General features: G+C 34.1%; 10 protein-coding genes and 5 pseudogenes across 11 annotated transcripts; 7 read left to right on the top strand and 8 right to left on the bottom strand.

Annotated features, from left to right (window-relative positions):
• The first annotated feature begins 8630 nt into the window (after positions 1–8630).
• On the top strand, positions 8631–11567 carry LOC120127258 (pectin acetylesterase 6-like). Its single transcript, XM_039145210.1, has 11 exons — positions 8631–8999; positions 9092–9174; positions 9266–9469; positions 9688–9774; positions 9862–9986; positions 10086–10146; positions 10400–10453; positions 10565–10642; positions 10819–10924; positions 11043–11188; positions 11314–11567. Exons 1-11 carry the CDS (start codon positions 8801–8803, stop codon positions 11419–11421), a joined length of 1251 nt encoding a protein of 416 aa, XP_039001141.1. The 5' UTR covers positions 8631–8800; the 3' UTR covers positions 11422–11567.
• Positions 11568–13637: 2070 nt separating this feature from the next.
• On the bottom strand, positions 13638–14871 carry LOC120127267. Its single transcript, XM_039145214.1, has 2 exons — positions 14026–14871; positions 13638–13950 (listed from the first exon to the last, which is right to left on the bottom strand). Exons 1-2 carry the CDS (start codon positions 14780–14782, stop codon positions 13871–13873), a joined length of 837 nt encoding a protein of 278 aa, XP_039001145.1. The 5' UTR covers positions 14783–14871; the 3' UTR covers positions 13638–13870.
• A 15435-nt stretch (positions 14872–30306) lies between these two features.
• On the bottom strand, positions 30307–31904 carry LOC120127236 (transcription factor MYB61-like). Its single transcript, XM_039145190.1, has 3 exons — positions 31548–31904; positions 31349–31478; positions 30307–31261 (listed from the first exon to the last, which is right to left on the bottom strand). Exons 1-3 carry the CDS (start codon positions 31678–31680, stop codon positions 30448–30450), a joined length of 1077 nt encoding a protein of 358 aa, XP_039001121.1. The 5' UTR covers positions 31681–31904; the 3' UTR covers positions 30307–30447.
• A 7136-nt stretch (positions 31905–39040) lies between these two features.
• On the top strand, positions 39041–41855 carry LOC120127288 (annotated as a pseudogene).
• A 4097-nt stretch (positions 41856–45952) lies between these two features.
• Positions 45953–47010, top strand: LOC120127266 (auxin-responsive protein IAA20-like). 2 transcript variants are annotated; one of them, XM_039145212.1, is made up of 4 exons: positions 45953–46382; positions 46460–46641; positions 46722–46824; positions 46929–47010. In XM_039145212.1, the coding sequence occupies exons 1-4, from the start codon at positions 46225–46227 to the stop codon at positions 46972–46974; spliced, it is 489 nt and encodes a 162-aa protein (XP_039001143.1). In that variant the 5' UTR covers positions 45953–46224; the 3' UTR covers positions 46975–47010. The 2 variants fall into 2 exon arrangements, with proteins under 2 accessions (XP_039001143.1, XP_039001144.1); XM_039145213.1 differs by having other exon boundaries at positions 46722–46828; positions 46929–46986.
• Positions 47011–53223: 6213 nt separating this feature from the next.
• On the top strand, positions 53224–56097 carry LOC120127247 (probable WRKY transcription factor 47). The gene is made up of 6 exons (XM_039145200.1): positions 53224–53489; positions 53588–53659; positions 53753–53905; positions 54485–54835; positions 54927–55040; positions 55126–56097. Exons 1-6 carry the CDS (start codon positions 53283–53285, stop codon positions 55657–55659), a joined length of 1431 nt encoding a protein of 476 aa, XP_039001131.1. The 5' UTR covers positions 53224–53282; the 3' UTR covers positions 55660–56097.
• A 2185-nt stretch (positions 56098–58282) lies between these two features.
• On the bottom strand, positions 58283–62538 carry LOC120127387 (proline--tRNA ligase, cytoplasmic). The gene is made up of 13 exons (XM_039145305.1): positions 62448–62538; positions 61822–61863; positions 61629–61714; positions 61439–61531; positions 61211–61327; positions 60913–61100; positions 60730–60796; positions 60188–60310; positions 59907–60059; positions 59385–59669; positions 59059–59277; positions 58742–58835; positions 58283–58507 (listed from the first exon to the last, which is right to left on the bottom strand). The coding sequence occupies exons 2-13, from the start codon at positions 61853–61855 to the stop codon at positions 58443–58445; spliced, it is 1524 nt and encodes a 507-aa protein (XP_039001236.1). The 5' UTR covers positions 61856–61863; positions 62448–62538; the 3' UTR covers positions 58283–58442.
• Positions 62539–63574: 1036 nt separating this feature from the next.
• On the bottom strand, positions 63575–67508 carry LOC120127386 (annotated as a pseudogene).
• A 664-nt stretch (positions 67509–68172) lies between these two features.
• On the top strand, positions 68173–69094 carry LOC120127389 (annotated as a pseudogene).
• A 189-nt stretch (positions 69095–69283) lies between these two features.
• On the bottom strand, positions 69284–71685 carry LOC120127388 (U1 small nuclear ribonucleoprotein A-like). Its single transcript, XM_039145306.1, has 5 exons — positions 71471–71685; positions 71201–71373; positions 70859–70952; positions 70313–70395; positions 69284–69788 (listed from the first exon to the last, which is right to left on the bottom strand). The coding sequence occupies exons 1-5, from the start codon at positions 71559–71561 to the stop codon at positions 69501–69503; spliced, it is 729 nt and encodes a 242-aa protein (XP_039001237.1). The 5' UTR covers positions 71562–71685; the 3' UTR covers positions 69284–69500.
• An 11334-nt stretch (positions 71686–83019) lies between these two features.
• Positions 83020–85799, top strand: LOC120127269 (annotated as a pseudogene).
• A 94-nt stretch (positions 85800–85893) lies between these two features.
• On the bottom strand, positions 85894–91484 carry LOC120127451 (glyoxysomal fatty acid beta-oxidation multifunctional protein MFP-a-like). Its single transcript, XM_039145368.1, has 18 exons — positions 91300–91484; positions 91134–91205; positions 91008–91061; positions 90817–90873; positions 90492–90559; positions 90330–90411; positions 90112–90167; positions 89663–89965; positions 89498–89584; positions 88958–89132; positions 88677–88798; positions 87856–88019; positions 87533–87787; positions 87212–87333; positions 86937–87058; positions 86557–86705; positions 86331–86469; positions 85894–86123 (listed from the first exon to the last, which is right to left on the bottom strand). The coding sequence occupies exons 1-18, from the start codon at positions 91427–91429 to the stop codon at positions 86091–86093; spliced, it is 2190 nt and encodes a 729-aa protein (XP_039001299.1). The 5' UTR covers positions 91430–91484; the 3' UTR covers positions 85894–86090.
• Positions 91485–96047: 4563 nt separating this feature from the next.
• On the bottom strand, positions 96048–97443 carry LOC120127257 (annotated as a pseudogene).
• A 618-nt stretch (positions 97444–98061) lies between these two features.
• LOC120127282 (U1 small nuclear ribonucleoprotein A-like) lies at positions 98062–100489 on the bottom strand. The gene is made up of 5 exons (XM_039145225.1): positions 100328–100489; positions 100057–100229; positions 99715–99808; positions 99165–99247; positions 98062–98639 (listed from the first exon to the last, which is right to left on the bottom strand). The coding sequence occupies exons 1-5, from the start codon at positions 100416–100418 to the stop codon at positions 98118–98120; spliced, it is 963 nt and encodes a 320-aa protein (XP_039001156.1). The 5' UTR covers positions 100419–100489; the 3' UTR covers positions 98062–98117.
• Positions 100490–104869: 4380 nt separating this feature from the next.
• On the top strand, positions 104870–105454 carry LOC120127311 (protein MAINTENANCE OF MERISTEMS-like). The gene has a single exon (XM_039145239.1). The coding sequence runs from the start codon at positions 104870–104872 to the stop codon at positions 105452–105454; it is 585 nt and encodes a 194-aa protein (XP_039001170.1).
• The last annotated feature ends 2141 nt before the right edge of the window (positions 105455–107595 follow it).

Below are 107595 nucleotides of genomic sequence, written 5' to 3'. Positions count from 1 at the left end.
TAATTCTTGAAAAATTAAAAGAATATTTAATCTACTTGATACTCAATAATCTCAAGATTAAAAATTGATTCCTTGCTCATAACCATAAAAGAAACACACATTTACTTATTGCATAAAAGAAACAAAAAACAAGTTCAAACAAGATGCTGAAAATAGAAAGTACTACAGTGGTAGATAACACTTCCACTTGTTTCTGCATCATTACTCCTCTAATGTTGGGTGTGTACTTAGCCCAAGATTTTTATCCTTATTTGCCCCCCATTTATTGATCATTTCTTGTGTCAAGACTCCCTTGTCGACGAGCGTCTCTATTTCCTTTAATAGTGACCAACAATTCCCTGTTGAATGTCCAGATACCCCCAAGTGAAAATTACAGAAGCTATTTTGATCATAGCAATGGGCATAAGGCTTTGGTGACACCTTCACCAATCTTGGTGTAATATATTGACCTTTAACCAAATGAAGGTACATGTCTGAGATAGATTCTTGAAGCACCTTCAGAGTTTTTATCGCTCGCGAGGCTATCACCTTCTTTGATCGTTCTGAACGATTGAATGCTCTCATGTTATCGAGGGGGTTCTGGGTGCTCATTTCAGCTATAATTGGGGTAGTGTTCACCAGACTCCTTAGATTGCCCCTTGGGACCAAATCTTGAATCTGTCTTGAATTACCATGCTCTCTAATAGGTTCTTGATCATCAGACACTATCACATCGAACTCATCATTATCATTCAGAACCTTATTCACAGCCTTCACAGTGAGATCCTTTAAGGGTTTCTCTCCATGGAGTACAATATTTATCAGGTCCATCAGTTTTGTCATTTGCTCTTTTGAATCATTATGGGAATTTTTTACGTGATCAATCATCTCTTGTTGAGTCTTGATAAGTTGCTCTTGTAGTTTCTCAATTCTACCAACCCTTGCTAAAATCTCATTCATGGTTCTTATCCTTGTTTAGGAAGACCAAGTTAGCTCCACTTTGATTTCAGAAATTCTGTCATGGAATCCTCCACGAATTACTCTCATGTTTTCATGTTTAAATGTATGTAAAATAGTTTAAAACCAAATGTAATTATGTAAAAATGAAAATGTAAATACAAACTTAAAAAATGCAAATGTAAATACAAATGTAAATATGTGAATGTAACAATAAAAATGCAAATTGTATAGTACAAAAGCAAATATAAAAGTATAAATGCACAATGCAAAATGCAAATGCATGTATGAAAAGGTATTTACTCAAGAGTGATCATCTTAGAACAGATTTCATTGAACACAAAAGTTTCGGTACATCAAACAAAACTTTACAGATAAGGATATCTTTCACTCCTAACTTCTCCAAAGCCCAGTTAGTTTCCATTCATGCTCAAAAAGTTGAGTCTTCATTCTGCTTCATCTCCTTGTAAAATCAGCTAAATCTATTACTTAAGAACCATATTATTTGTCTGGACTGCAACTTCTTCCATGACATTCTCTTTCATCTTCTGTGTCATTTCTCGGAGTTGCTCATTTTCCCTTGTAAGAGAACCTTTCTTTCCAAGAAGTTCTTGAACAAGATCTTCATATATGTTGCAGTTCTTTTTCAGCTTGGTGACCCCTGTGATCCACTCTTCTGGGGTGTTTCCTATGCCAGCATTTCGAAAGGCTTGATTGATCTTCTGGAAATCTTCATGCATGGCTTCTATTTTTGTGCTCAATTTCTTGTTTTGATCCTTCAAGTCCTTCAAATAACATGCTTGAACTTCATAAAAACATCCACTACTCTGAATGCCTTGACTGATGCTCTTACCATAGACTGCTTTTGGTATCAATCTGGTAGGATCTTGTGTAATACTTTTGGTATTAATATAACTGGTTCTCTGTGTGCATTGCTTGCTTCTATCCTCGAAGTTTCCTCAGGATGTCTTTCCTTGGCCACATCATATTTTGTTTGATCATAAAATTTTTTGTCAATTTACGATTTCTTTCCAATATGATGAACAGTCTTTCCAATAAACACCTTTTGGTTATGTCATGATTATGCAATGCAAACAAAAGAAATCAATATAAACAAGTTTAGAGCAAACAATATGTATGAAAAAAATGAGAAGTGAAAAAATAAATTGGTTAGTACCAATTAATGGAAAGAAAAGTCTATCTATCAAGGTATAAATCTTAATCTCATGCTTTCTAGTTCCATGCTTTGTTTGGAAAAATTAACCTAACTGCATGATTTCTAGTTCACATGCATTTATTCAGAGAGGAAAATAATAAATTAAATAAATTAAAAACTAGAGCTTATTTCTCCTTTGTGTACACCTATGGCCATGGTTTCAGTATTGTCTTAGATTAGGAGAATTTCTAGGGTTTATTATATGCAGGTTTTTAGTTCTAGGAGTAAAGGTACTCGAATTGTCCTTGTTGATGCCCCCTTGGGCTATCAACCCTCAATCTTAGTCCATTACAGACTTAAGTAGATCGAGTTCAATTCGAGGGGACACATTTCTCTATGCCTGACACGGAGAATAAATTCTCACGAAGACATAGAGCATATGAACCCCGAAAGTTACTTGCTAGGTCTGACACAAAGAATAAATTCTCACGAAGACATCGCTTTCACTCCCACTTAAAAGGGACAAGCTTGATTAGAAGGATTATGTTATGGAATGCAAGTGTTGTGTGTGAGGAGAAATGTTCAAACCTCTAACAAATAAATAATAAAATTTAATATTTGAAAATAAAGCATTAATTAAAATAACATATAAATATTATGAAATAATAAGTATATATATAAAAATTTTGAAAAGAAAGAATTAAAAATTAAATATATGAATTTTTTTCCTAATTAATAGAGACAATTTATAATTAATTTCAAAGCATGACCAGTCCCCAGCAGAGTCACCAAGCTGTCGTAACCGGTTTTCGTCTGGGCACGAAATATTTATTTGGCGGGAAAAGTGATGTGAATAAATGGTTTTTAAAATAATTTGGGAGTCGCCATCGACCTTTTGGGTCAGGTAGGTCGAATACCTAAAAATCATCCTTTAAAAGAGTTTTTAAGAAAAAATCGATTAAAAGATAAACTAATCTGCGTTTTAACCAAAAATTCGTTCTTTTTAATAATAAAAAGGGATTCTTGGTCGGTTACGTTTAGGGAAGGGTTAGCACCCCTACAACGCCCAAAATTGGTACTTTTTAATTATAAATTATCTCTATTATTAGAAATTTAAAAATTAAAAATATATTTAATTTATAATCCTATTATTTCAAAATTATAATTATGATTTTAAGTAAATTTATTAATTTATATAAATTTATAAATAAAATATTTATTTATTTAAAAATATCAGAAAATGACTTCTATGTGCCTTAAGACAGCTATTTTCTTCGATATTAAAAAATAAATAATTAATTAAAACAATTAATATATAATTTATAAAATAGGATATTTATTTATTTAAAAATATCAGAAAATGGACATCCAGTTGTTTTAAGACTGCCATTTCTTAATATTGAAAAATAAATAAATATTAAAACAGGATTAAAATAAGTTAAAAGTAATTAATAAGATTTTAATAAATAAAATAAATATTATAAATATATATTTATGGCTAATAATAATAATAATAGTAATATAATTAAAAGTAAACATATAAAATTAACATATAATGAACAAAATTAAAACTATATATTTAAAATAAATAAAACTCGTAAAATAAATAAAAATTAAAATTAGTGACTAAATTATAACCTATAGAATTAATACCTAATTCATAATTAATTTTAAAAATATAGGCTAAACATACTATATTACCTATTTATTAATGTAGTGACTAAAATAAACATATATTGAATTCAAATATTAAATTAAAACAAATTAAAACATGCTATTTGTGATTAAAATAATAATTACTAAACTATAAGGGACTAAATTCAGTATTCATCCTAAATATATAATTATACTGGACATGACTGAAATAAAATAAAATAAACTTCGAAGACTAAATTATAATAGGCAAAAATTACTTTTAGTGACTAAATTGCAAGGTATACAAACTTGGAGCACTGCGGACGGGGTTTACCCTTTATGAAATTACAGAAACACCCTCCCCCAAAACGGCATCGTTTGGGAGAGGGTATTTAAATACCCTAAACGGCTGGCCCTTCGGGCCAACATCCTCATTTCTTCTTTCTCTCGCCTCTCTCTAACTGAGAGAGAATTTTTAACTCTCTCGCCTCTCTCTAAAACTGAGAGAGAGACCACCGGCCGGCAGCCGTGCTCCGGCGTTGACAACCACCGCTGTCGGTGGCCGGAAAATTTCAAAATTCCCAAAATAAAGATCAGAACGTCCTAAAGACGAATTCGATGTCCTTTTTCTCTAAAAAGCCTTGTAGTTACCTAGATCTACAGAAATACTCTCGGTATTTCAATTTCTTTTGCGGCGTATGGAGGTTCTGACGACGGCGTAGCTTTCTCGGTGGTAAGTTTTCTCCCTCTATTCTCTCTTTGCTTTTTGATTTGTTGCTATGGGTTTTGTTTGGCTTGCTGTTGTGGTCTGTTCGGGTTCTTGCTCTCGTTTCTGTTATCTCCGGTTCTTCCTCTCTGTTTTTTTTATTTTGCATGTGTGGTGGCTTTTATAGCCACCACCGAGGCTTTCGTCGGACCGGTCCCTTAGGAAGCTTTCGGTGAGTCACCATAACTATGGTGGTGACTCACCATAGGCAACAACGTGGACGATCAGAGTCGTGGCAGCAGAGCTTCTAGAGGCTTCGGCGGCGAGGTGGCGTGGCACTAGAGTGTCGGCAGCTGGACGTTGGACCACCTGGCAGAGGCGACGCTGGCCTTCTGGAATCTTGAAGGCGGCTAGGGTGCTAGGGTTTAGAAACCCTAGTTGAAACCCCAAATTGGTTTAGGGTTTTAGTTAGGCCATCTGGTTGGGCTTCCAGATTTGTAATTGGGCCCCGATTTTGGCTTGTTTGTAATAATAATTTTAATAATAATAATAATAAATAAAATAATAATAATAATATCAATAATAAAAAAATGGGTAAAAAATTAGTATCTTCACCATCATTTTATATATTAAATATGACATAATTTGAATCATAAACTATAACAAAAAATATATATATATATATATATATATATATATATATATATATTCAATAATAATATACCCATACATTAACAAATAGGGGTTGAAGTCGGTATCTTCCAATCCAAAAGACTAAACTAAGCTCACAAATTAATTCAGCAAAATCAAAACTCAAAGATGCCTTATAAAAGTAAAATTAAAAAGCCAATACTTAAAATATACATTTTTATTAAAATAAATTAAATAGAATATCCCCATAAAAGTCTAATTTGGCTTGGTTCCTATCACCATCGTCCAATAATATGTGTAAGTTAATGGCACTAAACTCCGAACACTCTAAATTATAGATTAAATAATTTAGTTTAATTAATAGATTCAAATATTATTTTAATTAAATCTCTTTATAAACATAATAATCAGATCAGGTTTAAATGTCCATTTTGATATAAAATAATTGAAACTATTTATTGATCCTTCGTGTTAAAAGTGAAATTAAATTAATAATAAAACAGATAGAATGGTGGGATTAAAATAATATTTAAGGTAAAAATTCAATTGAATCTAATTAATGTTTGTGTAAGAATTGTCTAGTTCTTTTTTTTGGGGGGGGGTATGATTCAATAAAATTATGGTATAAAGTTTTATTTTAGCCCACCTTTCATACTTCCATCATAAATCATAATTATATTATGATAATGATTTTAAAAACGATACCAATTGTACGATCACTTCATAAGATTTATCTAACACTTTTTATTAAATAAGCTTTCAATCAATTGCTTAATCAATTGATTTATTACATTCTCTACAAAATAATTAATTTCATTTTACTGATTTTAATCATTATCATCGTTTTTCCTAAAAAAATAATAAAACACACAAATATAATATTTTAATTTATTGATAGATTAATCTACACTAAGTATTTTAGGAATAACTTCTATAATGCATATATATATATTTAATTACCCTTAAAATTCAAGATAAACTCGCGTATTACCAAAAATTGTGTGTCGGTGAAGTATTTTAGAAAAATATATTTTATCATCTATTTATGGTTTGAGTAGTATTACTCGGGTTATACATCAAAACTTAAACCCTTAATATTATTTAAGAGATTAATATCATACCCGGTAGATCAATTAATTATTGATTAATTTAATGATATTATTCGTGGTTAAGTACCTTTCTTAAAAAATAATACTGTAACGTTGAGGTATATTTTTGGCAAGTCTTATGGTGCAAGCTTGACGCAAACAGATAAAAAAAAAATCAAAAGGCTAGGCTTGGGGCCGCCGAGCTGTGCGGCGGATTTTCTGAGATTACACCGGTGAAAACAATGTGTGGATCGAGCGGTGCGTCAATCGCAATGATTATAATATATTTCATAAATTATTTGTAGTATTAACTATAAATCACAAGACACGAGAAATGTGTCGGACTAAAAATATTCACATATGGTCCCAAATGCAAAAAACCAATTTCAAACCCAAAGGTATATGGATGTTAAATATTGACTTAGATCTGATAAAAAGTATATTTAAAAGTGGATTAAATTTCAAATTTATACTCTTATTGTGTGAGTTTTTTTTTCTATTAACATTTTAGATTCGAATCAGAATATTAATAAAATAATTATAGTTTAGATTATATTTATATATTTAAACATACTGAAGTAAAATAGAGTACAAACTATATGGTCTTCATCTTATTCTACTATTTGTTTAATATAATAGAATTTTGAGTATGAATAACAACATTAAGTCATTCTAAATTTTTTAAAATTACATATAAATTTAAATTCACTTTTTATTCATAAATTATAATAATAATTAAAATTACATATAAATTTAAATTCACTCTTTATTCATAAATTATCAAATTATTATGATCTAAATTAAATTTGAAATAAATAGTACTATTGGAAAAATATTTGAATCTGCAAAATATGTACAAAAATCTAAATCGTACACCAAACATTTACTTTTAAAAATTAAATGATCAAGATTCAAATTTCATTAAAATAATCCTTCAAATTTCATTAAAATAATCCTTCAAATATCATTAAAATAATCCTACTATTTAATTTTAATCTAAAATCATTTTAAATATCTTAATTCACAACACGTACATACATAAAAAAAATACATAATCGAAGGATTTGGAATCTGAATCTGAAACCTGTTTGGTTGGCAGGAAATTGAATTGGAATCCAATTACATATTCTGTTTGGTTCGCAGACATGTAAGATGAATTTGATTTCAATAATGTAAGATGACAGAATTACCCTTCTTATTTTTTTGCTTAATTTTAGTTTGTTTTATAAATTACATGTAGCAATATATTATAAAAATTTAAAAAAAATGTTAAATTTTCATTTTATTAATTGATTATTCATTTTAATAAATTATAAAAATCATACTAATAAACATCATAAGTTAAAATCATCCCAATTAGGGATGGTCATGGGTCGGGTTGGGTCGAGTTTTTGGTCCACTCGACCCGACCTGAAAACAAGGGAATCTCCACCCGAGACCCGACCCGACCAAAATAAAGTTTCACCCTACCCGACCCGACCCGAATATATGAATTAGAAACCCGACACGACCCGAAATAATAACAAATTATTTTTATTCAATAAAACAATGACTTAATTGAAAAAAAATATGTATAGAGGTGTATTATTGTAATTATTCTTAAATATATAAGGTAAAATTATATATTTTTTTCGGGTCGGGTCAGGTATTTTTCACCCTAAACCCAATCTCGACCCGAATATCACATTTAAAAAAACTCGACCCTACCTGAACCCTATTTTAAAAAAAACCCCGAACCGATCCCAAATTTTGTTTTAAAAAAAATCCGACCCGAATACTAAAAGATTGATGAGGGTAATATAGTCAAATTTCACATTCTCTCCTCCAAAGGATTTCAATTATATCATGTTATAGATGGAATTTACTTTCCCTCCCTTTATAGAATTGAATTCCAATTTCTCTTTGAAAATTTGAACCAAACATTAAAAAGTGGTGGAATTAGATTCCAATTCACCCTAATTCCAAGGGATTCCAACGAACCAAACGGCACCTTAATGTTAAATTCTCTTATTTAAATACTTGTTTTTGATAAATTTGAGGTACTAGTAAATATTTATCAGTATTTAAATTCGAGATCTCAAGAAATAACAAGAATCTCTTAATCACTAAGGTCGTTTAGTTTATGCTTCTTGCTATTATTTAAACACTTAATCTCATTATTTTGAGATAGATAGGTGCAGTGGGCTGTTGCACATTGGAAGAGTAAATTCTCATCTATCAGAATAAAAAGGCAGAAAACAAGGGGTGACTCAAAGAAAACAGTGGTTGTTGGGGAGGATAATGATAAAGAAAGGCACATTGGGTGAATTGAGTCTGGGCGCTGTTCTATTGCCAAAGAAAGGGATAACGGTGGAAAATCCCAAAACGAAAAGGAAAGTATACAAATGTGCCTGACCAAATAAGCGGTGAATGAGGCTCAACCATAGAAGATCGGATTAGATTTTTGTCATTATTATAATGTTAATACTTTTAACTACTGCTGATCTGTTTCCCGTAATTGCACTCAGGGTATTTTTCAAAGTCGGTACTTGATTAGATATTGTGAAACTCCAGGACTCCTTTATTAGGACTTCTAGCTTTACCAAGAGTAAAGAGGGAGAGAGGCAGAACAGGGGGGGAAAAGGAACAATGAAGTGGTATTTGTTATGGGTTTTGAGTTTATGGTGTGTGTCTTTGATTGGTTTGAGCCGATCTGAATATGGTTTTGAAGAACCGATAGCTGAGGAGAGTTTCCTTTCGTACTTGGATGAAGAAGCAGTGTCCTCTGGAGCCAACTCTCTCATGGTTCCCCTCACTCTCATTCCAGGAGCTGTTTCTAAAGGAGCTGGTAAGTTAAAAAAAGATATATCATATCATTTAATTATTGAATTTCTTTGATTGCAAATGAGGTGTTTGATCTTTTAATATGTTGTGTCACAGTTTGTTTGGATGGGACACCTCCTGGTTATCATATGCATCGCGGGTTCGGATCAGGTGCAAACAACTGGGTTATCCACTTGGAGGTCTGGTTTAAAAAATATTTGATTTTTCATCCTTTTCAGTCTTTCTATTGATTGATTTTTCACTTTTTTGGATTGATGTTTGTGGTTTCAGGGTGGTGGATGGTGTAATAACATTCGGACTTGTGTCTTCCGCAAAACTACTCGACGTGGTTCATCGAAATTTATGGAGAAGCAATTAAATTTCACTGGAATCTTGAGCAATAAACCTGAAGAAAATCCTGGTTTTTACAACTGGAATAGAGTAAGGGTGCGTTACTGTGATGGGGCTTCTTTTGCTGGAGAAGGCTATGATGAGGTTAGTTAGCAAGATTACGATTTACCCTTTGCTGCATTTCCCTGAATACTTTGTCGCCGAAGATTCGAGGCTGGGTCTGATGGATCATAAGCATGGCCTAGTTTGATTTGCCATAGCCATATCCTCCTGTTTTAGAACAGATTGTTTTCTTCTTCTTTAGGACATCTTCAATGGAACACTAGTTAAGTACTCATGGTGCTCGGTGATTTTACTTTCAGGCCAATCAACTTTATTTTAGAGGACAAAGGATCTGGTCAGCTACAATGGAAGAATTAATGTCCAAGGGAATGCGAAATGCTAATCAGGTTTTGCATCTAGCAAGTTACTTTCAAAATTCCAATTTGTTTTTGGACTACTAATATATATTTTTTTCATATTTGCTGTGGTCTCAGGCACTTCTTTCTGGATGTTCAGCTGGGGGTCTAGCTTCCATTTTTCATTGTGATGAATTTAAGGCTTTGTTTCCAGGAACTACCGAAGTGAAATGTCTAAGTGATGCAGGCCTTTTCCTTGATGCGTAATGAACTATCTACATTACCATATTTTTTATTGTAGTAATTTCTCTTTGATTACTAAAATATAGTCTTAGTTAATTTTTTTTTTATTTCTTTCGCAGAACAAATGTGGCTGGTGGCCGTACCTTAAGGGAAATGTATGAAGGTGTGGTTACCTTACAGGTACGCCTTTCGCACCTCTTATAGGTTTCGTCTTGCTCAAAACTTCAATAACTTGAACATAAGCTTCTGTTCTTGTTAGTTCAGTTCTCTTGATTTGAGATTCATTAGACATATATTCATATTACTTGGTCCAAATGTTTTCAAGACCATGAAGAAAGAAAAGCTTGTGCTGTTATGAGTAATCAACCAATATTTTTATCAAGTCTTTAATCTTATATCTGCTCACTAAAATAAAACTTCCATGAAATGATAGGGTGTGCAAAAGAATCTACCGAGTAGTTGTACCAGTCAAAAGGATCCAACTTCGGTAAACATCTCTACTTTCTTCGTTGTCATTCATGTAGTTATTTACGTTTGAGAGAGTAGTTTTTAAGTTGTAACTCGTTAGAATGCCCATAACTCCATATTTCATTTGCAGTGCTTTTTCCCTCATAACTTGGTTTCGAATATCAAAACCCCAATGTTTCTTCTCAATGCAGCCTATGATGCTTGGCAGGTATTCTTCCTATTTGTACTTTGTTAGATTATTTTTCTTGGGTCCTGTTCCACATTTGCTTATCTTTGACTGCAAATTTTTGAACCGGATGCTACTATGTTTATAAACGTTGTCTTGATAGATGACCCCTTGAATGCTGAATAACTTGGCTGAGATATCTGGTTTCTATTTTTCAGGTCGATCAGAGTTTAATTCCATCAATTGCTGATCCCCATGGTTTGTGGCATGACTGCAAAGTAGATCGCCGTCATTGCAACGCATCACAGATCAAGTATTTTCAAGGTAATTTTCTGAGTTTGTGTCTAGTTATTGTTTTGTTTCGATTTTGTAGTGACAAGTTGCTAGTATAATGAATGGCCTTTTACTCCTCTTTTTCTTCCTCACATTGGAATTGGAACAGACTTTAGGAACCAAATGCTTAATGCTGTAGAAGTGTTCTCACAGTCCAATCGAAACGGTTTGTTTATAAATTCTTGTTTCGCTCACTGCCAATCAGAGATGCAGCCTACATGGTATGAGAATGATTCTCCTCGTGTTGGAAACAAGGTACGTCCCATCTATATTCAACTGCTGTTCAATGTGTTAAACAATGTCCATCGTCTGAATCTCATGGGGGAACTAACCCTCATGTAGCACTTTACTACTTGCTTTCGATTATGTTATCCTTGCAGGCAGTTGCAGTGTCGGTTGCAGATTGGTTCTTTGACCGAAAACCCGTGAAAGCTATTGACTGCCCGTATCCCTGCGACAAGACTTGTCATGATCTTGTCCTCAAGTGAGTGACAACTTAATTACTGTAGAGGCCTCTATTGCTTCCATATTTATTCTTTTCCATGATTTCAAATTGGGGAAATTGTAACATTCATAAGTTATTGTTTAATAAAGTGAAGCTTTGGGATTTCCGGTGTCTGCGGATTAATATGATCAGCAATATCTTTTTTTTATATATATAAGCAAAGAACATTTCCATGGACCTTTGCAGCGAAAGGTAAGAGGGGCTAGTGGGGTCATGGCCCCGTCATAAAATATTAAAAGAAATAATATATATATATATATATTAAACTAGGGTAAATTACAAGTTTAATACTTAAATTTTAAGTTTTTCTGTTTTGATACCCCAAACTTTATTTTTTTTAAATCATACCTATCATTTAGTTTAAGATTCAATTTGACATCTCGCCGTTATAAACTTAATAGTGATATAAATGTGTCATCATAAGACAATTATACATCATTTTGTGTGTGTTTTTTAAAAAATGCCACATTAACAATTCTGATAATTTTTTTAACGGTTGGGTACCAAATCAAAACTCAAATTGAACGTTATGTATAATTTTGAAAATAAACAAAATTTTAGTAATAAAATAGAACAAAAGTAATTATTTAGGTACTAAATATGTGGTTTACCCTATTAAATTATTAAGTTTGATCCTAAAAAACGTTTATAATAAATTATTAAATTTGATTGCCAAAAAAATTGTACGTGCTATTTAAAATTTAAAAACCAATTAAATATCATTCATTAAAAATATTTTTTTTAAATCAGTGAAAAATCGTTTTCCTTTATATTTTTTATTTTGAGATATAATTTTTTTATGTTTTTCTCTGTTTGGTAATTCTTCTTCTTTGAGTTGTGCATCTTCTTTGAATTGAGTACTTAAATCAAGTTATTAAGTATTGAATTTTTAATTTTATTTCAGTTGAAGAAAATTTAAAAAAAATATTTTTCTGTTTAATTTATATTTATGATTTTATTTCAAATAAATAGATATTTATTACGTAGATCTTTAAAAGTTTATCTCTAAAAATAAAAATTTAGACACGATTCTTAATAATATTATTATTGATGTATTTTGATTTGTTTTTCTTTTTGATTTTTATGTGAACACATAAATTTTAAGGAAAATTTTATTTTTGTTAATATGATATTTTAATAAATAATTTATATTAGCAAAAGTATTAAAATACTTTAATTAATATATATATATAAAAAAATCCCTCGTGTTCCGCCATTGAACCTTTGTTGTATGCTCACTTGAGTTAGCAAAAACGATGCGTCCTTTGTATTTGGGATACATGTTTCTGTGGTTCCGAATGAACCATTGTGTTTCAGTTTGACCCACGGTGCCCACATCCTGAAGGATATGATGTATCTCTAGCTTAATGACATTTCACATCATTCATGCAAAGCACTTGTTTTTGTAGCCAATTCATTTTTCCAGTATCCTCCTGTTGCCATTGTTGATGCCCTGGATTTTCGTTGCAAGAAAATGAAGGTTGAAAGAGATGTTTCTTGGCGTTGGCCACAACCACCATGGATTTGTCCCCCTGTTTTGTTCGGAACATCAATCTAGTTTAGTTCTACCTTTTTCTTGAGTTCATGACATATTAAGTGTGAAAATTCGTAGCCAGGATGTTTAAACCCTAAATTAGGCAAACTTTTCCACTTGACTTGAGGGTGCTTGAATCCAAATTTTTTAAAAAATAAATAATTTATATTCTATCGAACGATCGAACGGAGGAATTAAATAAATGGGTAATTTTAATAATTTAAGTTTTTATAATTTTTGACATATTCTTGATACATGAGATTATATCATGTGATATTTTTAAATTATTTAAAAATTATTTAAAAAAAAATTATGTGATATGTTTTACTATTTGATTAAAAAACTATTATGTTTAACTGTCAATGTTAATTAAAGAATTACTAGATCAAGTTTTAAACATTTAGATAATAAAAATTAAGAGGTTTAATTGATTTTTTATGTTTAAGACTCTTAATTATTTTGTAGTTGAGTTAAATAAATCGAACCATAACGAAACCTTTAGAATAGTTGGTTAAAATCTATACAAGTTCTCTTGATGCTATCGTTTTATCTGTGAGATTTACAATATAATTTTCTTTCTCAATACCAAATAAAATCATTGAATCTTATATCACTCGATATATATATATATATATTTGGTATTATAAACAATAAAGCAGATCCTACAATCTATCTCCATATTCTACTACGGACTACCCTTTTATTTACAACCCCAAAGACATACACACAAATAATTGAAAAAGGATGATCTAATATTATTCCTAAAAAATATAATTCGGAATTATGCTCTTATGGTACGGCCACCAACAGAGTAGGTCGAATCCTGTGAAATTTTTTTAGGATGCAAAGCGAAGAAGAATACCAAAATAAATGAAATTTGGGAGTAGGCTCCAGTGCTTCAATGCCTGGATGTGGATGCAATTGCCACTGCTTGTGCCCACACTTTGAGCCGAGCCTTAACATCTCTAGGGTCATCACCTACGCAGCCAACAATCCCCCGTCAGATGAACTCAAAAAATGCAAATCAAAACTTAGGCAATATTTTTTACTAACCAGGGCTAGAGATACGCCAGTTAGCAATGGGGGAATTGCCACCACTACTAGTATTATCGAAAGTTGAACCCGACAACGAAATACGACCCGGCATCTCCAACATACGCTCGTGTTCCAGCTCGAACCCCAGATCACGACACGCTTTCACTTCTCCCAAGTCCATACACAACGACCTGTTCCCACCTTTCGGCCGCGTAATCACCATAACACCACCCCCTTCACTTTCCCCACTGAAACTCCCACTGCAATTGCTATACCCCGCCATTATATCCCCCTCTTTCTTCTTGCTCTCGCTTTTAGTCCCACCACTCACCTCCGCCCCTCTTTCCCTTATAACCCTCCTCTTCCTCGAACTCTTGCTCCGCCCTCTCGGCCTCCCGATACTCCCCTTTTGAGGTCCGTGGTCACTGGCGTAATCTTTGACAACCATCAACATCCCGGTCCTGCTCCTCGGACGAGGCGGCGTTGCGGGAAGCGAATTACAGCTAGGTTCTTGGTCGGAATCCGACGATATCTCCAGAAACTTCTTCCCGGAGAACTTTTCGTCCACATCCGCGTCAAAGCTTTCGATAGACAATCTCGACATGGACATAGACATCCCCAAGTGATCATCGTCATCATTACCATCATTAGTGTACATGGAACTAGTACACATAGAAAGCCTGGACAAGTTATGTGGATGAAACCCAACATCAATTTCATCGTACTCATCGTCTTGCATAAAAGAAACAACCGTCATATTTTCATCTGATGCCATTTTCAACGAAAGAGAGTAAACAAGTGTTCTTTTTCTTCTTTTGGTGGCGTTTAGAGTTTTGTTAATCAATTGTTGTTTTTATTTCATGATAAGATACAGAGGTAAAATGAAAGCTCTCTGCTTCACAATTTATTTATACTTGCAAAATCTCGCCATCTTTTCTCATTTACTCACTCCACCGCTTTATTTTTTTTCTTTCGATTTATATTTTGGCAAAAACAATTAATAATTGAAAATGATTATCTCCACGCGGCAACACTTACACAAATAACGTAGAGGATCAGCTGAAGAGGACAGTGTCCCCACACCACTCAGTTTAGAACACGCAGCTTCATACAACTTCCTTGGCTGCTAATTAAACTGTTCGATCCGTTGCCTAGTCACGACTCGCCTGCAACTGGAATCAAACACTTGCCCGTACGATTACCCAAAACCTAGGCCAGCTTCGAAATCAATTTACTGTTTGTTAACCGTGAGCTCACTGATTTTTATTTTTTGGGGTTCCGATCTAGCTCAGTGAGTCGTGTATAAATGAAACAGGTGGAAAGTGGAAACTGTGGGGAAAAGCCTTAAGCATTGCCATCCTGTCCATTAACTGCATGAATGTAATTTGGTGCAGGGTTCCTGTCGCCTAGTCTTATTATTATTTTCAGTCCACATGCATTCCTTAATATAATCAATTATTTCACATTTGCTTCCACACAAGTTGTTCTACAAACAATCAATATCTTTTTTCTCTCTCTCTCTCTCAAATTTCTCTCATAGTTTTCTCTCATTAGTAAATCGCTCATCTTTTTTTTTTTTGTTGATTAACGATGACATCAACTTTAATGTTAGTTGACGACCACTGATATTTCTTATTACCTTTTTATTTTATTTTTTTTATTTTTAATAAATCTACATGTATAACACATTTTCCTTTGCCTGTATGACAAATTTTCTTATATTTTTTTGGCACGTTTTTCGGCCGTTTAGCCGTTGTCTTATTTATATTTTTCTAAGGGTTGACTAGACATCGCCATGTCTGATCAATATGGCGTTTATATGATATATTGTTGATCTTCTCTGCTTTGGACCCTCAGATTGTATTTGCATACTCGTTATGCGTTAGTGGATAGATTTTCACGTCGCTCGAATCTAATTTATAGTTTGTCGGTGGCCTTTCAGTAGTTTGATACCCTTTTGTGGTTCGTTTGCCGATGCGATCATATTTATTTTATCTATCTTTGTTCGAGTTTTATTGGTTATATTTTAATATTTTCTTGTGTGATCCTTATACGATCTTTAAGTTGTTAGTTTTGTTTAAATGATTATAAGAAATTATCCCAGTTACGTGCTTAATTTGCGATTATGATTGTAAATGTTTATTGTAATTGAAGATATTTACTATTTTGAATAAAATCAGTAATTTCTTAAAAAAAAATTGTTGTACAAACAATAAAACACTCCTATAAAAATAACGGAGATGCGGGGATCTAATCCTCTGCCTTACACGAGTAAAGCTACCACTCAGGGATGGAATCAGCATTACATAATGAAAGGGATTAGATTATTTTTTTAAAAATAGTAAATATTATAGTCATTGAATTTTTAAATCGATTTCATTATGGTAGTTGTTAAAAAGAGCTAACGTGGCGCGTTAGGAATCCCAAATTTCTTCCAAATTAGCATTTGCTGTTCTTTCTTTCACTTTAGTTTTCGACATCATTCGAAGAATTATTTGATTGAAAATATCATCAAAATCTTGTTCTTCTTCTCTTTAATTCTCTATGTCTAAACTCGTCTAAAAATATTCCAATCTCCTCAAATCTCAAAAAAAACTAAATTGTTAAAATTTCATGATTCAAAACTATCAACCTGAATTGACTTAAAATGAAACTATATTGATCTTCTGACCAAATAAAGTATTTCCGCTATTGAAATCGACCAGTTATCTCTCTTTTTATCAAAATTTTGTGAAAATGGATATGGATATATATATATATATATATTTACTTCTTTGCTTATATTTTAAGTTATTCATTTTATCTACTGTTATTTTATGATTATGGTTATAAACGGTAATTAGAAGAACGTCAGAAGGTGACAACACAGGTGAATCAAGCGGTGACTACCAATTTGGACATAAGAAGGAAGTTTATGTTTTAATAATATGGTGATTGTAATACAAATTTTAAAAGTTTAGTAATCAAAATGAAAATATCCTAGAAGTTCAATGATAATGCAATTAGCCTTGTTATTCGTATAAATAGTATCAATTCAAAGTCAAAGACCATTACAATAAAATAGTCGACCTGATTAACCGGTTGACCCCATGCTATAAATAAATGATTAACCGGTTAATTTATTGTGTTCGGAAGCATCCGGCCGACGAGGCTGTACCTGTGAAGCTGATGTATGTAACCGCGTTTCAAGAGCCAGCTGTCTCCCTTTTTCATCAAAACGACAAGGACCTTAATGGTGTATTTTCCAAACCAAACCTTAGGGCCCAATTGGGGTCCACCGTGACCTAGGAACATATTTTACCACGTGGTCTCCTCATCAAGCACTCAACACACCATGATTTTTTTTCTTTTAATTTTATTTATGAATAATTACTTAATACATAAATATTAAACATTTTTAATTTTACCACGTGATCACTGACGTGGTCGTGATAATGACTGTGACATACACGTGTTAAATGAGAATAATTATAAAATATATATATTTTTAAAATTCCGCCATTGCTTAAAAATGGCTGACGTGGAAGATCGACGACCAGGTATTGATGGTAGTGGACCCAATTTTGTTGTAATCTGCAGTCTGCTATGAGATTCAACGGATTTTTAGACTGTTTTAATGCAAGTTTTCGTTTTGGTAGGGGTGGGCTGCCAATGAAACCAATTGCTTAGTGTGGTTTGCGATAAGTAATTAAATAAACTAGTAAAGAAAAAAATCAGATTTATAATTAACAAAGTTAATTATTTTATTTTTTATATAATACATAAACTATTTCTATTTTCTAAGCGATATAGTAAATGACATTAAATGTTTGAACTAACTAACAAAATAATACAAATAAAGGATCAAATTGCATGAAAGTAAAAGTTAAATATAATAATTAAATCTCGAATTTGAGCATTATAAAGGGACCAACTGTTATTTGACCAAAATATTTTAGAGGATATGCGTGTGTAGAAGATGCGATTTAACCAAACTGACACGCCTTTAACGAATATTTACCTTTTTAGTACTGTTTAATATATATTTCCCGAAGTGGCACCCTTTCGGCTGAGCTGGCGAAAGGCGCGTCCCCGGGGATGCGCTTTACCCGTGTTTTCGTTGAGTTGGATGCCACGTGTGGAAGGCGCATCCCCGGGGACGCGCCTTTCGCCAGCTCGACTGCCACGTATTTTGTTTAATAATAAATATTTTATTTTTTATTATTATTATAAATTAGTAATATATTATGTAAAGTGTTTCGATTATAATGTAAGAATTATCAAATGTATTTTGTTAATGTATGTTAAAGGTGGAGTGAATTATCTACATTAATATGATAGAACAATATATGAAAACCAGTTTTGACTTTATTGTAGTTATAGGAAAAATGTATGAAATTATAATATTACACATATGGTTATATTATTATTTTTTATTTTGATTATCGATCTATTAATTTTATCAGTTAATTATTTAAATGTTATCAATCTAGTAATCTCTTATAAATATTTAACAAAAATATTGATGCATAAGTTAATAAATTAGTATAATTACATATTTAATCTTCAAGACTTACATATTTTATGAAATTAGTCTTATTGAAAATTTAATTTAATAAATTTAATCCTCCAATCAGAACATGAAATGTGTCATTGTATACATAAATTTTTTAATAACTTTTAATTTGTTTAATTTAATATTTTTCTCTACTTAGAAGGTAGAATTATTATTATATTTTAAAAAAATTTATAACTAATAATATTAATTATTATATTAAATAAATATATTAAAAAAATTATGTATTTAAAAGTAAAAAAAAATATTTAGGTGTACATACATTGACAAATTATATAAATGCAATAACATTAAATTATTAGAAACAAAAACATTCATTTAAATACAATATTAATTACATAGGAGGTAACAGTTATACGATGATAACAGAGCTGAACATTTTTTTCTATTGTGCTCGATGTTTCTACAATGCCCACATCGTTTTTCTTCTGTTGACCTCTCCCGAATATCCATATCACAATGTATTCTAGTAGATTTTGGACGACCTGAGTCCCTCAATAGCAATGGATATGGTACAATTGTAAGCCAAGTTTGAATCTCATTTGGGTCTCTTTCGTTTCCTATGGGCGGAAACTCAAATTCATATACCTTGAATACTTGTGGTGAAAGTTGGTATACATTTTTTGTAGTCCAAATGCGAATATGAGCAAGCTGCAATGAGCTGCAATGAGAGCATGGATATTTGAGTGCTTGAAAGAAACCACAATCACACCACCTCTCTTGCAGATTAACTCTGAAAGAGTTAGCTCCAATCCCTTGCAGCGGACGTGGCATTTCGGTTACACGAAATAATTCACGGGTGCGAGAAAAATTTGTAACTAACATCCCATTTGATGCAGCCACTTTTTTCTGTAAATCAACTACTAGTCTTGGGTGGTAAATATGGTCGTTTTGCATCCAAGTAAGAGCTTGTCCACCGAGCTTTGCAAAGAGTTGACCCAAACGAAAATAAGTCATTTTAACCAACGCCGTGACTGGTAAATGACGCGCCCCCTTTAAGGTTGAATTTATTGCTTTAGCCAAGTTTGTTGTCATATGACCATAGCGATACCCCCCGTCATATGCATTTGTCCACATTTCTTTGCTGATGTCCATAATGTACTCGCACCCCTTCTTATTTTTGCCAAACAGCTCTTGTAGCATCGACTCAAACCTTTGAGGTAAGAGTTTGCAACCTAAGCCATTAGGAATATGTAATAGTTAATATGAAGTATAAATAAGTAATAAGAAATTGATAGAAAAATTAGGAAAAAGTAACATACCCATCCGCACGACTAACTGACGTTCATAGTTCTTTTTGTATTTTCCGTAATAGTTTGCAGCAATATGACGGACACAATAACGATGTTGAACATGTGGAGGTCTATACATTGTACCCAAAGAGTCCATTGATGCTTTTATCCCGGCTCCTCGGTCTGAAATAATGCATACTCGTTCCCTGGTGACAACATGTAAACGTAAATTTTTAAGAAAAAAGCCCAAGACTCAGTGTCTTCTCCTTGAATGAGGGCAAACGCAACAGGAAGAATATTGCGGTTTCCATCTTGGACCATAGCCAATAATAAAACTTGCTTGTATTTCCCATACAAGAAAGTACCATCAATTTGGACAACTGGTTTACAGTACTTGACTGCATTAATACACTGAGGGTAAGTCCAAAAGACACGGTAAAATTGGCAGCGATCGCGAACCATTCGATCATTCACGTAATGATGTTGAGTTTCGAACTCAACAATTGTCCTGGGATTAAGTCTTTGCACAACATGAAACCAACTGGGTAGCTCGTTGTAAGAGGAATCCCATTCGCCATGAAGTTTGCAAATGGCATTCTGTTTTGCCAACCACGCTTTTTTATATGAGACAGTGTACCCATATTGTGACTGTATAGCAGAAATCAACACTACAACAGCTATATGAGAGCTTTGCTTCACAATGGGCATGATTGCTTGGCAAATAATGTTGGAGTCCAAGTTGGGATGATCCTGGTTTATACTTGTTGCACAACATGTATGAGGACCGTTGTATCTGGTTAGTTCCCATACGTTGTTCTTCCTCTTCCTCTTTGATACACGGACTGTCCATTGACATCCGTTGTCACGTTGGACGCAGTAGCAGACATATTTCTCCATGTTAGATCGATCAACTCGGGACTTAACTGAGTTACGAATATTGTAACTCTTTATTGCCATCATTGCTTCCTCCTTCGATGCGAACTTCATTCCAATATGTAAATTACCGTCATTGACTAATGATTGAAGTCCATAGTTGCCAACATCAGGAAGATCTGGAAATTCAGGCTCATACATTGCATCATAATCAGCCTCATACATATGTACAGGAAGTTCGGCTGGTGTTGTATTTATCGGAACGTCATCATCGTCATCATCAGAATGTACGTTAAATTGTGGTGAGTTAGGTTCAACGAATAATCCCGTTTCAGCACCATCTGCACCTGGCTCCCGAAGAGGTTCTTCTGGTGGAGATGAGGGTTCCTCCGATAATCCAATGTTGAGGTCAAATAAGTTCTCGCTTGCGTGTCCTCCCCTTGAACTTGAGGCCATTGTATCATGTGGGATGTGAATAGACTGTCGTCTCGTTGGCATTTCCATATGTAAGTCGAAAACATTGGCAGATGAATGTCTGCCCCTTGAAGTAGAAGAGATGTTGCCATTGGATTATTGGTGAAGCCATGTGGGTTGAGATCATAAGCAGTTGCAGATGAATACATTCCTATTGAACTTGATGGCATGGTATCTGGCGTTGGATCCACCATTAATGATGTGAAATCATTACAGATCAGTTGTGTCAGGCTATCAACTTGATATGCAATGCCAAAGTGAGAGGAATATGAGAGACCACGAGTTGTACGAACCTCAATAAAAGTAGCATACATTTCAATAAGAGTTTGTGAATTCCTCATATGAGCATCAACCATCATAGAAACATCATCATCGTTTGAAAGCTGAAATGATGTATACGTGAGCAGAAAAAGTTCAGTATGAAATCTGTACTGAAGTGAAGATAGTCTTATCTGGCCTGCTACACGAATCTTTAACGGAATTTTTGTGATTAACTCCTCAATTGTGATGTTTCTCTTCAAGGTTAAGGGGATATAATGATCCGACTCAAAAACAACCCCCTCTTCAGCTTCCTTAATTTCTCCATCATACAAAATAACAGCAGAAAGACGACTCATTTTCAGAGAATTTGAGAATTTAGAGTTTGGGAATTTGAGAATTTGAAAGATTGTGAACTGAAGTTTGTTTTGAAAGTTTATAATACGTTACATATAATAGTGTCTATAATCGGAGTACTATTCACATGAAGGCACGTTCCCGGGGGCGCGCATTCCATTATTTTGTCAGAGAATATGTTATCATTGCCCTATTATGCCACTCATGTCCCTCAGGGACACTATTCATATCAGTACCTATTATTTCTCAGGGGACTTGAAGGCGCGTTCCCGGGGATGCGTCTTCCATTATTTTGTCAGAGAATATGTTATCATTGCCCTATTATGTCACTCATGTCCCTCGGGGACACTATTCATATCAGTACCTATTATTTCTCAGGGGACTTGAAGGCGCGTTCCCGGGGGGCGCCTTCTATTATTTTGTCAGAGAATATGTTATCATTGCCCTATTATGTCACTCATGTCTCTCGGGGACACTATTCATATCACTACCTATTATTTTTCAGGGGATTTGAAGGCGCGTTCCCGGGGGCGCGCCTTCCATTATTTTGTCAGAGAATATGTTATCATTGCCCTATTATGTCACTCATGTCCCTCGGGGACACTATTCATATCAGTACCTATTATTTCTCAGTGGACTTGAAGACGCATTCCCGGGGGCGCGCCTTCTATTATTTTGTCAGAGAATATGTTATTATTGCCCTATTATGTCACTCATGTCCCTCGGGGACACTAGATGGATTGTGAAATCAGGTAAATTATAACCAAAATTTAACTTCTTTTGAAAGTTCAGCAAGTTAAGAATAAATTATACATATAGATTAATTTAAGTTCATAACTTAAATTAAAACGTTATGTGAAGTTTGAATAAATTAGATAAAATGTTATGGATAAATTGAATAAATGTGAAGTGATAAGTTGATTGTGACATTGAAATTGTATGGAATGAGCATCGAGATGTTTTTACGAATAAATGTGAAGTGATAAGTTGATTTTAATGTATACGTTTTAATATATATGTTAATGATAAAATCATATGTATGGATAAATTTAATTTCAATTTAAGTATTGTGAACTATAATTGCAATATAACTTTTAATTTCGAATACAATTGGAATATTAAGTTGAAATTTAATGTTAAATTTTGAATACTATAATTTATATTTTAATTTTAAATTTCGAATAATATTATTTTTATTTTTATTTAAAATTTAAATTTTGAATAATATAATTTGTATTTTAAAAACATTTATCAAACATTTAATGTTAAATGTGAATAAAAAATAACATAAAAAATATGTATGAAACAACCATGAAACATTTAAATAGCATAACCAAATTACATAAAATTATGAAATATAACTATTTAAATAACATTAAAATACAGTTGGATCACTGATGTCGTCTTCTCGAATGATTTCCACATGGAGGTGGTTGTCTATTTCGTGGAGGATTTCTTCGTGGAACTTGTTCTTCAGTCTCCTCATCTTCACTATCATTATCATTAGCATTTTCTTCATTTGGTGTAGATGACGCTGAAGGGGCTGAAGGGCCTGTATAAAATAACGACCCTGGAGGAGTGCTAGTAACAATCCCACCGCTCCCCGGGAACTGTGAAAAGTGTGGAAACATTGGCATCGATGTCTGTGATCCAGATGGAGATTGAGGTGTCTGCGGAGAAGCACCACCAACCAAATAAGATGCATATGAACCATATGCTGGATCATTAAACATAGTCGTATATGCACCTCCATATGGTATAAAACCCTGCGGGCTCGGAATGTAACACTGTGGGCTCGGAATGTAACCCTACGGGCTTGGAATGTAACCCTGAGGGCTCGGAATGTAACCCTGCGGAGATGGCATATGAACTGGTGGGCTTTGCATATAAAGTGGAGGGTTGGGCATGTACCCCTACGGCATCGACGGATAAGGATGTTGTGGTGGGACTGATGCAGAACCGGTAACGCCTTCTCTCTGTCCATGTGTCGGGGGACGATGATATTGAGACGGTTGACGTCTTTCTCAACGCTTGGGAATATTAACCCCTAGTGCTTCCGCCGAAAGTAGAAACAGTTTCCCATTTTCATTAAACCAGTCCATATAGTTATCCGTAACCATATGACCAGTTTCAGCGTAATATTGTCGAGGGGCCAACAGTGTATATCGGTTCTCCCAAAGCGCAATCCAATCTATGTGTCTCACCACCCAGTTAACATCTTTCTTTCCTCGTTTATCTATGTTATGCACGTCGTCTAAATTCCTAGGTGCTCCAGGAATATATTGCGTACAACCATACTGACGGAGCAAGCGATCAACTGGATGCCACTCAATAATAACATAACATATAAGAGGTATAACCGATATACATACCTCTAATGACTCACTAAGGTGGGGTGAGATGCAAGCTTTCACTTCATCGCTCGCATAAGGTATCCACTGAAACTGAAATATAAATATACAATTCAAATAAATAAAATATTCTAATTATATCTAGCATTTTAAATTAAAATATTAACAATTAAACAAATTTAAAAACATACCTCAGACCAAGCTTTCGTATCAATAAGTAAACGAATTTCCTCTAACCCAGTTGGTATACTTTTATGGTCCTTTCTTTTCATCGATCACCTATGAAATATAATATAAACTAAATATCACCCTATTTAATTAAAAATATTTAAATCAAAATTTAGTTCGAAAATTACCTCAACAATAAGGGAAATACGTATGGTTCATTCACGATCGGGCATAAGAAAGGCATGCGGAACCACGCCCATGATTGTAGAAGCAGAAGACATCCACCGATAGCAATTTTCTTATAATTCGTCGCCCGACACATTTCTCTAAAGAGAAATGCCAAAACTGCAGCGCCCCAACTATATCTTCCAGCTTCATCAAAATCGATCAGATGCCGCAACCACATACAATACACCTGGTTGCGAGATTTGTCGGGCATCAATATTCCTCCAATTATTCGTAGAATATATGCCCGAGCACATGCCTTTGCTTGATCCTCTGAAGCATTTTCATTTAAAACCTCAAAATTAGCTTTCAACCAAGATAAAGCTATTCTACCTCCATTAAACTCTGGCGGAGCAGCTCCAAGATAATCAATGCACATTGATTGCCAATCACCATCCGCCATACCACACATCATATTTCCGTCGACGGGAAGCCCCAGATGCATAAAGACATCCTCCAATGTAATTGTGGCCTCTCCATATGGAAGGTGAAAAGTGTGTGTCTCGGGCCTCCACCTCTCAATCAGTGCAGAAATTAGGACAGATTCGAGTTTGCAACCGCCAATAATTATTGCAATATACCCGAACCCGGCAGAAGCCAAATATGGCAAAATACGTTCTAGTATCAGTATATATGGATTTTTAATAAAATTCTCTAAAATACGATCAGTATCCTAAATAATATACATTATAAAAATTAAAAATTAATATAAATTCATAATAACTTTAAAATAAAAATAAATTTAAATATTAACATTAATTATAAAAAATATTACCATATCGCTAAAATGTCTGGAGATATTATCAATATCCAATCGCAACAACATTTCGTTTTTCATTATAACTCTAGACAAAACAATATAATTAGCACAAAAAAATTAATAATTCTAAATAAATAATAATTATATAAATATTATTTTAATAAAAAAATAATATTTACATAAATATATTAATATAAAATATAATAACTATTTAAAAAATACTAACATAAAAATAAATTTCTTACCACTAATAACAAATTTAAAACTCAAATAGTTGAAGAATTTGAGTTATATAATCGTTAAATATGTGTCAGTTTGGTCAAATCGCTTATAGAAGAAGGTGAAAAGTCAAGGACAGTGTCAGGTTTTGGAAAAGGAAAATTCAATTGTAATGATGATCGATGATTATAAGGGATGTTTGGATCAAGGATTGTAGGATTCCCATGAGATGAGAATCCCACATTTCTATGGGATGGAATCCCACATTCCCATGTTTGGTTGGTCGGGAATCTCATTCCCGGTAATATTTTATTACCAATAGTAGATTTTTTGGAGTATATTACCGGGAATGTCATTACCTCCCTTCCCTTAGGTATTGCAACATTACAAAATGCCCTTAAATTTTCATTTTTTTTTCAAAAATATACTTCTTCTGTCATTGAATAATAAAAATTCTACGAAGGTTAACTTACAAATTTATCCTTAAATTATTTTAGATTTACAAAAAAAAATCTATAATTAAAATTTTATATGAAGTTCAGGGGTTAAAATTTTTTTTACCCTTTCATTAAACATTTTTTATATTTTTAATTTTGTAAAAAAATTATATAAATATTATGAATTTAATTTTTTAAAGAAAATATATAAATATTTACAATTTGTAATATTATACAAATATATAATAAGGACAATTTGGTCAAATATACATTTCAATAATCTTTTATTACTTTTAACCAAACACGGTAATCTTACATTCCGTGAACCAACCAAACACAAAATACAACATTCTCAATAATCCTATTCTCTGGTAATCTTTTATTTCCACTGGTAATCTTACATTCCGTGAACCAAACGCACCCTAAGGGCATGTTTGGTTCAAGGAATGTGAGATTTTCATGGAAATAAAATTCACATTACCATGTTTGGTTGGTCGGGAATCTCATTCCCGGTAATGTTTTATTACCAATAGTAGATTTTTTTGGGTATATTACCGAGAATGTCATTACCTCCCATTCATTAGGTATTGTTAGATTAACGACGTTTTGGACTAAAATGCCCTTAATTTTTTGTTCAAAAATATATTTCTTCTGTCATTAAATAATAAAAATACTACGAATGTTAAATTACAAATTTATGCTTTAGATTTACAAAAAGTATAATTAAAATTTTATATGAAGTTTAGGGGTTAAAATAAAATTTTACTTTTTTATTAAACCTTTTTATATTTTTAATTTTGTAAAATATATATATATATTTTATGAATTTAATTTTTTTAAAGAAAATATATAAATATTTTTCAACTTGTTAAAAAACAATTATATAATAAGGACAATTTGGTCAAATATACATTCCAATAATCTTTTATTCCTTTAACCAAACACGGTAATCTTACATTTCTACTAAACCAATCAAACACAAAATATAACATTCTCAGCAATCCTATTCTCACTGATAATCTTACATTCTTACTGGTAATCTTACATTCCGTGAACCAAATACATCTTAATGAGCTACACAGGTCACATATCCAAGAAGAATAAATCAGCACATGACAAGCAAAGCCAGGCCGTACTTCCAGGCCCAAAATCATTTCAGTTGGTAGCTAAGATATTTGACTCATTATTAACAAATTCTTAGCTTCAGCCTTCGTCTCAAACCCTTTATGCTAATCTTCCAAAACAAAGAAACAAACTAAACTTCATCATGGAGATGCATAGTGTATTTATTGATTATGAATGATGAGATGTCATGTATCAATAATTATTATATATTTTCATTTATGTCTTTAAAGAGTTTAATAATTATATTCAAATTCGTTTGTCAATAAAAATCATATTAATAATATATATTTTATTAATTTGGATTGATATTTTCTGGAACTCTGGGTCTTGAATCGGAAGTTTCTTGGTTTATAAAGTGTTGCTTAAGATACTGTTGGTGAAGAAAAGGAGGTACAATACAGCACTACTTCTATGGCCCTAATTACATTTTCTGTCACTTTCCCATCCTCCGTGTACGGACCAGAAAGTTCAATTAAATCTCAATTTTATTTCCTTCCTTCTGTATTTTTCTTACCTAAGCATGGAGTGGCATGTAACACCTTGGCTTTTTACCGAAATATTATCTGACAGGTAATAATTACCTTTTAGAAACCATTTCTTCAAATTTATCGATCTAACATTTTTCTGATAAAAATGGGTTTCGTCTGAGTTGATACCAGGTTATGAAAGACATAAATGGTCATCCGCACCTTATCTGAACTGGCCCCATGTAAGGACAGTCATTCGCGCCTTTATGAGGTTTCTAACACGCGCTATAACTCAACCGTTTACACCTCCCACATTAATACCCCACCCGACTAAACCCCTCATTTCTTAATTCAACACACACCAAACACAAACATCCAAACCCTCTCAAACTCAAACCCGCTCGAATTCTCGAAAAGATCAAATTCTATTAAAAATGTAAAATATTTTATTATAATAAATTAATAATTTATTATTTTATTAATTTTTTATTAATTTTTTTATTAATTTTTACCGTTATAAAATGGAAGGCGATTTGCTACGTTTAGATGAACATAATATCTCGAGACATTTTGCTGATACGATAATAATTTTAAATTTTATTTTAATTTTAATTATTGTTAAAAAATATTTATTCAATTTGTTTAGTTTTAGTTTATATTTTAATTTCTATAACATTTATTAAATTAGGATAGAGATCGTATATTAGATGCCTTCATTTGTAATCTTAAGTTAGAGATACCAACCCGTGTATGACTGTATTTAGTCGAGACTAGATTCAGTTACGTAGCAAAATATGAAGGGCACTAAAATCCAACTTTATTTCTGTATTGGTTGAGCGGTGGAGATCAAATACACACACATTCTATCTTCTGTGTGAAGAGTGCACAATTTATGCTGGAGGATGTTTTCATGCATTTGGGGCTTCCGGTAGATAGAGATGTGATTTATGGGGTGGCGCATGGTGACTAGCATTCATTGTGCGAGGAGTATCTTGGAGGTATCCCGCCTAATTTCAATGGTGGTTGAATTCCGTTAAATTGGTAGTATGCAACTTTCCAACATTTAACTGGTGATGCCTCCGAGGAGCAAGTTAAAATGTATACACGGTCTTGCATACTACAACTCATATGAGGGCTTTTGATGCCGAACAAAGCGCGCAACCAAGTTAATTGTATGTGGTTACATCACCTCACCGATTTTCATCATACTGGTACACTGAGTTGGGGCTCCACAATTTTGATATTTCTGTATACGGAAATGTGTCAAGCTACTAACTATAGAAAAAAATCTATTGGCGGATGTCTCCTTCTGCTTAAGTATTAGGTGTGGTATCGCATGCCCTTTTTATGTTCGGTGGTGAAAAACCCGTTAGACTTTCCGCTATTATTAAGGTAACTATAATATTGATTTCGTATATTAATAATTTTATTTAGTACATAATAAAAAATATTTCATTGAATAGGTGGTCAAGTGCAAGAAAATAGGGTTTACCAGATGAATTGAAAGAAATTAGGCTATTAATTGATCACAATGCTGACACAGAGTATGTATTTAAATAATAAAATGTACTTTTAATTATCGTTATATAATTAGATTATTATTTTGATAAGAATAATTTATAGGCAAGGGGAGTGTTTAAAGGCCGAGATTTTTTAAATCAATAATGGAAGGCGCGGATGGTAATTCACGCCTTATGTATACGTGTCAAATGCCCCAGAAAGGCGCGGATCGTCATTACGTGGCACCAGCTCGGATAAGGCGCGGATAACCATCTATGCCTTTCATGGCGTAGTGTCAGCTCGGACAAAACCCCGAAAAGGTGCCGATGACGATCGCGCCTTATCGGAAAAGACGCTAGATAGATAAAATTACGCCAAAGGATGCATGACTGATAATTATTTCATGTCAGAGTAATATTTCAGTAAAATCGCCTGACCCCTTATTCCAACTCTTTAATTATAAAGTAATTATCCGATCAAAATAACAAAATAATGTACTTCAAAATATTAAACTTATTTAAAAAAAAAACCTTTTGGATAACACATACTGTTACCGTGGACAACTCCTGGATCAGGGTGGATTTTTTTGTTGACACAAATTTAATTTTAAGCTTAAAAATACTTTTATTTATTTAAACCGTTTCTAAAAAAACTATTTTGGTCTGATTTAAAATATTTATATTTTTATTAAATAAAAAGTATTAAATAAAATATTAATTTATTCAATCCTAAAACATAAAAATAAAATAAAGTATAACTTTACATCACAAATTTAGTATTTTATACACTATAAATCTAGATTGAAATCTAATTAATAATATATAGATACATAAAATGGTGTTTTTAATAATTATAAAGAATTGAGGTGAGAATTTCATAAAATTGAATACAATTAATTTGATTAAACTTTTAAATAAAATTTAATATGATCTAATCTAATTAGAAACTTAAGTTTTATATGTAAAAATAAAATCATATCGAATGGGATCATGAATCCGTCATGTAGACGTTTTTTTAACGCATCCTAGTGTGTACGTGATGGGGGCAAAGACTAGGGCGAGTGGTGGGGATTGGGGAATAGCGATCGGGTCCAGTAACGCCCTTTTGTGTTAATCAAGCAATTGAAAACATAATTAAAGGTATTAAAGATTGTTTTAATTCTTTGAAATGTGGGTTAAGATAAGATCAACACAATTCAAATTCATTACACTTATTATTTTTTTTCGAAGTTTTCATTTTCTATTAAACAATTTGAGAAGCAAGATGTTAACAAAACAATGCTCGAAAAAAACCCATGGATTCCTAACGAATTCCTTTTCTTTTTTGTTTATCAACAAATAGAATTCCAACATTTCAATGCACAAACATGGTCGCATGCAACAAGGCGAAGTAAAAGACACTAAAACAACAACAAAAGAACAGGCTGAATGATGCAAGAGCTAAACATGTCCAAAAGCAGCAGTCAGTCCCTGGATATCCTTACCAAATATATCGGGATTTTGTAAGGGCTGCTCTTGGTTTTGACTTTGACCCCACACAGTGTTTGATGATGGCGATGAATTCAAGAAATATGGTTCTGATTTTATCTCGATGTTGTATAAAGATTGCGGCGTTTGATTCTGCAAAGCCGCCGCCATTAACAAAGGGTTGTCGAGATATTCACTCCATTTGGTTTCTTCTGCATGGTTTTCCATTAATCCCCAAGAGAAACCGCTGTTATCATAGAAGGAATTGTCGTTGCTTTGTAGCTCGGCGCTGGCGCTTGTGTTGTTGTTGTTAGCTGAGCCTGCCGAGGCACTATCGGCTACCCAATGGCGGGTTGCGTAAGTTGCCGCCATTGAAGGACTGTCGGAGAGGAATGCGCTTGTCAATGGTGGGAGAAGGGTTGACATCATCGAGTTTGAAGAAAACTCGGTGTCGATATCGAAATATTTGCTGGTTTGGGTGAACCAGTGAGTCGGGTTCGAGCTAGACGGTGAAACTTCATAATTCAATTGCTGCATTTGAAAATGACCCACCGAATCAGATGGTTGAGTATTGCTGCCATCAATTATCGTCGAACCAATAAGGTTCTGTTCATCAGATGTCGGTTGAATCTTGTTGCCGTCTTCATCATTTTCAACCTCCGAGAGCGGCTTGTGCGTGACAGGGTCGATACCTCTCTGCTTAAGCTTCTTCTTCAAGCAAGAATTCCATAGATTCTTGATTTCATTGTCGGTTCTCCCAGGCAATTGTGCAGCTATCTGCGACCACCTGAAGAAGATGAAAACAATTCTTACAGAGTTCCGCAATAAAATCATAAAACACACATGAGGAAGAAAACACCAATAATAATTATACCGATTCCCCAGAACTGCATGAAGTTCAATTATGAGATCTTCTTCTTCTTGAGAGAATGTGCCTCTCTTTAAATCAGGCCTCAAGTAATTAATCCACCTTAATCTGCAACTCTTTCCACATCTCTGCAGGCCTGAAAAAGTATTCATATTTTAGCAGCAATTCATCAATACATACATACATACATGCTTAAGAAAATTACCAGATTGTTTAGGGATGGAACTCCAGCAACCATGGCCGTACTTGGTTATATGGGCCAAGAGCTTTTCGTCTTCTTCAGGGGACCAAAGACCTTTTCTTAGCTTCTGCTTGTAACAGCAAGAGTGCCTTCCCATTTCGAGACCGACCAAATTACAATGAACTAAAAGACTTATGACCAGACCCTTTCCTCCCAAAAAACAGCACACACTTCACTGATTCCTAAGTGAAATTTTCAGGAATCAACAATGTCTTAAAAGAAAAAGAAAAAAACAGAGGGTTATAGTACGGTGAGGGTGGAAAACGAAGTGGCAGCTGAGAAAGGGAGTTGAACTACTACATAAGAGGAGGGTTTGAAGAAAGAAAAGTCGCATTCAATAAGTGTTCATAGTTTCTCTCTCTGTCGATTCCTCCTCCCTTCCCCCACCTGTTTATTTATTTCGATTTTATTTTTCATAGCTGAGTTAATAACTCGAGTTGCACGTGTCTCGTCAAAAGTCCTTGAGAAATGATGCTTTTGCAGGAATGGTGGGACATTTTCCTTTTCCTGGTATGTGGGTTTAATATTAAGAAATATATTATAATTAAAATAAGTAAAATTTAATTTGAGTTTTAAAAGATCTTTGTATGTGAATGAAACGAAGGATACTCCTTCATTCTTTTACTCCATGATCTTTTCCGGGTAATTCTTCTAGATACTTTGAAAAGTTTCATCATTGCCCTATAAAAACGATTATGATTTGTTCATGTTTGGAAATTAACAATTTATTTCCTGTTTCTGACGAATTCCACTCATCGGTATAGACTTACCTTGCACCAACACACTTTCCCATTTATGTAAAAATGCTTTCTTCACAGGGCAATGACCAGAATCCAGAAACACAGCAAAATTTGCCATCTTCTTCATATACGTATGTTTATACATACTGCTAAAAGTGACTACGTAGTTTTGTATTTTTTTTATGAAATCAGCCAAATATAATTTTCAGTAGCATAAACTGCAACAGCCTTAGTTTTCTAGTATAATTTCACTAACTTTAGTCACTTTATTTATTTTTTTTGGAAAGGACCAACTTTTTTGGTATTCATTCTTACACAATTTGACCAATTACTTGCATAGCATTTGATCAATGGCGGCAGACGGCAGGGCAAAGCACCACTGTACTTTCTTACTTTTTTTTTTTGTTGTTGAAGGAAATCATTACGAAGTTTAGCCAGATGAAGAGGTTTCCTGGGATTTGGAGTTGGACCCCATTTATTTGGAAGGGTCCCATGCAGGAGATTAAAGATCGGGATCGACGGCTGACATCGACTGATGGACAAGAAAAGGGTATCATCTGGTTGATCGACGGTGAAAACAAGTTGGAGTCAATTCGTGTGCATGGCCCATTATATGCAACATCTGCATCTGCCACAATTGTATTAGATAAGAGATCTGTACGCCATCTTTTATGGGTCCCAAAATGTCGCAAAATCATGCAAGGAAGATGATGATTAAATACCCATTTTCGTCATTTCCCATTTATTATATTATCGATTTTCTTTTTCAAACTTATAAACATAATTATAAACATCTCAATTATAATTATATATGATAAATATTCATTACTAAAATTAATTATAAAACACCATCATATTAATAATTAGAATACATTTAAGCTATAACTATACAAAATAATTAATCCACAAGGGCATCCATTACTTGAATCCAGATCGTAACACAATTAGCAAATTGCTTAATTTTTCAACCTACTTTAATCGGTTTATACAGACAGCTTCCTTGAACAAATGAAAACTGGTCTTTTTGACAGATTTGTAAGCAAAGTAGATAGATTTTTTTTTTCATTTCAGGAAAGTTGAGAAACGTAGAATTTCCACATCTTCCATCCCAAAGGCAATGACCTTTTCCTTTTTCATAAACTTTTTAATATATAGTTTAATATTTCTATATTATAAAAATTTAAATTTAAATTTATTAATATTTTATAAATTATATACCTTCACTATATCAGATATAAAGCGAAAACAGGAGAAGCTCATACATAGTAATAGGCAGTGTGCGGGATCATGGCGGCTGGGTATGCCGATTTAGACTCCTCATAGTCATAAGGACTCCTCCACCGACAGATTTCATTATTATTATATATTATCACCACAGCCTAAATATTCAATCATTTCCTTTTTTTGTTTGTTTCCTTTTGAGATATCCGAATTCAATCTATTATTCCGTAAAAAAATAACAAAACTTAACATTACAGAGCAGGACCAAAGACTATGCTTCAGCAATTCCCTGTTTATGTTAGAACAATATGATGGAAAAGATTCCCTACATCTTATCTCTATTATTATTAATTTCAATAAGTAGGGAGATAACTAGGATTAGGGTTTGCATGAAAAAAATATTTTTTTTAGCAAATTGCATGTACGTCGAGTTTCGTGGAAAAGCAAATTTTCCATTAAAAACTGTTGATGAATCCTACGTATTCAAACCATCATAGTTAGATAGAGGGTTAAAAAATGGACATGTCTTACATAAAATTTACATATATTGCGTAAATACTCATAACTTGAATGAAAATATTTACATATAAAATCATATTTATACAGATATTTGAAACGTTCTTAATTTTATAAATTGATAATGACTTCTAATAAAATACAAAAGATAAAATCTCACCTATAGATAAATTAATTATATGATAAACAATACTTTATATACTTTAATTTTTGAAGGAATAAAAAAATCTTCAAAAACATAATTGACAAATTAGAGAGTAAGAAATATAGGAGATGACCTACAAGGAGTACAACATTGAAGGATGAGATTGAGATCAAAGCAATGGGGCCTTCTTCATTTGGGACCCAATACATGTATACGTGGGTCTATTGGGTCATGATCAAGCCATCCATCATTGGAGACCCCATCTCTTGATCCATCCCCCACATTGATAATCTGATGTATCATGCGTTACTATAAAAATAATGATTGATGGTCAATTATCATGACCATGCAATCCATTTATGTCAAATATTAAAGTCCATAAAAATAAGAATAAATTAAAATTCCCCATGTTTAATCAAATTTCTCTTGGGTATTGCATTTAAAATAAAATTATTAAGTATTTATCTTTTAATTTTAGCTTGTTTATTTATAATGATATTTTTGAAGTATGTTCAGATTTTACAAATTAGTTTCAAATATTTTCATTTTACTCTATGTTTTTTTTAATTTTACAAAATTGAAATTATAAAAGTGAAATTAAACACTCAACTTTCAAAAATCAGTTTTAATTTTGTTTTTTCACTTATAATGACAGTTGAGTAAAATTTACAGGATTTAGAATACATAATGACGGGTAATAAATTTTTAATAAATATAACAAATTAATTTAAAAAAATAAATATTAGCATTTAAAAAAATGCAAACTATATACTTATTTTGTAATAAAACCTTAATATAACATCACGTGAACAGGAACGGTTGACAAATCCCTTTTTCCTCTTTGAATGAGGAATAATTTTCTCTGCCATTATTATTTTAAACAATATTACTAATCGTGATTTTACTTCCAACTTAAAAGGAGACACTTCAATTTCTATAAACTGTACTTTATATTCTTATTGAACTGAATTGAAAATGAAATCATGTGTTGAGAGTCAAATCGAGTAGTTATGTGACTCAATAATAACTCTTAATTTTTGCATTATTGGAAATGATGAGTGTTGTTTGATACAATTTTCCATTTTAATTTTCATATATTTTTTTTCCGGTTTGATACTTAAAATATTATTTTATTACACATTGTTTAATTGACAATGTAAAGAATATATTGACACGTGGCATTTTCAGAATGTGTCAGTTTTATTTTCCTAAATAATATTTAATTTATAAGAATTATAAAATTATAAAAAATATATATTTTTAATATTTATTATTCAATTCAAGAGACGTTCAGATAATCGAACAATTATTATTCCCATCAAAATTTGGCCAGTCAAATATGGATTAAATTGAAGTATTGAAAAGGATAACGATGACTGAGGGGATTCGTCCAATTCTTTTTTATTGATTTAGAGTAAATAAAATATAATATATGTTTAAAAATAATTTTTAACCATTTGATAATGAATGTGCTTACACTCTTAATATTTATGGTATTTAAACTTAGGTTCTCAAAAAATAATAATAAGTTATTTATCATTTAGATCACTTAGTTTGTGCAAATTTATACAATTACAATTAAAAGATGGGCACTCCAAATTTTGGAGGCTTTCGAAGAGCTTTGTGTTGAGTTCTTCTTGTTGTTATAGCGTTAATGGCTCCATCATTTAGTCCTTCTGGTTGTTCGTTCTTGAGTTGCTGGATTTGCACACTAGAGTTCCGTTTGATCTTTGAGTGGCTAGTGAAGCTCCCTTGTATCCAGGATGTAGGATGAAGTCCGAGGTTTCTCTTTTATGTTGCATTTGTTGTGTTCTGCTTAGGTCCTTGACGCAGGAGTTCTTGTGGCTAGTTTTCCTCAGTCCTTCCACATGTGTTTCTTTACGGCTGGTTTTAGTTTCTCGTTTGAAGCTTATTGCTTTTCATCAGGTTAGATGTGTCTTGGTAATTTGTATCTCAGGCAGTGTAGTTTCTTTGTAGCACGGATCCAATTATTTCGTGGGTCGGATTGGAGTGCTATATTGATTGTTATTTGTGAATTCTGATTTTTGTTTTATTCCACCTCATGGTATACTCTTTTCCCTCCAATAGGTTTAGATAAATTTTTTAATGAGGTCTATGGGGTGGTGTCTTCAATACAAAGTATCCATCTTTAAAAAAAAAATTAAAAGATGGGGACCAAATTGAAAGTAATAGGGAAGCCAGGTACGGTCGGGCAAGTAGCAAGAGATCGTGGTGTCTTCTCATTGGGGTCACTTTCCGGATACCATATGGTATTCGACCGACCTCAACGCTTAAACCAAAACTCCCCAGAAGTTGCCACGTATACCAAGACCGTGATTGGTCCAGATACCACCACCATTGGTTAACATTAGCATTTCGCAAGAAGCTTCATCTGCAGCAGCATCACTGTCCACACGACTGCTTTGCCCTACCTCTCATCTAGTCCGATCAGATCTGCCCCTACATACTTTGTCCTATATGTCGTCTTTACCCTATCGAAATATTATTTTTTTATCAATTCATTCATTCATTTCCATATTTAGTTGGTATTATATTCTTATTTTAGTTAGTAAATTCATACTTTTCATCACATAGTTTTGACCGTAATCTTATTTAATTCAATTATTTAAATTTTAAGGTAAGGTACACAAATTATCCTCTCATTATAGAATATTATTTTATTAGGTCAAATGATTATTAAAATTCACAAAATGATTTTTGACTATATAATGTTGTTTTGTTGAGTTCTCGACTATTAAAAGTTATAAAATGATCACTAAATTATTCATATGTTTCAAATTCATTTTTTTCGTTAAAAAATTAGAGATTGTTTGAGTTGTATGGACTATAATATAACAAAAAGAATATATTGGAAACATATCGAATAAACAAATTTCTATTTTATACACTAGTAACCTATTGACTGAGATATGATAAATTTTGGTCACAAAATTGTTGGATATGTATTTTGTGGATCGACACTTCGTTTACATTATGTCATCGAGCTAATGCTTGAAATATTATGGCATCGAGTCATTGTTTGAAAGCAACAACGGTGTTAGTAGGCATCATTAAAATATAATTTTATCATATCTCAGACAACATATTAACGTACAGCTCAAATGCTGTCAATTTTTAAACAAATAGTCAGATGATCATTTTGTAATTTAATAGTTGGTGGACTCAACAAAATCGTATCCTATAATCGGTGGATCATTTTGTAACTTTTAATAGTCGATGGACTCAAAATAATACCATATAATTGAAGAATCATTTGTATTAAGTCATTTTATTTTTCATGATTTGAGAGTTAAATAAAAAATAACAAGATAATATGATATGTTTTCTAACTAACATGGAAGACATCTCATTTTTTTTTCCATTATATCATCTTTCAAATAATTTTGTAACTCTTATTACTTTAGGGTCTTCTCTTATTACTTTAGAAACAAACGAATTCGTCTCATCGCTTATGACCGTTCTATCAATTTATTTTTTTTAAATATTTTTAAAACTCGCAAATGTTCAGTCTAAAATCTAATGAAAAACGATTTTGATATACAATTTTGATTGTTTAATTATTATAAAATGAGAATATATTGATCGTATCCTCCTTTTCCATTGATCCACTATTGAGATTTGGAATATAATGTTCCAATGTCAAAATATAAAAAACTAGGTTAAAATTTTGGGAATGAAGATTTCAATGAATTTTCCACAAATTTATAAGAAAATTTGAGAGGTTTTTTTATAATAATTTTTAAAAGAAAGATCTCTTATCATAACGTCGTTAAATAATTAACGATATAAGAATAAAAAAACGAAATAATATAAAAGTTGAATGATCAATTTAAAATTTTCTTAAAGTTTGATGACAAAGAAAAGGAATATGATCAAATTTGAGTGATGAAATTTACAGTTAACCCAGAAAAAGATTTCTGTAAAGGTGTACTTGAAGGTAACAATATCTAAGAGAAGTATGAATATTAACTGTAGTTTATATTCCAATGACACGATCTAACATATTGAACCGGATTGCGATAGAATCATTTTCGATATAATTAAGAAATTCTTTTATTATTAGATTTAATTGATCGAGCTTGTTTAAAATGACCCCAAAGGCAATGATTTGAAGAAGTAATTGGGGGGGGGGGAACAACTAGACGTGGATTTTTATTTTTCTCGTACATGAAGAAGGTGCAAACCAAATTATTGTCCTATACAGATGGTGATATTTTGAGATTCTTTTCTATTACGTGAGTCATAAAAATTAGCCACATCTAGCAAATTGATAATAAAAAAGAAGCAATTGGAGTGGAGTTGATGGTGATATTAGCGAACCATATTATTCAGAAGAATTAGGTTATTTGACATTAATGGACATAATCTACATGTCCTTGAACAAAATGGACACAATGACAACCCAATTGACAAGAAGTATCAACTTTTGGATAATGGGATTTGAGATTAATTGTGTTAAATCCTCATTGTAATTCCCTAATGATTTCACATATGCTATATTGGATATTAGTGAAATTATATTTGATGTACTATTAAGTCCATTCTATTTGATCACTTAATAAGAAAATTCAAAACTTAAAATCTTAACTAAATATGTATGTTTGATTGACAATTTCGCGGTTTAGTGTTTATATTGAAGCCAGAACTACAATTTAGTGTTGAAATTGAATATTTTAAAGTCTAATAGTAAATTCTATAAAAGCCTAAACTTTAGTGATAATTGAATTAGTTTACCCTGAAGCTAGATACGCTTCACAATCCAAATCGCCTCAGGAAAATTTATCGAGGGAACTGGTAAGAAAAATACCATCGTGTTTAGCGGGAGTTCAATTGAATTTATTTTCAGTTGCTAAAGAAGAAAATGGATTCGAAATCTGTGAAGGAGTTCATAAGACAAGAAGTACCCGATTGGGACGAGGAATTGATCGCAACAGCCCGATTCAAAGCGTTTTGTGGTCAAATATCCGATTGGGAACCCAAATTCCAGTTTTGGAAAATTTTGATCACAAATATCTCCCGCCACTTTGGTGCTTCATCATTTCACCTTCCCAGGTTTTTCAGTTCCCTACTTACTTTTGGCTTCTCCAATTTATCATTTCATTTTACTTATAAATTCGTTTATTTGTAGGTGAAAAATGAGTGATTAAATAGAGGAGGCTTAACTCCTTTGTGCATTGACAAGTATTGGTGAGCTAAATTATGTTTATTTTTTAAGGAGAACTATAAACTTTTTTGTTTATGGAAATTTTGGGTTTGATTATTTTGAGAAACATTCCAGTTTATGATGTATAATGAAGGTGAAATAACCCGAATTTCGGACATGGCGGATCCTTACACCGGGAGAATATCTCAATTATTGACAAAGTGAAAAGTTTGATGAACAGAACAATTACTCCAGAAAGTATTCTTTTTGAAGATCGTGTCCTTCTTACAACATTATTGAAGGTTTTTGTAATGCATTTTTTTGGTGACAAGTACTATTTCATCCAGTAAAAATTGGAATATTAAGTTGTTTTAATTTAATCGTTCTTAGGAGAAAGCTGATGATGTAGTTAAGTGTTTGTCCGAAAGTCACTGGAATTCGAATTACATGGTTACAAGGAAGTAGTTTGAGAGTATGTGCCGAGGGCGAAAGGAAGCTTATGCAGTATTGAGTTATTTGTCAGGGTGTGGGAAAGGTCGATATTTCTCGACCAACAAGAAAGACCTAATTGAGGTGTGTGGCTTGTTGTATCTATAAACCAGCTTGAGTTATATGTCTTTGCAAATGTTTTTGTTCTCGTGAGTAAATATAGTGTGCTGCAGGGCATAAAAGTTTCCCTTTCTTCGGCAGTGGTTTCCGGCGTCTCGAGTTTAGATTTCGACACTCTCCACCTGATTTGGACTCAAGAAAAACTTCAGCAACAACTTGATGTGATGGACCGCCGCTGGGAAATGTAACCTTTGTTTTCTTACTCTTTTGTTCTTGTGCCAATCTGAATTTTTTTGCTTCAGAGTTCATGCCTGTGAAAATGTGAATTTTGATTGAATGCATATGAAGATGTTTAATGGCTGGGTAAGAACACTGATAAGGAGTTGATCAAACCATTTAGGACGCTAGTCAGTTGCACTATGCCAACTGGTTCGGAAGTTCAGTTAACTTTCTCTTGAACCAAGAAGATATTCAGACAATCATTTGGCTATATGAATGGCAAACACAGTATTGATTTTAACACTGGTTGTGCCATATGCTTTTCTCTTTTTTCCAGGCAGTTAATTTCTATTATGCACAGTGTCTCTAAACTCTAGGTTGTTGCTCTCATGGTTGAGTTTACTCGTTGCAGGTCAAGACAATTGGCGTTAGCTTCATTGAAGTCTGGGAACAAGAAATTGGCCCTGAGGCATCCGAGGGAGATGAAGTTGGGCACTGAGAATAGAGAAAAATGTAACTCACTTCTTAACAGAGTGGGAGAGGTCTTAAGTGTTATTGCTAATGCGGAATCAACGAAAAAGGTCAACAACTGCAAATTAAACTTTCCTTTTCTGATAGAAACACAACATAGTTGAGCTTTTAATTCTCTTATGTGGTTCAAAAGCCACGCCAAAATGGTGAACTTGCTAGTGAAGTGAGGCTTAATGAACTTGGCTTTAGCTTTCGAGAAAGCTGGTTTGCTAAGTTTCTGACAGTGGAAAATAGTGAATAAGCTGACGTATTACTCCCTGATTGCAGGTAGCTGAAGCAATCCAGATTGGAGCATGAGCTATAAAGGAGAATAAGATAAGCGTGGAAGAAGTTCAGCTTTGTTTAGAAGAACTCGATGAGAGCATTGATTCACAAAAGCAAGTTGAAAAGGCTCTAGGTAGTAGTTACTAACCATCCTTTTTAACATTTTTTGTAGTTTTTCTGAATGCGAATTAGTTGTCATTATGTAGTGTAATGCATACTCTCTTGATGATGTTGTTACATGTTCAGCTTTAACCGTTGAAGTATCACCTCCGTATCTGGACATGGATGACGAAGATATTGAAGAGGAATTCAGGAAATTGGAGCTAGAATTTGGAAGTGAAAACCTTAAGGATCTAAATCCCGAAACTGGGGTTAGTGATACAGCAGGATCCGATCAATACTTGGCTGATGCTTTGTCGAATCTAAAACTAGTTGATGCTCCAGCCAAGGGATCAGCAACGCAGAATTCTGGGTTACCAGCTAAGAACAAGGAGTCAAACAGCCGGATACTTGCAGACGCATAATTATGAATGCTGTACCAGTAACGACCATCTTGTGATAACTGCCATTCATGTAACACTGTGGGTAATTCAGAATGCTTGTACATGCACCGATCGCTGCTAAATATGTTCTGTTTATTACATTAAGTCAAGACTCATCGGACGGAAAACTTAGTTTTCGAACTTACGGTTGAGGAGATGGGCCTAAAAGAACTCAATTTAATGTCATTAAATGCTTGATTACAGAGACACAAGACTCAGCAGCAAATTCTTCCTGTTGGTATGTTCCATTTCATTCATGTTCCCCTAATTCCAGAATTCTGCTGCTGTTGTCACGGATTTAGGTTTCAGCTATTTATTTCATCTTCTCCGGCAAGACTAAGTCCTTAAATTTTATTGTCTGTAATTTTTTCTTATGGTAGCGAATACGGATTCATTCTACAATTATTACTTGCAATAACGTTGTATCCGCCACAGCCTGTCTTTCATTTCATTATGTTATTAATACATTATATTTACTACTTCAGTAGTATCAATTAATTTACTCTACTTTCTTTATACTGATAGATGATGCGACGGTAAATTCGAAATTCTAATTTAATTGATTTATATACTTTACATTTAATAAATTTGAATTTAAATTCTTGTGTGTTACGTAAAGATAATAAAATCCAAACTACTTGATGGATTTTAAATAAATTTGCTTTGAATAAGGATTGAAAAACAATGGAAACAAGGCTGTTATGAACGTAACATTAACGAAGTTAATTGACGAATTTTGCAAGGGAGAGAGTTAGGTGGCGTTTGGTTCGCTGAAATGTTTGTGAGGGAATTGGAATATGATAAGAATTTGAATCTAATTCCATATTTTGTTTGGTTGGCAGGAAATTGAATTGGAATCCAATTCCATACTCTGTTTGGTTCGCAGACATGTCAGATGAATTTGATTTCAGTAATGTAAAATGATATGATTGCCCTTCTTGTTTTTTTTGTTTAATTTTAGTTTGTTTTATAAATTACATGTAGCAATATATTATAAAATTTTTAAAAAAATATTAAATTTTAATTTTATTGATTGATTATTCATTTCAATAAATTATAAAAATCATGCTAATAAACATCATAAGTTAAAATCATCCCAATTAGGGATGGCCATGGATCGGATTGGGTCGGGTTTTTGGTCTACCCGACCCGACCCGAGAACAAGGGAACCTCCATCTGAGACTCGACCCGACCAAAATAAAGTTTCACCTGACCCGAATATATGAATTAGAAACCCGACCCGAAATAATAAAAAAATTATTTTTATTCAATAAAAACAGACTTAATTGAAAAAAAATTATATATAGAGGGGTATTATTGTAATTATTCCTAAATATATAAGGTAAAATTATATATTTTTTGGGTCGGGTCGGGTATTTTTCACCCTAAACCCTAACCTGACCCGAATATCACACTTAAAAAAAACCGACCCGACCCGACCAAAAATAAAGTTTCACCCGACCCGACCCGACCAAAAATAATAAAAAAATTATTTTTATTCAATAAAAACAGTGACTTAATTGAAAAAATTATATATAGAGGGGTATTATTGTAATTATTCCTAAATATATAAGGTAAAATTATATATATATTCGGGTCGGGTCTTTTTCACCCTAAACCCGAACTCGACCCGACCCGAATATCACACTTAAAAAAACCGACCCGACCAAAATAAAGTTTCACCCGACCCAACCTGAATATATGAATTAGAAACCCGACCCGAAATAATAAAAAAATATTTTTATTCAATATATGAATAAATTACCAAAAGATTGATGAGAGTAGTATGGTCAAATTTCAATTCCCTCCAACAAGGAAATTGAATTCCATTATAGAATGGATGGAATTCACTTTCCCTCGTTTGATGGAAAGTTGAAGTCATGAGGGATTCCAATTCCCTTTGAAAACTTAAACCAAACATAGGAAAGTGGTGGAATTGGATTCCAATTCCTCCCAATTCCAAGGAATTCTTGCGAACCAAACGCTACATTAGGGTTGAGATCTAGTAAGATTCAGGATAAATAAAATTTGACTCATTTATATAATTACTATAATACTCCATATATATTTAAACAATTACTATAATAAAAATATTATATATATATATATATATATATATGAATAATCTCTTTATCTTGTCTAATAAAATGAAAAAAAATGAATTGAGTAAAAATAGATTTGTAATGAACTTTTATCTTAAAATTAAGATTGGTGAAACATCATCAAATATCAAGATATGTCGAAATTAGATAGATCTGACAATTTTATTTTGAAATGATAAGAAAAATGATCCATCCTGGTTGGTCCGGTACCATCCTTAATTACACTTTCTCATCTTCCTGGTCCAAAGTCCCAAAGATTACTGCTTCAGTTGGATGCTAAAGCCTAAAGAATTTGTGTAAAGCAATGATGAGAACACAATACCGGTAAGCATAAATTTGGGGTTAAGATGTTGGCATGCCGAAACATGCAGGCCATAGAATCTACTTAAACATGTGTAAAAAGACGACGTTGTTGCAGCTGCCAAAAGATAAAGGCTACATACCAAAGACGTTAACCCCTTTTGGACAATAGGGAAACATTATGCTAACCCTAATACCTGTTCATTTCAAATACTAATAAAAAATATCATGTACTTTTTTAAACCAATATTAAATTAGTCAGCCTCATTTTTAAATGATTATTTTATTTATCTTTTTAATGTGTATAATTTTTTTATTCATTTTTAATACAATCGATCATTTCATTATCTCATGGACTAAGTGATATTTTCATTCTCTCATTTTAAATTTAGATTTTGTCACTTCCCTCTATTAAAAAAATATAATCTATGCTGTAATATAAGAACATATACAATAATATTTATGAATTATAATAAATTAAATGAAAATATTATAAAAAAATGTAATGATAATGGTTAGTTTAAAAGAAAAAGAGGTTAATAAGTTGGGAAAAATGAAAAGTGATGGGTAGGGGTGGTGGGGAACATCAACTTTTGCTTTTGGTCTTCTCCTTCGGTAAAATTGGCGTTCCCTTTCTTGTGTGGGCGAGTGATATAAAAACATTAAAATTAATTAATTTTAATGTGAGACAAAGAATTACCTTCCACACGTGGGCAAAGATTTCCTTCCAAATCCAATTCAACCTTTTTCTTTTCTTGTGTTTGCAAATTGAGTTTGGTTGCATATCTCCATGATGCTAGCTTTTAACTTCCTTAGCTTCTGCCTTTGAGGTGAAGTCATTAGCCACTATAATAGTGTTGGACTCACTTTTATTTTATCACATATTTTTGTGTGGGATAAATCTAAGATAAGTACAAAATGTTATATGTTCAAATATAGCTTTTAATCTATCGACATTAAACGTTCACACCTAAAACCAATCAAAATATAATCTATACATCATAAACTTTAAATATAAATTTATATCATAAGGCTCAAATTTAAAATATTTTCATAATCTTAGTCTTACTATTGAAACTAAACTCTCATTGTTTCACATATTAGTATATGAATAAATAATAAAATAATTTTTAGTCTTTTATATAACTTGTTTTTAATAGAAAATGTTTTCATCAAATAATTAACTCTATAGATTGATAATAAAAAATATAATTATTATAAGATAAAATCTTAAAATATGTGTTATATTTTATAATCATGTACTCTTGTAATTTCGATATTATAATAATTTTTTTCTTTTTCGGCTATTTCAAAGTTTGTTTTAATGAAAATTTTGATTATTATGCGTTTAATTATTATTATTATTATTTATTAACGTAATAATTTAAAAAATAATGTTCACGTATATTTGTAACTTTAATTTTATATTAATCAATTTTCTCTTTATATGAATACTTATCCTAACCAAACGAAAAGATAAATCGTATAAAATATAACAAACACTAGAGTTTTTCTTATTTTTATTTTCCCCATAATATACTATTTATAAAACAGATTGTATTAAATATAAGTAATACATACACACATAACCCGAAGTCATCATTACCCTGCCTTAATTATGTCTACTTTACGCAACACGATAATTCTATCCATTGAACATCGATTTCGGACAGCAATTTCGAGTTCACATGTTCTTCCTAATGTCTACAGTTTCGATGCTTTTGTACCCCTGTTTGTAATGTCATAATTAATCACTGCCCTCGCCTCAAAATATAAAGAAATACAATTAATAAAATCATGTTTTAATTACGTAAAAGTATCAGCATTTAAATAATTCTTCACACGTACCTTCTAATACACAGTGAAAAGGCTAATCGATTTGAAGATTATAATGAACATTTTTAAAATTGAATTAATTAAATATAACAGTTTCTCGTATAATATAATAATATACTTTGTTCATATGGTTTTAGTTGGCATCGTGCATTATAGCATTTAGCTGTAAATAACTGCTATGAATTTACCAGAGAAATCGGTCGATGCAAGGGAAGCAAACAAACACAAAACATCGAACTGCGCACATTAAAACCATACTGAACCGAATTCCGAGAAAGAATGTTAGCACCATGATTATTACAAGTTGGGTTTGGTAGACGACGCGCGTACATGTCGGCTGCCTCGACAACATAACAGCCCAACCGCACAGCCAGTTATTTGAAGGCCTTGCCCTTACCACCCCTCTTGATTCTCCCAACAAAAATTTACTACCCCCTTGCATTTCTCCCACAATCTTTGTGGTTATTTAAACCCCAAGGTGGCGGCTCGTTTGTCTTCAATTTTCTTCATCAATGGGTAGGGCTGCCAGTTCATCTCCATCATCGTCTTTTGAGAGCAGCAGCAACCACCACTTTGGTTTCTCGAGCACCAGTGCTGCAGCTTCTTCCATGGATTTCGGCACCGATCTTAGGCTCGGCCTTAGTATTTCAACCTCTCCTCCTTATGAAAGGTTGGTTTCTTTTTATATGCATATCGAAATGGTTACTTTGTTTGGGGCTAATGGTTGAAAATGGACGGTGATGGCAGGGAGCAGCTGAGGTTAAGGCAGGTGTTTGGTGAAGAAGAAAATGAGTGTAACAGTGCAACATTCTTTGTTAAGGTATACATGGAAGGGATTCCTATTGGGAGAAAACTAGACCTGTTGGCTCATGATAGTTACTACGACCTTATAAGGACTCTTCAACATATGTTCAACACAAATATTATCTGTAAAGTTCCTTCCTTTTTTCTTTTCTAACTAAAAATACAATGTAGTTTCTCTCTTATGATGTGTTTGATAATATTGCAGGGGCCGAAGCTGAGGTTGATGGAGATCATTATGAGAAATACCATGTGCTCACATACGAAGACAAGGAAGGTGATTGGATGATGGTTGGTGATGTTCCCTGGGAGTAAGTAAATCTCTTTTTTTTTAACGTCATGATATCAACCAAATTAAGACGATTAATAAATGAAACAATGATAACTGAAACTGTTAATGTAATGACATGTGTAGGATGTTCTTGTCAGCTGTGAGGAGATTGAAGATCAGCAAGTGCTGAATTTTGGATGCAGAAATCTTCCTACTATATGTCTTTTTGTGGAGTGAACAATGAATAGGTAGGCAGAGAGATAAAGGGTGGGAAATGTTAAGGATTTGGAATGTAAACTTTCATACTAATTTTGATAGAGTAACAAGAGCATGAGTTTTTTCTCTTTGGGCTGTAATTCTCTACTTTTTTCGTGATGCTTCGTTTTGTTTTCCTATTGCACTATCACACGGGTTCGAGAAAAGATGGGCCCAGCAAACCAATCAACATTTTAACAAAGGGAACTATACTTCTCGTTTTGATCAGTTGGATTCACATAAATAATCTCACATTCAAGGATGGTATGAATTGGATCAAGTTAGAATATTATAGTTTTTCATCTGTTACTTGATTTAACTCTAGTTTTGAAGGCATCACTCCATCTAATATTTTGAAAAAAACAATTATACTTGATCTGACATGACACACATATATATCATTCAATAAGGGAAAGTGTAATTGAAAAAAAACTATAGAGGGAGAGATATTATTATAATTACTATAATATTGAATAATTATACTATAATATTGAATCGGATGGAGTTTTCACCCTTAAACCTGACATAACTCTTTTTTCTTTTTGAAATATGCTGTAATATAATTGTATAATTACTATTCATTTCGATTATTAACAAAATATGCAGTAATAGTGGAATTAGGATATAGTTCAGGGGATTTGAGTTTTAAACTTGATCCGAGATATCTTATTTTATGTGAAACAATCTATTGAACTAATACAAGGGATTTATCGAGTTGATTATAAAATAATATTTATTCAGAATTTTTTTAACCTATTGATAACACGTATATACCTTATAGATACAATTGCTCAAATTTATAACCTTTAAGAAGAACAACATTTCTTTTTATTAATGAAGTCACTTCATGAATTTAATTTGCATTGTTATTAACTAGATACAAAGAAAGTGATTATATATATATATGACCAATAAGAAGAGAAAATGCCCATCCATATCCCCACGAAAAAGAACACACAAGTTGTTTGAATAAATGTCCGAATGGAGTAGCGTGGGTCTTAAAATACCTATTTTTGTGGACCAGACGAAACCAGCCCTATCTAGTTCCCATAAAAAAGACCATACTTTCAACACTGTTTCTAAAAACCCAAAACAACCCATCTGTCTGGATTTATTGCTTCTATTGAAATATCTTTCGTTTCCCCTTACCCAACACTATGGCTTTTTGGAATGGCTTGCACTGCATGCAATATCCCTTAACCACATGCATGGCTGATGGCTTGCACTGCATTAAAAGCCCTTGTATCTTCCTATCCAATTGATGTTTCCCTTTTTCTATTTCAAATGAAAGGTCAGAACTTCTAATCGAATTTTCAAAAATATTAAGGTTATACCAAGTGGCATACGTGGTAAAGAAATTATAGTTGTTCCTTGAATATCTTAATTTAAGCATCAACAAATATTGTATTATACTTACCCTAAATTTATAAAAATAATTTATTAATTTGGATATTAAATGTTAGTTCGGATTGAATTGAATTGAATCAAGACAGAAGATTGAATTGAAAGCTTTCAATCATTCATAGAATGCATTAGTATAAATTACACTAAAGGTCACTAAATTTTGCTCAAATGATCATTTGATTATTCGATTATTGAAAACTATAAAATAATCATTAAACTTTTAAAACTGTTATAAATGATCACTAAATTTTATCTAACTACTACAAAGTATTCATTAAATTCATCGAATTTGTACATTTATTATAATATCTTAATATCCATTTTATGACGGTTTAATAAATTTAACAATGACTTTATAATTTTTTAAAAATTAATAAATAAAGCATCATTTAAACATAAATCAATGACCTTCGATATATTTCACCCAACAAATTATATAGCCTAGCCTTGCCTTTCATGTCTTTATAGTCAGTATTTCTCACTCTTTATCTTTCGGAGGTCGCTCCCTTTTCAAAGTTCATACGGAGAAAAAACTGGTCCATTTGATCGGCTACATAATTTCATTACAAGTTCGGTCCCTGCGTGACTTTTGGGACAACATAAAGTCAGGCAGCTCCCATTTGCATTATGAAATCGACAACAATAGCTAAAACTGAAAGGCATATCTCTTTCTCAGTTTTCATGAATTAGGATAAGTTTTACACGGATATAATAAATATGCTGACATTAATTGAGACAAAAAGGATATATCAATTGATATTTTTACATTCAATTAGGTGTTTATAGAATGAGTTGGGTTGGATTTATGTGAGTTTTTTATATTTAATTAAAACATATTATAATTTATTGAGTGACTTTATTGATAAAAAAAGAATAATGTTATCTTTAGAAGTTCTGACTTCGAACAGTTATATATGTACGGTGTATTAACGTTGGATTGTTGTCACCTTAAACAACTAAAATAAACGTTATAAGGAGATGTCAACGTGTGAGTGATGGATTTAGGGTTGGATTGTGGGGAAAGTAGGCGAAATACTTGAACTAAGAGTATGTTTAGGGTGTTGGCATGCTACTTACTTTATAAGGAGACGTCAACGTGAGTGGTAGGTGGCAACCAATAAAAGCCAAGCTACTGTACACGGGAAGCACGATCTCCTTTTTTTCTTTTTTCTTTTCGTAGGGCTTTCGTTGGACTTTACCGAGAAGAAGTAAACGCAGTGGGGAGCGGGGCTGAACGTGTGGGTGACGGTATGGTTATCTATCAAATTGGAGGACGTTGAACTTGGATCCTATTTGATTGAGTCAAATTCATGAAGAATTTTTTAAAAAAAAATCATGAAGAAAAAAATTAAATTAATTTTATTCTAGAATTTTAAAAGTTATGATAATCTTTTTAATTTAATTTATTCTATTCATAATTCGAGAATTTAGATATTCAACGTTATTTAATTAACACCTCATTTGTTAAATTATAGAAACTAATGATTTTAATTCAATATTAAAATTCAAAAGAAATAGTGTCCATGACAACATAATATATATGTATATAGCTTTGAAGTTTTCCAAAAGGATGACCTTAGTAATTAAATTGCATCATGATAATTTGGAGAGATGGCATTAGATGACTAAATTTATTTTAAAATAAGAACAAAAGATTCTACCTATACTAGTGATTATATATATATATATATATTATAAGTTAGACCAATAATTACCGCGTTTATTTCTTCCTTTGCGAAATTTATTTGGAATTGTCAATAAATATGTAATAATATCATATATGAAGTAATAAAAAAATAGACTTAGAAAATTAAATTGCACATTCATTACCAATGAATGCAAAACCTGGTCCGTCCATTTTTTAAAATATTATGGCCAATTGTCATCCGTATAATGCAATTAATATAATTGTATACTCATGTCTTAGCCAAAGTCAATTCAAATTATCTTTTTGATACCGGAAACACTAAAATGAGTTATGTGGAAGATTGACTTCTCATATTTTTATCATAACATTTCCAAGTTTTGTTAGTAAGGTTTTCATTAAAGGTAAGATTAAGATATTAAAAACGTTTAAATTCATATATTATCATATGTGATTTTTTTAAAATTTGTTATAATTTTTGTTTGATTGTCTAATTTAATGTTTATTGCGATTGTATTTTAGAATTATAAATAATAATTTAGTCTTCCATTGAAATCAACTTAAGTACTGTCGACCAAATAAAGTAAAGAATTTATGTTGATTAAAATATGATAATGTATACCGTTTTGATTTTGACATTTAACGCAAAATTAAGACAATAATTCTAACTCAATAAAATTTAGTTTTGTTTAATATAGTAGTCTCATCTCTCACCATCAAATAAAATTGGCAGCTAGGTTTTGGTTGTAGGGCGATTAACCGTTAACACTATTTACTTGTACAACACAATTGCATGGAGCCTGGAGGGGTCGGCCCATTATGTGGTTACTGCATGCTTAGTTCGAAGTTTGATAGATACCCAAGGCTAAGAGCTATCAATGATTCAATATTACAATCCATAATCGTTTGACATTTGGGTTCAATCAACCCCGTTCATCGATAACGATAATGATATTTCCATGAACATGATGAGTAGTTTCTTTCTAAAAAAATTACTATATTTTTTCCTTATACGTTTATATTCGTATATTAATAAAGAAGATAAAATATATTTGAGAGGGAGTGTAATATATATACACGGAAATAAGATTATTTTATATAGTTATGAATTAGTATTCTATGTATTGGTGGGGGAAAATATTTAGTTTTATATTAATAGTTTGTCTAAGGTTAATTGCACTAGATGTCATCAATGCATGGTTCAGATTTTAAATTGATTTTAATTTTTTGTAAAAAAATTAATTGAATTATCAAAGTATTAACATTTTATCAATGACGCTCTTCTATCTGTCTAGTTATTATCTTTGATGTTAAATGTTAACTCAAATTTAAGTAAAACATGTTTAAATCATATTTAAAACAATCTCTAAAATAAATGGTTATAAGCTTTAAATTGATAGTTCTCTTCTCTCATAGGTTGTAGATTCAATATACATTAAGAACAAATTTTCCTTCCCCTCTCGAGTAAGAATTGTAAAAAAGAAAAATAGCTTAAATTGTAAATATATATTAAAAAATTATCCTAAAATTCGACACAATAACTAATCGTCAATGCGGTAAGTATACACATATTTATAATTTAATTTAATATTTTATATATACTACACATAATATTTGAAATGAGATGATTCTATGTTAAAAAGAAAACTAATTGAATAATTTGAGTAATATAGTATTATTTTTAAGGGTAAAATATATTATAGGTAACTAATTTATACTCAAATGATAGTTTTGGTTACCTAACTTTTGAAACTTATAAATGATCATTAAATTCGTCATGATGTTATAATATAATAATAAATCGTAAAAGTTTAGTAAAATGAATAAGTTAAAAATTTTGATAATAAAGTTATAATTATTTAAAAAATTTAAATCGCAAATGGTGGATGGCATTGGAATCATCTCTTTGGTGTACTCGTATGACAGATATGGAAAAATCGGCATGAGTTTGTATTTATCGGCCGTATCCGGGCAGCTATTGCAGTAATCGATTCGGCTAAGAGCTGGGCTAGTATCATCAAGAAGAACAAGAACCAAGCTTCGAACAACTTGAGGAACAGCAGTCGAAGCTTTTGGAGACCCCCTCGCACTGGATGTGTAAAGCGCAATACCGACTGTGGTGTTAACCCAACGACAATGAGTGCAACCAGTGGAGGAGTGCTGATCAATGAAAATGGGAACTGGATTCGAGGGTATACTAGGAACATCGGCCGATGCTCTGTGTATGAGGCCGAGATGTGGGCAATTCTAGATGGCCTTCAGGTAGCCTGGGAGAGCGGAGTGAACGAGCTGGTGGTAGAAACAGACAACATCCAAGCGGTGGACAACAATAACTTCCCTGACCAGAAGTACGAACCAGCCCTTATCGGTCGAGTTCGAAACGCGGCCAACCGACCTTGGAATATCACTTTCAAGCACACTCACCGTGAAGCAAACAGGCCTGCAGACAAAATGGCCAACATTGGCCGTGGCATGAGCTTGGGGCTCTCGGTTATCCATCAGCCTCCTAATGATATTCAAGGGATCCTCAAATCTGATCAGGAATTCCTGGGTAGCAGTTTTTCTCACTGTTAACGCAGCGTTTTCATTTGTAATAAAAAAAAAAAAATTAAGATTTATTTTATAATTTATAAAAATTTAATGACTAAAATGATATTTTAAACATTGTTAATAACATTGGGGAACCGTGGAGGGGATCTTTACAAAACCTTGGGAAAGTCCTGGACCGATCCCAAAATACCTGACATGAGGGCATGGCCTGGCAGGCTTCATAAGTCAGTGGGATTAGGTATTCTCACCTAGCTGGTCCCCACTCTTTCTCTTTCCTTTTTAAGATCTCGAACCACCGTCAGATTCGGATAGATCTGTGCCGTCAACAACGTTGACCTCAGGACGACGTCTCCCACGTAGACCTCCAGTACCCTATCCGCCACCGTTATCTTTAACGCTATCCGTCTCTTAAATTTTCATCCCCCACCATTTCACTCATATCTCCGTCCTACCTCATCCGGAATTCGCCACGTTGCCCTTTGCATAAATTGTTACGTCATATATCTCCCGCGGAAAAAAAGGCTGGTCTTCGCTCTTACTCTTTTATACACTCCTTTTCGTCTCTTGTTCGAGAACTCGAAAGAGCTCTCTTATTTCTCTATTATCTGATCTTTTCTCTTTTTATTTTCTCTCTATAATTTCTCATGGAGATGAAGCAGCGAGCTTCAGAACTGCCATTCTTGCGCTCCGATGACTTCCTATGCCTGAGCTCCGCCGCTTCCGACCGAACCATCCACGATAATTCCAGCGATCACGTCAAGCCGCACATCAAGGAAATGGATTTCTTTTCTACTAATAACCAATCACAATATGATAATAAGGGTTCATCATCTTCTGCTTCTGATGTAAACGTAAGGTTTTGAAGTACCATCTGAACTCTCTTCTTCTTTTCATTGAACCCATCAATTTTGGTGTTATGGAAACTAATACTTTAAATTTGTTGTTTCAGACTGGATTAAATCTTCTGAGTTCAAGACAGGGAGTTTCATGGATAAGTAATGAAAAGAAACCCAACACTGAAGTAAGTTATAATTTTCACAGATTTTTTTTCTTTTTAGCTTCCTTTTAATTGGTGAGTGTAAAGTTTATAATGGAGAATTGGTTTTCCCCCCAGATGAGTGTTCTTATAATTGAGTTAGAAAGGTTACACGAAGAGAATCGGAGACTGAGAAGCATGTTGGATCAGATTACCAGAAATTACAATGAACTACAAGATCAACTATTCATGGTCGTGCAAAAACAGGCGCTTGCAAACAGTAAACAACAGGTGAAAAAACCATGGAATATTCAAATATTTCTTATCATCTTCATCTTCATCTTCATCTTCATGGGCGTTTCTGGTTCATGTGGTTATAGAGCGAGAAAGTGTTTTTTTATACATCCATTAACATTGCAACCCTAATTAAGATGCATTTTTTAATATGCAAAAAGACTTGGTTAACGTGCTTTTGTCGAATCGGAAACTGTGCTCCTTGATCCCGTATCATCTGTCGTTCAATATCTTATTGATATAATCTCAGTTCTTCACATATAAAAATTGAACTTTGGGGAACCTTATCTTATGACCAAAAACTCATAAAACTTGCCTATACACGTGCTCCTTTTATGACCAATCACCTTTGGAAATCCTCCGCATCATTTCATTTTTCAATATCAAAATTTCTTCCTTCAAATCACATGAATCTCGTATTAATTATCGACGAATTCATTGAAGATATATAAAATTATATATCAGAGAAAGGTATGAAGATTCGTTGAAAAGGCTGTCAAAATTTTTCTTTTCTCATTAATGAAATACTATCATCGAAGTTAAGGTTCGTAATCAAAAGGGTTTGTTTACAAACAGCTGAAGGATGGAGTAAAGGGCATGTCGGTCCAACAATTAATGGACCCACGACCATTTGCAGCATTAGATGTGAATGAGCCCTCGGCATCTGATGACAAGAGGCATGAATTGTCAGCATCATCCCCGAAAAACAACAATATGGAAGTCATGTCGATGGAAGGTGACCTTCGGAAGGTTCAGATTCAAGGCAAAGACGTAACCGTCGTCAAAGATGACATGGATCTAACGTCTCAAACCCGGGGTTCACCAAAATGTCCAATAGTGGATCAGTCAAAGAGCGAAGAGCAAGTGTCTGAAGTACCTTTCAGGAAGGCAAGAGTCTCGGTTATAGCAAGATCAGAGGCTCCCATGGTAACTAATAGTGCTGCATTTATTTGCATATGATTTTCAAAGAGAGTATAAGTGGAAATGGTGGATGCTTTAGTTTTTTTTTGTGGCGCAGATAAGTGATGGGTGTCAATGGAGGAAATATGGTCAAAAGATGGCCAAGGGTAACCCTTGCCCACGCGCCTACTACCGTTGCACCATGGCTGTTGGCTGCCCTGTTCGAAAGCAGGTAATAAAACTGAGAGATTAAATCACTTTCATTAAAGTATAAAGATGATAAACCAAAACTGAGCATGGTCTTATTTTTCTTACAGGTACAAAGATGTGCGGAGGACAAAAGCATTCTAATAACAACGTACGAAAGAAACCACAATCACCCTCTACCACCGGCAGCCACCGCAATGGCTAAAACAACCTCAGCGGCCGCAGCCATGTTGCTATCTGGCTACTTCAACTCTTTACCCTACGCATCCGCAATGGCGACACTATCTGCCTCCTCGCCATTCCCCACCGTAACACTCGACTTAACTCAGGGCCCAAACCCCGTTCCATATATACGTCCACCGTCTTCCACGCCCACATTTCCATTACCTTTGCATGGTTACCCTATGTTGGCTCCCAACAATCTATCTGCATTTCCAGGAATGCAGATGGAACAAGAACGTAGTGCTTCCATGGTCGAAACTGTCACGGCTGCCATCGCTTCTGATCCAAATTTCACCGCCGCATTAGCTTCCTCTATTTCAACAATAATGAAAGGAACGCCACCGACGCTGAGCAGCAAGGTCCCTGGTCTTCCGGGTTCACCACAGCTACCTCAATCTTGCACCACTTTCTCCACTAACTAGCCAGGGCGATGATCAGATTTTGCATGCTATATGATCCACTGTGTAGAATACACCAAGCAAATATATATTTGATCAAAATTTGCTAAGTAGTTCCACTGTTTACCCACTATTTCTGACAGGGGCACTTGATTCCTGGAAAACAAGGGTTTACTCCCAAATATTTTCCTCCGCGAACACGTTTTCATCACTTTCGGACAATACAAAGATTACTTCAACAATATCTTAAAATAGACCACAAACAGCTGATACTTGTCAGTGAAGATAAGAATATTCCGTCTGCAGCCAACATCTTCCACCCATAATAAGGAGAATAAAGCACCACGACCATTGCCATGTCCATGTTCAATGAATCGCCTTTGGGTTTTCACGAATTCAACCTGAAAATACAGCCAGGTTCAAGCCAATAACAGTTGCCAGTTGCACCTGTGTGACCCGGAGATATCATCGGATTCTTGGCTCATTTTGAAAAGTGCAGTATATATATATATAAGGGTCCTCGGTTTCAAGAAGCCTAACCGCGTATTTAAAGCCAGAACAGTACTTCACTTTTGTGGTGTTATCGGTTGGGGTAATGTAAGATTCCCATGGGAATGTAATTCATATTCCTCCGTTTGGTTGGCCGGGAATATCATTCTCTATAATCTTACATTACCAATAGTGGATTTTTTGGGTATATTACCGGGAATGTCATTACTTCCATTTTCTTAGGTATTGTTGGATTATCGGCGTTTTGGACTAAAATGCTTTTAAATTTTTTTTTCTTTAAAAAATATATTTATTCTGGCATTGAATAATAAAAATTCTATGAATGTTAAATTACAAATTTATCCTTAAACTATTTTAGATTTACAAAAAAATCTATAATTAAAATTTTATATGAAGTTCAGAGGTTAAAATAAAAATTTACCCTTTCATTAAACATTTTTATATTTTCAATTTTATAATAAAAAATATATAAATTTTATGAATTTAAATTTTTAAAGAAAACATATAAATATTTTCCAACTTGTTAAAAAAACAAATATATAATAAGGACAATTTGGTCAAATATACATTCCAATAATCTTTTATTTCTTTAACCAAACATGATAATCTTACATTCATGCTAAACCTACCAAACACAAAATACAACATTCTCAGTAATCCTATTATCTGATAATCTTTTATTCCCACTGGTAATCTTATATTCCGTGAACCAAACGCACCCTTGGTGCCATCGTTGAGTTCCTCCAAATGCTTCAGTGGGTCTTGGGCCACGTTTGGCGTCGAGCTCTCGTTGTTAAGCTCGGAAGTTAATTCACTGAAGAGTTTGGAGGAACTCATGGACGCTGCCAAAAAAAAACTTATTATCCCATGTATGGCAATGAATAATGTGGATGGATTTATGATATCTGTCTCTACTTGTTTTTTTCTTTTTGCAATCGAATGGATTCAGAATGCATGTAGTATTACTCATTATTTGAATTTATTTGTAAATTTGGATGCTTGGACATAGTGTAGTAATCATAGCTTATGTAGTTTCTTTTCTAGTGTCAGTTGTACGTGTTTGATTCTTGTTACACAATGACAACATATGAATATATATCAGCAATGAAAGGGGAGAAATGATTTGCAGTGGACCCTTTTGATGACTCCGATATCTCATCCAATGATATCTCTGATTTCGATTCACCTGAGAAACCGACATTTTTGTCAAGGTTTATAAGCAAATGACAGAGAACTCCGGTATACGTATATAAAGACATCTCATCTTAATTTTAACCGAAGAACTTGTGCCGGACCATCTTTTACAGGTTTTCTGCTATACCATCATCGTCACCAAAACACAAGTAAGGAAACAATTTTGATTTAAAGTTAACGGAGGTTTCTAGGGACATATATCTTATAAATACAACTGCACGAATCCAAGAAGTCTAGAAAAACAACACTCCATTCCCTTTAACTATCGAGATCATTTAATGGGTTTTAAAAAAACCATTACGGTTTAGACGAGGTTAAATAACAAATTTGCTATTTTGGGGTTAAAAATAATTTATAATTGTACTAATATAAAATTTTATAGAATCTAAAGGGACTAAAGTAAAAATTTACCATTTAAAGGGGAGGACCTTGCCTGCCTCCTCCAATGCTGTCCAGGTAAGGTAGATTATGAATTGTAAAAAGTCAAAAATTGTGCTTCATGACATGCTCCAATACTTGAATATTATTATCTCTGTTCTAATAAATTTTATTCAATTTTTTATCATGGTCAAAATTAAACAGGTGTGTATGCCAAAAGAATACAATTATTGGGAGGGATAGGATTAATCATTTCCACTCGTGACTGGTTCTCGCTACCATTTACGGCTATAAATACAGCCCAGAGGAGCATCCAACACTGCCATCATATATTATACAAGTCTGCTTGCAAAATGAATATTCTCCAGTTCTTCAAATGCTCAACTTTCTTAAAAGAACGAACCATTAAAGAGCAACATCAGAAAACGAGAAGGCAATTAAAAGAACAAACCGTTCAAGATTTGCCAAGCACAATGACTATATTCTGAGTTTGTAATAACACCCGATAAAACAGCACATGTCTACCGGGGCAAAGCAAAATTCTGACAAAAAGGAAAAAGAAGAATACCAGAAGTTTTAACATGATTAAAAATCAAATCCTCTCTTCCGTTTCGTATACGAATTTTAAACTGAAAATATCACAGTTCAGAATGAGCCAATAACCTTAATTGTTGACATCAGCCAGAGGACCATGGGAAGGAGATGGTTGTAAAAAGTGAATAATCCTAGTAACTTCTGCCCCAATAGGTCCACTTCTTTGCAGGCTTCCCAGAAGCAAAGCATTTAGTACCTGCACAATATTTTCCTTTGTATGAGTGAAGAATTATACAAAAGATATAATTTCCTATTCCTCTTACTCACTAATCATTTTTCTCATTCAAATAACTTTCGCAGTTTGTTCACAGATACAGATTTTCAAGCAATTACTCAGGCACCACATGCTTATGGAGTAACAGTTATAGAAAAACATAAAGACCACCTCATATTGCTCAAAAGAAATGCCAGCTTAGCTGGAGCCAAGTACCTTCTGGGAGTTCAGGCTGTTCAAATGGGGTACAGAGAGACTTAGCTGCTCCCATCTCACCCTTTGTCCGTGCTTTCACATCTTTCTCCACATCCTATATTATACAAAACTTAAAACTGTCTTTTTAAGAAAATGAGCAAGATGTCTGGAGAGATCTAAATATATTCAACTCATTCTAGTGCCTAACAAAACACTTCAGATTAATGATGCAATTCAGAGATGAAGGGTAACATGTAAGAAGCAAAACAAGACCGAATAAATGTTAAATTGTCAAGATCCCTGTAAATGGTAAGGGATTCTGCAAATTCAAGTCATACCTCCTCATCACACCAAGGAGCCAAGATCAGTTTCTTTTTCCCAAGCGCTTTTACAAACTCATCCCAAGTTTTTACAACTTCAACGCATGCATCTCTCTTTTGTTTTGCAACGTCAAATAGGCTCTGTTGAATCTTATCCAACATTCCTTTTACTTGTTCAACCAAAAAGACTCTAGAGATATCGGTCTTTTCTCCATTGTCACGGCGAACCACACGCACCTATCAAATAAAGCACATTTTGGTTTAAACTGTAGTTATATAATAGGAAAATAATGTATAAAAGAATTGAAGGAAAGCAGCAATGAGAAAAAGGGTTGGGGATTTACTTGATTATTTGCCAAGTCTCGGGGTCCTATTTCAATCCTTAGGGGAACACCTTTCATTTCCCAATTTGAGTACTTCCAACCAGGTGAGTAGTTTTCTCTAAGATCAGCTTCAGCACGAATACCAGCCTCTGAGAGGGTTGCCACAGTGGCGGCACAGGCATCAAAGATACCTTGAGTGTCTGCATCTTTGTAAGGCACAGGAATCACAATAACTTGCAAAGCCGCTACTTTAGGTGGCAACACCAAGCCTTTGTTATCCCCATGAACCATCACCATTACCCCAATCTGAAAAAAATGGAAGAAAAGGGGGCAGAAAAAAATAAGCAGAATGGCAGGAATAAGGAGAAAAGAAAAAATGGAAATTGTACGAGTGGTTAAGGATTCTTTTCACCTCCAAGCCTGTGTAATCACCTAAATCAACAAAATATATGCCCACATGATTTAATAGATGGCAGGATGGGATCACAAGGAACTTGAATTAATAGATGCTAAGAACATTCAAAGTAAAGAAAAAAGTCTTACCGTTCGAGTGCTATATGCCCAGGAATTCTGCCAGACCATAGCCTTCTCCCCCTTCTCATTTTCATAATTTATCTCAAACATTTTTGCAAAGTTTTGTCCCAAACAATGTGAGGTTGCACCTTGAATACCACGTCCAGTATTTGGAATAAATGCCTATAATGTTAATATCAAATTAAAAGCTCCTCCATTTAGATTAAAGCACATTTATGAAGCAAATAATTTATGTACAATGATTACGGCAACAAGTACAGAGTGTTATAACATGCTTGATTATATTATACCTCAACGCTAGTTGTGTAAAGTCCACCAGCAAACTTTTCCAGTTCACTCTTCCTCCCTTTTGTGACAGGAATAGCCAAAAATTCTTCATATATACGTCGGTAAAGCTCCAATATTTGAAGAACCTGAAGTATAACAAATTCAGATACAGCATAAGTGATCCAGCAGATATTCAGTGATAATTCAAAAGACAAGACAAGTGAGATTTGCAAGAACAATCAACTATGACTATTTGAGTATTTACACACTGCAGAGACCAAAATGTTACTGACATTATTGAAAGGTTAAAAACTAAGATCACATGTGAAATTCTAACGTGCTTGCTTACATACTGGATTCAAGAACTCTGAGGCAATACTGCTGTTTTAAACAAAAAGTTAATTGTTGATAAATGTGAAAGAGCAAAGGATCATCCATACAAAATCTCCTTTTATTTTGACCTTCACAAGTTCATTGTGCTCAAAGCCTCCAACAGTATAATGGACAAACTTCACTTCTCTACAGTACAAATATCGCTGAAAAATAAAAATATTAAGACTACTACCTCTGTGTCTGCCTCTTCCTTTGTTGCAAAGGCAGTATGCCCTTCTTGCCATAAAAATTCACGACTCCTACAATTAAGAAACAAGTGAGTAGTGACCACTCCATTCTAAAATATTTTAAATAAAATTCCTAGATTGCCATCAAAAGAATTGAGAAATTAACAAAGTTGAACAAGTCTAACTACCTGATAAATGGTGTGGGGTTGCTAAACTCCCATCGGACAACATTGCACCACTGGTTAAGTTTTAAAGGTAAGTCCCGATGTCCTCTTATCCACTTAGAATAATAGGGATACATAACTGTCTCACTAGTTGGGCGGATAGCAATTGGCACCTCCAAGTCGGACTCACCGGATTTTGTCACCCAAGCGACCTGATTAAACAACAGAATACTAAAAAATATTGATAAAATAAAGAAAGTATAAACTTCAAGATGAGGTGTATTCTACAAGGTTATCATGCCAAAAGAAAATTAGCTGTCACCTCTGGAGCAAAACCCTCTATGTGATCCTTCTCCTTCTGCAAAACGCCTGGAGAAACAAAGACAGGGAAATAGCAGTTCTTGACTTTCATCTTCTTGATTTCAGCATCAAAGAACGTCTACAGTTGCACATGATGGATAAGTTAACCAGAAGGAAAGGAAACAAAGATCGAGTAATGATATACTTATTTACAACTTAAAATGCACTATATGAAGATCATATGACTCACTTGCATGATCTCCCAAATTGACATTGCCCATGGCCGAAGAATATAACAGCCAGAAATGTCATAGTACTCGATCATTTCACTGTTAACAACAACCTAAAAAACAAAATGATTATATAATATTAAGATATTAAGATCCGAATGATTTAGTATAGCAAACACTAAAGCATTGCATGGTTGCTGCAAAATATACCTCAGAGTACCATTCCCCGAAATTCTCATCCTTGGTAAAGGAGAGACCCAAACCAGTCTCTTTCTTCACTTCCTTCTTTTTGCCTCCTGCAATATCAACGAAAAAAAGCATTCACAAACTTAGAAACCACCACACCCTTCTGTGCTCATTAATGATAAATCATAACCAAGCTGAGCCAAAAAAATATTATTACCACCGCCAGCCTTTTTCTGCTCCCTTCCAGCCATATCACAAACTTCAAGCAAAAAACACAATAAATCATAAGATCAGTTTCAAAATAAAGCCACTGCCCTAGTAATGACACATTTTGCAACAGTCCATTACTTGATGAGTATATAATCTATATAAGCATGTGTAAATATCCAAATAATGAAATTGCATGTCCAGCTCAGTTGGTAGAGCGCAAGGCTATTAACGATCTTACTCTCAACCGTTGGGATAGCCTACTACCATCCCTCCCCTTACCCCCATTATATATGAAAATAGAATCAACTAATTTTTAAATATTCAAATAATGGGAGAACAACTGTATCTTGATTAGTGAAGAAATCACTCATTACTTTTACTGCGTTGACCAACTTCCAAATCAGAGATCTGAAAGTGATTTTTCCTGGAGTGTCCAAAGACCAAAATTCTTGGACGTTTTTCAAAAAAGGATGTATAGAATTCCCGTTAAAACTCATATAAATCGCCCGCAAAATAAAATTGCTTAATTATTATCAGATTTTACGACAGGTATTGAAGGGCGGGTTAAATTTAGGAAGCCGGAACTGAAAACATAAGTGAAAAAAACCGAATGAAAAAAACGTGAGCTCTTACCTAGAACGGTGGTGGATGCTTTGGTTTGCCTTAGCTTATTCTCTCGACGCAGTGAAGAGAGAGAATATAAAATGAAGGAAAGAAAGATGAGCGGCGGGGAGGAAGATGATAAATTAGTGTAAAACCCTGGATTTGATTCGCTTGGGCTTGGAAACGGGGAACCCGTTTAGCGGGTAAATTAAAGTCGTACGGGTCAACGGCTCCAAATCTGTATGTTTTCCATTATTTTTTAATATATATTTATAATTGTATTTTTCCTCTTCTGTTTTAGCAACTAAACTATTGTTTTTAAAATTTTATGCGTAATGTTATGTTATTCTACTTTGATCACCGACTGCTAATAATTTAATAATACTACACTAATTTTCTCTCTAAATCAATATGTTCATATGAAGAGAACACATTAACTCGCTTGAACATTCGAAGGGTTAAACCCCTAATTTATTAAGCCAAAAACCTTTAGAGATCAATTTGATTCAAAGATATTTTAAGGGCCAAATTATACTTTGAAGGTTAAGTTATTTATTAAGCTCAAAGTAATTTACTTAAAAGTGAACATTGGGGGAAAAGAAGTATTTTTTTTTTCAAAAACAAATTTAACTATAAAATAATCCAAATAAAATGCTGCAAAAAATTCATTATAAGAATAAACCACTCCTACACACGTTGCTTAAGAAATTTACAACACATCCCAATGATGGTATATTTTCTTTAATTGCCATAGAAAAGTTACATATTTTGTTATTTGCGATATATATTATTATATTTGTATTATTAACATATAAAATAATTATATATTTATATTATTGGAATTACAAGATATCAAAATTTATATGATCTAAAATATTTTAAATAAGAATACAAAACAAAATATCACTCTGATTTCCTTAATTCGCTCTTCCCGGTGGAACACTTACAAGAATGGCATTAATCTGATTTCCCAGAAGAAAAAAAAAAACAAATGGCATAGTAATTTATATAATAATGACACCAGGCACTGCTCTACCAAAGCATTTTCAACTGTTATGAGTTACTATGAAGTATAACTGATTCCTTTAAGTTCTAAAAAATTGTAAAAATAGAGCTTGAATGATCCAAAACAGAGAAGATGAATTAGTTAGGTTACACTGCTTTCACTGAAAGAAGAACAAAATACAAAGAGCAGAATGATTACAATAAACGATGGATGGATGCAACTCACTTAACTCCATTTTTTGGAGGGAATTCATCCGCAAAACACCTAAACCATCTCTTAGATTGGTTCTGGTGGCACTACTTTTAAACCTCTAATCCATTCGCAAAAGCTCGGATCATCCAAATGTATGAAACTGCTTTTCAGTTTCGTCCGCTGTTCTGTTGTCTGGCGTCGAAGTTGTGAAAATCTTGCCTCCTGCATCGATTTCACGCAATAGTTATGGATTCATCACAAAGGGGCTAAAAGCTAACAGGCTTCTACATTTTTATTTTTCTCTTACCTGTTCGTACGGAGGATCCTTGTGCGCTGGTATCAGCAGATAAACAAAATACCGAGCCTGAGAGCTCCCCTCCTGAAATGAAATTGTGTTAGATTATTCTCTGTCAACTGCTAACAAAACACACACACACACACAACAATGCACGCAGCTAATAGAATGTGGGATCAATCAGAGCAAAAGAACCTTGAATGCAAGGATCCGAGGTGCTGGAAATCGTAACTCAGAGAGCTCTTCTGCCAATGTTCTACAAGCTGCCAAAGCTGCTGCACTTCTTCCTTTGTCAGCTGCGAGTTCAGCACCCTGAAGCTAGCAGCTGAACTCGCAGCTGGGAGACGTTTAATATTACTTCCAGAAAAATATATAAACCTAGCTTTTAACCCACTGATCAGTCTCTTTCAGGACACAAGAATGCCGTGTAAACACATACAAGTGGAAGAACAGTGAATACAAAAATGCATACATCCAGGGCAGATAGTCACCCGTAATTTTTATATATATTATATATAGAAACAGAGCTCACCACGCAAAATTTCATTCACAGTGACAACGATATATAAACATGATAGATGTATGACATAGCTACGACCACATTTAATTTTTGCATTAAGCAAAGCATGAACAGCTTCTCCTTCCCTTCCTGCTACACCAGGATACATCACCTCCCTACCGTGCCTGATATCTATACAACCGGGCTAGATGGTGTTCAAGAAGAGAGGAGAAAAAAATATAACGACCTTTGGTTGGAAACTGCCTTTAAACAAAATAAATTAACAGATCTCTATTCAATCACAAAGCAAAACCGGGTTGATTTACATAGGAGCAAAACCAGACTCATAAATCAGAGATGACAACATAGGAGCAAAAGTATCCAGAAAGCAAATATAGCAAGATATACATGACAAAGCTAGAAGAGGGGTTGATTTACATGCCAACCAAATGAACACATCTGTACCATGGTCTAGAACAACAGCTGTATCAGACTGCATGGCAAGATCATAAGCAGGCAATTCTTCAAAAGTGCCTCCTTCCCGATGCATAAGACAGCGAGGGGAAATCATGCGAAGTGAAAGATCAAAGGATGCGTTCAAAAACAGATTCCGCAGTACAGACCTCTCATCTTCATGACCAACTATACTTCCCAACAGTGGGCCCCTCCTAAGATGGAATAAAAGCTCTGGTAGTAAAGAGATTTCTTTAGGGAACAGGTAAAGCTTTGACTTCGGTATTTAAGACCCAAAATTTAAAGCAATGTCTTTGACTCTTTCATCTATTGTTTTCTGCATATCGATTGCATCAGAATAACTTTTTGCTCGCATCAGAGTCCTCTTGGCAATTATGACAGCAGCCGCTTCATATTGAACACTTTGAAGATAGGCTGAAACGCTATCCACAGTAGGCAATCTGATAGTAATCACTCTAGCTATATCAGCTTGATAAACATTTGAGTATTGAATAGCAAACTGGAAAAAAACGTAATCACTCTTTATCTCATATTTATTCTCCAACGATATTGAGAAGCATTGTGTTTCATCAACACTCAGCATTTGAATACATAGAGAAATATCATTTTCAAAGGTTTCATGGTTGTCTATATGTGCCTCTTCACCAGGACCTACAACCTGAGTAACAAGAATATCATCAGATCAGCATATCTCCAATAAACCATGGGAACCAGCAGCTCTGGCAGATGCCCTTTGCAAGTTTACACCAAAGGCTTCACCAAAGTCATCATGCAGAACCAACACACCACCTGAAACATTTGCAAGTGGCTGAAGCACAGGAACCCTTACAGGGCAAGTCCCAGCACATAGAACATCAATCACTATGTTATGTTGACAAGTCTCACGACCAAGACGCTCCATCCATTTCAATGCTGTCTTTTCTCTATGAGGATAATTAGGGTGGGTATAAGAATGAGGGACAGACACAGGACCATAAGTATTTGGTCCACCAGCACAAAAAATGATCCTGCTATTGCCACCTGGCCTTTTAACTATACCTCGAGACATATCTACAGATGGTCCTTGAATTATTGCCATAGCAACCTCAACAGCAGTACCCAAGCACCTATCTCTTGATGCTTCTGGAACATTCAACTTGTATGGCCTTAATGAAGAGAATATTAGGTGTGCAATCTCTTTTGAAGCATGCATTGGTGACAAGTAAATACCGGTTCCATAAATCAAACCTTTCAAGGACTCTTGAGTTGGTGAAGTGCCACCTGGAATCACATCAGCAGATGCTATGGATTCCCCCGAAAAGTCATAGACTGATACTGTACGACCATACAAAATAATTCCTATTCTTGTTGTTGGTGGCACTGAATCAACAAATGCATGCAAGGAGCTCTGTAAATGCTGAAGATGTGACTCATCTAAACATTCATCTATAACAAGAACAACTGGTGAAGAAGTTCTTGAATCAGTAACTGGCACAAAACTTGGTCTCTTATTCCCAGTTTGAATAAAATCAACCAGAGGAGATGACAGCTCGGGAAAATTACGGAGCTCTTCCTTGTTGGATGCTACATATTCACCTTCACTTCCATGTAGATTTCGGCAGATTACACACTACCATTGGCCAGAGCCAATTAGTATGTTGGAATAAAGATTTGAATAAGCTCCAAAATTATGGCATCGATGAGGATCACGTTGTATCACTTGAGGACCTGTTGAAGTCTCCCTTCCGGGAGAAACCAATACTCCAAAGCCTAAACTAGGTAGATTTGCTAGTTTCTTGTGTTTCAACACCTAATATACAAAATAGAAGGTAGAGGAGCAGAAAAAAGTTACAAGTACAAATAGCGTGTATAATAGCAAGACAAATAGACGGTAAAATTCAATGATAGGTACAAATCACAAATTGCAAAAAAGAACATTGAGAGTTAGGTACCGAAAGCATAGAAAATTGACTGATATAAATATTTCAGGTTTTCATTTCATTCCACAAAGAACAAAAAAATACTTTATGAGCTGAGAACAAAACGCAAGGTGACTCTCCGGCAGGCACAGAATCCTCTATAGAACCGGGAAGTTGTTGTTGAAGCTCAACTGACCCATTTGGGAAATGGGGAGGTGAAGATGTGGGCAAAGAAGAACCTGATGAGAAAGTCACTGGCTGAGGAGTTGCAGGGGACGTTCGGAAAGGCACTGCAGCAGGCCAGACTGGCATTGTAAATACAGGAGGGCCGGGGGGAATACTCAGATGGGGAATAGGGCTTCCAGTTTTTACCCCATTTTCCGGTGATAGCATAATTGGATTTTTTATTGAAGAAGAAGCGATCTGATCTGGTTGTAAATTTGGTGGAGTAAATCTAGCTGTTCCAGGTGAAATTGTCGTAGCATCGGTAATTGGACTTTTATCCCGATTAGGTGGAGGAGAAACTTGTGGTGGAGTAGTCATTGCAATTGGAACGAAAGCTTTCCTTAATTGAATATCAAAAACAATGAAACAAGGGGACTAAAATTGCAATTCCAGTAAACGAACAAATTGCAGGTTTAATCTTTTGCCAAGAATTCCGAATGCAGTGTTCACACCAGAAAAGGCGCCACAAAAACACAAAACCCCATAAACAAACAACAGCCAAGGTTGGATTTTGAAAAGGAAAACCGTCTCAAAATACCCAAAGCAGATGCAAGAATCCCCACCCGTAAATTCATCAGAATTCACCTTCCAAGATATAATAAAGAACAGAGTTAATCACTTAGCTCTCCATCTTCACCTCAATCTATTAAAAACCCTGGAATTAAATCTACGGCTTTTTTATGCATATAACAGAAAAAAATTAATGAAATTTCACACCTGAAACGAGAGGAATAAAAAAAGAAAGGATAATCTTTTTGTTTGAACTATCATAGACTTGGAATCATTGACTCATTTAATCGAACTCATTGTTCGTTGCTCTCTTTGTTGAGTTTTAGGCAAGGAAATCCCCAGGGACAGAGCCCAGTGTCACTTTGCTACCAATGGTAATTTTGACAATTTTTTATTGTTAATTTTTTTAAAAAAATTATTGTTAATTTTTAAAAATTATTTTATTTATTATTATATGATATGTTATGATATAATTAAAATTTAAAATATTTTTTAAAAAACATCACTTGATAATATTGTTGTGAGATATGAGAGATCAAATGATAAAAACAAATATTGGACTTAATGCTTAAAGTTAATAACAGAATAATTTATTTGTATATTGATAGACGATTACATTCTTTTGGCCTTGCACAAAGGAAGGGGCAGAAGTCGATGCATTCTGCACAGGAAAGGGGAAAACGTTAAACCCTAGAATTTGTTATAGTGAAATTAAACCTTTTTAAGGTGAAGAATAATGAGTGAAAGACAAGAGCTTCAGTTGGATCCGCAGATTCAATCGCCTCAGGGTTCATCAAGAGATGACATGATTTCGTGGGTGATTGCGTTGGAGACAGCTTTGCTGCCATGCTTGCCCGCCAGGGAGCTTCAAGTTATTGACCGTTCTCCCCACCCTTCTCATCAGAGTCAGTAGCTCTCACCCTTTCCTTAATTCTCAAAGCATTTTTATTTCTTTTTCTTCATATATACATATATAAAGATGATATGTCATGTTGCTTATGTGGTAGTCTTTTGATATTTTTTCGTTCCATATTTTATCACTGTTCAGAATCAGATAGATGTACTTGAATGAATGCATTAACTTACTAACGTAGTACCCAGAAAACAAGTTCAGATAAATTTAGTTAATATAAGCTTTTTGGATTAAATTCTTGTGTTCTAAAATGGTGTTTTTATTTGCAATTGCCATAGTTGATGTGGAGAGACATGCTAGAGATTTCATGGAGGCTGCCAAGAAGCTTCAGTTATACTTCCTTGGCCTGCAACGTGAGGATCAACCAAAGCTGAAATGCTCGGAAAAGTAAACCCAACAACTTTTATTGTAGATGATTGCGGTGTATGATTAAGCCACTCTAAAGAAACCCAATTTGACTTGTTTCTTGTTCTAACAGGAGATTGCAACAGTGGAAGAAGAATTGATAATGAAGTCCGAGATCATCAAGAATCAGGAGAGACTGATCCAAGGATGGAGGAAGGATTTGAGTGACCAACTGGTTAAACACAATACTAAACTGGAGAGAGTATAGCCGATTAAAATTAAGCATTAATGATATGCTTATCTCTTGGATTATAGTTCGTTTGAGATTGATCCAACCTAGGGTCTAGGGTCACAACCAGTTGTGTTATTGTTTGGTAGTGACAGTTGCATTATATCTACTGCTTGTGTAACTGAAGAAAGTACAATTAATACAATCCCTTTATATACTAAATTTAGTCATTTGATTCATACTTACGTAATCTGATTAGTACCCGCAACAAATGTTAAAACATAGAGAATTTAATAATAATTCATAGATTAAAACATAAACATCCGGTAAACAATCTATAGTAACAATCCTGAAGCGCCAGTTAAAGAGAATATGTCACAAAACAGCTATTAGATTAGATGGCAATTGCCATCTAATTGACCATCATCCATGGTCTATACACATGGCCTTCTTCTCAAGTTGGATGCAAGAGAAGAAGACTATTTCGGGCTTTCCGTCTACTTCTTTGCATAAGTAATCAACATCTGGTTTTGCTGCATCTTGAAACCTTGTAGTGCCTGCATCGCAACTGTTGATTGCATCTCGTTTTCATACTCCACAAAGGCAATACCTGGTTTTGTTTCCACCATTCTAACATCCTTTAAACCAGGGTATTGATTGAAGAGCATTTGCAGCATCATTGTGGTTGCATCATGAGGAAGATTCTGAATAAACAGAATGTTATTTGGTGGCGCGGGAGCTTCTGGAACAATTGGTCTAGCACCCAGGTAGGGTAATTGTGATAGCTGCAGCATTTTGGAGGAAAAGGAGAGATTAATGAGAAATATATACTTTCTTAACATTCTCCTTTTTCTTGATATGTAACTGATACTAATTTCAAAGTAAAAAGTATAACTAGAACCTCAAACAAATAACCATGTTTTTCATTCGATTACAACTCAGAAGTATCCAATTTTCAACTGTTAGTGTTGTGCACCATCACCAGTCTCATAGAGTATACGAGTCTCATAGAGTATAATGATATAGAATGGTCAAGTTCACTAGCATCCAAGATTCATCAGAGCAAACAAATAGGCCAGAAGTTTTCAACACAGCAAAGCAAAGAAAATTCCCATGTAGCTGAATAAAGATGCTCTTGCAGCAACCAAATCCAGCAGCTCAAAAGTTATAAATGTGGACAAAGACTGAAATATATAACCTTCTAAATAATCCATACTAACAGCATAATCAAAGTTGATTTCAACCAGGGTTCATATAGAGAGAGAAAAGTGGTCGATCGATAATAAGACACTATATTCATATCACTTACAGGAGGTGTTGCACCCGCATAACCTGGATTCAAACCTGCTGCTGCTTGATTAGGATCAAGTTGCTCTTTCCGTTTCTTCCCTCCTACATCGAGACAACATATACAAATCTCAAGAGAAGAACATGAAAGAGAACTATACAACATATAAAAAGGTATGCTACAGTTTAGAATAAGCAACACGTCAGAGAGAGAGAGAGAGAGAACACATGCTTAGTACTGAAAGTCTAAAATATAAGCATCGTCAGTTTTACTTCTCCAAAACCTTGATTCTTATCAAAGATACAACAAAGTCTAAAATATAAGCATCTAAATGCATATTCTGAAAAAATTCAACCATAATATCTCAATGGTCTGCTGTGAAAAGCTCTAACAAGGATTTTAATAAACTCAAGCTTCCAGATCCAAGAAATAGTAGAGGAAAGAACTGATTACCAACAACAAAAACAGCAGCGATACTGATCGAACCAAACCATATGCAACAAGAAAAAGTTAGTTGCTCAACTTTTAGCATTTTCAACTGAATATAAGGGGCAATGCAGAACGTACCCTTTTCTTCATGCCTCTTTCGCTTCTCTCGGGGTACAAAAGTGCCATCTGCTTTTGCTATTACATCTGATTTAGTCTTTGCATATTGTATTCTCTGTAAACATTTAAACATTGCTTTTGTTAGTTAGTAATATTAGCAGCAAATACTATGCCCCTTATGCAGATAGAGAACATGGTTGATATTTCAAATATCCAGAAAATCCGCCTATATCTTCATAATATACTTCCTATTATTCAGAAACAAGGAAAAACAATTTTGACATATTAAAAGCGGAGCTCGGAAACTTGTTGCACTCTCCATCAATGACAGAAACAAGAAACCAATTGCAAAAATACATATACCATCTCCTTGTCATAAAAGGGAAAGCCCTGCATTCGCCTAAGAGCATTGGTAGCGGAGCTAACATCCTCGAAAATAACCCAAGCTTGACCTTTGTGTTTCAGCGTCTTGAATGCTAACACATCCAGTATCTTTCCGAATTGTGAGAACACAGCGTGCAACGACTTCTTCAACTCTGCAATCATCACTCGAGAAAAAAAAAAGAAATCAAGGAAAAGAAAAAGGATGTAAGCGTTTTTTTAAGGGGGGATTTGGAGAGTTGAAATACGTACGGTCGATTTTGATCTTCTCATTGAGATTGTTGATGTATAAAGTCATATTCGGAGGAATTTCTTCTCCCTGACCCTGACTTACATCCGCCATTGTTTCCCCTGGCTCTGGCTCTAAGCTAAAGCAAAAAAGAGGTGACAGGGATGAGGAGGATGAGGTTTAAAATTCAGGGTTTATTTTTCTCCTGGGGGTGGTTGCCCTAATCGGATGCAGAACAGTCGATAGGGAAGGCCGGTAAGGTTGAGATTTCGACGCAGATATTGGTTAGGTATTGGTCATCTTTGGGCCCTAAAATTAAATTAAAAGGGTTTGCTAGGTCCATTTGAATTCCATAAGATTTTTAACTAAATAAACCCCAACACGAAAGGTCGTACGTGCCGATCTTAATCCGAGAACATTCAAGTTTATAAGAATGAGAGACTGAAAAATTAGAATTTGATAGAACTCAAGCCTAAGATATATTCTACTAAAACTCGAGTCTATAATAAAACCTATATGATAGTATGTATACTATCTATTAAATGTTTGACTGAATTAGGATCACCCGTTAACCGACTCTCGATTCAATTATAATTATTTAAATATTTTTTCTCAACGATCATTATATTATTGTAATAATATATTTCATTTTTATATAGTATTTTAAATAGTACACAATTAAATATTTAATTCTCAATGATTAAATATTATATTACTAATTTGTGTAATTCTATATTACTCCATCTATATTTTAGTGGTATGTTTTACCGTCTCAAATTGAATCAGATTAGAAAACTTTTATAATTTTGAGAGGGAGACAAACTTCTAAAATTCTATGAGAACAAAAATAAATTATCAATAAACAATGTAAAGAAATAATTTAAATATATGACAATTTAAAAAATTTAATGGCAGACTGTCTTTATCCACTCCCTTCACTCATCCCTGGAAGAAAAGAAGAGATAACCCAAATCGCGGCAAGAATAGAAAAGGCCAAGTCGACAATGCATTTGATCATCCGAACGTAAATAATGGAGTGAAAAAAAATATAAGCAGAACGTAAATAAGAAAAAATAATCAATGTCATTGAAGAATCATTATCTTAAAAATAATTTCGTCTTGACCGTGTAATCACGGGTAAATATCGTCCCCAAGGGTAACAAATAAATTTCAATATATGTAAACATATCAAACAGTGTTTCAATGCTTCTGAAACAGTAAAAAATGGATCGGACATTTAATGTTTCCGCAACAGTGAGAAATGGTTCAGACAAAGTTGAAATATCTTCTTAATGAAGAGAAGAGACAGCCTAGTTCAATGGATAAGAACTGGAACTTCAAGGAAGGTTTTATCACAAATTACAATGATGTGATATTTGTCCTGTTCTATTTGAGTCTGAGATGATAACATCTAGCAATGAGTTAGTCTAAAATCTGTCAAACATTTATCTTTCAGCCCCAAGACCTTATCAACTAACCCATTTCTAGAATTTTCCTACATCTTGGTAGAACAAATATCAATTTATCAATAGCTTCAGCATTTCAAGATTGTTGAAAATTACAGTGCTGTGATCCCTAAAAGCTACATGCATCATAAACTAGAGTAAGAACTTCAGACATCATCTCCAATTTACTGAATACATAAGACATTCTCAATTAGTCATGTTGCAATCAAAGAAACTTAAAAGTTAAGCTCAATTACCTTCCAAGGCAAACCCTGAGCCTTAATCCAGGTCTAAATGTCCTTACAAGTGCATTTTAAACATTATAAAGATTGCCTGTTATCAGCTAATATAAAATAATCCAGTCAAACTAGTCGACAGTTTTAATCACTTCAAACGACCAGATATGGCACGTCGTCATAGAATTTCAATTGAAGATACATCAAGCAACAAAACTACTGGAATTTAGAACTTATAATTCCATGTTTTGAATCGAACATGCTTTAACAATCAAGTAATCAGGGCAATCACGATGTATGCAGATTGCAGAGCACAATATGACAAGTACTAGTCAGGATATGCAGATTTATATGAAAAAAAAAATATTAGGCCACTGAAAAACCTACAATATGCAAATTAATGATTTTTTTTCCTTATTGAAATCCTTGGAGTTCTCTGCTAAGCCTTATGGGTACCTGCAGACCGAGTAACAATGATCCTGCCTGTAGAACTATACCGTGGGAGTCGCATACATCTCAACCTAGCACTTGAGTTATTGTAAGGCATTTGGCTAATGACAATACGATTCAAACATGATTGAAATCTTCACTTGTATATAATTCCTGCCGGAAACATTCTGTATTTTTCTACACCTACAACTAATGTCCAATTACTACCTCCTACTTTACCTTCAGCGATACTCACTAGTCACTACTCTCGTGTCTGCTCTAGTCCTCCTTTATACCCGTTCGACCTCTGTTTAACTCAACAGTCACTTAATAGTGATAGACTAATGAGTTATTGAGTTGTACTGAATTTGTTAATATTAGTTGAGTTGTTAAGTAATCTGTTAGTTGGTTATTAGTTTGGGTCGTTCACTCCTTCATACACTCTCATCATCGCCGATCATCTTCTTTGGCAACTATGCCTCCATTCTCACAAATGGCGATATAAATTTGCAGTTCCACTATCATATACAAGAGATAATCTTGCAAAGCATAGCCTTCTATTAACACCCAAACTAACATTCAGTGTCCCCCACGGCAATATAACAAGATAGAAACATGTCCCAAGGCTTAGCATTCTTACAATTTAACTCATGGTTTTAAAAGAAAAGATGAACTATATGTCAAAGTCCCATCGCATAGTTGATAAACCCTAAACCCTAATCCAAGCACTTAAAGCACTACCAACCATATAATATGAAACAAACACACACACGAGAGTTTGAATTCTAAACACAGAAGGAGTTAAACATCTACAAATTTCAATATATAACCAAAACCCCATTTCAATTCAACCCAAGATGAAAACTTAACATTCAATGACTTAAACATTTTCTCCCTAGAAATTCCTCTAAATTGAAGCTAAAGAAGACTTAACTCTAAGCTTGCTTACTTTCCCATTAACGCAATCCAGTCCACATCCACACTGCGGACACTCATAAAAATTATTAATTGGAAAACTTGCAGAGGCAATCCCTACCGAGAAATCCAGCTCATCTTCATCTCTAATAACCTCCACGATGTCGAGCCATAGAAAAAAGACCTTGACGCTGATCCCAGAAAGGTCTTCGAGCTTGTTATTGGATATGATTCCGCTGATTGTCGATTTGTATTTGAGTTGGTAAGATCCTTCCAACGAGAAACTACACGTACCGTTTAAATAGGCATGGAATCGACCCGTGGATTCGTCTAAATCGTACTTCACGACCCCTTTGGGGAGAAGACCGACGGGGAAGTTGTAGGCTTGAAGGACTTCGTAGGCTGACGGTGAGGGGGAATGACGATGCGAGAGGCGATTGGATGGGAAGGAAGAGGAGGAAGAGCGTTATGGGAATAGCGGAGGTGAGATTGAGAGCCATTTGTTTCTTCCTCCCTGTTTTGTTAGTCCTTTTTTCGTGTATATGGAAAATGGTTAAACTTTTTAAGCTGTTTTCAAAAGGAAATCTTGTGTTTCCTTCTGGGGACGAAGAAGATGAGCAGGGAAATGGGGTAAGGGCAGCCTGGCAGGTGGGTGCTTTGACTGGTTGTGAGTTTGGAGAGCAGGCTATGGCAAATAGCTTTCAAGTTGAAAATAGTGGTTGGTGGATGCGGTGGGTGGTACTGGTAGAGAGTCTGTTCATCGATGCTTATAGAGGCGGAATTAGTGAAATATTGTTAGTGGGCCGATTATTTAGCCCAATAAGGTAATTTTATTTTTATTTTGGGATCTATGGTAAAAGCTACAGTGTAGTTGGAACTTTTCACGTCAGACTGATGAGTTATGTAAGATATAATTTTTTAATGGGTCGTGAGAAGTGAGTTTTTGGGAATGAATATATTTAATATATTTTTAGGGATTTGTCACGCGGACGTGACGAGTTCTATTAAAAATTAATTTTTTAGAATTTTAAAAAATATCGTAAAAATATATATATTATTTTAATGGATAAGGAATTCATTACGTCGAGGTGACGAGTTCCAACGGGTCAAAAAATTGAATTTTTCGATCGTTGGTGAACGGGTAAATTTTTTTTAAATCCAATGGAACTCGTCACGCCGGTGTGATGAGTTTCACATGCTATTTTCAATTTGAAAAAACTAGTCGTTTATAACCGTTGGATAGAGTAGTATAAATAGAGGTTTGAGTTTGATTGATTTTTCACTTGAATCAAACATTCTATTGAGAGTAAAAACTTTTTTGTTGAAGATTTTGTGTTGAAATGTCCTCAAGTGAAGAAATGTTATGTCTTTATAATATTTATATTTCGTTAACCGAGTTGACTACGGTAAATTTAATTTATTTTATTTTATTTTACTTTTGAAAAAATATAATATTAATAATAATTATTTATATAATTTTATTAATTAATTTATTTTTCAAATCGTATCAAGAAGAACGAGGTATTTGTCATCGAGGAATGACGAATGAAGAGCCACATCAGCGAATTATGATATATCTTCAAAAATTCGGATTATATCCATCGACGTTTCTTCGTGATTTTAAGGTGATGACGACACTGATATCGACGTTGATTGAGCGTTGGAGGCCCGAAACACATACATTTCATTTTCCTTCTGGTGAAGTGAAGATAACATTAAAAGATGTTGTGTATCAATTTGGCGTTTCGATTAATGGTATACCATTGGTGCTTCGCAACAATTATGCGCAATATGCATTTATTTATAATTTATTGGGAAATGAGGCTCTAACCGATGTCATTGATGGGATGCGAATACGGATGACGTGGTTAGAAAGAGAATTTAGAGTATATGGACAATCAACGGAGCAAGAGGTGAAATATGCAGCTCGAGCATATCTTATGGCATTGATTGGAGGGATTTTGTTACTAGATAAATCGGACAATTTGATGCACCCCCAATATCTTTTAATATTGAAGGATTTCCTTGTATGTCTCCAATATAGTTTAGGTTCTGCAATTTTGATTTTTTGTATCGTGAACTTTACAAAGGCGACCATAGTGGTTAGTGGAAAAAAGCGGATGTAACTGGTTGTTTAGTTTTACTCCAGTCATGACGTGGTATCGTCTTCTGTTTTTGTCGCCTATTACATCTGCTTTTATAAAGTTTCCTCTTGCTGCAAGGCAAATTCATATATTTATAGTTTTGATATTTTGAAATATTTATTTAAATATTTTGAAAATGACAATAAATAATGTAGTTGTTATTTTTTTGTTTAGATGACGACACTGAATAACCAATACAAAGTTGTCTAGTGCAACCAGTAGATATCCGGATGAGGATCGAAATCGCTGGTAGATATACAGTAAATATTAATAATTTTTGCATTAACATTGAAATTTGTAATATTAATTCTTTAATTATACTAACATAATACTTTTGATAGTTTAATTGGTTGTCGTATTGTGAGTCGGAGATCCAACGGTGTCTACCGCCATTTTCTTTGAAGGAGCGGAGACATGGTGTGCCGTAACACCATTGCTCCATTTTATAATTGTTGAGATCCATGCCGTCGATAGAATTTTGGGACAATTTGGGTTTCACCAACCGATGGAAATGTCCATATATAACATAGACAATTTCCATAAAATATATGCGCGTGAGAAGCGTATAGAAGATTGGCTGAGGAAGCATGTTATATTCATACAACAATGACATGATAGCCATTTACATTTGCTTAATCGTTCCTCTCGTAACTATTTTCCGACAGGACAATCGTTTAATTGTTTAGAAAACAGTTACGACTTTAATTTTTGGAAATGGGGTGATTTGAAATAAACTGAAGAGAGTCGCCATCGACCTTTGGGTTAGGTAGGTCGAATACCTAAAAATGTCTTTTAAAAATAATTTTAAGAAAAAAATCATTTTTAAGACAAAAGCTAGTCTGCGTTTACCAAAGATTAGGTTAAAACAGATTCGGGAATCGGTTACGCGTAGGGAAGAATTAACACCCCCACAGCGCACAAAATTGGTATTGTGTCGCTTAATTAATATCTTTGCAATGAAATTTATAAATTCAAATTTAATTTAATTTTTGATCCCCAACAAAATAACAACATACAAATTTCACCATAAAAAAACAGACCGAATAAGTTAAAATTATCCAGCCTTTAGAAAGATAAAGAATATTCGATTATTTAAAAATATCGAGACCAGATCTTAAATAGTTATAACAACCTTTTCTCGATAAATTTAAATAGCCCAACATTTTTTCTTCCATTACCAAATTTTAAAGTGATGAATTAATATTTTAGGTACCACTAATGGGATACACTTTTATTTTAAATTCGTTAAAAGCGGATCTCGAATAAGTTAAGACAACCTACTTAAAACGATTTTAAATTAAAAGGGTATTACCCTTAATTCAATTATGTAATAATATCGAGTTATGCAAACGAGGATAACATACAAAATTAATAAATAAAAATAATCATCGAATTAACAAATAATATACAAAATTATCCGACAATTATGACCTTTTAATATAAAAAATTATGTACATGTAAAAAAATGCATTATATATTAAAATAATATAAAATTTATTACTTAAAAAAACAAAACTAAACCTACTTCCAGTAACCTAATTTAATGGATTCACATGTAATCATTCCACTCACCCCACGTGTATTCATCCAAGGCTAAACACTGCCATTTTACCCCATAACTTAAAGCCTAAATTAAGTTAAATTTGACTTATAGCATACAACCCTTGGCTAAAAACATCAGCGCCGCTCTCTTTATTTATTTTTTTGTTCCTCAATCGACTGAGATCCCAAACCCTATCTCATTTTTCTCTCCGTTTTGCTCTCTAATCACTAAATTGAGACCTAGAATCAATAAACTAAGAACCTAGTCTTCCTAAAACTCTCGTCGCTTTGATCCTAACACTGATGAAGAATGTCTATGGGTAAGAATCTACTCTCCTAGATCCAAACCGAAACAAGAGAACAATATGAAACGCTTTTGGAAACCTAAGAACGCGACCCCGACTTTGCTTTATACACGGTGTGAAATCTTATAGCAGGTAAAATTTGATTTCCCTTTCTGTTTTGATTCAGATTTTTATTTACTGGCCAACCTAAATTCTTTTTTCTTAAACATGGAATCCGAAAGACGACCAAACAGAGTTAACAAGACCCCATATGATTTCGCACGACCCATGTAGATTTTTAAACCCTTTTTATTCTTTATTTTTATCTTGTATTTGGCATCTAATTTGAAAATCATTAAAACGAATAAACAAAATGCTACTGTAAATAATAATGAAGAGAAAACCTTGTATGAATGATTTGGCTCTGTATTGCTTTGGCTCGTTGAAAAGAGAGAGCTGTTGTGTTTTCATTGATCTTCGAATGAGAGGAAAAAACCTCCTTTGTACACTGTTTTCTTGTTTTGAATAAGGTAGCAGAAAATTTCTCCTCTACAAATTATTTCTCCACCCGTTACAATTTGTTTTGCATCTTTTGTCTGTTGAAGAAAAAAAACCCCCTTTTGTTACAATTGTTTTCCCTTTCTTGCTTGCTAATCCCCCCTTCTGTTCGTATTTTCCCCCCTCTGTGTTGAATCCGTTTTCTCCTCGAATCCTTGATGGTTCTCCTCCTCGAATCCTTGATGGTTCTCCTCCTCGAATCCTTGATGGTTCTCCTCCTCTCCTATTATCTGTTTTCTTCTTCCTTTTTATTTCTCTTTTCAATACCAAATCCTCTTGTCATTGCATGCTCATTTTCTACGCATTTAGTGAGATTTTGATGTGTTTAGGTGAAATGATTAATTTTGCTTGACTTTGTTTGATTGAAGCAGGTGATGTGTCATTGTGGATGATTTGTGCAAATTGACTCTGACGACGGCACAACAGATGATGTGTTGAAACTTTAATTTGTTTAGGGTTTTAAGTTGGGTCAGATTTTGGGTTACTGGGTATGGATCGGGTCTCTATCTGCTTCATGGGATGCTTGGATTTATAATCTGTTGGGCTTTATTTTATGGTTCTGCACAAAATATAAATAAACTAATTAATAATAATAATAATAATTTAATATACTATAATATATAATAATAAATATAATATATATTTTAATCCCAATAAAAAAATGGGTGTCTACAGTTTCGATGTTCAACTCGAAGATTTTGATTTCACAGTTTCTCCTTACCTCCAAAATTATGAAGTAAATGGGAAATCATGCTTGACAACGCCGGAGGATCGATCTGAATGAGAGAAAATGAAGGCAAAATATGCACACACAAAAATCATCATCTTCATCTTATGCTTCTGCCGATTATTATCCATCTCGAGAAAGTTATGGTGGATATGCTCCATATCAAGCATCAATGGAGAGTCGAGCGGTGTGGGTAGGAAGTTCCTGGGATCAAGTGCCACCTTCACAACAATTTTCAGCAGAAGAAACGGGAGCAAGTGGTCCACAGTATGATCATCTTCAATATGATTAATCTCGTGACAATTTCGGTGTGTAATTTGAGTCGATGACGTCAATGATGACATCAAATACATTGAATACTCCATCGTTTTCACCCGAAGGTGGAAATCAAAGTAGTGGAGTAATGTTTAGTACACCGAAACCGCAAGAAGGTGAAAATAACGAAGGTGGGCGACCAAGACAAAATCGACGAACACCACGTCATTACTATTCTACCACTCCTCGACATCGGTAAGAATTGCGTAAATATAAGTAATAAATTTATTTATTTAAGTTTTTGTACTTGACATTTAATTGTATAAAAAATTCATATCAATAATATATATGCATTCACCCTTAAAAATGTTTAAAATTTGTTATTGATTTTAGTGTAGTTTATAAAATTTAAGGATAACTCACACCTGATTTTCAATATTTTATTTTTTAAAAATTTTTAAAAAAATTACCGAAGCGGCGTAGCAAACGACTCGTTGAGAGGGAAGAAAAAATTAAAATTTTAGTATAGAAATTGAGAAGAATAAGACGAAGAAAGAAAGATACGAAAGTTTATGTATGAAGTTTTCTTCATTATTAAGTAATTATTGGATGAAGTAAACTTATTTAGTAATATTTGGTAATTATATAAGATTTGAAGTGAAAATTTGAAGTAATGATGCTCAACTAAAAAAAACTCAAACATAGTAGAAAGAGTACAAGTTTTTTTTATAAAAAAACATACAAACTAAAAACCTAGTGAAAGACAGTTAAAAGAGTAAAAGTAAAAAAATAACATAATATTTTTAATGCATATTTTAGCGTCCAACTCGATATTTTGGAAGATGAGGACAATGTTTTTTGTTATGACATTCACCTCTACAGTGGCCACAAAGTTTGGGTAGACCTGGGTCTCTTTGAGGATAATTCATATTAGTATGAATTCAACTAGATTCAGGTCAACCCCATAACTTCCTACATAATTGAGGATTTGACAACCATTCTTTAGAAATTGTTCATGTAGGCCAAGGGAAAAACTAAGGAGTGTAAATGTTATCTCTTGATCCTTTAAAAGAAAGAACAAATTAGTGAATTTGTTAGAAAATCCTAAGTGAGAAACTTAGGGAGTGGATGTAGACTTGGTTGATAAGTCAAACCACTTTAAATCATTATGCCAAATTTTTCTATCTTTTGCTCTTCTTACTCCCTAATCAAATTATTATATATTCACCCCTTTGCAACTCTTTCAGTTGTTCAAATTGAGCCTCTTCAAATCCTAACAATAGGGAACATCATACTGATGGGCTCGTATGACTTAAACACAACACCAATATCAGTTTGTAGAATTTCTCCATTATAATGGACAACTGTAAAGAATTTGTTGCTCATTGTTTGAAATGTATTTGGTTAGATGAAAGGATTGTGTTGTGTAAGAGATTGAAGATGAAAGGAGTGTATTGTGTAATAGATGAAAGGAGTGTGTTATGTAAGAGATTGAAGATGATGTACACTATTTTAAGAGATGAAATTTTTTTTACCCATTGGAACTCATCACACCGGCGTGACGAGTTCTATTGAATTTTAAAAAAATTTGTCCGTTCAACAACGGTCACCCTAACGGTCCAAAACTTCAAATTTATACCCGTTAGAACTCATCACACCGGTGTGACGAGTTTCCTATCCATTAAAATCTTATATTTTCTTTTACAATTTTTTAAAAAAAATCCAAAACAAATATTTTTTTATTAGCACTTAATAAATATTAAATATATTCGGGCTGTGGGACTCACGTCCCGCTACCCATTAAAAAAATGTATCCCATGAAATTCGTCACGACGGTATGACGAACTTCATATCCACTATAACATTTGTCGTAGATCTCAAAATAAAAATCAGTATGTCCTATTGGGCTAAATAAATGACCTGCTTGGTTTATATGCCCAATTCCACCTCTTATAGATATTAAAATAAAAATCTTATTTATGGTAATTTTTTAATGATTCCATAAACTTATACACAAGCTTATGCTATTTGTACCAGATAGGGATGTATATGATGAGATGGATTGGATGAAATTTTTGATCCATTTAAATATTTTATTCTTTCATTTGTTGTTTGTATCTATATTTAATCAGTTGATTAGAAGACTTTTACTTAAAAGAAGGATCAATTTGAAATTATCCAAAAAAAAGGATCAATTTGAATTGTGTGGGTCGATGCATATATTTTAACAAACAGATCGATTAGTAGCTCACAAAGTAGTAGTATTGGATAAAGTTTTATGGGGTAAGTTGATTTGACACTTAGATCAAATCTCTAAAAATTTAGTCATAACTTCAATAGCGGTATTAGATAGGTTCAAACAAAAAACAAACTTCTCTTTTACGGGTCGAATATTGATAGTGTATGCAATTTGTGTTTGAGGGAACAAAGAAACGCGTCGTCACTTGTTCTTTGAATGTGCGTATTCTGTACAGGTTTGAATGAATGTTTTGAAAGCTTATCCTTTGTCAAGACTTGTTATACTTATGCGTTGGAATCAGGAGTTGTGTTGGGCATGTCGCAGATTGAAAACATAAAATCATACTTTTTGTTGTATTTAAATTGGCTTGAAATTATTACATTATTATGATTTGAGAAGAAAAGATCAAAGGCAATTTCAAAGGTTATAAACGCCAGGAATAGAGTTGATGAAGCAGTCGAAGGAGGTGAAACTGAAACTCATGGACATGTAGAAGAAGAAAGGAAGTCAATTTAGACGAATCTTTTGTATAGAATGAACGTTAAACATATAAAAATTTAATATACATTCAATGTGGATGTTGATTATAATATTCGCATAATATAGTATACTTTAAATACTTGATCTCAAATCCATAAATTATTAGTTTCTACATAATAGCATTCAATATACACAACACTAATGACTAGGGCGGGTAATATTGTAGTTGTACAACCCAAAAGTCTTAACAGAGTGAGACAAATCTCCAATGGCCTTCCGGAATTACAAATAACCCCTTACTATTTTCCATTATCTCAGTGCCGTTTCTGTCAAACTGAAAATAACAAAAATTCTGTCCAAAAGCACTCCAGATTCAACATTCCTCTCCCCTCCCTCTCTTTCTTAAATCACGGCGCCATCACCGTCACCGGCAAAAGAAATGCAGGCAATGAGGTCGCGCCGCAAAGTGGCTCCAGCAGCCGCAGATGGCGTAGATTCCGGAGACAATTGGAACAACTACTCCTTTCCTCGGCCATCTGTAACGGCGAGGACCTTGGTCCTTTTGTTCGCAAAGTGTTCGCTTCTGGAAGGCCTGAAACCCTCCTTCACCACCTCCGTCACTCGCTCGTTCTAAGGAATCGGAAATCGAAGAAGTTTGTAAATCTCACTACCAAGATTTCATCCTGGCCGTCGATGATCTACGATCTCTTCTGTCCGACGTTGATTCTCTCAAATCCGCCCTCGCCGACTCCAACTCAAGGCTCCAATCAGTCGGCGGTCATCTCCTTTCTTTCCTTGACTCCTTAGTCGTAGCTCAAAATATTCCAAAGAACGTAAATTCGGCTCTGCAATCGCTTACATTGTGTATTAAGTTGATGGAACTTTGCTCAAGAGCAAATCTTCACCTCTCAAACGGCAGTTTCTACATGGCATATAAATGTTTAGATTTGATCGAAAACGAGTTCCAAGATAAAACGCTATCATCTACTTTAAAAAGGATGCTGGAGAGCAAGATTCCAGAGATTCGATCTCATATGGAGCGCAAGATCAGCAAAGAGTTCGACGATTGGCTCGTGGATATTCGCGTGGTGAAGCGCAATTTAGGCTAATTAGCAATTGGACAAGCCTCGGCTGCCCGTCAGCGAGAAGAAGATCTGAGAATCAAACAAAGGCAAGCCGAAGAACAGAGCGGACTCAGCTTGAGAGGTTGCGTTTACGCTTTAGAAGAAGATGATGAAGAAGGTGGAGTTGGAGGAGACGAGAATGACAGTTATAGTAACGGTAAAAACGACTTGTTTGGATTTGATTTGACACCTCTTTATAGAGCTTATCATATTCATCAAACTTTAGGACTCGAATATCGATTTAAGCAGTATTACTTTGAGAATAGAAAGCTTCAATTAACGTCTGATTTTCAAGTATCTTCTATGACTCCGTTCCTTGAATCTCATCAAACATTTTTTGCTCAAATTGCGGGGTTCTTTATAATAGAAGATCGCATTTTAAGGACAGGCGGGGGTTTGGTTTCCAAAATGGAGGTTGAGAATTTGTGGGAGACTGCAGTTGGTAAAATGTGCTCGGTCTTAAAGGATCAGTTTTTTAGGATGCAAACTGCTAATCACTTGTTACTGATTAAGGATTATGTGAGTTTGTTAGTAGTTACTTTGCGTAGTTATGGGCATATGGCTACCCTGTTGATACATTGCTTAATGTTTTGAGTAAGCATAGGGATAAGTACCATGAGCTGTTATTATCTGATTGTCGGAAGCAGATTGCAGAGGCTCTTGCTGATGATAAATTTGAGCAGATTTTGATGAAGAAGGAATATGAGTACTCGATGAATGTGCTGTCTTTCCAATTACAAACGTCAGATATTGTTCCAGCATTTCCTTATGTTGCGCCATTTTCATCTACTGTGCCTGATTGTTGCCGGATTGTGAGATTTTTTATCGCGGATTCTGTTAGTTTTATGTCTTATGGTTGGCAGTTGGATTTCTATGATGTTGTAAAGAAATATTTGGACCGGCTTTTGGGTGAGGTTTTGGATGAGGCTCTTTTGAAGCTGATTAGTTCATCTGTCCGAGGAGTTTCCCAGGCAATGCAGGTTGCGGCAAATATGGCTGTTTTGGAGCGAGCTTGTGATTTCTTCTTTCGTCATGCTGCACAGCTTTCAGGCATTCCTTTGAGAATGGCAGAAAGGGGTAGGAAACAGTTTCCTCTTAACAATGCCCGTGATGCTGCAGAAGAGACGTTGTCTGGAATGCTCAAAAGAAAAGTTGATGGTTTCATGACTTTGATTGAGAATGTGAACTGGACGACTGACGAAGCTTCACAGGGTGGTAATGAATATGTAAATGAGAATATATTTGGAAAATTTGGTTTCTACTGCTCAACAGATATTGCCTCCTCAAATTCTTAAAAGAGTTTTACAAGATGTTCTTTCTCACAGATCAGAGAAGATTGTTGGGGCTTTACTCGGAGATTCAGTGAAGAGGTTTAACGCAAATGCTAAAATGGGGATTGATGTAGATATTCGGTTGTTAGAATCTTTTGCGGATAACCTATCTCCTGCCCTTTCCGAAGGGGATGCAAATCAATTGAAAAGTGCACTTGCAGAGTCAAGGAAGTTGATCAATTTGCTTTTGAGCAATCAGCCAGAGAATTTTCTGAACCCAGTAATTAGAGACAGGAGCTACAATGCCCTGGACTACAGGAAAGTTGTGACAATTTCAGAGAAGTTACGGGATTCATCAGATCGGCTATTCGGAACCTTGGGAGCTGGGGTGCCAGGCAGAATCCAAAAAAGAAATCTTTGGATGCATTGCTAAAAAGACTCAAGGATGTGAGCTGACTTGTCAAGGAGATGTATATATGTCTATATTTTGTTTTGCCTTTTACCCTTCACCTTAGTTGATTGCAATTGCCGTTATATGTTACTCGTTAGTAGTTCCTTGCTAGCACTTGATCGAAGGCACAGCAGTTTTTTTTTTCATTATTTTATTTGTCTGGCTGCATTAAATTAATCGATTTGAATTGACATTTTTGTTGTATTAAATCCTTTTTGGCCATGACCATGATTGAATTTGTTCGTAGAATTGCATTAAGACCCTTTGCTATATGCCTGTAAGTAAAAATCCATTCGTTGCTTAGTTTCTTGAATATTTTTGTCAATTGATATGCTAGCCAATAGGATTTGGAAATGCTTGATCTATTTGTACCATTCAAAGTGCACGGTTGAATCGTTACATACAATGATGAATACATCGGGCACATTGTATACGCATACATATAATACAGGCATTTAGATATATGTTTTTGTGTGCATTCGTCATGACTCGTATAATTTCCCTACTGATTTTTTTCCGAGTCTCCATGGTGTCATTCTTCGGCTATAGTTGAGACTTCGCTTGCTCCTCTCTCCCCTGCAGGTGCGGCATATATGTTATAATGTGATGTAAATATCTGATTATGCATTTACCATGTGGGACTTGAACTGAAAATGGTCATGCCATGTGGGAATTGGTCTAGCAAAGGCATGATCAAGATGCAGACATGAATGCTAATGAAAAACATTGCAAATTGGAGAGGGTTCAACTAATCTAGGAAAAGAAAATAAGCAAATGGCTCACCAGAGATGTTCTTTTCGAAGCTCTTTCTGCTAAGTGGGAGCAGGGTTTGAAGAACGCTCCAAAAGTCTCTGTCCATTTCTCCAGTTTCGAACATATATAGTTTGGTCCAATGGTATCAGCCCAGAAAATGATTCCCCCCCTTAAAGACAATTCATCATTAATATTGAAATCAGGAACTAAGCATTCAACTATCAGAAAGAGAAAAAAATAAAAGTGGGGCACAAACCTATATTCTGGGAACCCCATGCCGGTAACAGAAGCAACATCGAGATCTGATGCCTTGATAACAACTTTCTCCTCGAGAAGGCGGCATGCCTCATTGACAACAGGGAAGATGATCATTTCAACTATCTCTTCATCGGACAATTTCATCAACTGTTAACAAATTGGAAGCCATCAAATATGCATGCATACATGAAAAGACGAGGAATGGGTAGGGAGAATCTTTCGAGTTAGAAATCCGTAAACTCATTCAGAGAAAAAGCAATATAGCATTTAAAACAGCTACTTCATTCCTACTTGTTGTATAGTCCAGCATGGAACCTGAGAAATATAACCGAACTGTAAGAAATTCACATGGACGAAAATCAGGGAAATGTAAATAACCTCATAATCAACACCAAAACTGGAGATGCTCCTTGCCTTGTTGACATACTTTATAATATCAGGGTTAGAGGTAAACTTGGCCTCCCTGTCATAGATGTAGAAACCCTTTTTCGTAGTTTCACCTGAAACAGGAGACAGTGACGTACATGTTAGAACTATAAGCCTTGATAAATAGAAAGAGAAGAAATAGAACACCTAAGATAGATTTAGTGGGTCCTTTCTGGCTGATTACTGTGCCGAAAGAGACTGTCATTTATTTGGGGTTGACATCATACCTGATTGATTGGCCTCTTGCATGACTGAAGTCAGCTTCGACTCATTGAATCTCTCTCCAAAGTTATTTCTGAATTGGACCTTCATTTCAGTTAAAACCTCGAAACCGACAAAATCGATCATTCTGCATCAAAACAGAAAGTTTAGACCCAACGGGATGGATACTACATAATTTTTTGGCCAAGATGTTAAAATCAGAAAGAGAATAACTGTTCAGATTGTTGGGATACTTAAACCAACACACTCCGTTCTTGCAGGACCAAATGATTCTTAGCATTGAGTAAACCAGAATTAGGTACAATTCTTTGCACATTTAAAAGTACCTAAATGGCCCAGTTGTCATTCCAAATGCTTCAGCTGCTTGGTCAATCTGATAGAGATCAACTCCATGTTCAACAAGCATCATAGCTGCTTGTGAATAAGGAAAGAACATCCGGTTCATTGCAAACCCAGTGGAATTGTGGACTACTACCGGGATTTTCTTCATCTTCTTTCCAATAGCTAGCAAGTCAACAATGACTTGAGGAGATGTTTTTTCTGTTGCAACTATCTCCAGGATCGGCACGGAATGAGCTTGACTGCATCAAAAGCAAACATCAATGCGAGGCCAGAAACTAAAACCAAAAGAAGAACAAACCAAACCCACCTGAAAAAATGAGTCCCGACGAAACGGTTTTGCAATTTCATCCTTTCACTGATTGAATTCAAGTTTATCTTGAAAGAACTGCTCGCAAGTATGCATAGTGGTGGGCAATAACTTTCAAGCTCAGCAAAAATTCTCTGCTTTAAAGAAATATTTTCACCAACAGCCTGCTTAAAACACAAAAGGGAAAAAAGAAGTCAGGTTCTTTGACAACCTCAAATCTCAATGTAATACTATAAGAGAAAGCTAATGGCAGTAAATCATTCGCACAATAAAAGAGACATAAATTTACGTGAAAAAAACCCTAAAAAGGAAAAATCACAAGCAAATGAAGAAAATTTTCACTAATTTAGAAAAAGAAGAATACAACTTTGTCTCGGGTCACCAAAACTAACACTAAAAATATAGTTATTATTGTTCTTAATTTATCTTTCTCTTGCTTTTCTTTGACAACCTCACAGCACCAAGTATTTCCTTGTTTCATGTTATCCTTCTTGCATAACTTTTCTAACAAGGAACTTATCTCTTTGCACTTTTCCATGAATTTTAGACATATATCCCTTCTATATGGAGAAAATTTACAGGCCTTCAACTGTATTTTTTGGTGACAAATCCGGGACAGGCAGGAGTGGCCAAAACGAGATAGCCATTGATGGTAAGCATACAAGGTGAATATAATTGACCATGCAAACCTCAATTGTAATTTAGCATTTCAATTATAACTTATAAAGGCAAGAACTAGAAGCTTAGAGGAATTGGGGTGTATGTTTTATTTTGGGGGGAGGGAGAGAAACATTAGCAGTGGTTCACCGTAAAAACCAAACCTCGATGACCATATCCACTTCACTAAAACCTTCATAGCGGAGAACACCTTTACAAAGAGAGAGGGTTTTATCAAGCTTTCCTTCTTCCAGTTTGCCATTGTTGACATGATCTTGCAAATTTACTGGAGGGAAAACAGAAAAAAAGAATGAGGCAGGTTATGATAGCAGAAAAAGTTCGACTACAAGAGCCTGTGTGAGAGGAAAATAGCAGAAAATAAAAGAAGGGATGGGGGTGGGGTGGGGTGTGGAAATCATTCACCTAAACAAATGTTTATTTTCACCTTTCACTCTTTCAATTCCAGTCAGCAGGGCCTTTTCATCCATTTCTTTCAAAATCACCGAGTATTTACTAAGAATGAGTGCCGTTGTTATGGAAGAACCCATTATTCCTCCACCAACAACAGCAAATGTATTCACTTTCCTTGGTGTTAAACCCAGATCAGTTATACCAGGCACCTGTTTATCAATTTAGACAAAGGACATGTTTTCGATGAGTGATAAGAATGACATGGCAAGGTAAAATCTCAAAATATCAAGAAAACTAGAAACACCATAGACTAGTAAAGATAGAAGCATCAATTTAGCTACAACGGTAGAGCTTCAATCGTATTCTTTAATCTCAAGGATATATATGTTCATATCAATTACTTGTTTGGGTTGACACACAATCTATGCAATTTCAAACTAATCTGGACATTATGATAAGCATTGAGATATCACTACAAATTTATATTATTTGCTTTTGTTTGACTTGCAAAGAAGTATATGCTTATACCAACTACTCCTACTGGTATTGAATTAGTGCTACTATGACTGCATACCTTGGAAGTTCTCTGCCGCGCAAAGAAGAAGTAGACCAAACTCCTACAAGTGTCAGATTGTCGAAGTTCATTTAATGCCTCCGATTCCTATAAAAATCAGCATGCCATCTTGTACAGAAATAAAGTTTTCTGCAATACAAACCAAAAACTGACCATAAAAAATACCTTCCAAAGTGCAGTTCTTGGACCACGAATTAATCCTTCTTCAATGACATCAATGCAAACCAATGGATGTTTGAGATTTGGCGATTGTTTTCTGGACTTAACTCTGGCATGCTCAAGCATCATCTTAGCCTCTGTTAGGGGCACTAATCGATCTGCTCTGTAAAGACTAACAATCCACGGCCTTTTATGCGCTAAAATGTCTTTAGCCCAGTGACAAGCAACGGTAACCAATTCATCTACTGAAGATATCGCATCCACGAGACCCATGCCTCGTGCATCGTTTCCATTCACTAATTTTGACATCTGGAGGGAGAGAAAGAAGAGAGCACTTATGAATCCTAGTAGCTAAAATAAAACAAAAGAAGGAAAAACACATGCTTGCATCATCGTGCGTTAAGAAAATTAGCCATAATTTCTTCCTATAGAGCACGCAAAAGGAGTGATCATACCAAGATCATTTCAAGAGCCTTGCGAAGACCTACAAGGCGTGGCAGACGCTGTGTCCCTGAAGTAAGACAGTAGTGTAAGACTGCAAAGGTAAGAAGTAGAGGGAAATCGTTCCTTTCTCCTTTTTGTTAAGGAGATAATTATACTGCTCAATAGTCTTCCATAAAGCAGCTGGGAAATTAAATGATAACAATATACACCCAAATAAGCACAGCCTTACCACCCAGTCCCGGTAGAATTCCATATCGAATCTCGGGCAGGCCCAATACTGCTGAAGAGGTTGATATCCGTGCGTGGCAAGCCTGAGAAGGTATCAGGTAAATTATCAGAACTTTGATGAATAAAAACACGGAAAGATTTGTATCAATCATTCAAAATATACCAATGCAATCTCCAATCCCCCACCTAAAGCAGGGCCATCTATAGCAGCTACTAAGGGCTTTCTGGCAGCTAAGAAAGCAACACATAAAATTATCTTAACAAAAGATCAGAAGAAAAAACAGATAGAAGATAATAAATTATTTTATACACAGGCTCTGTAAAATATAGTTTGCGCTACCTCATCTATTTTAATGTTAAACCCTAAACTCTAACCTCTAAATCGTAAATAGGAAAAATGACATTAAAATGGATTGTGTAAACTAAATTTTACGGCCTGTGTATCAAATAATTTTCCTAATAAAATATACAAAACTATACAAATATACCCTCTAAAATGTCTGTGACAAAATCTATTGACCAAAATCCAAGCTTCCCATGCTTTCCTGTGATATGCAGATTTAGATTGAGTAAAACATATTATACGTATACTACAAGAATCAGTTCAAATTGCATAGTAGGATGATACGTATACTACTAGAATCAGTTCAAATTGAATAGTAGGATGATTCGGATTAACCCTTTTTCCCAAAAGCTGTGACATCAAAACCTCCTGAGAACTTCCCATTTGAACCTGTTTTAGTGACAAATGATGAATATCATCTCCGAAGGCAATAATACACAACTATCTTAAGTCTCCGTTTACCTGTAATTACTATTGCTTTCACATCATCCCTTTGAAGAGCCTGCTCAGTGTTCTCCTTTAGGCTAAGCATCACTGGGGAAAAGAAGAAAAAATATCAACAGAAAAGTTATAGTCCGTTAATGAAACAATTAAAGCTTAAAAATTTAGAAATGGGGTAGAAAGCAACCATCGACGGAGAGCAAATTAAGAGGTGGGTTGTTGATGGTGATGATAGCCACGCCATCAGCTCCAATTTCCAGATAAGTTTTTCCCTCCATTCTTCCACTCAGCCTCTCGGTTTTGAGATTCACGGTCATGGTCTTTACTGAGTTTAATCCGCCATGGCGTTCACTGTCTATGTTATTTTCCCTATTGGGTTGAACACGTCTGCTTGAAAAACAAATTTCGGTTTGGAATGTTTATTTTACTCCATTAAAACTTGAATCGAAATCTTAAAAATGTTTTAAGGTGTGATTTGATTCGCTGGAATGTTTACGAGGGAATTGAAATCTGGGAAGGAATTGAAATCTGTGAAGGAATTGAAATCTGTGAAGGAATTGAAATCTGTGAAACAATTGAAATCTGTGAAAGAATTGAAATCTGTGAAAGAATTGGAATATGTCAATAATTAGAATCTAATTCTATATTCTGTTTGGTTCACAGACATGTCAGATGAATTTGATTTCAGTAATGTAAAATGACAGAATTACCCTTCTTATTTTTTTGCTTTATTTTAATTTGTTTTACAACTTACATATAGTAATATATTATAAAAAAATTAAAAAATATTAAATTTTCATTTTATTGATTGATTATTCATTTCAATAAATTATAAAAATCATACTAATAAACATCATAAGTTAAAATCATCACAATCAAAATATGTTAATAAGTTACCAAAAAATAAAATAATATTTCGATACATTTCAATCGGAGTATGTTAATTACTTTCAAAAAAATATACCAAAAATTATTTTTATTCAATATATGAATTAGAAACCCGACACGACACAAAATAATAAAAAAATTATTTTTATTCAATAAAAACATTGACTTGATTGAAAAAAATTATATATAGAGGGGTATTATTATAATTATTCTTAAATATATAAGGTAAAATTATATATATTTTTTATGGTCGGTCCCATTTTTTACCCTAAACCCGACCCGACCCGAATATCACACTTAAAAAAACCCGACCCGAATATCACACTTAAAAAACTCGACCCGACTCGACCCGAATATCACACTTAAAAAACCCGACCCGATCAAAATAAAATTTCACCCGACCCGACCCGAATATATGAATTAGAAATCTGATCCGACCCGAAATAATAAAAAAATATTTTTATTCAATAAAAACAGTGACTTAATTGAAAAAATATATAGAGAGAGGGGTATTATTGTAATTATTCCTAGATATATAAGGTAAAATTATATATATTTTCGGGTCAGGTATTTTTCACCCTAAACCTGAACTCGACCCGACTCAAATATCACACTTAAAAAAACCGATAGACCCAACCAAAATAAAGTTTCACCCGACCCGACCCGAATATATGAATTAGAAACCCGACTCGATCCGAAATAATAAAAAAATATTTTTATTCAATATATAAATAAATTACCAAAAGATTGATGAGGGTAGTATGGTCAAATTTCAATTCCCTCCAACAAAGGAATTGAATTTCATCCATTCTTGGATGGAATTCACTTTCCCTCGTTTGATGGAAAGTTGAAGCCATGAGAAATTCCAATTTCCTTAGAAAACTTGAATCAAATATGAGAAAGTAGTGGAATTGGATTCCAATTCCCCTCAATTCCAAGGGATTCCATCCAACCAAACGCCACCTAAGGGTAAAGTATATAACTAGTCACCAAATTTTTAGGACGTTTGTATTTTGATCACCTAACTTTTGAAACTTACAATACAATTATCAAACTTTTAGTTCGTTTTCAGTAAGGTCATTATCGTTACCCTGTTAGTTTTTGCTAACGTGACACCTAACCCCATCAACCCCCGTTAACCCCCTTATTCTTTTTCCTTTTCTTCTTCTTCTTCTTCTTCACTCATACCTCTGGTCACCCCAACTCCGGTCAACGGTGGCTCATATCACCATTGCCACCGACATCATCTCCTGACCACACCCTGGCCCTCTATTCATACTCATCATCTATCATTCATCCTAAATCATGAGAAGACCGTTCGAACACCCATCCCCTATTTCTGTCGTCAATTGCTGGTAACCGTCACCGCTAATACTAGTAGGAGCGTCGCCCCATTCCAACCAGAATCCTGCTAACCACTCACCAAGACTCACCTCTTTTCGCCATGGAAAGGGCCCTGAATCTCGTTTGAAAACCCCAACTCCCCTTTTTTGTTTTCATTGATTTTTGGTCGATTGGGCCATCCGTTCACAATGTCGCCGCCACCGTTGGAGTCCTCATACCATTCCAACTAAAACCCAGTCAGTCATGCCTCCTTGTCGTTGTCCCTCCTCTGTCCGTCTTTGGTTAAGAGGAAGAAGAAGGGGGTTAACGAGGGGTTGACGGGGTTTAGGTGCCACTTCAGCAAAAACTAACTGGAGGTAATGGAAGAGGCCTTATTGAAAACAAACAAAAAATTTAATGATTGTATTACAAGTTTCAAAAGTTAGGTGACTAAAATGCAATCCCTCTAAAAGTTTGGGGACTATTTACTTTATTGGTTGATACGTAAAACTAAAATAAAAAGGGTAAAACTACTCTAATATCATTAAATTTTAAAGTTTGTATTGATTTTATCCTTAAATTGTATAACATTTTTATTTTGAAACTGAATTTTGATTTTAGTTTTAATGTAATCACTAGATCATTAAATATTAATAATGTAATATTATGTTCGGTTTTTTAGTGAAAACTTTAAAACGTTTCATTTTCACAGATCGACCTTGAAATCTTGACCAAGTTCGGCCTAATAACAAGCAAATCCACTAAGAAGAGAGCTCGATAATTATGGATTGTCTGCATATATTTTTCTCATCATTTTTAGAAATTAATACGGGCGGTTGTCTTTTATGTTATTGAAACCATTTTTTGAAAAATTATTGTCTCAATATGTATTATCTTGAATAACGAGCTAAAAGGCAGCAAATCATTAAACAGGAGGTGAAAACAATGAAGTCTATCACAGACATCATTGTATTCATCGTCTGTTTTTTCATCTGTCTCTCCGTCGTCGTCCCTTTATTAGATGCTATTAAGTTTAACCCTTCATTAGATCCTAAAAACCCTAACGACGCTAATTACTTCGTGTGAATCTGTAATCAAACGATAAAACTATGGTGCATTTCCGGAGTTCCTTGTGCGGAATCGTCGGAAATAAGCCGGCCGATGACGTTATTGTATGTATACTTATCTAAATATAAGGGTTTAACATTTTTATATAAGTTCTTATTTAGTTTAATTATAAAAATATAAAATATTAAAAACATGTTTGGACATCATCGTATAATTACATAAAAATATAATTATTGTTTTAATAATTATTTAGACATGTTTGAACATGGAGTTGCATTGCTTCTGTTTGATTTTCCTTGTCTGAAAAATAAAAACGTGTTGCGTTAGAACTGTCTCAAGATAATAAACCACCTCTCATTTATATGTCATTTGCCTTGGAGGTGGTGGAATCTTTGAAGAGATCATTCCAATAGTTTGCTCATGTAGAAAAGATACATTATGGATGATTGTCTCGTAAAAGCATGATTAAAAAGACATGAATTACTCAATGTTTGATGGTAATGGTAAGCTTTAAGGAGTTGATGCTTTTGGTGGTTTAGATTTGTGTTGTAATATGCAAGTATGGTTACAATGTATTGATGAAGTTGTTTAGTTTATTATCCTATTGATTTGTACTCTTTTCCTCCAATTAGAATAAGGGAAACTCTTGACGGACTCATAATTCAGGTTAAACACTTTTATAATTAAATGAATAAAATTGAATTTGTCGGACAAAAAACATCTTAATTTCTTATAGCATATGTGACTGTACAAATTATAATTACATAATTATATAAGTTTAAACTTTAAATAACATTATTTATTATAAAAATTTAACTTTAATTCTTATTAATATTTTATAAATATTTAAGTATTTAATAATAAAATTATTAAGAAAAATATGTTATAAATATATATAAAATATGTACTACAAAATCATAACATATACAGGAGCTTTAAAAAATTCAAATTTAGTTTAATGCAAGAATAAATGCCTAAATTATAATTTAGGGTTTTAAGATTTTTTCCATTGAAAATAGGTGTTTAATGTTGTGTCTAACGTTTTCTCTGTTATATTTTTAGGTGCATGCCTAGTACGACCGTTAAAAAAATTCTTTAAGTGACACTTGTCATGTTTATATTTCGACGTAATACAAAAAATAAGTGTCCAAACTATACCCTAAGTTAACTTTAGGTGTCTAAAGAATTTTTCGTTAAAAATAGATGTCTAACATTTCCAATGTTACACTTTTTAATGACACCTAAAATAACACACGTGTCACTTAACAAATTTTTTTAATGACAAATACTACATAGGCACCTGAAAGTGTAACAGAGAAAACATTATGTACCTGTTTTTAACGAAAACTTCTTCATGCACTTGAAAGTGTAACAGAGAAAATATTATGCACCTATTTTTTAACGAAAACTTCTTTAGGCACCTAAAATTAACTTAGCGCATAATTTAGGCATTTTTTTTACATTAAACCTGTAAAATTTTGTATTAAACTTTTGATATTATTTATTTTTATCTGAATCATTAAATTATATTTAACAACGTGATGATAGGATGTTTTCTTCTGTCTTGTGTAAAAAATCGTCACTATTCTAATTGTTGTTGTTAATCAATCATCACTATTCGTAACAAAATTAATACAAAATGTGAGCATTCTTTCCTCCTACCCGATTGGTTTTCACAAAATTATTTGAGCATTAACTATTTTCTTAATACTGTATCGTGTAAGGTCTCAACACATTATTTTAGAGTTGGAACTTGCAAGGGAAGTAGCAGAATACAGGGGCCAAGAATCAGAATTTCTTAATTAAGTCATAAATGTGCATGCTAATCTCTTCTGGGTTTTCTTGGTTGATGAAGTGGGCTGCTCCTTCCATGACGACTACTTCCTGTAGAAAAGGCACGTCTTTCTTGAATCCACCGTCGTGTATGTATTCCTTTACACCAGGGATGTGGTAGGTAATGCCCTGGTCGCCTACGATGAATTTAACCGGTACCTTGATCGGTAATCCAGTCCAAGGTGCCGTAAGTTCCCAGTTCCTGCAGCGAACAAAATTGAATTAGCTTGGCTATACAAATGACATTCCTTCAATAACTTAGCATGCTAGATTCAACGACCTACCGGTCCATAGATCAATAATAGTTCAGACCTCCGGTGAATCCAGTCCGGTTGAATTTGTTGGCAAAGTAATTGATGTCGTGTTAGGAACACCAGGAGGGCAGGGGAGGGGGATCAGGCCACCCTCTCAATCCAGTTTCTTTAGATATACGAAATGGGCGTGGATCACGAGAGGTAAAAAACAACTTAAAAAGCTTTTCAGTGCCCAATTGAGCTAAGTCGTCTTCAATCTCCCCAAGTTCCTAGAGCGTAAAGTAGTATTATAAACAGTCAAAGTAAAATCAAAGAATCAAAACAACTAATGTAAGTGTTGCCTGAATCAATTACCTGGAATCTGCAGACATAGTATCGTCGCCAAACAAAGCCCTGAGCTCTTCCACGGGCTTCACCATAGGGTTCCTTGGCTGATACGCAACTCTAAGGTTCACCAAAGCCTTGACTCTATCAGGCCTGAACTGGCAAAACGATTAAGCAATCAGTGCGCCCCAATCATGTCCCACCAAATACACACGCTCGACACCAAGCACGTCGAGGAGGTCCACGAGATCCCTCACGACATGGAAATTGGTGTATGAAGCCTCCGAAGCGGGGGTGTCAGTGTCACCGTATCCACGAAAATCGGGATCCACACAACGGTACCCAAGAGATGACAGTGAAAGGAGCTGGTGGCGCCATGAGTACCAAAGCTCGGAAAACCGTGCAGGAAGAGGATACCTGGGCCTGAACCAATCGATGCCACGTGCATGTTTATGCCGTTGGTGGTCACCGTGGTTTGCTCTATCTTCTCCATTTTCGCAGAATCGTCAGTGTTGGGGAATACTAGTACAATACTGCCTTCTAAAGTGGAGCCTTATAATATTTTTTGAAGTAATTTCCAAGAAAACAGTTACTTCTGTCATAAAAACAATTGAAATTGCAAATTTCAGACGGCTAGATTCCTTTTATGACCGGACAATGCTCGTAATTCACGGATCATTCTTAGGAAATAAAGTTGGGGAGAAAGCATATATGGACAATGCTCGTAATTCACGGATCATTCTTAGGAAATAAAGTTGGGGAGAAAGCATATATGGTATTGCTTATAGAATATGCAATGACATCAATCGCCCTTCTTTGAGTGATCATATCAACTCCCTTGCACGCATTGATTTAGCTAAAATTTTATATAGTATTGCTTGTAGAACGTGGATATATAGGATAAGATATTGAATACATTGTAATAAAAGTTGTTAAACTAACCTTTTTATTATATTTTGAATTTTTTAACTATTTAAATATATTTTTTAACATATATTTTTTGAGTGATTAAAGATAAGATTCGTACATTTATTGTAGTTTTCATCTGGTTCGAATCGTAATTGTGCTCGTGTTAATGCTAACACTTACACGTGTTTTCGACATGTAACATACATTTACTTATTTTTATATAAAATTCGTATAATTTTCTCTTCGATTTTTATATTTTTCAATTTAGTCCTCTTATATAACGTTTCAACCTTACAATGGCGTGTAGGGTAATTGTACGTTCTGTTAGACACGTGTTTTGAAAGATGCAGTTGATGTAAATGATCATTCCACAAGTGAATTTCACACTAAAAATATGGCTGAATTTTTAAGATAATGCACTCGGAAAAAATAATTCTTCGAATAATGTTGTGTAGAAATTATTTTGTGGAATAGGATGAATGCTACAGAGTGTCCCGAAGTCGCGTTGCCATCCTGGCCGAGGCCCCTTGAAGACGCATTGGTGTCGACACGTTTTTGCCAACCCTCGAAGAAGCATGGAAAGCCATGCGTAGCCGAGGAAGTCGTATGGTCGGCAAAGTCGCATGCGTCTCCTTCTCACGTGGCCGACAAAGTCGCATGGCATGTCACTCACGTAGGTGCAGTCAGGTAGGTAGTTGGTATTCGAATGATAAAAGCTTAACCCATACCCTGTAATAACAAGTTGAACATAAAAAAAATCTTTCAACCATATATATGTAAGAATGAAATCGGGGTATTGATTGAAGAGCATTTGCAGCATCATTGTGGTTGCATCATGAGGAAGATTCTGAATAAACAGAATGTTATTTGGTGGCGCGGGAGCTTCTGGAACAATTGGTCTAGCACCCAGGTAGGGTAATTGTGATAGCTGCAGCATTTTGGAGGAAAAGGAGAGATTAATGAGAAATATATACTTTCTTAACATTCTCCTTTTTCTTGATATGTAACTGATACTAATTTCAAAGTAAAAAGTATAACTAGAACCTCAAACAAATAACCATGTTTTTCATTCGATTACAACTCAGAAGTATCCAATTTTCAACTGTTAGTGTTGTGCACCATCACCAGTCTCATAGAGTATACGAGTCTCATAGAGTATAATGATATAGAATGGTCAAGTTCACTAGCATCCAAGATTCATCAGAGCAAACAAATAGGCCAGAAGTTTTCAACACAGCAAAGCAAAGAAAATTCCCATGTAGCTGAATAAAGATGCTCTTGCAGCAACCAAATCCAGCAGCTCAAAAGTTATAAATGTGGACAAAAGACTGAAATATATAACCTTCTAAATAATCCATACTAACAGCATAATCAAAGTTGATTTCAACCAGGGTTCATATAGAGAGAGAAAAGTGGTCGATCGATAATAAGACACTATATTCATATCACTTACAGGAGGTGTTGCACCCGCATAACCTGGATTCAAACCTGCTGCTGCTTGATTAGGATCAAGTTGCTCTTTCCGTTTCTTCCCTCCTACATCGAGACAACATATACAAATCTCAAGAGAAGAACATGAAAGAGAACTATACAACATATAAAAAGGTATGCTACAGTTTAGAATAAGCAACACGTCAGAGAGAGAGAGAGAGAGAGAGAACACATGCTTAGTACTGAAAGTCTAAAATATAAGCATCGTCAGTTTTACTTCTCCAAAACCTTGATTCTTATCAAAGATACAACAAAGTCTAAAATATAAGCATCTAAATGCATATTCTGAAAAAATTCAACCATAATATCTCAATGGTCTGCTGTGAAAAGCTCTAACAAGGATTTTAATAAACTCAAGCTTCCAGATCCAAGAAATAGTAGAGGAAAGAACTGATTACCAACAACAAAAACAGCAGCGATACTGATCGAACCAAACCATATACAACAAGAAAAAGTTAGTTGCTCAACTTTTAGCATTTTCAACTGAATATAAGGGGCAATGCAGAACGTACCCTTTTCTTCATGCCTCTTTCGCTTCTCTCGGGGTACAAAAGTGCCATCTGCTTTTGCTATTACATCTGATTTAGTCTTTGCATATTGTATTCTCTGTAAACATTTAAGCATTGCTTTTGTTAGTTAGTAATATTAGCAGCAAATACTATGCCCCTTATGCAGATAGAGAACATGGTCGATATTTCAAATATCCAGAAAATCCGCCTATATCTTCATAATATACTTCCTATTATTCAGAAACAAGGAAAAACAATTTTGACATATTAAAAGCGGAGCTCGGAAACTTGTTGCACTCTCCATCAATGACAGAAACAAGAAACCAATTGCAAAAATACATATACCATCTCCTTGTCATAAAAGGGAAAGCCCTGCATTCGCCTAAGAGCATTGGTAGCGGAGCTAACATCCTCGAAAATAACCCAAGCTTGACCTTTGTGTTTCAGCGTCTTGAATGCTAACACATCCAGTATCTTTCCGAATTGTGAGAACACAGCGTGCAACGACTTCTTCAACTCTGCAATCATCACTCGAGAAAAAAAAAAAGAAATCAAGGAAAAGAAAAAGGATGTAAGCGTTTTTTTAAGGGGGGATTTGGAGAGTTGAAATACGTACGGTCGATTTTGATCTTCTCATTGAGATTGTTGATGTATAAAGTCATATTCGGAGGAATTTCTTCTCCCTGACCCTGACTTACATCCGCCATTGTTTCCCCTGGCTCTGGCTCTAAGCTAAAGCAAAAAAGAGGTGACAGGGATGAGGAGGATGATGTTTAAAATTCAGGGTTTATTTTTCTCCTGGGGGTGGTTGCCCTAATCGGATGCAGAACAGTCGATAGGGAAGGCCGGTAAGGTTGAGATTTCGACGCAGATATTGGTTAGGTATTGGTCATCTTTGGGCCCTAAAATTAAATTAAAAGGGTTTGCTAGGTCCATTTGAATTCCATAAGATTTTTAACTAAATAAACCCCAACACGAAAGGTCGTACGTGTCGATCTTAATCCGATAACATTCAAGTTTAAAAGAATTAGAGACTGAAAAATTAGAATTTGATATAACTCAAGCCTAAGATATATTCTACTAAAACTCGAGTCTATAATAAAACCTATATGATAATATGTATACTATCTATTAAATGTTTGACTGAATTAGGATCACCCGTTAACCGACTCTCAATTCAATTATAATTATTTAAATATTTTTTCTCAACGATCATTATATTATTGTAATAATATATTTCATTTTTATATAGTATTTTAAATAGTACACGATTAAATATTTAATTCTCAATGATTAAATATTATATTACTAATTTGTGTAATTCTATATTACTCCATCTATATTTTAGTGGTATGTTTTACCGTCTCAAATTGAATCAGATTAGAAAACTTTTATAATTTTGAGAGGGAGACAAACTTCTAAAATTCTATGAGAACAAAAATAAATTATCAATAAACAATGTAAAGAAATAATTTAAATATATGATAATTTAAAAAATTTAATGGCAGACTGTCTTTATCCACTCCCTTCACTCATCCCTGGAAGAAAAGAAGAGATAACCCAAATCGCGGCAAGAATAGAAAAGGCCAAGTCGACAATGCATTTGATCATCCGAACGTAAATAATGGAGTGAAAAAAAATATAAGCAGAACGTAAATAAGAAAAAATAATCAATGTCATTGAAGAATCATTATCTTAAAAATAATTTCGTCTTGACCGTGTAATCACGGGTAAATATCGTCCCCAAGGGTAACAAATAAATTTCAATATATGTAAACATATCAAACAGTGTTTCAATGCTTCTGAAACAGTAAAAAATGGATCGGACATTTAATGTTTCCGCAACAGTGAGAAATGGTTCAGACAAAGTTGAAATATCTTCTTAATGAAGAGAAGAGACAGCCTAGTTCAATGGATAAGAACTGGAACTTCAAGGAAGGTTTTATCACAAATTACAATGATGTGATATTTGTCCTGTTCTATTTGAGTCTGAGATGATAACATCTAGCAATGAGTTAGTCTAAAATCTGTCAAACATTTATCTTTCAGCCCCAAGACCTTATCAACTAACCCATTTCTAGAATTTTCCTACATCTTGGTAGAACAAATATCAATTTATCAATAGCTTCAGCATTTCAAGATTGTTGAAAATTACAGTGCTGTGATCCCTAAAAGCTACATGCGTCATAAACTAGAGTAAGAACTTCAGACATCATCTCCAATTTACTGAATACATAAGACATTCTCAATTAGTCATGTTGCAATCAAAGAAACTTAAAAGTTAAGCTCAATTACCTTCCAAGGCAAACCCTGAGCCTTAATCCAGGTCTAAATGTCCTTACAAGTGCATTTTAAACATTATAAAGATTGCCTGTTATCAGCTAATATAAAATAATCCAGTCAAACTAGTCGACAGTTTTAATCACTTCAAACGACCAGATATGGCACGTCGTCATAGAATTTCAATTGAAGATACATCAAGCAACAAAACTACTGGAATTTAGAACTTATAATTCCATGTTTTGAATCGAACATGCTTTAACAATCAAGTAATCAGGGCAATCACGATGTATGCAGATTGCAGAGCACAATATGACAAGTACTAGTCAGGATATGCAGATTTATATGAAAAAAAAAATATTAGCCACTGAAAAACCTACAATATGCAAATTAATGATTTTTTTTCCTTATTGAAATCCTTGGAGTTCTCTGCTAAGCCTTATGGGTACCTGCAGACCGAGTAACAATGATCCTGCCTGTAGAACCATACCGTGGGAGTTGCATACATCTCAACCTAGCACTTGAGTTATTGTAAGGCATTTCGCTAATGACAATACGATTCAAACATGATTGAAATCTTCACTTGTATATAATTCCTGCCGGAAACATTCTGTATTTTTCTACACCTACAACTAATGTCCAATTACTACCTCCTACTTTACCTTCAGCGATACTCACTAGTCACTACTCTCGTGTCTGCTCTAGTCCTCCTTTATACCCGTTCGACCTGTGTTTAACTCAACAGTCACTTAATAGTGATAGACTAATGAGTTATTGAGTTGTACTGAATTTGTTAATATTAGTTGAGTTGTTAAGTAATCTGTTAGTTGGTTATTAGTTTGGGTCGTTCACTCCTTCATACACTCTCATCATCGCCGATCATCTTCTTTGGCAACTATGCCTCCATTCTCACAAATGGCGATATAAATTTGCAGTTCCACTATCATATACAAGAGATAATCTTGCAAAGCATAGCCTTCTATTAACACCCAAACTAACATTCAGTGTCCCCCACGGCAATATAACAAGATAGAAACATGTCCCAAGGCTTAGCATTCTTACAATTTAACTCATGGTTTTAAAAGAAAAGATGAACTATATGTCAAAGTCCCATCGCATAGTTGATAAACCCTAAACCCTAATCCAAGCACTTAAAGCACTACCAACCATATAATATGAAACAAACACACACACGAGAGTTTGAATTCTAAACACAGAAGGAGTTAAACATCTACAAATTTCAATATATAACCAAAACCCCATTTCAATTCAACCCAAGATGAAAACTTAACATTCAATGACTTAAACATTTTCTCCCTAGAAATTCCTCTAAATTGAAGCTAAAGAAGACTTAACTCTAAGCTTGCTTACTTTCCCATTAACGCAATCCAGTCCACATCCACACTGCGGACACTCATAAAAATTATTAATTGGAAAACTTGCAGAGGCAATCCCTACCGAGAAATCCAGCTCATCGTCATCTCTAATAACCTCCACGATGTCGAGCCATAGAAAAAAGACCTTGACGCTGATCCCAGAAAGGTCTTCGAGCTTGTTATTGGATATGATTCCGCTGATTGTCGATTTGTATTTGAGTTGGTAAGATCCTTCCAACGAGAAACTACACGTACCGTTTAAATAGGCATGGAATCGACCCGTGGATTCGTCTAAATCGTACTTCACGACCCCTTTGGGGAGAAGACCGACGGGGAAGTTGTAGGCTTGAAGGACTTCGTAGGCTGACGGTGAGGGGGAATGACGATGCGAGAGGCGATTGGATGGGAAGGAAGAGGAGGAAGAGCGTTATGGGAATAGCGGAGGTGAGATTGAGAGCCATTTGTTTCTTCCTCCCTGTTTTGTTAGTCCTTTTTTCGTGTATATGGAAAATGGTTAAACTTTTTAAGCTGTTTTCAAAAGGAAATCTTGTGTTTCCTTCTGGGGACGAAGAAGATGAGCAGGGAAATGGGGTAAGGGCAGCCTGGCAGGTGGGTGCTTTGACTGGTTGTGAGTTTGGAGAGCAGGCTATGGCAAATAGCTTTCAAGTTGAAAATAGTGGTTGGTGGATGCGGTGGGTGGTACTGGTAGAGAGTCTGTTCATCGATGCTTATAGAGGCGGAATTAGTGAAATATTGTTAGTGGGCCGATTATTTAGCCCAATAAGGTAATTTTATTTTTATTTTGGGATCTACGGTAAAAGCTACAGTGTAGTTGGAACTCTTCAAGTCAGACTGATGAGTTATGTAAGATATAATTTTTTAATGGGTCGTGAGAAGTGAGTTTTTGGGAATGAATATATTTAATATATTTTTAGGGATTTGTCACGCGGACGTGACGAGTCCTATTAAAAATTAATTTTTTGGAATTTTAAAAAATATCGTAAAAATATATATATTATTTTAATGGATAAGAAATTCATTACGTCGAGGTGACGAGTTCCAACGGGTCAAAAAATTGAATTTTTCGATCGTTGGTGAACGGGTAAATTTTTTTAAATCCAATGGAACTCGTCACGCCGGTGTGATGAGTTTCACATGCTATTTTCAATTTGAAAAAACTAGCCGTTTATAACCGTTGGATAGAGTAGTATAAATAGATGTTTGAGTTTGATTGATTTTTCACTTGAATCAAACATTTATTGAGAGTAAAAACTTTTTTGTTGAAGATTTTGTGTTGAAATGTCCTCAAGTGAAGAAATGTTATGTCTTTATAATATTCATATTTCGTTAACCGAGTTGATTACGGTAAATTTAATTTAATTTATTTTATTTTATTTTACTTTTGAAAAAATATAATATTAATAATAATTATTTATATAATTTTATTAATTAATTTATTTTTCAAATTGTATCAAGAAGAACGAGGTATTTGTCATCGAGGAATGACGAATGAAGAGCCACATCAGCGAATTATGATATATCTTCAAAAATTCGGATTATATCCATCGACGTTTCTTCGTGATTTTAAGGTGATGACGACACTGATATCGACGTTGATTGAGCGTTGGAGGCCCGAAACACATACATTTCATTTTCCTTCTGGTGAAGTGACGATAACATTAAAAGATGTGTATCAATTTGGCGTTTCGATTAATGGTATACCATTGGTGCTTCGCAACAATTATGCGCAATATGCATTTATTTATAATTTATTGGGAAATGAGGCTCTAACTGATGTCATTGATGAGATGCGAATACGAATGACGTGGTTAGAAAGAGAATTTAGAGTATATGGACAATCAACGGAGCAAGAGGTGAAATATGCAGCTCGAGCATATCTTATGGCATTGATTGGAGGGATCTTGTTACTGGATAAATCGGACAATTTGATGCACCCCCAATATCTTTCAATATTGAAGGATTTCCTTGTATGTCTCCAATATAGTTTAGGTTCTGCAATTTTGACTTTTTGTATCGTGAACTTTACAAAGACGACCATAGTGGTTAGTGGAAAAAAGCGGATGTAACTGGTTGTTTAGTTTTACTCCAGTCATGACGTGGTATCGTCTTCTGTTTTTGTCGCCTATTATATCTGCTTTTATAAAGTTTCCTCTTGCTGCAAGGCAAATTCATATATTTATAGTTTTGATATTTTGAAATATTTATTTAAATATTTTGAAAATGACAATAAATAATGTAGTTGTTATTTTTTTGTTTAGATGGCGACACTGAATAACCAATACAAAGTTGTCGAGTGCAACCAGTAGATATCCGGATGAAGATCGAAATAGCTGGTAGATATACGGTAAATATTAATAATTTTTGCATTAACATTGAAATTTGTAATATTAATTCTTTAATTATACTAACATAATACTTTTGATAGTTTAATTGGTTGTCGTATTGTGAGTCGGAGATCCAACGGTGTCTACCGCCATTTTCTTTGAAGGAGCGGAGACATGGTGTGCCGTAACACCATTGCTCCATTTTACAATTGTTGAGATCCATGCCGCCGATAGAATTTTGGGACAATTTGGGTTTCACCAACCGATGGAAATGTCCATATATAACATAGACAATTTCCATAAAATATATGCGCGTGAGAAGCGTACAGAAGATTGGCCGAGGAAGCATGTTATATTCATACAACAATGGCATGATAGGCATTTACATTTGCTTAATCGTTCCTCTCGTAACTATTTTCCGGCAGGACAATCGTTTAATTGTTTAGAAAACAGTTACGACTTTTATTTTTGGAAATGGGATGATTTGAAATAAACTGAAGAGAGTCGCCATCGACCTTTGGGTTAGGTAGGTCGAATACCTAAAAATGTCTTTTAAAAATAATTTTAAGAAAAAAAATCATTTTTAAGACAAAAGCTAGTCTGCGTTTACCAAAGATTAGGTTAAAACAGATTCGGGAATCGGTTATGCGTAGGGAAGAATTAACACCCCCACAGCGCCCAAAATTGGTACTGTGTCGCTTAATTAATATCTTTGCAATGAAATTTATAAATTCAAATTTAATTTAATTTTTGATCCCCAACAAAATAACAACATACAAATTTCACCATAAAAAAACAGACCGAATAAGTTAAAATTATCCAGCCTTTAGAAAGATAAAAAATATTCGATTATTTAAAAATATCGAGACCAGATCTTAAATAGTTATAACAACATTTTCTCGATAAATTTAAATAGCCCAACATTTTTTCTTCTATTACCAAATTTTAAAGTGATGAATTAATATTTTAGGTACCACTAATGGGATACACTTTTATTTTAAATTCGTTAAAAGCGGATCTCGAATAAGTTAAGACAACCTACTTAAAACGATTTTAAATTAAAAGGGTATTAACCTTAATTCAATTATGTAATAATATCGAGTTATGCAAACGAGGATAACATACAAAATTAATAAATAAAAATAATCATCGAATTAACAAATAATATACAAAATTATCCGACAAATATGACCTTTTAATATAGAAAATTATGTACATGTAAAAAATGCATTATATATTAAAATAATATAAAATTTATTACTTAAAAAAACAAAACTAAACCTACTTCCAGTAACCTAATTTAATGGATTCACATGTAATCATTCCACTCACCCCACGTGTATTCATCCAAGGCTAAACACTGCCATTTTACCCAACTAACTTAAAGCCTAAATTAAGTTAAATTTGACTTATAGCATACAACCCTTGGCTAAAAACATCAGCGCCGCTCTCTTTAATTTTTTTTTTGTTCCTCAATAGACTGAGATCCCAAACCCTATCTCATTTTTCTCTCCGTTTTGCTCTCTAATCACTAAATTGAGACCTAGAATCAATAAACTAAGAACATAGTCTTCCTAAAACTCTCGTCGCTTTGATCCTAACACTGATGAAGAAGGTCTATGGGTAAGAATCTACTCTCCTAGATCCAAACCGAAACAAGAGAATAATATGAAACGCTTTTGGAAACCTAAGAACGCGACCCCGACTTTGCTTTATACACGGTGTGAAATCTTATAGCAGGTAAAATTTGATTTGCCTTTCTGATTTGATTCAGATTTTTATTTACTGGCCAACCTAAATTCTTTTTTCTTAAACATGGAATCCGAAAGACGACCAAACAGAGTTAACAAGACCCCATATGATTTCGCACGACCCAGGTAAAT

The sequence above is a fragment of the Hibiscus syriacus genome, unplaced genomic scaffold, assembly GCF_006381635.1.
Source record: "Hibiscus syriacus cultivar Baekdansim isolate YM2019G1 unplaced genomic scaffold, ASM638163v2 tig00110467_pilon, whole genome shotgun sequence".
Taxonomy (NCBI): Eukaryota; Viridiplantae; Streptophyta; class Magnoliopsida; order Malvales; family Malvaceae; genus Hibiscus; species Hibiscus syriacus.
The sequence above is the reverse complement of the archived record's forward strand: the minus strand, read 5'-3'. Positions and strand labels throughout refer to the sequence as shown.

What these genes read in the sequence shown, in the direction of transcription:
- LOC120127236 (XM_039145190.1), bottom strand. Translation starts at nt 31,680, where the DNA reads ATGGGAAGGCACTCTTGCTGTTACAAGCAGAAGCTAAGAAAAGGTCTT. An exon ending in TTCCATCCCTAAACAATCTG is followed by an intron (nt 31,479 to 31,547) that starts GTAATTTTCTTA and finishes ATACTTTTTCAG; the next exon opens with GCCTGCAGAGATGTGGAAAG. An exon ending in CATGCAGTTCTGGGGAATCG is followed by an intron (nt 31,262 to 31,348) that starts GTATAATTATTA and finishes CATCTTCTTCAG; the next exon opens with GTGGTCGCAGATAGCTGCAC.
- LOC120127247 (XM_039145200.1), top strand. Translation starts at nt 53,283, where the DNA reads ATGGAGATGAAGCAGCGAGCTTCAGAACTGCCATTCTTGCGCTCCGAT. An exon ending in AAAAGAAACCCAACACTGAA is followed by an intron (nt 53,660 to 53,752) that starts GTAAGTTATAAT and finishes TTTTCCCCCCAG; the next exon opens with ATGAGTGTTCTTATAATTGA. An exon ending in GCTGCCCTGTTCGAAAGCAG is followed by an intron (nt 55,041 to 55,125) that starts GTAATAAAACTG and finishes TTTTTCTTACAG; the next exon opens with GTACAAAGATGTGCGGAGGA.
- LOC120127266 (XM_039145212.1), top strand. Translation starts at nt 46,225, where the DNA reads ATGGGTAGGGCTGCCAGTTCATCTCCATCATCGTCTTTTGAGAGCAGC. An exon ending in ACCTCTCCTCCTTATGAAAG is followed by an intron (nt 46,383 to 46,459) that starts GTTGGTTTCTTT and finishes CGGTGATGGCAG; the next exon opens with GGAGCAGCTGAGGTTAAGGC. An exon ending in GTTCAACACAAATATTATCT is followed by an intron (nt 46,642 to 46,721) that starts GTAAAGTTCCTT and finishes ATAATATTGCAG; the next exon opens with GGGCCGAAGCTGAGGTTGAT.
- LOC120127258 (XM_039145210.1), top strand. Translation starts at nt 8,801, where the DNA reads ATGAAGTGGTATTTGTTATGGGTTTTGAGTTTATGGTGTGTGTCTTTG. An exon ending in AAGGTGTGGTTACCTTACAG is followed by an intron (nt 10,147 to 10,399) that starts GTACGCCTTTCG and finishes ATGAAATGATAG; the next exon opens with GGTGTGCAAAAGAATCTACC. An exon ending in ACAGATCAAGTATTTTCAAG is followed by an intron (nt 10,925 to 11,042) that starts GTAATTTTCTGA and finishes GAATTGGAACAG; the next exon opens with ACTTTAGGAACCAAATGCTT.
- LOC120127282 (XM_039145225.1), bottom strand. Translation starts at nt 100,418, where the DNA reads ATGGCGGATGTAAGTCAGGGTCAGGGAGAAGAAATTCCTCCGAATATG. An exon ending in CCTTTTATGACAAGGAGATG is followed by an intron (nt 99,809 to 100,056) that starts GTATATGTATTT and finishes AAATGTTTACAG; the next exon opens with AGAATACAATATGCAAAGAC. An exon ending in ATGCGGGTGCAACACCTCCT is followed by an intron (nt 98,640 to 99,164) that starts GTAAGTGATATG and finishes AAAATGCTGCAG; the next exon opens with CTATCACAATTACCCTACCT.
- LOC120127451 (XM_039145368.1), bottom strand. Translation starts at nt 91,429, where the DNA reads ATGACCGTGAATCTCAAAACCGAGAGGCTGAGTGGAAGAATGGAGGGA. An exon ending in CACAGCTTTTGGGAAAAAGG is followed by an intron (nt 90,874 to 91,007) that starts GTTAATCCGAAT and finishes TGCATATCACAG; the next exon opens with GAAAGCATGGGAAGCTTGGA. An exon ending in AAGTGGATATGGTCATCGAG is followed by an intron (nt 88,020 to 88,676) that starts GTTTGGTTTTTA and finishes TGTTTTAAGCAG; the next exon opens with GCTGTTGGTGAAAATATTTC.
- LOC120127311 (XM_039145239.1), top strand. Translation starts at nt 104,870, where the DNA reads ATGACGAATGAAGAGCCACATCAGCGAATTATGATATATCTTCAAAAA.
- LOC120127267 (XM_039145214.1), bottom strand. Translation starts at nt 14,782, where the DNA reads ATGGCATCAGATGAAAATATGACGGTTGTTTCTTTTATGCAAGACGAT. An exon ending in CTGGCGTATCTCTAGCCCTG is followed by an intron (nt 13,951 to 14,025) that starts GTTAGTAAAAAA and finishes TTGGCTGCGTAG; the next exon opens with GTGATGACCCTAGAGATGTT.
- LOC120127388 (XM_039145306.1), bottom strand. Translation starts at nt 71,561, where the DNA reads ATGGCGGATGTAAGTCAGGGTCAGGGAGAAGAAATTCCTCCGAATATG. An exon ending in TGAGAAGATCAAAATCGACC is followed by an intron (nt 71,374 to 71,470) that starts GTACGTATTTCA and finishes TGATGATTGCAG; the next exon opens with AGTTGAAGAAGTCGTTGCAC. An exon ending in ATGCGGGTGCAACACCTCCT is followed by an intron (nt 69,789 to 70,312) that starts GTAAGTGATATG and finishes AAAATGCTGCAG; the next exon opens with CTATCACAATTACCCTACCT.
- LOC120127387 (XM_039145305.1), bottom strand. Translation starts at nt 61,855, where the DNA reads ATGGCTGGAAGGGAGCAGAAAAAGGCTGGCGGTG. An exon ending in AGGAAGAGGCAGACACAGAG is followed by an intron (nt 60,311 to 60,729) that starts GTAGTAGTCTTA and finishes GTTATACTTCAG; the next exon opens with GTTCTTCAAATATTGGAGCT. An exon ending in ACAGCCTGAACTCCCAGAAG is followed by an intron (nt 58,508 to 58,741) that starts GTACTTGGCTCC and finishes AATATTGTGCAG; the next exon opens with GTACTAAATGCTTTGCTTCT.